We start from the raw sequence: 144,179 nt of genomic DNA, 5'->3' as shown, positions 1-144,179 counted from the left end.
GTTTACTCCGGAGCCAGCCGAACATATCATGGCTAACTTTAGGTGCTGCTTCAAGTTGAAGATTCAAAGTGATAGAACAAGAGCCAACCGTACCATACCACTGTTTTTTGCTTTTATTTATCAATGTAATTTTATTTGAAGATGGAAAGCCAAATATCATAAAAACTAATTAAAGAACTATATTCACTTAACAAAAACTTCCAATATAAAATGGCAGGCAACAAAAACATCGAATATAAAGTCGCGGGAAACTTATTCTCTCCATATCAAATTCCAAAGAACACATATGACTTTTTTTTATTTGAAAAAAAAATAAAAATTAGTATAGAGGGTTGTGCAAAATAATAAGTTTATATGGATAAATAATAACCTCTCAGATTTTTTCTAAATCTGTCTTTTTAGGTTTCCTTTATATATTTTTTTATCAAAAGAAAACAACCCACAATTATACCAAGAATATAAAGAAATAGTTCTCAAGGTGGCTTTCATTAATGAGAAAGGAAACTTCTATGAATCAAATACAAGTAACACTCCAGTCTACCCCTCATCAAACAACTTTGAAAGATGTAGAGCGTTTAACAGTCCATCGACCAACAATGCCTAGGATAATTATGGACCCCGTACAACTCAAAAAAATACCAACAATGCCTAGGATAATTATGGACCCCATACAAATCAAACAAATAATTTGGAAGGGTTGGACATGGACTTTTAATGCACTCGAAACAAATGTTATAAATGACTTATTGACTTAACCATGCCCCCAAGGAACAAGGGTTGGGGAGATAAACCATTGTGCTTCGAATGGTTAGCTAAGGTTTGCAAAACGGAAGCCATAAAAAATCAAGAAATCTAAGGGAGAGGGGAGGGAAAAAAATTGAAAAATCTAAGGTATTGATCAATATTTGGGTTTTATTCAAAATTCAGTTAATCCCTTTAATATAGTTTGTTAGATTTAGGAGTACGGGGATAGTCATTCCAACTCCACCCAAATCTTTTCCATCCATAAATTGCCTTCATACTTGAAAAAAAAATTTAAAAGTATTTTCCAAAAAAACATTGAGATTAATTATTTAGAAACAATAAAATAGGGTTTTAGTTAGATGATTTTAGTTATTTATTGAGTTATTTTAGTTATTTATTGGTTTTGTATTTATAAGAAAGCTCAAATTTGACAAATGAATTTGCAAGTGATTTTAGTAGAACTTAAAATAATTGAATTCCACAAAAGACATATAAGATGGAAAATTACTAACCAAATTATTATGCACAAAAAAAACACATATTAATCGCTTATGATCATAACCATTTCCAGCACACTTTTATCCCAATAGAAATTATGGTGGCTTTGATGTAATTAGCCAAAAGTAGGTATTATCACACTCATAACCATTTCATTGTTCTCGTCAAACACCTATCTTTCCACCCTGTATGAACCCCTTGAAACCAAGTTCTTCCTTCATTCCCATCTCATCCACGACTCGTGCCCATCATCTGCCAGATCACTGGGCATTGACACACGCGTGGCACGTCCAGATGGATACCTCCTTTCCGCAGCCCAGCGTTGTTTTACCTCCTTTCCAATGATGGATCCTTGTGCTACGAGGGTCACGGGGAACCCAAAACCGTTCCCCCACAATAATTGCCGACAATCCCACGTCACCCAAACTCTGCAATGTTTTGACGGTGCCGGAGGAAATGTCAATCGTTCTAAAGAATTGTTTGATCGGGATCGCCTTTGTCAGAAGTGGGCGCATGCAAGATGGCAAGCCATATTTCCATGCTATTTCCCATGTTATAGGGCTTTAAGTGGACGGCGGTTGGATATGCTTATGTTCAATTTCGGCTTTAGCAAAATTTAATGATGATATATAGCATGAGATTTATTGATTGCCATGCAGATTTATTGATTGCCATGCAGGATCGTACTTAATAGACCTAATTCTAATGGGATAACGTAAACGCTTATCTATGATACAAAAATAAATACGTGGAGAAAGCTACCTGACCTGGATGACCTGAGAAAGCTATGTGGCCTAATCATGTCATCCAGGTCCCGGATCTTTCTCCACATGTCTACATGCCTTTGCATCGTATATCAGAGTCCAGGTCATCCCGTGAGAATTAGGCCCACTTAGCGCGATCTTTCATTCGCCCAATTTTCTCACAAAAGCGATCCCCATCAAACAGTTCTGTGAACGATTGGCATTCCTTACGGCACCGTCAAAACATTCCAGCGGTTGGGTGACGTGGGATTGTAAACAATTATTGTGTCGAGTTTGGGTTCCCCTGACCCTTGAAGCACAGGAATCCATCATTGGAAGCCAGGTACAACGACGGTGGGGAGCCGAAAGGTGGTAACCACCTGGACGTGCCACGTGTTTCATTGGTAAGAAGAAGATGGAATCGCCCGGTGATCTGGCAGCTGGGCACCCCACGACGAGATGAGAATGAAGGAAGAAGTTGGGTACAGGAGGCTCAGACACGATGGCAAGACGGGTCTGACAATAACAGCGAATTAGAATATTTACAAACCAGTCTTATTTGAGGGACAGCAATGACACTTGTAGGTCAAGGGGCAATTTATCAAACACAATATTATTATTCTCGCACCCATAACTGTAACACAGAAATCGCCATCTTTACATCTAATCTGAAGCGAACTTCACAGTAAAAATTATAAATCATAAATATAGTAATTTACAATCGAGATAAAAATTTGCGAAAAGAATGGAAGAGGAAGAGAATTTACCATTGCATTAGAAAAATTGCTTCTCCGCCATTATTTCTGGCTCTAGTTTATCTATCTTAGTTACATTACAATGTATTATATTATATTTATAATTTCAAATTGTTTTATAATTAGAAAAAAAAGTACACAATAAACATGGAAAAAAACAAATACAAATCGGCCGCACATGGAAAAAAAATTATCTATTTTATAGATTAAGCCTCTTTAATTTAATAAAACTACACTAATTTAGATTTCGCTATTTCATTAAAAATATTGATGACCATATCAAAATAACAGTTCAGCCATTGTTATTCATCAGATGATATTTCACTGTTTCTATTAAAATAACCAACAACAATATACATAAATTCACAGGAAAACCCAACTCAATGAGATCTCATTATTTTTGGCAAAAAACCTCTCAATGAGATCTCATCATTCTTGGCCAAAACCCTAACCCACATAAAAACCCAACTCAATGAGATCTCATTATCCTTGGCCAAAACCCTCTCAATGAAATCTCATTATTATTTTTGGCGAAAAACCACTCAATGAGATCTCATCATTCTTGGCCAAAACCCTAACCCACAGAAAAACCCAACTCAATGAGATCTCATTATCCTTGGCCAAAACCCACTCAATGAAATCTCATTATCCTTGGCCAAAAACTTGGCCAAGACGGCCAACTCAATGAGATCTCATTATCTTTGGCCCTACATTACAGTGAATGTCTTCCCAACTTTTTATAGGCTCCAATACATGCAATACCATGGACAAAAAACCATGGGTGCACAATACTATGTGCCCCAAAACCATCATTGTTTACCTCGTCACCATCATTGTTTACCTAGTCAACTTTGACTCTATCTGGAATCAAGTCTTCCCAGCTTTTTATAGGCTCCATTACATGCAATACCATGCACAAAAAACCATGGGTGCACAGTACTATGTGCCCCAAAACCATCATTGTTTACCTCGTCACCATCATTGTTTACCTAGTCAACTTTGACTCTATCCCAAATCAAGTTTACCTACACTGCTAAGTGAGAACCCCACTCACTTTAGCCCTTCCGCCCACCCAAAATATTTTACACAGGGTATTTTTAACCCGACATCCCCCCTATCACCTAGGTCTAACCCATACTTTACTGGTAATTACCTAAGGGGATGCATGTCTTACTAGGTCTTAGAGTTGTATGCCCATTTACATGAAATAACATTTGACTCCGTTTTATATATATATATATATATATATATATATATATATATATATATAAAGAACCCATCTACATACATAGTTCATCAATTAATTGATCCACGTGCACATATTCTCCTCATTCACTGAATCTCTTATGACACATTTTTCTTGCTACTCATTTCCATTCCTTTAATTAGTTGGTCCATCCACTATAACGATGAACAAAGGTAAGAATACATGTAGCTCATAGCCTCGAGGCCCTCAAAACTACCAAAGAATGATGGGGCCAATGTATAGGCTTGGCGCACCATCATTCTCCTCCACTACCACAATGAATCATGAAGCCTCCCCAACACGTTGTCGTGGTCTTTCTTAATGAGCCCTGGAGATTCAACTTGAGCATGGTGTCCTTAGTCATTACATTAATGGCAGCCCCAATATCAAGCAAGGCATGTGGGATAATGGTGGCATTGATGTGTACATATACTACAGAACTTCCAGGGTCTAAATACTTTCGGAAAATCCCCTGCCCTAGCATTAAGTCGGACAGTTGTCCAATGACATTAATGGTAGGGGTGTCTCTTTTTCGCCTCCCCAGATGTTTGAAACACTTCTCTTTAATCAACTTGTTTTAAATAGGTACATCCTTAATAGCTTGGAGAAGTGTGATTTTGACATAGATTTTTCAATTCACCAAGAAGTTCATTTTCTTCTCGGGTATGTTGGATTGGATGAGTTAATCTTTCAGGAAAGGGTGGTGGATTCAGTCTAGGCATACTTTTTCTCTTTCCTCTTCAGTCTCCCTAGGTGGAGATGGAGGTTGGTTATCCGGGAGCACTCTCCCAAACCTAAGGTTGATTTCCTGAATTTCCACAGCATAAGAAAGGTAGGATGTCTCTCCACTGTAAACTTGTTGTGCCTGTGTATCGTTCGGGTTCAGGTTTGGTTGGGAAGGGATCTGAGGTGTTTAGGTGGAGCAGGGTGTAAAAGTTATGGTTGAGTAGGAGGTGAAGGCAATAAAGATGGAGCATTGATGTGTGGTGGCCTACGCCCCTTGGGTGGTGCATTTCACTGAGGTTGTGGAGGGGTATATGGCTGAAATGGTTGGTTGGTTGGCTGGGAATGGTATCAAGGTGAAAAAGACCAGGGAGAAGGTGTAGACCATGAGGGATGAGCAGGGGGGGGGCAAGAGAGAATAGAGGTGTTTTGGTTAGGGTTGTAATATGCATAGGATGACCCTTGCATGCCCTGCTGGTATGGTCAAGGTCCATGAGGCCTCCTTTGATTTATGTAGCAGAATTGTTCAGTCACCCTGTCAGTTCCCTCATACACAACTTTTAGTCCAGGTAGATAAGGGAACTTTTCTATGGGTTGGTTTTCTTCACAGACCAAGTAGAGACTACAGCAGAATCATGGGATGTCAGGGAAGCCACCAATGCAATGGAGGGCATGGACATAGATTGAGTTGTCCAAAAGATGAGAAACACTTTCAGTAGGGAGTGATGATGAGGCTCATCATTGTGTAAAATATATGGACCTTAATATGCCTCCAAGCTTACTAAAATCAACTCTTCTTATAATTCTTTACATGTTTTAATTATAGTTTGCTTAATGAGATGAGTAAAAGTACGATGTTATATCTAGTGGTCTAATGTGCATTGATTACAGGTTTTTGGGAGAAAATTATGGCTAATTAAGGTGCAGGAACTCGAATGAGAGAAGGAAAGATTATAGGAGATGGGTCTTCCTCATTAATTCCTCACTCATTCGAAGATCCCTCAATCAGATCTCACTAGCTCGGAGTTGTAGGCAGTTGAGTCATGAGCACCATTGGGAGCCGAACCAGTGATAGTTAAGAACCAGTTAATATTAATACTGGGAGCCAAGCCTCCCTATGTTTAAGTAAGTTGTTGGAAACTTTAGTTGTATAAATAAGGAGGCCTAGAGCCTCATTAGGATCCCTATTTTTATCCAAGAGAATATTGATCTTCATCACCACTGCCTCAATTTTCTTCATATGCATTGTATGGATGCATTCTTGGGATACGGATATAATATCATCAATGGAACAATTTGGAACGAAGCCAAATTGTTTGCCAGTGATATGTGTCAAGAGGGAAGATTTTATCCTCTCGGCAATAATCTTGGAAATGATCTTGTCAATAATATTGCACAAGGAGATTGGTCAGAAATCATAAAAAGAGGACGAGTTCGAGACCTTCAAAATTAGAGCAATAGTGGTGGACTTAATAGCTCCAGAGATTTTCCACTCGATTCTGGACTCTTCTACCATCGCCAATAGTTCCCCATTCATATTATCAAAGAAATGTATAAATAACTCCACCATCCATTTGTTTGGTACAAGACATTTATCTCTTGCAAAATATTTGAGTACCAAAAGGAGTTCTTCCACCATAATCGACTTATATAGAGCTACATTTTCCACAACATCAAACATGATGAGATATTCTTGCACTCCCCATAAAAGGTCCTCATAATTAATCCCCTCACTAGCAGTAAACAAGTTTTTAAAAAATGTGACCACTTCCCTTCGAATTTCCTCATCTGAATATACCATGTTACCATTTTCCCAGTGATATTCCGAATGGAATTGTGATTCCTCCTCTTATTGACATATTGGTAGAAGAATTTGGTGTTATGGTCCCCCACCGGAATCCATATGGCTATACTCTTCAACCTCCATGTGGTCTCCTAGACTTCTAGGATCTACATTTTCCTAGTTTCCAAAACATTTAGCCTGTTAAGTATATGTGAAGAGGGCACCTATGTAGTAAAGGTCTTCCCAGACTCACCTATCTCTGCCAAAAATGATTCCAATTCCAATGATAATTATGTGTCTTTAAGTCTCTCCCATGTTCTAGTCAAACTTTTCAATCATTTGTGTTTATAGATGATACTATCCATGGATGACCCTTGTCCAGATCCCATGGTTGCATTCCAAAAGTCTTTGACAATGGAGGTACAAGAATCATCCAACAACCAAGTATGGTTAAATTTGAACGATACCCCTCTTCTAATTGACTCTACCCTCTAGGATAAGATAATAAGACAGTGGTCAGAAAAATATGAATGTTCCATATGTGAACGAAGATTCCCTAGAGTACCACACAACAATTGATATTCACTCGATGATATTTAGAATAGAATGCTTTTGGGGAATAAGAATTCCACTGAAATTTATATATAGAAGTTTGAAGTATGCTTTAATTATAGTATATTTATTCAAGTTGATTTATTTGATCCATCATTTGAATTCTTGGAAACTAACAGTAAGTAGAAGTTTAAATCTGACGGGGCAAGTTTATCTATATTATGCGTTCACAAATTTCATGACCAATTTGCATATATTCTAGAGTGCCATTGGATTCGGCAGGGATTCTCTGGGAGGTCAGCACGAGAGGTTTTATCAAGTCATGGATCTCAACGATCATGATGTGGTGATTTCCAGAGCGACATACTGATCATTTTCTTTTACCTTGAACAAATATTTTTAAATTTCTTTTGTATATTATTATTAATTTTTTTTCATAAGAAAAAAACTAATTGGATATATATATTAAGTCATAAATTAATTATTGAGATTTATCGATATTTACACATAGGAATAACAAAATAACCAACAATAATACACATAAATCCACTGAAAAACCAAACTCAATGAGGTCTCATTATTCTTGGCCAAAAACCTAATCCACAGAAAAACCCAACTCAATGAAATCTCATTATCCTTGGCCAAAACCCTCTTAATGAAATCTCATTATCCTTGGCCAAAAACCTAGCAAAGATGGCCAAGTGAGCCTTCACCGCTTGTAGAAATTTTGAATAATTTAACACATATTCAACAGATATTATCCTGACCATGTACTATTGTGGAATACATACACAATAAATAAGCTCCTCTATGTTGATCATCAATATAGCAGCATCAATAACAATAAAACATCAAGAGCATTCACACATTAACACAGTATGTAACCCGGGGAAAGAATCTCGCTAAAAACCCCACACTATCTGTATATTAATGATTGAGACCATGTAACATTACAAAGTACAATGCTTATCACAAGCAATCCAGTACCAGCTCCACCTGTTACACACAATACAGCTCAGATCTGATCTCCAAATCTATTCCACTGCTTGCCTGCCTCTCCAACTCAATACCTGCTCAAGAACTAATGAGAATGGTTTACCAAACTCGTATTTCACCTGCAAAGAATCACTCACACTCTGTTGGACGTGAGCACAGGGTACAATTCTTGATATTGGCCAATTCATTGGCATACTCAATCCCTCTGATTGTGCAAATCATCATGCACAACTATAGTCACAACTGATAGCAATCTGATCCTCTAACACCTGTCCCTGCTGAACTGAACATGCACTGACATGCAACTGAGTTAACTGATGTATTCTATAGTTGCATTATGAGTTAATAACTTGTGAATTAATTAATAACTAATTCACCCAACTCATCTCTAGTCTATTTGCCAGTTAGACTAAATACAACCAGTTTAACAAAGCTAAACTGAACACAACTCCATCAACTGCACCTCCAGTCCACTAAACTCAACTCACTTGACTTATAACTGAAGTCCTGCATGCAAATATTAGTCATCCCATAGGTAACCACATATTTCCTTCTAGGATCTGCATGTACCACATCCGTAGGTCATCCTGAAGTGCTCCAAGAGAATAAGATCAAGTTTATAGTCCAAATATTATTATGAGACAATAATATTTGACTTTTCTATTTTTGACAGCCAGTCTAAAAATAGACTTTGATCACTCACACTGTGATCACTCACACTGTGGTCACCCACACTGTGATCACTCATACTGTGGTCACCCACACTGTGATCATCCCTGCTGGGATCAAAAATAGAACTTGTGCCATAATTTTCCTGCGGGCCCACTTAGTGAAGGCGACTCTTTTCACTAAGCTCCATCATCTTGTTGCAATCTCAACACTCCCTCTCGACAAGATATGGATTATCAGCAACCCCTATCCTGCCTTGGTGGTACTCGAATTTGCTCCTGGTGAGAGCCTTCGTCAGAATATCAGCATCCTGATCCTCTGTTGGAATGTATGAAAGCAACATGATCCTCCGCTGCACACAATCTCTGATATGATGGTACCTGATGTCAATATGCTTAGATCTATCATGAAATACAGGATTAGTCGAGAGTTTAATGCAACTCTGGTTATCACAGTAAATCACAGTAGGATCCAAATGAGAACCGAACAAACCAACCAGGATCTTCCTCATCCATATAGCCTCGCATGCAGCCAAACTTGCTGCCATATACTCGGCCTCCGATGAACTGAGTGCCACAGATCTCTGCTTCCTGCTGTACCAAGAAACTGTTGTCGATCCAATACTGAAGACCCCTCCTGATGTGCTCTTTCTGACCATTGGGCTCCCTGCCCAATCTGCATCCGTGAAGCCACATAGCTTCACCTCATCCTCCTGTCTGTACCACAAACCATATCCCGATGTGCCTCTCAAATAGCGCAATACATGCTTGCCCGCCTTCCAGAAGAGCTTGGTAGGCTTAACCATAGCTTGTGAAAGCTGGTTAACTGCATAGCATATATCGGGTCATGTATTGACCAAATACATCAGCGACCCCACCAACTGTCGATAAACAGTGGCATCCACTTCTTCTCCCGAAGTGGCATCCTCCTTCCTCCAACCTCCAGGAAGAGGAGTATCAACAGGCTTGCAACCATGCATGTTGAACTTCTCCAGTATCTCCCGAGCATACTTGCCTTGAGAAACAAACAGTCTGCCACTGCGCTGCCATATTTCCAATCCTAGGAAATAGTGAAGGAGGCCCAAATCCTTCATCTCAAACTCTGTAGCAAGATCCTTCTTGCATGACAGTATCAACAGCTCATCACCCATTAGAATCAAATCATCAACATACAGTACAATGATAAGCAACTTACCCTCCACCACAATCTGGTATAGGTTAGGATCCGCCTCGCTCTTGGAGAATCCAAGTCCTGTGAAATAGTTGTCTATCCGTGTGTACCAAGCATGTGATGCTTGCTTCAACCCATACAGCGCTCTCTTGAGCCTGCACACATGCGACTCGCTGCTAAAGACCTCAAAGCCTTCGGGTTGCTCAATGTACACCTCCTCCTCATTGACTCCATTGAGGAACGCAGTCTTCACATCCATCTGATGAATGTGCCATCCCATCTGCACTGAGAGAGAAAGAATCGTCCGTATGGAAGAATACCTTGCGATAGATGCAAAGGTCTCCTCATCATCGATCCCCTCTATCTGTGAAAAGCCTCAGGCAACAAACCTTGCCTTGTACTTCTCCACACTCCCGTCAGCTGCCTGCTTAACTTTGTAGATCCATCTCGAACCCACCACTGATTTCCCTTCCGGTCTAGGAACAATCTCCCATGCACTGTTTCTGACATTAGAATCATACTCTTCCACCATGGCGTCTACCCATGCGGGATCCTCCACAGCTTCCTCGAAAGAGGATGGCTCAGTCGCAACACACTTGCTCATAAGATCCATGTATCCAGTGTACCGATCAGGTGACTGTCTCTGCCTGCATTGGGCTGTAGGTGGTCCTACAACTTTCTCTACATCTTGAGCCAGTCGCTCAGCTTCTGTCAAGCGCTTTCGCCCTCTGATGGTTGGCGCTGCATGAGTGGTCTCTTCCACTCCATGAACCTCGTCCTGTGGCTGATCCACGTCCAGAAGCTCATCCTTAGGAACTAATAGCTCGTCATCTACATGCAAGTGTAGCTCCCTCTCAAGTGAACACTTCATGGCTTTCTCCTCCTGAAATTTTATATCCCGTCGCACAACAGTTTTACCACTGTCTGGAAAATAAACACGATAGTTGTGGGGCGTATCAGTGTACCCCACAAATATCCCAACCTCTGCGGTCAGCTCCAACTTCTTCGTGGCATCCTTCGTCACATGCATGTAAACGTTAGCACCAAAAATCCTCAAATGAGAAAGATGAGGCTTCTTACCAGAATAAGCCTCCTCGGGTGTACTCATGCCAAGTATCCTATGAGGACAACGGTTCTGCACATTAACTGTTGTATTGCATGCTTCCGCCCACAAGTGAAGGGGTAGGCCCTGATCATGCAACATTGCCCGTGCAGCACCCACAATCGTTTTGTTCTTCCGCTCAGCTACCCCGTTCTGCTGTGGGTTATGGGGAGCTATGAGCTCTCTTCGAATCCCTTCTGCCTTGCAGAAATCCTTGAACTCGTCCGAGATGTATTCACCACCATTATCGCTCCTAAGAGCCTTCACCTTCTTCCCCGACTCCTTCTCGGCCAGTGCTTTGAATTCACAGAACTTTGAATATTTCTCGCTCTTCTTCTGCATGAAGAAGATCCAGCACTTACGAGAGAAATCATTAACAAAAATCACATAATACCTGTGTTTTGCTATCGAAGCAACTGAGAAAGATCCACACACGTCTGTGTGAATTCTCTCAAGGATCGTCGTGGCGCGACTATCCTTCTCGTGAAAGGTGGCTTTCACAAACTTCCCCAAAGTACACCCCTTGCACTGATCTGACTGCGCAAGTGTGCCTTTAGGAAGCCCTGTAGTGATCTGTTGTAGTATCTTCAAGGCTCCATGGTGAAGGTGACCCAATCTCCTGTGCCACAACTCGCCATCATCCCGGCTCACCAATCCTTCTGCCTTGCCCGCCATTGTTGTGCATCCATCTACATGCAACTGATAAAGGTTCCTCACTCGAACCCCTATCTTCCGGGTCTCAACAGTTGTCTTGCTGCGCAGGAAAGCCTTTCCCTCGCTGAAAACAACATCATACCCCTTGTCTTCCAACATCGCCACTGAGATAAGATTCTTCTTCAATCCTGGAACATGCATGAATTCCTTCAATACGAAGGGTTTACCAGACTCCCTCTCAAAGGAAATGGTACCGATACCGGTCGCACTGTATCTACCATCATCGCCCATCTCGATGTGCACTCCAAGATCTTTGTCCTCCAGATCAGAGAACAAATCTCTATCTCCCGTCATGTGAAAAGATGCACCACTGTCCAAGAACCACACTGATCCCATCACACTTGAAACCAAGCATGCGATCAATGAAAAATCAAGCTCAAACTGTGAGGCTAGAGCCTCTCCTGCTAAAGATCCAACAGCCTGCTTGTTCTTCTTCTTCTGCGGATAATTAGTGGCATAGTGTCCGTGCTGGTGACAGTGAAAACACTTCACCTTGGACATATCCTACTTCTTACCTTTCGCACCAGACTGAGAAGCTTTCTTGCTCTTCCCTTTCTTTTCTTTGGCAGCCAAAGCACAATTCTCTTCATCAGCTCCCTTTGACGAAGATCCGTCCCTGGTACTCCGCCTGATCTCCTCCTGCACAAGATCTGACCATAGTCTTTCCCATCCTGGCAATTTCTCCCGACCATTGACAGAGTCCTGATAGGAATGCCAACTCTTCGGAAGACCAAGGAGAGCGAAGCTCACCAAGTCCTCATCATCGACAGTAATCCCCACACTTCCTATCTCATCTCGACACTGAGTGAACTTCGTGAGATACTTGGGAATACTGTCACCCTTCTCGCATTTGATGTTTCTGAGTTTATCTTTGAGCGCCAGCTTCCTCTGATCGCTCTTGCTTTGGAATAATTCTGTTAATGATTTCCACATCAAATATGGAGTAGACTTTCCATGGAGGCTGGACACAATGTGATCCTTCATGCCCTCCAATAGAATCCTTCGAAATTTTGCGGTCTTCTTTTGCCAAACTTCCACCTCAGCAGCATCAGTAGGCTTTGGGATATCCGTATCTATGAACTCCTTCAGCCCGTTATCATCCAATACTGCCTCCATCCTGTCCTTCCATGCAATATAGTTTGAGCTACCCTCAAGAGCATACTCCAATCGCAATCCGTTGAAAGACATTGCTGCGTTGTCACCAAGAAAACACTGCTGCAAATTCGAATTCCACCAGCAACCAACTCAGCCGCCTCGGATCTAAGATTCGTGAGAACAAAATATTTCTCATACAGAGATTGACTGTATGGGAATTCACCGGATATCTCACCTTCCAAAGGAAGGATGAATCCAGAGGCTACCTGGCCCGATTACAGACTCTGCCTGAAGAAATAGAATGTAAACACTTCCTGAATAGTAGATCTGATGATCAACAACTCCGATACCATGTAGAAACTTTTTTTTCTACAATTATCTAGCTCGCTCTGATACCATGTAGAAATTTTGAATAATTTAACACATATTCAACAGAGATTATCCTGATCATGTACTATTGCGGAATACATACACAATACATAAGATCCTCTACATTGATCATCAATATAGTAGCATCAATAACAATAAAACATCAAGAGCATTCACACATTAACACAGTATGTAACCCGGGGAAAGCATCTCACTAAAAACCCCACACTATCTGTATATTAATGATTGAGACCATGTAACATTACAAAGTACAATGCTTATCACAAGCAATCCAGTACCAGCTCCACCTTTTACACACAATACAGCTCAAATCTAATCTCCAAATCTATTCCACTGCTTGCCTGCCTCTCCAGCTCAATACCTGCTCAAGAACTAATGATAATGGTTTACCAAACTCGTATTTCACCTGCAAAGAATCACTCACACTCTGTTGGACGTGAGCACAGGCTACAATTCTTGATATTGGCCAATTCATTGGCATACTCAATCCCTCTGATTGTGCAAATAATCATGCACAACTATAGTCACAACTGATATCAATCTGATCCTCTAACACCTGTCCCTGCTGAACTGAACATGCACTGACATGCAACTGAGTTAACTGATGTATTCTATAGTTGCATTATGAGTTAATGACTTGTGAATTAATTAATAACTAATTCACCCAACCCATTTCTAGTCTATTTGCCAGTTAGACTAAATACAACCAGTTTAACAAAGCTAAACTGAACACAACTCCATCAACTGCACCTCCAGTCCACTAAACTCAACTCACTTGACTTCTAACTGAAGTACTGCATGCAAATATTAGTCATCCCATAGGTAACCACGTATTTCCTTCTGGGATCTGCATGTACCACATCCGTAGCTCATCCTGAAGTGCTCCAAGAGAATAAGATCAAGTTTATAGTCCAAATATTATTATGAGACAATAATATTTGACTTTTCTATTTTTGACAGCCAGTCTAAAAATAGACTTTGATCACTCACACTTTGATCACTCACACTGTGGTCACCCACACTGTGATCACTCATATTGTCGTCACCCACACTGTGATCATCCCTGCTGGGATCAAAAATAGAACTTGCGCCATAATTTGCCTGCGGGCCCACTTAGTGAAGGCGACTCTTTTCACTAAGCTCCATCATCTTGTTGCAATCTCAATGCCGCTCGCCCAGAGGCCTACATTACAGTGAATGTCTTCCCAGCTTTTTATAGGCTCCATTACATGGAATACCTTGGACAAAAAACCATGGGTGCACAATACTATGTGCCCCAAAACCATCATTGTTTACCTAGTCAACTTTGAATCTATCCCGAACTAAGTTTACCTAAATTGCTAAGTGAGAAACCTGCTCACTCTAGCCCTTACCCCCCTAAAAAATTTTACACGGGATATTTTTAACCCAATATATACCCTATCACCTAGGTCTAACCCATAGTTCACTGGTAATTACCTAAGGGGACGCATATCTTACTAGGTCTTCGAGTTGTATGCCCATTTACATGAAATAACATTTGACTCCAATATATATATATAACCCTTGTCGTTATATTTGTATGTATGACATCAATGCCCATATAAAAAGAACCCATCTACAGGATTACATGGGTCACCAATGTAACCACCAATTATCTAGGTGTTCTTTTCACATACATAGTTCATCAATTAATTGATCCACATGCACATATTCTCCTCATCCAATGAATCTCTTATGACACATTTTTCTTGCTACTCATTTCCATTCCTTTAATTAGTTGGTCCATCCACTATAATGATGAACAAAGGTAAGAAGACATGTAGCTCACAACCTCGAGGCCCTCAAAACTACCAAAGAATGATGGGGCCAATGTATAGGCTTGGCGCACCATCATCCTCCTCCACTACCATGACGAATCATGAAGCCTCCCCGACACGTAGTAATACCCTTGCGTTTTCCCAAGCCAAAACATATATGGTAGTCCTCCCATCATCAATTGCTTGATTCATGTACACTGAAGGTCCCAATCCTTGAGTTTCAATATGGAGAAAATGGTCCCCATATGCATCATGATCTTCACAATCATCTTCTCTGTTGTATTTCTTTCCATCGCGCCCGCCTCAACACTTGTCGCTTCGGCTCCCATGCCAATGTTCCTAAAATGTGACTGACATCCTTTATAAGGTCGGGCAGTTCAATACCTTCCCAAACCTCTTGAAAAGAACACAGGTGGGCATGCAGTTCTAGAGCTAGCTGAACAATCCTTAGGAGCTCAAATTTATTTCTCTCCTGGGTCATCTTTCATCCCTTTCTACCCTGCCAATAACCACCACTAATCACACACAGTGGGATTCACAAAATCATTCCATAGAAGCTCCATTTTACCCTCTGCATCCTTGTAATTCAGGTCTTGGGAACTGAATCTTTGATATGCCTTCCATTCTAGAGCTAATCAACAACTACCACTCCTATGCCTCAGCCTCAACAACGCCTCCATCATAATAATTAGATACAAAATTTCTCCCAGCTGTGGATCAAGCGATTCCCACAACTCACCATGGCATCCACGAGCACCCTTGTCACCATACATGTTGCACCCAGATCAAATCTTTTGACACCCAAATTGCATCCTAGCAGGTCTTGGTTTCAAATGCTCCAATCACAATGCTTCCTGTTTAGATCTGGGTTTTTCTAAATAGATCCACACTTGTTGATAGCTTCAAACCTTTTCTACTCATGACTGTGGTTAACAAAGGGAAAAATCATACCTTTTAGCAGCGAGATAAACCAAATCATCTCCTCCAATCCGCTTTGATCCATATCCGCTCAATGTGGATGCTTCTCTCAACAAATCCAATCAGATCCATAACTTTTTAGTGCACATCTTTGCTTCCCAAATGAGTGAATCCAATTGAAGAAATAAATACTAATACATGGTCTAGAGATCTAGCTACCAAAGATCCATTCATACCTTGCATTCACTGAGTTTTCAAATTAAACATGAGGTCAACTCACAAATTCTCCTTTGTGCAGTTGTATGGATGCACCATGCCAACCTTATTCTCAATTGTAGATTTACACCAGATCTAACTAGATTTGGCTTCTTCGCAGGTAGATCTATATACTATCAAACTTTATGCATCAGAAACAAAACCATAGACACAACAGAAATCATTACACCTATGCGTTGTTAAGAATTTACCACAGAGAGATAAATTAATTACTGAGATTTACCGATATTTATAGAGAGGAATAATAAAATAACGAGTAACAATACACATAAATATTATATTTATAATGTTTATCTAGGAAAACCCAACCCAATGAGATCTCATTATCCTTGGCCAAAAACCTGGCCAAGATGGCCAAGTGAACCTTCACCGCTCACCTCCAATCCTACATTACATTGAAGTCTTCCCAGAAATTTATAGAGTCCATAATTGCAATACCACAAATAGAAAACCATGGATGGACAATACCATGCGCCCCAAAACCATCATTATTTACCTAGTCAACTTTGACTCTATCCCAAGTCAAGTTTACCTAACAATCTTACCAGATTTTATTTGTTCATGGATCCCAATGCTCATGATATCCAGAAAGATCCCAACGATCATGATGTGGTCATTTCTAGACCGATATACCGATCATTTTCTTTTACATTGACCAAAGATTCTTAAACTTCTTTTGTATATTATTATTAATTTTTTTCTGAAGAGAAAAACTAACTAGATATATATATATATATATATATATATATATATATATATATATATATATATATATATATATATATATATATATATATATATATATATATATATATATATATATATATCCTAAAAAGTCAACCTAATCAAGATGAAAAATAACAATTGCAACCATTTTAATGGGGATTTTAATATCATATCCTTCTCCACAGTATAGCTAAAACATTATTTTTCAAACTAAATATGTCATGTCCCTCAAATGTCATAAAGATTCAACAAATAAATTCTAAAAATTCATCAATGAAACATCATACCAAGAGTCATTAAAACACCCAAAAATCCATCAACTATAGTAATTCAAATTTCCCATCTTCTCGCCGGATGCCTATCGTGGTGGTACTGTAGAACATGGTACCTTACAGATCATGAAACCACTCTTTGGATAGACTGCCAGCAACTAGAATAGCCTCCGTGAAAATATGTGTCAACATATAGCTCCCAAAAAGACCAAGTAAAGCATCAATGCGCTCCCTCCATCCCCGAAGTTCCAACGGGTCAAATTGTGATTCTCCCTTAAAACCATTCATAATGGTTTGTGAGTCTTTGAATATGTGTATGTTTTGAATGCCAATTCTCCTAGAAAACCAAAACATACCCCATAGTTCCATCATTTCCGCCCTAGTGATTATGTCGCATCCATTAATTCAATACAACATGTAACATGTATGTGCATCCAAGCGGATCCAACCACCGCACCCACATTTTTCCCTTTGTGCCACTACATCAAAGTATTGCGCTGGTAAAATAATGTGAGGGGTTGAGTTTCGCTTAGACAAGTCCCGAATGCGAGGGCTCTTTGGTTCCATATGATTGATCCATGCTATAATTCTAGCACATACATGGTTGACAATGCCAAGATGCCCACGAAAGATATAGTGGTTGTGAGTCTTCCATATTTCCTAGAGAGTGAACATGGTAATGAAGGGACTTTTCCCACTCCTAATGGTACTCCATCTCAGATAATGCTATGTGGATAAAAATGTATCGAAGGGTAACCTACACGAAGAAAATATAATGGACCAGACATATAAAGTGGAACTATAATGAAGGAACAAGTGTGATATTGATTCTTCACTTGCCTGACATAGGATGAAACATCTCGATCCAGTGAAGCCTTGATTGCAAAAAAATTCCAAGTAAGGATACTATCCTACCATACCAGCCAACAAAACAAAATCACTTTTAATGGTGTGGATAACTTCCATAATGTTCTAAACCAAGGTCGAGGAGCATATTTTTGACCCCGCGTCGAGAGATTATTACAGACTTCCTCCACCACCACTGATCATTTTAATTGACCCCCATCCCAGGCGAGGGAATCACCAAATACATTCATGCAAAGCCCAAACTACCTTAAACTAGTTACATATTCATTTCAAACCTATGCTATGTGTCCCGTCATGTTGAGTTGTATTTCCTTCTTCCATATCAGTTGAGTCTTGTGCCATCCAAAGACCACTTGTTCCAGGTAAAACATACCTCATTATTGCAATGCTTCCAATACACAAATCAATAGTCTCCCCTCCTTGTTAACACCCATGATGCGATCTCTCCTATAAGGATTTGATTTGCCCTTCCAAAGCCCCATCAAATACGTTGTGGAAAGCATAGTTTGGCTTTTTAGAAACTCCTCCAAATATAAGAACCTTGTTTTATGCCAATTTCTCCTCTGTGAAACCATATTGTAAAGGAAAAACAATTTAGGTACTTTGCTCTGAAAATCCCGTGAACAATGCCCTCCCAAAAAAAGATCTCCACATGGACTTAATGATCAGTGCTTTTCCAAAGATTTTAACATTTAGTATTCCCCATCCATCAATGCTACAAGGCCTGGAGATATCCTCCCATTTTATTAAGTGAAATTTACGATTATCTTCTGGTCTCGACCACAAAAATTTGGCCATTAGTATTTATTTGATTGCTAATGTGCACGTGCAGAGTAAAAAGGTGCATCTAGTATACTGCCATCTACTATAAAACCAACTATATGAGGGTGAATCTTCCCCCAAGCGAAAGTGTTTTGTATGTCCAACAACCCAGTTTCTTTCTAAATTTTTGCAATAGCCAGTGCCAGTCTTGTAGATAGTACTTGTTTGGATTTAGCTTGTATCTCAAATACATGAATCCCTCATGAAGTGGTTTATGGAGAACCCCAAAAAGGTTTATTATTTGTCTTATCACAACAGTATTCCCATTCGCGTGAATAAGAACATACTTATTTCCATTGCCATTCAAGCCATATGCTAAACCAAAGCAATGAAAAGGTGGAATAATGCCTCCCATTCCCGAGCAGATGTCATTCCAAAAGTTAAAATATCATCAACAATAAACAAATGTGTGACACATACCTCACTGAATAACTTCACACCCCGAAAGCATCAACTTGCATTTCCCGATTAATCTTTCAACTGATCCCATCCATCGCCAATTATTGTGTCGAGTTTGGGTTCCCCCTGACCCTCAAAGCATAGGAATCCATCATTGGAAGCCAAGTACAACGATCGTGGGCAACCGAAAGGTGGTAACCACCTGGACGTGCCACGTGTTTCATTGGTAAGAAGAAGATGGAATCGCCTGGTGATCTGGTAGCTAGGCACCACACGACGAGATGAGAATGAAGGAAGAAGTTGGGTAATGGAGGCTCAGACATGGTGGCAAGATAGGGGTCTCACAATAACAACTAATTAAAACCAATCTTATTTGAGGGATAACAATGACACTTGTAGGTCAAGGGCCAATTTATCAAACACAGTATTATTATTCTTGCACCCATAACTATAACAAAAAGATCGCCATCTTTACATGTAATGGAACTTCACAGTAAAAATTATAAATCATAAATATAATAATTTACAATCGAGATAAAAATTGTGTGAAAAGAATGGAAGAGGAAGAGAATTTACCAGTGCATTAAAAAAATTGCGCACTCTTTTCTCGCCATTATTTCTGACCCTCGTTTATCTATCTTAGTTACATTACAATGTATTATATTATATTTATAATTTTAAAAAAATCATATTTATAATTTCAAATTGTTTTATAATTATAATCATTTAAGAGTTATCTCTAATTAGCTAAAAAAAGTACACAATAAACATGGAAAAACAAATACAAATAGGCAGTACATGGAAAAAAAATATCTAATTTATAGATTAAACCCGCTCAAATTAAAATATTTTCAAAATAAAACTCCAGTAATTTATATATTTCACTGCTTCATTAAAACTATTGACGACCATATCAAAAGAAGAGTCTAATCATTGTTATTCACTAGATGATATTTCACTGTTTCTATTAAAATAACCAACAAGAATACACATAAATCCACAGAAAAGCCCTACTCAATGAGATCTCATTATATTTGGAGAAAAACCTCTCAATGAGATCTCATTATTCTTGACCAAAAACCTAATCCACAGAAAAACCCAACTCAATGAGATCTCGTTATCCTTGGCCAAAACCCTCTTAATGAAATCTCATTATCCTTGGCCAAAAACCTAGCCAAGACGACCAACTCAATGAGATCTCATTATCTTTGGCCAAAAAACCTTAATAAGATCTCATTATTTTTGGCCAAAAACCTAATCAAAGAAAAACCCAACTCAATGACATATCATTATCCTTGGCTAAAACCCTCTCAGTGAAATCTCATTGTCCTTGGCCAAAAACTTGGCCAAGACAGCAAAGTGAGGCTTCACCGCTCACCTCGAGGCCTACATTACAGTGAATTTCTTCCTAGCCTTTTTATATGCTCCATTACATGCAATACCATGGACAAAAAACCATGGGTGCACAATACTATGTGCCCCAAAACCATCATTGTTTACCTAGTCAACTTTGACTCTATCCCGAATCAATTTTACTGCTAAGTGAGAACCCCTCTCACTCTAGCCCTTACCCCCCAAAAAAATTTTACACGGGATATTTTTTACCCCACATCCCCCCTATCACCTAGGTCTAACCCATACTTTCTTGGTAATTACCTAAGGGGATGCATGTCTTACTAGGTCTTAGAGTTGTATGCCCATTTACAGGAAATAACATTCGACTCCATTATATATATATATATATATATATATATATATATATATATATATATATATATATATATATATATATATATATATATATATATATATATATATATATATATTACTCTTGTTGTTATCTTTGTACGTATGACATCAATGTCCATATAAAAAGAACCCATCTACCAGATTACATGGGTCACTAATGTAACCACCAATTATGTAGGTGTTCTTTTCACATACATAGTTCATCAATTAATTGATCCACGTGCATATATTCTCCTCATCCACTGAATCTCTTATGACACATTTTTCTTGCTACTCATTTCCATTCCTTTAATTATTTGGTCCATCCACTATAACGATGAACTGCTACTCATTTCCATTCCCCTAATTAGTTGGTCCATCCACTATAACGATGAACAAAGGTAAGCAGACATGTAGCCGACAGCCTCGAGGCCCTCAAAACTACCAAAGAATGATGGGGCCAATGTATAGGCTTAGCGCACCATCATTCTCCTCTACTACCACAATGAATCATGAAGCCTCCCCAACACGTTGTCATGGTCTTTCTTAATCAACTCTGGAGATTCAGCTTGAGCATGGTGTCCTTAGTCATTACATTAATGGCAGCCCCAAGATCGATCAAGGCATGTGGGATAATGGTGGCATTGATGTGTACATCTATTACAGGACTTCTAGGGCCTAAATACTTTGGGAAAATCCCCTGCCCCAGCATTAAGTCGGACAATTATCCAATGACATTAATGGTAGAGGTGTCTCCTTTTCGCCTCCCTGGATGTTTGAAACACTTCTCTTTAATCAACTTGTTGTAAATATGTACATCCTTAATAGCTTGGAGAAGTGGGATTTTGACACATAGATTTTTCAATTCACCTAGAAGTTCATTTTCTTCTAGGGTATGTTGGATTGGATGAGTTAATCTTTCAGGAAAGGGTGGTGGATTCACTCTAGGCATACTTTTTCTCTTTCCTCTTCACTCTCCCTAGGTGGAGATGGAGGTTGGTTATATGGGAGCACTCTCCCAGACCTAAGGTTGATTTCCTGAATTTCCATAGCATAAGCAGGGTAGGATGCCTCTCCACTGTAGACCTGTTGTGCCTGTCTATTGTTCAGGTTCGGGTTTGGTTGGGCAGGCGTCTGAGGTGTTTAGGTGGAGCAGGGTGTAAAAGTTGTGGTTGAGTAGGAGGTGAAGGCAATAAACATGGAGCATTGTTGTATGGTGGCCTCCACCCCTGGGGTGGTGCATTCCACTGAGGTTGTGGAGGGGTATATGGATGAAATGGTTGGTTGGTTGGCTGGGAATGGTACTAAGGTTTAAAAGACCAGGGAGAAGGTGTAGACCAAGAGGGATGAGCAGGGGGGCCCAAGAGGGAATGGATGTGTTTTGGTTAGGGTTTTAATATGCATAGGATGACCCTTGCATGCCCTGTTGGCATGGTCAAGGTATATGAGGCCTCCTTTAATTTATGTAGCATAATTGTTTAGTCACCCCTTCAGTTCCCTCATATGTAGCTTTTAGTCCAAGTAGAGAAGGGAACTTTTCTATCGATTGGTTTTCTTCACCGACCGAGTAGATACTACAATAGAAGCATGGGATGTGAGGGAAACCACTAGAGCAATGAAGGACATGGACATATATTGAGTTGTCCAGAGAATGAGAAACACTTTCAGTAGGGGGTGATGATGAGGCTCATGATTGGGTAAAATATATGGACCTCAATACGCCTCCAAGCTTACTAAAATCAATTCTTCTCATAATTCTTTACATGTTTTAATTATAGTTTTCTTAATGAGATGAGTAAAAGTACAATGTTATATCTAGTGGTCTAATGTGCATTGATTACAGGTTTTTGGGAGAAAATTATGGCTAATTAAGGTGCAAGAACTTGAATGAGACAAGAAGGAGAGATTATAGGAGATGGGCCTTCCTCATTAAATCCTCACTCATTCGAAGATCCACCAATCAAGTCTCACTAGCTTGGAGTTGTAGGGAGCCGAGTCATGAGGATCATTAGGAGCCGAGCCAGTGATAGTTAAGAACCAGTTAATATTAATACTGGGATCCAAGCCTCCCTATATTTAAGTAAGTTGTTGGAAACTTTAGTTGTATAAATAAGGAGGCCTAGAGCCTCATTAGGATTCATATTTTTATGAAAGAGAATATTGATCTTCATCACCACCGCCTCAAGTTTCTTCATATGGATTGTATGGATGCATTCTTGGGATACGGATATAGCATCATGAATGGAACAATTTGGAACGAAGACAAATTGTTTTCCAGTGATATGTGTCAAGAGGGAATATTTTATCCTCTCAGCAATAATCTTGGAAATGATCTTGTTAATAATATTGCACAAAGAAATCGGCTAGAAATCATAAAAGGAGGGTGAGTTCGAGACCTTCAAAATTAGAGCAATAATGGTGGACTTAATAGCTCCAGAGATCTTCCACTCGATTCTGGACTCCTCTACCATCGCCAACAATTCCCCATTCATATTATCAAAGAAATGTATAAATAACTCCACCATCCATCTATTTGGTACATGACATTTATCTCTTGCAAAATATTTGATTACCAAAAGGAGTTCTTCCACCATAATCGACTTATATAGAGCTACATTTTCCATCATTTTCATAAATAAAATGCCAATTAATGCCTCTTTTCATTTCCAAAGTCTTTGTCATTGCCTTTGCCAATATCCTTAGCCATAATAAACCAAATTAACACCCAATAGGAAGTTTGTCCCACCATTCAGCTTGGAATGCATGTCCCATGACTATGGTCTTATATATTTTTTACAAGCATTTTGAACCAGGGTTGTTACAGAACCCTCCTCCGTAGGGGGACACCATCCTCGGTGTTCGATGACGCCTATAACTAGCAAGACTGCTAAAAACAAAACATATTATCCATGGAGCTTTATAATCGAACTCTTTGCAGTATTTACAATGAAAGACCTACTCTAAAGAAAAACATCACGAAAACATGACAACATACTGCATCCTGGAGCTTTATAACATATCTCATTATGGTATTTACAATGCATATATAATTATACACATTTTCTTGAGCCAAGAAATAATCATACTACTTATGGAGTTTTATAAATCTAGCTCGATACAATATTCACAACGATATACACATATACACATATGTACATTTTCTCAACCAGAAAATAAAAGGATGTGATGCCTGCATCTGCAACAATGGAATCCAAAGGCTCACACCTCGACCCTCAAAGTAATACTAGGATTCACCTCCTTCCCAGGACGTATAGAATCCACTGCCAAAGTCAAATATGCATCCAATGTCAAGCGTTATAATCCTACGCCACTTGTCCTCTTCAATGAACAACTATCGGCTCATTATTCCAAGGAACACTCCCAATGTACATCTGATTCCATTTGGAAATTCTAATGACCCAAACAAATTCATCCCTGGTCTTCCTTTCTCTGCTACAGAATCCCTCAGGAAATCTAGTCACCCCCTTCTATGCATTCACTCACCTTCCAAGTTCTGGTAGCACCCCCATTCCAAGCAGTCCATCCCTTGGCAAGACTTCCTGACATCAGAAGATACAAAAATAAAGGCATATCCTTGCCTTAAAACCATCATACCAGTCATAGAATGCTCATGGAAATCAATGGAGACTATTGGGTATCAGTGTCCTACAATGAGCCTGCTCTTGAATGCTTTACCATCATACTATTGTATGTTGCAATTTCTTTCACTGCTGTTGTTGATTTTTGTAGTTGGTTTCAACCACCCAACTGGGCATGTTCATGATTTCCTGTACCAAGAATATAATTCCCATTAGATTCAAAATAAATTTAAATAAGATAAAATCACACCTCATTGGTGGCTTGTCAATAAGGTATACTTGCAATTTTGTTCGCTTCCTATCCCAACAAGTCAAACTAGCATCTTTGTCCAAATCATCATGTATAAACATATCACATCAGGTTAGCTCAAAACACAACCATCATAAATTAAAATCATGAATTACATGAAATCATCATAAAACATAATCATAAGTCACATCCAATCATCATATACCATAATCATAAATCACATGCATAATAAAATTGAAGTAAAATACTGATACTTATCCTTTGACCAATCCTTGGCTTCTATGTTCATCCCTATTCTGTACGCACTCTAAATCAGTAGCCACACCTGAAAAAACACCCAGTTCCCTTTCCTCAACCATGTACACATACATATAGTGTGCATCACACACATAAAACCACACACAACATGCAATACATGCACCTACACATAACGTACAACTCATACACCTACACCTAGTGTACGAGACAACACAATCCATAAATAAACCTACACCTGTTGTAAAACACAACACATACATAATTCTATATCTAGTGTATGATACAACAACATACATCTATATCCGATGTATAACACCACACAATACATGTAGATACACAGAGTATCACACAATCAATACATGTCATGATACCACAACTACACAATGCCCATATATAGTACCGCATGCTCGCCACACAACATGCACGACATGAACACAATACCACATGTACACCAGTACCATATGTACAACATGTATATAGTACCACCTGTACAAAGAACCACCTGCATAACGTGTTCACAACATCACATGTACACAACACCACCTGCACAATGTGTACACAATGCCACATGTACTCCGCACCACATGTACAATGTGTACATAATACCACATGTACATAGTACCATATGCACAACATGTACACGACACATGTACATAGTACCACAGGAATGACATGTACACAACACCACGTACACACAATGCCACTTGTACAACATATACACAACACCACTTGTACAATCATGCACACAACACCATATTTACATAGCAACACATGTACAACATGCATGCAACACCATATATACATAGCACTGCATATCCAACATGTACATAGCATCATTTGTACACAACACTACATATCTAACATGCACAGAGCACCATATACACACATCGTTGTATATCCATCATGTGCACAGTACAATATGTACACAACAATGCATATCCAACTTGTACATAGCACCATCTATACCCAACACTGCATTTGAAATATTCACATAACACGATATATACAATCGAAACACAAAATCATATGTACAAAATACTACATATGCAACATGTACATAGCACCATATGTACAACAATAGTACCATACATCCAAAACCACATTGTCTCTACCAAGAAACTTTGCTTCCAGTATCTTATCCATGCTTGTTCTGACATGTTGCAGACCACACCGCCTTCATTTCGCTGATGTATCCCTTGGTATAGCCTTCCCATAACATAGTCATAATATAATCACATAATATCAACTCATAACCACATGACACTGATGTCATATATTTGTTAGGGCTACTCTTCCCACTTGATTCCTTGTAATACCAAGAACCTCTTCATGCCATTCACCCGTGTGAGAAACCATTCATCCACAAGAATGATTCCTGAAAACCCTATCAGATAGTGGCATATACATAGATACATAGATACATATACATAAAAATTAGCATAAAAGAATCATGATCTGGTCATATAATGACATACATACACACGTACATACATATAAACATTAGCATTAAACAACCATGATCCATGACGACCTTGTTGGACACAACATACATACATACATACATGTATACATATATAAAAATCATCATAATCATGATCATAACATAATTTCCAAATATCATGAGTTTTGGATTAATAGAACTCCCTTTATGCATGTAATACATGCACAACATCGAGAACAACAGTTCCCAACATAGCCAAGGCATATGATGCCTCAAATCCATTCATCTTAACCTTTATTGATTACCTTTCCCATGACTGTCCTACCATTGTCGATTTACACCAATGGACCCAACCAACTCAATCGGTTCTCATACTCTTTCAGCTTCCCTTATATATATACTGAGCTCCATTCGGGTCTTACATTATCTGCTATGTTTCATTCAGCTCTCCCTGAGTTCCATTAAATTAACTCTTTTCCCAACCAATTCCCAAAAATCAAAACATAAAAGGAAAAACAAGAAACAAAAAATAAGAAAACCATGAAAATCAATAACAATACAACACCACAAACAAAGTGGCATGATCATGCGCAAGATGCAAACAAAACCGCAATCAAGCACAACAAATCACCAAAATACAAAAAGCACAAGGCTAACAATAGATGCCATGAATCAATCCCCATGGTTCCTAGGGAAAGCTCAACCTGATCCTTCTTCAAGATTCCATGGCAATATATTTTTCCATGCAATCACCTGCATAATACTACCATAAACACGCAATTGTCAGTGTATAAATAAACATAACAATGCACCAGTTACCTTACCTCATTCTGCTAAGCACGTTGCTTGCAACCTAACACATACATGTCATCTTTCAAGAGACTCCAATCCTTTGCCATATCTAGATATAACTAGACACCGATTGTTATACCTGTCAAATACATGTTCATGAATCTATCACACATATACATAATGTCAAACAAGAATAACGTTAAGAAAACTTCATGTATGCAAAGCACTCATTCGTTTGGAATTAGGGTTTCCAAACATAGCCAAAGGAATTCTTGCCCAATTCTTTTCTTTTACCTTTTTACCTTGTTGCAATCGAGGCTTAATATGTATTGTCATATCACCCAACTGTTATTTATATAAACACATCAATTATTACCTTGTCATGCTAATACCAAGCATGTTTCCCTACAAATACTCACACATGTCAACCACGTGTTCCAAATATCAATGCAATCATTTCTATAAATTTGAAATCAACCTTTACCAATACTAACAATCATTTCATAATCCATAGTCAACTCATAGTCATTAGACATAATGCTACAACTATCATCTACTACACTCAAGTACATATCAATTGTCTCAACACATATGTATTAGTACAATCATCTTAAAACAAGATCATTGGAATACATACTTATATTATGTAATTCATGCAACTTGCAAACATACCATGTTAAATAAATCAACTAGATGCCAGAATAGACACCAAACACTCAAACACCAAATAGACGACACAATCAAACATTCAGGAAAAATGTAGATGACATAAGCAAGCCTATACCTTAATGTATCTCAGGGTAGGTTATCTTGTTTGTAGAATCAATCTATTCATCATGATATAGCTTTACAACACATCATCTCAAGCACAAATAAGATCATGAATGATATCCATAACAGTAACTAACTAACATGTTCACATCATAAACTCATACACAATTATCACTCATACATAATAATCACATATGTACCATCAGTTGAGATTAGTATGACATAATAACACAACGTATTAACTCATACCTGAATGTCATAACCCTAACCATTGTATAGAGAAATACAACTTAGTATGATACATATAATAACAAGATCTTAATGTAATAACGATAATGATCAAGTTACTAGCATATAACAAAAACAATGTATAAACTAATCATCAAGATCACTATCATATAACCACAACAAGTTAACCTATAGCATACTCATCAACAACATATAACATAATCATCAAGTTATCTAACATAAAACAACTGGAGCAATGCATACAACCATAGGTTACTATTACTCATGGCGATGTGACACATGTGCATATGACTACACTAATCAACTAGTATCTATCATGTATGTAACCATAACATCAATAGACATGTACATAAACCTAATGTATATAACCCTAATGCATATAGCAATCCATTAACTAACATAACTACATGCCCAACATCCAAACCTGTATGACGACATTCTCTTGCCTCGAGGTATAATGTTGCGACTTCACTTTGATGTTCTACATCTCCTGCTTTACTTCATTCAACACATTAGCATCATAACATACCAATAGCCCCATGATGAACTAATTGCATACAATGACCTCATGCATAACAAACTTCACCATGACAAGCCATGCATAACAAAATGAAGACACTGACATGCATAACAAATCGCATACAACCATATAGTCATGACAACACATCCCACAACAACTCCATCAACCTCTACATGGCAACCTCACTACAACCATGATCAACACCATGCAAATGCAACAATAACATGGGCTACAAGCATAAGGAATGAAACTGGCATGAATGCATGACCAACACACATCCCATCCAGTCCAAGGGGTGAACCATGCTCTGATACCACTCTGTAGCACCCTCCTCCCACATCTACCCAAGCAACTAGCCAATCAGGCTAAACATAGGACGACAGGCCACTATGATATGATTTGACCTCCTAAGTCATGTTAATGAAGTGGAATCCATGGAAACACACCATACAGACATTCAACATCAGCATTAGGACCCTCAAGAACCAATCGAACCTTTCTTCCGACCAGCCCTTGGGTCCCACTAAGCTTTTGGACCACTTCACCTATGGACGCTCTCATGCAATGGGCATGCTAGCATCTAGGGACCTCTAGACACTCTCACAAGCCTGCAAGCCACAAGCCAATGTCCGAGGACTATTTTGCATAGTGTTTTGCCAGTGTCCCCGAGATTTGAGCCACTTTTTCAAGCCCATAACCCAAGTCACTGCCCAAAATTGAATGACATCTTTAGAATAGTAAAATAACAAGGAAATGACAGTATAAATTCAATCACTTGAATAAGACCTTGATTCAACCCCTACTAGCCATGACAGTCGTTTCATCAAACATATCATGAATATGTAATCTATAGGTCTAAATAACAGATATGAGCATAGGGGTCTCATACTTATCTGAGATTCACTATGAGGCATTGTTTCCTTAGAACTTTAGCTGCAGTTTCATCCATTAGGCCATAGATACATTTTTCATTCATATAGAAGTAAAAACATGATGGGATCCATACATAGCCACTGTCATAATACATATTCATAAACAACATAATAACAACAAAAATAGTAAGGAAATAATGACCATATAATCCACATATAAAACAATATAATACTCATGAGATAATAAGAAGAGATAACCTCTTATTAATGATGCAAAATCCGACCCGGTATGAGACTACCACATTCCACCCGACCGTAGAATGGCTGAGCCAAATCTCTCTTCAGTCATTCACCCTCGTGCCAGATTCCAAGCATGAATGTGGGATCTCATAGAACACATCAATCCGAAACCATCTAGCACTTCCATAGGCCAACAACCTCAACCCATCAAACATTGATTCCACAACACAGTCGTACATCACAAAACCATCATCATATTGGTCTATATCCAAGCCTTCCATGGATTCCATAACATTTTTTCTAACTAAGGCTTCCAGGACTAGTATCTCAACCCACAATTTTCGCCGGCAGAGCATTTATCTAAACAAGGCTTCTAGGACTAGTAACTCAACCCTCCTAGGGCTTCCAGAGTGTTTGTCCAACTAAGTCTATCAGGACTAGTAACTCAACCCATGATGTTACAGGGCTTCCAGAGTGTTTGTCCAACCAAGTCTCCAAGAACTAATAACTCAACCCAAGCTAAAGGATACATGAGAACAAACCAGAAAACCAAAAAACTAAACCCACAACATCGTGGCTATCCATGAAATGGAAAGGGTAGGAAAATCCATTGTCAATCCAAGAAATCCTCCATGCCAATGATAGATCATAACTAATAAACCATGTTCATGTGTCATAAATGCCAAAACTAGTGAGGAAAATATACATGCAACTCGATACCTGCAAGAAAACCCCACTGTAGCTGATGATCGTGATGTCCTCTTGTGCTTTCCTACTCTTCCTTTTCCTTATTGATCCAAAATCCAAGTCTACCACACCCTCCAAAAGTGCTCCAAGAAAACTCTAGGTATCTAAGAGTATGAGAGAGAGAATGATGAGAGAGCTCCAAAACTAAACGAACAAAAGGTTACACTAACCAAACCCTACCCATTGATCCTCATAAGCCTTTTTATCAATGAGGCCTCTATTTTCTTCATTTTCCATTATTTTCCTTCATTTTCCTCCTCGCATGCAACCTATGATGTTTCACCTTCCTTTTTTCTTAATTTCCATTATTTTCATAAATAAAATTCCATTTGATGACTGTTTTCCTCTCCAAATCCTTTGCCATTATCTTTTCCAATATCATTAGCCATAATAAATCAAATAAACACCCACTAGGATGGTTTTCCCACCACTCAGCTTGGAATATGTGTCCCATGACCGTGGTATTATATATTTTTACATGGAATTTTAACCAGGGCTATTACAAGATCCCTTGCTCTTGTGGAATGTCTTACATAGGACAAATTGGAAGATCCTTCAAAGCCTGTCTTAAAGAGCATATGAATGACACCTACCATAACTGAATCACTAAATCCGTTATCAATGAACACTCCTACAATACTAAGCATTTAATTTTTTTTGTGAAAACCAAAGTCTTCACCTCTACATCTTTCAACTCAAACCACATCATTACAGAAGCTATAGAAATTGAAAAGAATCCTAACAACTTTAATAGAGAACATGGATATCAATTGAACAATTCTTGGAAAACCATTATCGATTTTTTGTCCTCTATTTCTAATCCTCCTAACTTTGATGTTAGGCCTATCCATTCTCAGTTACCCTCCCCCTTCACCTTTCACTCGGTCCTCTTTGTTACCTTATTCCCAACCCCTTGTTTTTTCCTATTCTCTTCCCTCTATCCCCAACCACCTTTTTATTAATTCCTTTTTATTTTAAACTTTTAATATATACTATGTTAATTATCTAATTTTAATCTTAATTCTATTTTTAATATACTATTTTAAATTCTTCTTTAATTTTAATCTAATTAATACTTTTCTTATTCTACTTTTGTGTTGGTTCGAAACGTGTCGGACAAAAAATTCTCTTATGTGATTTCTACTGAAAGACTTTGCTTAAATAATTTAATCATATTATTATATTACTTTAATCCTTTTTTTTAGCAGCCTTGTCTACTTGTTAGTTTTTTGGAGTTGTTAGGTTTTTTGGAGTTTCTAGATAGAATTTGGCAAAAACCATTATGGTCAAATCTTGATTTGTATAGATTAAATTGGTTTTTTTAGCATCCTAAAAAACATGGGCACTTAGGTTGTGAAGAGTACACCCCTCAAAATTGTGATTCCAATGAATCCATCTCAGATTCTAGACAAATTAGACCACAAAATAGGTTGGAAAACATTTCAAAAGATCTAACAAATAACCTATACTATATTTTAATTTTAATTTATTAAAATTTAATATTATTATAATATTAATTAAATAATTTAAAATAAATATTTTACCTTGTTCTCTCTAGTATTAAAATCAATTTGAGCAAATTTATCATTTTATTAATTTGGCCCTTCTATCCATTTATTATATTTTTCTAGTTCTTCTAATTTAATATAATTTTAATACTAATTTAATAATTTTAAATAGATATTTACCATTTCCACTTTAATATTCAAATAAATTTGACCAAATTCACTATTTTATTATTTTATTAATTTGATCCTTCATCCCATTTATTATATTTTTCTAATTCTTTTAAATTAATATATTCTATTTATTCTAATATAACCATAACCTTTCCCTAACCTCCAAAAAAAATAATAACTAGCAATTGCACCACATGTTGCAAAGGAAATGTCATAAGGCACCAAAAATTGGTAACATTTCATATGAGGAACTATTGACTGTAGAATAATAGGCTCATTATGTTAAGTAAAATATTAAGTTAGGAGATGATTTCCAATTCCAAGTGCTTAAAAATAAACAAAGCTTCTACTCAAATATAAAATATTATTTTGAGGTTCCATTCATGGATGTTCAATGTTACTAGGGCATTTGTTGGGATTATTATGGTTAGAAAAGGTCTCATGGCTAGATATGGCTTCTCTTTTGGTCAGTCTCTCGTCCTATAAATCTCCTGTCGTTTAACTTCATTAAATTGAAGCATTTTCTATATAAGATTTTCTTGATATTTATTATCTGGTTAGATGGTTTTGTTTGATTTTTTGCTTGTTTTCTGTAAAAAGCATTAAGCTCGAACCCTTTTCTCTAATGGGAATTTTGATACATATATATTTTTGTGTGAGAGAGAAAGGGAGTGTAAGTGATTTTCATTTATTTCTATTATAGGTCACGACACTGGTCATAATTTGGCGGAATGGGAAAATTTTGTTAGATTAATTCTTTGATCTTTGAAGTGGAGTTCTTATTTTCTTTCTATGCAACTACCACATTGACAGGCTTACAATTTGGAATCGCCATACTGATGACAATTATTCTTCGTTGTATGGGTTATATCCAGCATTCCCATTTACCTTTCTCCAAGCTTGCAAAATTTTTGATATGTGCCAATTTCTCCATTGTTGGCATGTATGTCAGTCTCACGTGGAATTTTGTTGGTTTTTACCAGGTGAGATTGATAGACTTACTTTCTCTTTTTTTCAAATAGGTATGCCACTCCTTTGTAAGATTTAAATCAATACAATTCATTTCTCACCTTTTATGTTTATTTGTATGTAAATAAATAACTTCACTGCTTTCAGAGTTACTGAGAATTGTTGGAATTTTTTATATGGAACCTAATAAATACGAAAAATATTGCATCCAATAAAAGTGTTGAAAGTATGGAAAATTGTAGGGACATATAAAGTTCAAAGTGAAAAATGTGATGCAAATTCTTGAAATTTGTTATTCAACATACATTAAATGAGGAACCAAACAAAGAAATGAAAAAGAAAATTAAGCAACAGAGGAAGAAGATCAATGCCAAAGATCAAATCGTTATTATAATCATATAATCCTTCTTAAAATTCACAATATTGGCATATAAATATTTCCCGACTTCCTATTTGTAAATTCCATAAGTTGAACTATTATATTTTTGGGAGTATTTTAATGCAATGTTATTCCAATCCCACATGCTTGTGGCTTATTGACAATTGGCATGTACCATATTTTAGTAAAAAATTAGGACCCTTACATAAGCATTCTTCTTGTTGGTGGAGTTTATTGAATGGTTCAAAACTCGTTCGTTACAGTGTCTTGCTCAGATTGAATTTTATTACTTAAATATCTAAACTTTTTTATGAGGTTCACTTTGTATTGCATTGTTTAGTATGATCACTATATTTTATTATTTTGAATGTAATGCCTTGTTTTTGTTAAGATTTACTTTCTTATATGAGCTTCTATTTGTTGTACAGATAGAAAAGTTGAGCATGATACCTATATCTTGCCATTTTGAAGTTCTCTTTGACAAGATTCGTTATTCAAGTAATACCAAGTTAAGTATAATAGTAGTGCTAGTTGGTGTAGCAATATGTATTGTGACAAATGCCAGTGTTAATACTAAAGGTTTTGTAGCTGTTGCGATTTCAGTAAGGAGAACTTCTATTCAATAATATGTAAGTCTTAAATCATCCTTTTTTGTTTTTTGCATTTGAGGTACTTCAATTTCGTTGATTAGGCTAATAAATGTTTCACTATTTTCTTATACAAAGCTCTTTTATGTTGTTGTATACACAATATGTTCACTACATATAGAAGAAATATACATTGGGTTCTTTTCATCTTCTTGGACATATTGTGCCATTGCAAGAAGCTACCTCGCTCATTTTAGGTCATTTTCTTGATTACTACCTCACAAAAAAAGAGTGGATCTTTATGATTATTCTATAACTTTTGTGGTAATATGAAAATGGAATCATTCCTATATTATTTTTATATATGTAGTATTCCTTTTTATGTTTTACATAAGCTAAATCATAGGCTCAAAACCTTGGGCAAATGATATTCCTCCGATATTAGGTCAATTAGAATTGTGTAGCTAATCTTGTGTGTCATGGTTGTACAACTCTTCATTACACTCTCATGCTTGATCACAATTCGCACCAATCTTAGCCAATTCATCTACATTGGCCTATTCATAGCATTCTCATTTCAAGTTCTTGGTCATATGAAGGCTATCTTTGTCCTTGTACTGGAATTCATCTTTTTTGGCAAAGAAGGGTTAAATTCACAGGTGGTCTTGAGAATGTTTCTAGCTGTGATTGGAGTGATTTGGTATGGTAATTCATTTGAAAATCCTGGGGGTAAATAATGGTGTATGTATCCGATTTCTAGTGAAAGGAACCTGAAAATTGGGGGATCTAAAGATGGAGGGCTTGAAAATCTTAAGTTGAGTCTACACCTTATAACTGAGGTTTTCCCAATGATACACATTGCTTGTGGGATTCATCTGGGCTTCATTTATTATTGTTATATATTATAAGAGCATTTATTTGTATACAGCTGTTGTGGGGAAAAGTATCCGATGCGGATGACCCTATCCCTACTCTAAAGGTGACAGTCTTTAGCAACAACTGAAAGTAAAGCTTTGATGTTTTCCTTTATGAAAGTACAGAGAGAAAGAAGAAATGATTAACCAACCTGGTGTCCTTCGCTTAGTCGATCTTGATCCTCTCTCTTTGTCTCTTTTTCCCAGCTCCTTGCTCTCTTTGCCGGTCAAGCTACACACAGATCCTGCACAAAACAAGAGAGAAAACTACAAGATACATGTACTCATAACTGATGCATGGATTAGAGTGAATCAAATATACATGTAAATACAATACATCAATGCAATACAAGTATATAGGAGAACATGCAAAACTTTATTGATAGAAGTAACAGGGTTCTGAGAAGGTTACAACCAATGATGGCTCCAATCCAGCAGCACCTCCCCAGCAGCAAGAACTCTCCTCTTCACCTCTAGTAAAACAATCACCCAATAGCTCTAACTGTAATCCAACAGCACCTCCTTGCTTTACACAAAATTCCAACCTCCTTAGACCTCATAGAAGAGCTCTATATATAGGATAGAAGAAGAGAGGATGAGTCAGCTTGAGACTGACATGAAGCTGCCTTGTGTCCTCTCCCTCTTCAGTTAATCTTCAGTTCTTGAGTCCACTTGGAGATCCTTGGTTACACATGGTGATCAAGTACCTCTTACTCATCACAAGGCGAATCTGATGAACCAAGTGTCAGTTTGGAAGCTTCCTGGGCAGTTGACACCTTGCAGGATGACTGTGCCACTTGGCCAATCTCGCCCAGCGCAGGTAGCCTTCATTACTTTTGTTCCAGCGCAAGTACAGAGTGGGACAGTTGCATTACAGCGCAGAAGCTCAGTTAAGCAGCTGACATGATCCAAAATAAGCCTGTTTTGAAGTGTTTTCAGGTGGAGAACTGATTGGAAGTGCTGTTGTTTGATGACCTTGTTCTTTTAGGGGTAAGAACAACATGTTTAGGGACTGAGGATCCCTGTAATTATCGACATTTCATGCTCCATGATGCGAGGCACAAAAATGTCTATAACAGTTGCCCCCTAAAGTATGAGGCCATTTATCGGGTGAAATGCTTTATCTAGAGGGTCCGAAGTTCGTTCCAGTGCTGAGGAGGAGCCCTGTAATACAATACAATACAATACATTATTTTTTCATTCTATTTTCATGATCTAGCTGAGGCAGGCATTCCCATGCTCGGCTTTTATAAATACATTTTGGTACATATGACAGACGATCGTCTGAAGGTAGACTGATAATTTTCTGCTGAAATTATCATCCTTTGAATAGGATGATCATCTGCTGCAATAATGTACATGACAAATGCTTTTATATTTCCTGAATATATATCGCAGCCCGGATGGATGAAACTAGATCCGGGGTCTTCAAACTCGTTCGATCTTCACTCTAAGTACAAGTCGATCCATGTGAGAATTGCGCTGAAGTCGAACATGGAAAGACATCGCTTGATTACCGGTCAATAATGAAAACCGTTAACAAGCGCGAGAGGGATCACCAATAATGACGATGACCCTCAAGGTACTGCAGTACAATTCACGTGGCGTGAATAAAGGACTTGGCGTCGAACGCCACACAAAATCTTCTGGTCGAAGGTCATTGATGTATACTTGATCTCTCTTTGTCTCTTGTTCCCAGCTCTTTGCTCTCTTTGCCGGTCCAGCTACACACAGATCCTGCACAAAACAAGAGAGCAAACTACAAGATACATGTACTCATAACTGAAGCATGGATTAGGATGAATCAAATATACATGTAAATACAATACATCAATGCAATACAAGTATATAGGAGAACATGCAAAACTTTATTGATAGAAGTAACAGGGTTCTGAGAAGTTACAACCAATGATGGCTCCAATCCAGCAGCACCTCCCCAGCAGCAAGAACTCTCCTCTTCACCTCTAGTAAAACAATCACCCAATAGCTCTAACTGTAAACCAACAGCACCTCCTTGCTTTACACAAAATTCCAGCCCCCTTAGACCTCATAGAAGAGCTCTATATATAGGATAGAAGAAGATGAGTCAGCTTGAGACTGACATGAAGCTGCCTTGTGTCCTCTCCCTCTTCAGTTAATCTTCAGTTCTTGAGTCCACTTGGAGATCCTTGGTTACACATGGTGATCAAGTACCTCTTACTCATCACAAGGCGAATCTGATGAACCAAGTGTCAGTTTGGAAGCTTCCTGGGCAGTTGACACCTTGCAGGATGACTGTGCCACTTGGCCAATCTCGCCCAGCGCAGGTAGCCTTCATTACTTTTGTTCCAGCGCAGGTACAGAGTGGGACAGTTGCATTACAGCGCAGAAGCTCAGTTAAGCAGCTGACATGATCCAAAATAAGCCTGTTTTGAAGTGTTTTCAGGTGGAGAACTGATTGGAAGTGCTGTTGTTTGATGACCTTGTTCTTTTAGGGGTAAGAACAACATGTTTAGGGACTGAGGATCCCTGTAATTATCGACATTTCATGCTCCATGATGCGAGGCACAAAATAGTCTATAACAACAGCTGCTACCCTTTCCAAGGTAGAGGAAGTACAACATAAAATCTTTAATTGTTCAACCTTGCAGTTTTATTTTATGCAAGCAAGGCTTCTACATCATCATTTTTTTCTTCAAAAGCACTCATTATTTATTGTATGTTTGTCATTTCTCAGTTATTATTAGAGATTCAAGTCTCTTTTCTCAGAATTGCAAGAAAGCGTATGCATACTGGCTTCTATAATGACTCTTGTTCTCACATAATATGTGCCTACCAACTCATTTTTTGCTAATTTATCACAATACCTATATCTAATAAGCACATAAGAATCATTTACTCTAGAAGAATAGGCTCGTTGTGTTAAGTAAAATATTTAGTGAGGGGAGGAGCCTTTATAGGGTGTAAAGGGATATGTTTCCTTTGTGTTGCTCAATTCTATATTTTTTAGGAGCATTGGATGACTTGGGTTTCTGGTTTTGGGGGATTGGTGATTTGGGTTTCTCTTTGTTTTGTATATTAGTTGTTATGCTCGTTGGTATATTGAGGATCTATAGCACTTGAGGTCATTTGTATGATTTATGTGCACCATAGGGAATTTGGGCACTTTGAGCTTTCAGGATTCAAGATCCAGATCTGATAGCATAAATTGATGGGCTGGAAGTGATTGGATCTCTATGTAATTTTAGAGGTTAGGTAGGCATGGAACCTGCAAGCAAGGCATATAGGAAGGAAACCCTTGATGTGGCAACATGGATGTTCAATGTCAGCACATCTATTGGGATTATTATGGTTAAAAAAGGTCTAATGGCTAGATATGGCTTCACTTTTGGTCAGTCTCTCATCCTATAAATCTCCTGCTATTTAATTGATTCAGATTGAAGCATTTTTAATTTCAAAGTTTATTGATATTTATTCTCTAGATAGATGGATCTGTTTGATTTTTTACTTGTTTTTTGTAAAAGGCATTAAGTTTGAAACCTTTTCTATAATGGGGAATTATGATACATATACATTTATGTGTGAGCGAGAGGGAGTGTAAGTGATTTTCATTTATTTCTATTATAGGTTAGAACACTGCTCATGATTTGGGGGAATGAGCAAATTTTGTTAGATTAATTCTCTTATCTCTAAAGTGGAGTTTTTGTTTTCTTTATATGCAGCGACTACATTGACAAGCTTATATTTTGGAATGACCACACTGATGACAACTATTCTTCATTGTATGGGTTATATCCAACCTTCCCATTTACCTTTCTCCGAGCTTGCGAAATTTGTTATTTGTGTCAATTTCTCGATTCTTGGCATGAATGTCGGTCTCATATGGAATTTTGTTGGTTTTTACCATGTGAGATTGATACACTTACTTTCTCTATTTTGCAAACAGGTATGTCGCTCCTTTGTAGGATTTAAATCAATACACTTCCTTTCTCACCTTTTCTATTCATTTTTATGTAAATAAATAGCTTAGCTACTGTTAGAGTTACTAAGAATTCTTGGAATTTTTTTATATGGAACCTAATACATACGAAAAATATTGCGTCCAATAAAAGTGATAAAAGTATGGAAAATTGTAGGAAAATATAAAATTCAAAGTGTGGAATGTGATGCAAATTCTTGAAATTTGTTATTCAACATACACTAATGAGGAACCAAATGAAAAAATGACAAAGAAAATCAAGCAGAAAAGGAAGAATATCAATCCCCAAGATGAAATCATTATTATGATCCTTCACCCCTTCTTTAAATTCATAATATTGGCAAATAAATATTTCCTAACTTTTTACCTGTAAATGACATAAGTTGAACTATTAAATTTTTGGGAGTATTTTAATGCAATGTTATTCCAATCCCACATTCATGTGGCTTCTTGCAAATTGGCATGTATCCTATTTTAGTAAAACATTAGGGGCCTTAGATAAGCATGCTTCCTGTTGGCGGAGTCTATTGAATGGTTCATAACTCATTCATTACAATCTCTTTCTCATATTGAATTTTATTATTTAAATATCTAAAAAAAATTATGAGGTTCACTTTGTATTGCAGTTTTGAGCATGATAAATATATTTTGTTGTTTTGAATGTAATGCCTTGTTTTTGTTAAGATTTAGTTTCTTATACGAGATTCTATTTGTTGTGCAGATAGAAAAGTTGAGCATGATATGTGTATCCTTCTTTTTTGAAGTTCTCTTTCAAAATATTCGTTATTCAAGAGATACCAAGTTAAGTATAATAGTAGTGCTAGTTGGTGTAGCAATATGTACTATCACAGATGTCATTGTCAATACTAAAGGATTTGTAGTTGTTGTGATTGCAATATGGAGAAATTCTATGCAACAATATGCATGTTTTAAATCATCCTTTAACAACACTTTTCTATGTTTCATTAATGTCAAAGACATACAATATTTTGTTGTTGTTTGCATTTGAGGTACTCCAATTTTGTTGATTAGGCTAGTAAATGTTTTGTTATTTTGTGATACAACGCTCTTTTATGTTGTTGTATACATAGTATGTTCACTACCTTCAAATCAAATACACATTGGGTTCTTTTCATATTCTTGGACATTCTGTGCCATTGCAATTAGCTACCTTGCTCATTTTAGGTCATTTTCTTGATTATTGGATCGTAGAGAAAAGAGTGGATCTTTATGATTATTCCACAACTTCTACGGTAAGATGGAAAGGGAATAATTCCTATCTTATTTTTCTAAGTATAGTATTTTTGTTTATTTGTTACATAAGTGAAATCACAGGCTTAAAAACTTGGGCACATGATATTCCTCCATCATTAGGTTAATTAGAGTTCTATAACTAATCTTGTGTGCCATCATTGTTCAACTCTTCCTTACAATCTCATGCTTGATCGCAGTTGGCATCAATCTTAGCCAATTCATCTTCATTAACCAGTTCACAACAATCTGATTTCAAGTTCTTCGTTATATGAAGATTATCTTTGTCCTTGTATTGGAATTCATCTTTTTTGGCAAATAAAGGTTAAATCCCGGCGATAAAGAAAAACATATGTATCTAATTTCTAGTGAAAGGAACCTTAAATTTGGGGATTCCAAAGATGGAGGGCTTGCCAAAATTTAGCAAATTAGAATATGTTACTGCTTAGGTTGATTCTACACCTGATAACTTAGGCTTGCCCAATGATACACAATTCTTGTTGGATTCATTTGGGCTTCATTTGTTGTTGCTATAGATATTTGTCTTTGTTGGCATTACATTTAAGAGATTGTTGAAAATGTGCCATGTGGTATAGTAACAATTTCTCCACAAATTTATTGTAAGAGCATGAATTTGTATAAGGTTGCTACCCTTTCAAAGATAGAGGAAGTAAAACATAAAATCTTTAATTCGTCATCCTTGCAGTTTTATTTCATGCAAGAAAGGCTTCTACATCATCGTCTTTTTCTTGAAAAACACTCATTATTTATTTTATGTTTGTCACTTCTCAGTTAGTATTAGAGATTCGAGTCTCTTTTCTCAGAATTGTAGGAAAGTGTATGCGTATGCGCTTCTCTCGTGAATCCTGTTTTGACATAATATGTTCTTGCCAATTCATTTTCTGCTAATTTATCAAAATACCTATATCTAATAAGCACATAAGAATCATTTGTGAGATGTAGTTCTTAGACAATTATATAAATAAGGGAAGAATGATTCGATTTGAGATCATAAAAGAATCATTAAGGAAATAATTCAATTATGCTTTGAATGAATGTTTACTAAGATTTCTCGATAAAAGGGATGGAAATAGTGGTAATATCACTTTTGGTAGTTTTTCAAAGATGAAATTGACAAGATCATCCCTACCCCTCTGCGATTGAAAAGGGGAACCGTTGCTATATGTGACGTTGGTAAATCTAAGAATAACCCCTATAGTTGGAGTTCCCTGAGATGAACTGGGTAGGATTTTCAAAACCCCACTGGAAATTCTTCCTACTTGATGCTCTGCATGACCCTTGAACCTACAACTCCCAATATGATAATTCTCATCCTCATCAACAAATTTTTATCCTTATGTATACAGCTCCATCTCTTCTCTCCTTCCTTCTCAAATTAACATTGAGTATTAACCCATTTATGGAATGTGAGATACCATGGATGACATTCACGTCAACAAAGAATATGTAGTTGAAGTGGTGCATCCCAATATGAGAGAGAATCTTCATAGTTTTCTAGGTCCAAAAGGTTGAATGCTTGTGTTCCATTTTTTTACTTAAACCAACGTCCTCTTCTTCCTTGTGAGCCCATAAAATATTCTTGTCATCATTTGCATGATTCAATTCTTCGCCTTTGTGCCTTTGAAAAGGGATCAGTGAATGTGGACTCCTTTGGCCACGAATGTCCACATTCTCTAAATGAAGTCACTGAATCATAAATTCTAGGATCTTTGGCACCTCTAACTCTCAGTTCCATGAGCTGGGGATGAGAAATGGAGTGCCTCCAGTTTTAGGATGCAGTGGGATCCATGAATTGTGGTGAGAATTTGTGAGGCTAGGTAATGGAATAGCTTCATCTAGCACTACATGCTCTTTCATCTATAATTTCTTCGCATTTGGCAGGGAAAGAGAACCAGTCCTACTATAACAACCCTTGTGAGAATTTCATGTAATAAAAGTTAATAAAGAAAAAATAAGACCACGGTTACGGGACACTTATTCCAAGATGAATGTTGCACAAATATATCCTAGTGAGGATCACTGGATGTGTGTTTTGGCTAAGGAAAATTGGCAAAGGCTAAGACAAAGGCACTAAAAGGAAAAAATGAATTTTTGGCCCATTTACTTATGAAAATAAAGGAAAATAGGAGAAAATTAAGGTGAAAGTTCATAGGTTGCATGTGAGGAGGAAATTAAAGGAAAATAATGGAAAATGAAGAAATTAGATGCCTTATTCATAAAAAAGCTTCTGAGGATCAGTTGGAAATATTTTCCTAACATTTTTTCAGTTCAAGTTTGGATTAGTCTCATTATTCTCTCTCTCTCCCACTCTTCGTCACTTAGATTTTTCTTGGAGCACAATAGCTAGGATCAAGGAAGGAAAAGCAAGAAAAGGGAAAGGAAGGAAAGGAAGGATCAAGGAAGAAGAGTAGGATCAAGAAACTTCAGCAAGAATAATTGTAGTTAACCATTTGCATGTGTGATTTCCTAGTTGGTTTGGACATGCATGTATTTGCATGGTTGTGTATGTTTCTCTTTCTGACAATGGAATGGTTTTTCCAGGTTATGGAAATCGTTTTTAGCCTAGCCTTGCCTTTTTCTAGATGCCATGATGTTGGGATGTTTATTTCAGCTTTTGAGCTTTGGTTTGCTGAATGGATTTTGGAATCTGGGGCAGAGGTGGTCTCAAGTTTCATTCCCAAAGGCCTAGGAATACCTTGACTAGTCTTGGCAGGATACATAGTAAAGCCCAAGGGAGGAGTCTCAATTTAGGGCATAGTGACCTGGGTTTGGATTGCGGTAAATCCTGAGAGACTAGTCTTGGTTTAGGGCCTAGTGATCTATGATTGGATTGTGGTAAAACCTAAGAGACAAGGAGACAAAAAAAATACTCAAGGATAGTCATGGATTCCAGATGGCTTCCCAAGTTCGGTTCGGTTGTGATCAGGCCACTGGTTTTGGTGTGATCATAGTTTGGTGAGGGTGGAGGTGGTTTAACCTCTGGATTCCCTTGGTTGTTCTTGGATTGGTTGTTCTATGAGATCCCACATTCATGCTTGGAATATGGAACAGGGGTGACTCGCTGAAAGAGAGAGTTGGTTTAGCCATGTCTATGGTCGGGTGGTACATGGAAGTCTCAAACCTAGTTAGATTTTTCTATGACTAATAAAAGCTAAGTTCTCTTACTTTTGCACTGGTTTATATGTGGATTAAATGGTTGTCATATCTCTAATATTTATATGATTTTATGTTGGTTATAAGCATGGTTAAATGATTGGGTCATGTCATGGTTATTTCATGTATTTACTTGTAATTGTTAAATGGATGGATGCAAGACCTAATTGAGGATATAATAGTTCAATGGAGAAGGAGGTGATCCTTCTGGCTATGTTTCATAAGTTCTTTCATTCATGTATGCTCTGTCTTGTATCCTAGACCTGTAGATTGCATTAATGCCAAGTGTTTGATAGAGCGTCAGTCCTAGTTGGGGATGCTCAGAATTAGTCATTGTTATCATGTCTTTGATGGATTTTGAAGGTTGTAGCAAGTTCTGGGTAGAGGTCAGGATTCCGGGCTAGAAAAGTTGCTCAAATCTCGTGGTCACTGGAATAGGTCTACTGAGAAAATTCCACAGTTGCTAGCACAGAGGATTATGAGAGTGACTTTGAGTTGTTGGTCACTATCTTGCCTATAGCATAAGAGCGACTTTGGGTTAAGAGGCTTAAAACATCAGTGGAAGCTAGGGACATGATGTTTGGGTGGTTGACATGTCTCCTAGGGGTGTAATTGCTGATGTGGATGGGTTTGTTTGATGAGTTCTATGGATTTCATTTCCTTAAGGTCACCAAGTAGATTGAATCCCTTATAGTGACCTCTCTCATCACATGTTTGCCTGGCTTGTTGGATTCTTGGGTGGACTTGGGAGGAGGGGATGTTACAGATTAGTATCAGGGCATGGTTGTACTATCCTTGGTGAAGGTGCTTAGTCATGCATGCATGTGAGTTGTATGTGTGTCTCTTACACTTGCATTCCATGTGCTTGTTGCATTGCAACATGTTTATAATGATCGTAGTAAGTGTTAGGACTCAGAATTGACCATTTTTGACCTTATATTTTTGCCATAATACTATCCTTTTTTAGTTCAATATTTGAAAGCTTTGATTACATAATGACTTAATCACCCCAAGGTACGAAGTAACTCTCTGCATATCTATACGTTTAATTGTTCATTGCATATTCATGAATATCTTTATATTTATCTTTAGAAAAGCTAATTAAGTTGCCAAGTAACCGCTGGACTGTCTAAAGTCTGCAGGAATTATAATTCATAGTTGTTGTAACACCAGAAACAGCAACTACGCAGTTGTTGCAACACCGGAAGCAGCAACTACGCAGTTGCTACAGCCAGCAACGACAACTATCTAAAGCAGGGGAATGCTATTATGCAACAACTGGAAATAACAAACAGCAACTATCTGAAGATCGCCAGAATTCCACGCTGACGCAACATGATCAGCAACTGTCCAAAAAGGGAAAAACACAGTTACAGTTGCTAAAATATCAGGAACAACACGGGTTTACTAAATCAACAACCATGGGGAAACGACAAAGGATAGTGTGAGGATCCCAAGAAGATGGTCGAAGTTCAGTTACCAGCTGTGTAACAACAAGAAACCCAAGAAAGAATACACTGTCACACTGTTGTAACAACATCCTGTAACTCTTATTTTTTACAGAAAGGTCTAATTGAATGAACTGTGATAGTCTATTGTAATAGAGTCTCCTCTATAAAGAGGAGACATCTACATTAGAGAAGGGTGGGAGAAAAAATAGTTTTGTAAGGGGAATTTTGAAAGACAACAGCAAAGTCTGAACTTTTATTGTAACTGGATCTTTTGGCAGATGAATAGAAGATTGTTCTGAGCACCTAACCTAGCAATTGTGTTCTGGGGAATCTTGTGAGAGGGACCGGGCCCACCTTCCTCACAAGATTCACCCATTTACTTTTCTGTCAAGTGTGTAAGTGTGTTTGGTAATTTCTTTCTGCTGATACTTTGTTTTGGATTCTGTAGCATTACCTCTAATAATTTCCTTTTTGCTGGCACTCTGTTTTGTTAATCGTTTGAAACTGTACTTCACCGGTGAATTAGAATTGCAGTGTGTATTAGAAATCTGGTTACAGGGGCAGGTGTTGAACGTTCTTGCTTGGAGGATAGGGTCCTGATCCTCTACTAACAGAGCATCAATCACTTTTCTTTTCAGATTTGTAATTAACTGCTTTCACTTTATCTTTGTAATGCACTGTTATAACATAGCGTGAGAATTATGTATACTATAGCTTTTTGATGCTTTTAGAGTTAAGTACATACAGCACGCGGTAGCCTTTGAAATAAAAGACTTTCCCAGGTTGACAATTTAATGTGGTACTTGATTTTTAATCAATAAACAATTCAACTAGCCAACATTTTGGCGCCGTTGCCGGGGAAGGCAACTAGAGATTTCTAAAAGCATTAATGATTTCTTTTTGAGAATAACAGGTGCATGAGAGGACGCAGGAAACCTAATTTCACAAGTGGAAAAGGCGGAGGAGGAAGAAAAACCTTTATTGACGAAATCATCTCAAAGGCCGAAACATCACAGAGGACAAGTTCCCGGAGACCTCAGATCTAGTATTCCTCACAAACAGATCGACAGACGGAGGAAGTACTGGGACCTGAAAGGAAGCTGGAAGTACCAGAATACACTGAGGAACCGGTAGAAGAACTTGAAGAAACAAAAGATACAAAAGATAAAGCAAGTGATTCAGGAAAAGGACCAATGGAGGATAACAGAACAGAAGGAAGAGGGGAAAATTTGCTCTCTACCCTGGAGTTCCATATTGGGGAGCTCCCGAGAGGAGCAATCGCCATGAAAAACATTCCACTCTTAGCATTACCCAACTTTCATGGGTTATCCTCTGAAGACCCGGATGAATTCCTCTTTAAATTCGATATACTATGTAGGAGTTATGATTATGTGAGCCCTAATAAGAAACTGAAACTGTTTCCAGCAACACTGAAAGGGAATGCGTTAAGGTGGTTTATGAGCTTAGGAGCTCAGGCGATCACTACCTGGGATCATATGAAAGAAAGCTTTCTGGCCAAGTATCAAGATTACTGCCGGACAAGGGAAAGGAAGGAAGAATTGTTTAAAATGGTTCAGAAGGAGGACGAGAATCTAGAAGATTTTGTGGAAAGATTGCAGTATAATCTGCAGCGGTCTGACCACCCTAACATGAGTAAAGATATTCTGAAAACTATATTGCTGAAAGGGGTACGAGATGACTGCTTAGACATGTTAAACATGCTGGGAAAAGGGGACATTTCCAAGGAACCATTTGATGAAATTATCAATCTCTGCATGAGATGTTCAAGAGGTGCAGTGAGTAGATCAAAAAGTAGGGACAATGTATATTCAAGAGTTCAGAAGTCAGCAAGTGGAGGAGAAACAAGGGCTGAAATAGGTAATTTGTTAGAAGAATTTAAAACTGAGATGTTAAGCTCTTTTGCTTCACAAATTGATGCTCTGCAGGTAAAGAAGAAATAGGCAGAAGCAGAAGCTGCCCTAGCCATTTTTTGTTCCAAATGCAGAGAAAAACACCCACTCAGGGAATGCCCACTAGATAAGGTACCAATCTGCACGATCTGCGAAAAGGACCATGAGACCCAGCAATGCCCCTCTCTGCCTGGAATTAAAGCAGCATTGCAGTCAACTGAAGAAGAGGCTGAAGCAGTGTACCTGATGACACAGAGGAGGCAATGGCCACAAAGACAAGGTATGAATTCTAACACAGCATTTAATCGTTGGAATAATCATTCTCCTTTTCAAACGAATTACCCACCCATGAACCAAATGCAGTACCCACCCTTTAACACAATGAATTTTCCACCTATGCAGAAACCAAATCTTCCTTTTCCTAATCCTACCATATGGAATCCTTGGGCTCCCCAGCAACCATATTTTAATCAATGGAACCCAGGCTGGGCAGCCCAACAGATGCCATTTCCTCAACATCAACAGTCTCTTTTGTTACCATCCAATACTCCTCCAAATAACCAGGCAATTAGACCGCAACTACCTGTGCAACCCAACCCCAACCCAAATAATAATAAAGCCTTGCAACTAATTGATATTCAAAATCAGCCTGTCTCCCCCATGCAATGTAACGATATCCATCTTCGTTCAGGGAGAATTGTTGAACCCATCATTGATGACATCACTGACTCTGATAAAGAGGAAGTTAGAAAAGAAAAACCAGCTAACAATAATGCTGAAATAGTTGAATCAGCATCTAACAACAATGATCAAACAACAGATCCGTCATTCCCTGAACGTCTGGCTCTCACTAAAACACTGGAGCAACCTGCTTTTAACCTTTTAGGTGAACTACAGAATTTGTATGTTAAAATCCCATTGTTGCAAGCGCTAAGAGATGTTCCCATTTATGCTAGGACTGTTAGAGATATCTGCATAAAAAAACCTGGAAGAAAAGCTAAGGACCCCCTCACAGTTCATGTGATGGGAGAACTGACTGCTTTAATAATAGAAAAAGATCCTCCTGTGAAATATGGTGACCCTGGTCACCCTACAGTAACAGTTCAGGTTGGAAAAACCTTTGTCTCTAAAGTTATAGTAGATTTAGGAGCTGCAATGAATATTATGACACATGAAACAGCACAATTGCTTCAGTTAAAAAACTTTATTAGGGAAACACCAACCATCTTAGAATTGGCTGATCGCTCTACAATTAAACCGGAAGGGGTCATTGAAGATTTAATAATTTCTGTAGAATCCTGGAATTACCCAGCTGACTTTGTAGTGTTACAAACTAAAACAAAGTTGGGGGGTCATCCGCTGATTCTAGGAAGACCTTGGCGGGCTACAACAGATGCTTTCATTAGCTGTAGATCAAGATCAATGACCATCTCTAATGGACAGGAAACAAAACAGCTTACCCTTTATCCTCATGCTACACCCATGATTAATAATGACAACTCGGTATGGGTAGATTATGAAGATGAAGAAACCCAACCTATATTGACTATCGGACAAGCCTTAACTTTCAAAGACTCTACCGAAGATGAATTAATCAGCAGCTTCATTTCTGAACCTTCTTCGGTCAACCCAGAAATGTACAATCACTTCACTGCAATCTTGGAATCTGAATCTCAGCAGAACTTGGAAGATAAAAATTTATTTCAGACAACAGTAGGCAGCCCCTCCAAAAGTACAACAATAGAAATAGAGCCTGGCGAAACACTAAATATAAATCCTAATTTAACTGATAATTAAAAACAGCAATTAATAAAGTTATTCCAGTAAAATAAAGAAGCATTTGCATGGGACTATACAGACATGAAAGGGATCTCCACTAAGCTATGCACTCACCGTATTTATATTAAAGAGGGATCCCGACCAGTCTGTCCACCCCAGCGGCGAATGAATCCCAACCTAAGGGAAATTGTGAAGGAGGAACTTCAAAAACTCTTGAATGCAGGATTTATATACCCTATATCTGATAGTGAATGGGTTTCCCCACTTGTAATTGTACCCAAGAAAAATGGCAAATGGAGAGTATGTGTGGATTACAGAGCACTGAATAAAGCCACCCAGAAAGATCATTTCCATTTACCATTCATTGATCAGGTATTGGATAATTTGGCAGGTAAGAAATTCTTTTCATTCTTGGACGGGTTTAGTGGATATAATCAGATTAAGATTGCACCCCAAGACCAGGACAAGACCACGTTTACTAGCCCATGGGGGACCTTTGCTTACAGGGTACTTCCATTTGGGCTATGTAATGCTCCAGCAACATTTCAAAGAGCAATGATAGGGATTTTTTCTGATATGCTAAATGATTCATTAGAAATATTTATGGATGACTTTACTCCTTATGGAGTGACTTTTGAGGATGCACTGCAGAATCTTGAAAAAGTACTCAAGCTGTGTATAGAAGCACACCTCGCCTTAAGCATTGAAAAGTGTCATATGATGATGAATCAAGGTATTGTATTGGGTCACTTTGTCTCATTCCTAGGAATTCAAGTCGATCCAGCTAAAATACAGGTAATTCAGACCCTCCCTATCCCCAAAACACAAACTGATGTAAGAAGCTTTTTAGGACATGCTGGATACTATAGAAGATTTATTAAGAATTTTTCCAAAATAGCTTCTCCTTTATTTGTGTTATTAAAAAAAATGTTGAATTCAAGTGGACTGATGATTGTGAAAAAGCATTTAATGAACTTAAACAACAGTTGTCTGCAGCTCCCATTTTGAGAGGACCTGATTGGGCACTACCCTTTCATATATCCTCTGATGCCTCAGACACTGCAATTGGAGCTGTCTTGGGTCAGGAAGAAAATATTCTTCCCTATGTCATTTATTTTATCAGTAAGAATATGACACTAGCTGAATTGAATTATACAGTCACTGAGAAGGAATTTCTAGCAGTTATTTATGCAAGAAATAAATTTCGACATTATATTACTGGCTACACTACTTTTGTGCATATTGATCACTCGACCATTAAATATTTGATGAATAAATTAGTTACAAATGCCCGAGTCACCGGATGGTTGTTATTATTGCAAGAATTTGACATCATAATTGTAGATAGGCCAGGAAAAGAAAATGTAGTTGCTGATTTCCTTTCTCGATTAAAAACTTATGAAAATGCTCCAGTAGATGATTCTTTTCCTGATGAGTATTTATTTGCAGTATCTGCTCACTCACCTTGGTATGCAGACATTGCCAATTATCTAGTTGTAGGAAAATTACCATCACACCTATCACATAGGGAAAGAAGAAAGATCATCCAACAAAGTGCTAGGTACAGCTGGATAAGCGGGTGTCTTTTTCATACAGGAATTGATTAAGAAATCCGAAGGTGCATTGGTGAAGATGAAATTTATGATGTGCTAAAAGCTTGTCATGATGGCCCTTGTGGAGGGCATTTTGCATATAAAAGAACAGCACACAAGGTACTCAGAATGGGTTATTATTGGCCATCACTCTTCAAAGATGCTAGAAAATATGTCAAGGCCTGTGATAGTTGTCAAAGAATGGGCCAGCCTAATCACAGGGATGAAATGCCACTCAATCCCCAGGTAATTCTTGAAACTTTTGAGAAATGGGCATCAGATTTTATAGGTCCCATTAATCCTCCATCCAATCAAAGAGTGTACATATTGGTTTGCACAGATTACATGACTAAATGGGTAGAAGCTAAGGCACTCCTGAAAGCTAATGAAGAAGCAGTACTAACATTTTTATTTGAAGAAATCTTTGTTAGATTTGGATTGCCTAGAGAATTAGTCACAGATGGAGGACCTCCTTTCAACTCTCATGGCTTCAAAAATACGCTTCAGAAATATCATATTAAGCACAAAATGACTACACCTTATCACCCCCAAGCAAATGGGCAGGTAGAAAGCACCAATAAAGTCATAGAAGCCATTCTAACAAAAACAATAAAGGAGAATAGAAGGGACTGGTTTCAAAGGTTGCCCGAGGCATTATGGGCCTATAGAACTACTTGGAGGAATACTACGGGCTTTTCACCCTATGAATTAGTTTTTGGAAAGAATGTTATTTTCCCTATAGAGTTTGAGATCAAAACTTTAAGAACTGCTTTAGCTGTTAACCTTGATTTGACTGATGCACAGACAACCAGGTTACAGCAACTTCAAGAATTGGATGAGAAAAGACTGGATTCCATCCATCAGACAACCATGATACAGCAACAAAGAAGCAGGTGGCATGACATAACCATCAAGCAAAAGCAGTTCCAGAAAGGTAACTAGGCTCTACTTTATGATTCCCGTTTCGAGAATTTCCAAGGTAAGTTAAGAACAAGGTGGTTAGGGCCTTATGAAGTGGATGTTGTTTTTCCAAATGGGACAGTTAGACTTTTAACAATTGATGGAAGCAGAACACCTCTACTAGTGAATGGCTATTGACTCCGTTTATATCAGAGGCCTGTTTCTAAAGAAGATTTTAAATCCACTTGCATGGCAATTAAACAGTATTCTTTTCCAGGGGAACTTGCTGTCCCTAAAAGCACTTAAATTTCTTTTTATTTATGCATTTTTTTTAGATTAGATATTCTTTTTTAAACTACTAATAATCCCTGCCAAGGGTTACCATATTATATTTCAGTATTTTGCAAATTTGAGTTGTGGAAAATAGCTAAGAACGAAAGCTTTAAAGGAATCACTTTGTGGACTTGGAATTCCCATTGTTGCAACACCAATTCCCATTGCTGCAACACCAATTCCCGTTGCTGCAACACCAATTCCTTTGCTGCAACACCATTTCCCATTGCTGCAACACCGATCCCTGTTGCTGCAACACTTTTTCACGTTACTACAACATCTTTTCCCGATGATGTAACATCACTTCCAGTGGCTGCAACACTAATCCCGTTGCTGCAACACTACTTCCCGATCCCGTAATACCTTTTTAGCAATTCTCTCATTTATAAAAACACCAGCCTTACCACTTCAGCCCCCCCAAAAAACGAATTTTTATAAAATACACCACTTCTCGTGATGATTACAATACTCCACTATCACTTCCCGTCATTATTATTAAAAATCGTCGGTACTCCCATGCTCTTAGACCCGCTGTAATCATTATGATCCAACAAAAGATAAGACAAGACTTTTTGACGCAGCAACCAAAAAGGTAAAACATAAAGGTACGCATGATTATGTATGGACTTTAAATAATAGTTAATGCGGAGAAGCTAATAGAACTACCAAATAATTGTACTTCCAATCATTTCACTTACTCGTAGGGGGGGGATTACCGAAGCGCTTTCATAATTACATACTACGCCAACTGCCGCTGCCCTTAACTCTCCCGGTAATATGTAAAAGTCACCTTATCACGGCATGTTACCATTTGCAACGGTTTACTCTGAACTAAATTCGGAAGCTCGGCTCTGAACTGTGAAATTCACTGAAACAGCAGCTATGGGAGGAAATCTCATTACATATGAACCTGGCACAACAGCACTTCTTGAGCTCTATCCCTAGGTTTATCAAATATTTCTGCAAGCAGGATGGCTAGATTATTTCAGGAGGCTTCCAGACTTCGACGCGCAGCAAGTCCTTGAGTTTGCATGCAATTTAACAGAGGGATTTTCTGTCCTTCAAGGATTTCAAATTCCAGTCACGGAGGAAGTCATAGCCCAAGTTACCGGGCTACCAACTAATGGCATACGGTGGTTCAGTAGGAAGCACTTGATCCTTAATGCGCAACAGGATTTTCTTCAACCAGGTGAGCAGGTAGAACCCAAGGGCAGAGGCGTAGCACTTCAGTCATTGCCTCAACCATGGCCGAAAGTTGCTGAATTTGTGAAGCAATACCTGACGTGCAAAGGCCGATACCAGGTAATTTACCAGCACGATTTCATCTTGTTGAATCATTTGAGGAATGGTCAGTTGATAAATATGCCATATTATTTATTGGGATGTCTTAAAAATATGTCACGTTACACTGTCAACGCAAAGCGTCCGCTTCTTTCCTTGAAACACCACCGTTTAGCTCAATTGCTGATAAATAGAGGCCTCGCCTTAAATAACCCTCCACCCCCCATTAATCCCCATCAAGAGGCAGAAATTCCACAGCCGGAACAGGAAATTCCTCATCAGGAAGAGGAAATTCTTCACCAAGCTGAAGACGTACCTCAGCCAGATGTAGAAATCCCTCAGCAAACAGAGAACATTCCTGAGCAAATACCCGAAGAAATCCCTCAGCAAGCAGATGACATTCCAGAACAAATGCCTAAAGAAGTCCTCCAGCAAACACCCCCACAAGCTGCTGAAAATGAGCAATCAGCAGTAGAAATACCCACGGAAACAACTCCATCCCCCAACAGAACCAATCCATCCATTCATATACTGGGTATTTCTACCGACAACTCTGATGATAACATCCCTATTACCTTGCTCAAACGGAAAATGCAGAGGAAAATGGAAACCCCACCAAAAAGAAGAAGAACTAGGGCTTCGGCTAAAGCAGCTGCTATTTCTACCACTGTCCCTATCTTAGAAAGCCAGTCTGAAAAGAAAAATGTCTGAATTCCCTGCTTCTCTACCCAAGCAAAGGACTCAGTCTTCTGCAATAGTTGAATCTCCTAGCCACACCCCTCCCAGCTCACCACCCATCACCTTAAAAACCCGCATTACCACCAGCCCTAGAAACTCCTCTCCCTCACCCTCGGAGGCTGAGATGTAGAGTGTTCACAGTTTCGTGACATCATATTTTAAGGCAGCTGACACACAAGAACCAGCTGCCGACACCCAAGGTAATATTGGCCAAGAAGCTGCAACACAAGAAACAGCCACTACCCCAGGTGACACACAAGAACCACCTGTCGAAGGTATAAGGGATCAAATCAATGTTGAAGCACAACCTCTGCCTCCACTGGAACCGACTGCTCCACAAGCTCAGCCTACCATATCTGCTCTGCAGGAAGAAATTGAATTTCTAAAAGCTCAAATTCAGGACTACCAGGAGGAAATAATAAGAGTCAAGGAAGCCTATCAAAATGAATTTAGCCTGCATATTTTAGCACGAGTAGCATCTGCAGCAGAGAAGAGTAAGGACAATGAATATGTGCATGCCAATTGTGGTGAGATATATACTCAAGCAGGATACAAGGTAGTGGCAGAACCAATGAATGAAGTCCCTCCTGTTGTGGTTGAAACAAAAGAACCTGTTGTTCCACAAACGGAAACACCACAACCCTCTGCTCAGACAGAAGAACCTAGTGACACACAAGAACCAGTAGGTTCTCCAGAAAAGGTACAGGAGCAGACAGAAGAACCTGTTGTCACACAAGAACCAATAGGCTCTCCAGAAACGGTGCAGGAGCAGATAGAAGAACCTATTGTCACACAAGAACCAACAGGCTCTCCAGAAAGTGCACAGGAGCAAACAGAAGAACTTGCTGACACACAAGAACTAGTAAGTTCTCCAGAAACTGCACAGGAGCAAACAGAAGAACTTGCTGAAACACAAGAACCAGCAAGTTCTCCAGAAACTATGCAGAAAGTAACAGGAGATAGAGAAGAGGAAGATATAGACTCACCCCGGCCTACCCAAATTTCTATGGAGCAAGAGGAGGAAGCAGTTACACAAGAATCAAGAAATGAAGAAGAAAACATAAACTCACCCCGGCCTACTCAAATTGCCATGGAACGAGAAGAAGAAATAATTACAGAAGGAAATGAAGAAGAAAACATGAACTCACCCCGGCCTACCCAAATTGCTATGGAGCAAGAGGAGGAAGCAGTTACACAAGAATCAGGAAATGAAGAAGAAAACATAAACTCACCCCGGCCTACTCAAATTGCCATGGAACGAGAAGAAGAAATAATTACAGAAGGAAATGAAGAAGAAAACATGAACTCACCCAGGCCTACTCAAATTGTCGTGGAATGAGAAGAAGAAATAATTACAGAAGGAAATGAAGAAGCAAACATGAACTCACCCAGGCCTACTCAAATTTCCATGGAACGAGAGGAAGAAATAGTTACAGGAGAAAATGAAGAAAATACAGACTCACCCAGGCCTATTCAAATTGCCATGGAACGCGAAGAAAAAGAAGGAAATGAAGAAGAGGACATAGACTCACCCAGGCCTACTCAAATTGCCATGGAACGAGAAGAGGAAGCAGTTACACAGGAAACAGGAGGAAATGAGGAAAAAGGCATAGACTCACCCCGGCCTACCCAAATTGCCATCGAACAAGAGAAGGAAGCAGATACACAGGAATTAGTACAGAATATAGAACATGAAGAAGAAACAGTAGCTGGAAATGAAAAGGAAGACATTGGATCATCCCGGCCTACTCCAATTATCACAGAACAGATTATCCTTATTGATGCCTTTACACAAGCAGAACTTCCCTCTCTTAGTGATGCATGCACAGAAACAGATAGTTTTCAAGAATTAAAAGGAAAATGGTGGAGAGAATATTAGCTGTCACAAGGAAAAGCATTCCAACAACAAAAGGGGACCTGGTTCAATTATGCATATAAGAACTGGGAAGCACTTAAGCAGTGTAGAGCTCAGTACAAAGAAATTAAGGAACTAAAAGCCAGATTGCCCCAGATGTTTGAGTTATTCCAAAAAATACTTGCCACAAGGAAACCCTCTTTCAATTATGCAACATTTTTTAGGGAAAGACTCACATTCTTACAAATAAAGGCTATCAGAGAAGGTAGACCTCATCAGGTGGTTACATCAGAGCAATTTATGCAAACCTTTGCAGAGGCACCTAAAAATGATCAAAATTTGTTATGCGAGCTTTATCTCCATAATGAATCCATGTTCGAAGAAAGAAACATGAATATGTTACCTGTGGTTGGCGACATACAGCTGAGAGCTTTCATCTCCTTTTTAGCCAACCAACTTACATGGCAGAACGCTTTTACCTCAGCTCAACATAATGAACAGAATTTCCTTCTGTGGATTAGGACTGAACCTCAGAACGCAGCCACCTTCGTTGCACAACATCAAAGAATGATGAGTTATCCTAAAATGAAGGACCATGTCAGGCAACTACAAGCAGTGGTCCTGAGAGACTGTCAACACTATGTGAGAACTAAGGCACCCTTGGCTGTCAAGGCAAATAACTTGTTCTGGGAAAACTGCCCCAAGGAGAGGCAGGAATATCACCCTTATAATCCACCTAATTTACAGGTAGCACTCTCAAGGGTACCTTACTATGTTAGATGCACGCAACACTGTGCTGAAAATTGGATTGGCTACAGATTTAAATTTCCACTTCTATGGTTATGTGGTGAACAATACAAGGGCCAGTTTGGATTATCCAACAAGGAAGAAGCAGCAACATGGAGGCAAATACAGATTGTCTGTGGGTTCAAAAAGAAGTTTGATGCCACTTCCTATAACTATTGTCTCAGTAATCTACATTGTTCATCCCAGTACTTCGACTCAGACTCAGAGTAAGCATTACATGAGGACATGCAATCTCTTCAGTTGGGGGGGATGTTAGGACTCAGAATTGACCATTTTTGACATTATATTTTTGCCATAATACTATCCTTTTTCAGTTCAATATTTGAAAGCTTTGATTACATAATGACTTAATCACCCCAAGGTACGAAGTAACTCTCCGCATATCTATACGTTTAATTGTTCATTGCATATTCATGAATATCTTTATATTTATCTTTGGAAAAGCTAATTAAGTTGCCAAGTAACCGCTGGACTGTCTAAAGTCTGCAGGAATTATAATTCATAGTTGCTGTAACACTAGAAACAGCAACTACGCAGTTGCTGCAACAGCGAAAGAAGCAACTACGTAGTTGCTACAGCCAGCAACGGCAACTATCTAAAGCAGGGGAATGCTATTTTGCAACAACTGGAAATAACAAACAACAACTATCTGAAGATCGCCAGAATTCCACGCTGATGCAACATGATCAACAACTGTCCAAAAAGGGAAAAACACAGTTACAGTTGCTAAAATATCAGGAACAGCATGGGTTTACTAAATCAGTAACCATGGGGAAACGGAAAAGGATAGTGCGAGGATCCCAAGAAGATGGTCGAAGTTCAGTTACCAGCTGTGTAACAGCAAGAAACCCAAGAAAGAATACACTGTCACACTGTTGTAACGGCATCATGTAACTCTTATTTTTGACAGAAAGGTCTAACTGAATGAACTGTGATAGTCTATTGTAATAGATGTCTCCTATATAAAGAGGAGATATCTACATTAGAGAAAGGGGGGAGAAAAAATAGTTTTGTAAGGGGAATTTTGAAAGACAACAGCAAAGTCTAAACTTTTATTATAACTAGATCTTTTGGCAGATGAATAGAAGATTGTTCTGAGCACCTAACCTAGCAATTGTGTTCTGGGGAATCTTGTGAGAGGGACCGGGCCCACCTTCCTCACAAGATTCACTCATTTACTTTTCTGTCAAGTGTGTAAGTGTGTTTGGTAATTTCTTTCTGCTGATACTCTATTTTGGATTCTGTAGCATTACCTCTGATAATTTCCTTTTTGCTGGCACTCTGTTTTGTTAATCGTTTGAAACTGTACTTCATCGGTGAATTAGAATTGCAGTGTGTATTAGCAATCTGGTTACAAGGGCAGGTGTTGAACGTCCTTGCTTGGAGGATAGGGTCCTGGTCCCCTGCTAACAGAGCATCAATCACTTTTCTTTTCAGATTTGTAATTAACTGCTTTCACTTTATCTTTGCAATGCATTGTTATAACATAGCGTGAGAATTATGTATACTACAGATTTTTGATGCTTTTAGAGTTAAGTACATACAGTACGCGGTAGCCTTTGAAATAAAAGACTTTCCCAGGTTGACAATTTAATGTGGTACTTGATTGTTAATCAATAAACAATTCAACTAGCCAACAGTAAGGTTAGCATGAGGAACTTGATTTTGATTTTATGAAATGCGTCGTTAGGAGTATATGATTGGGTACATGATTATGTGCATCTTGATTACATCCTTGTATGTTAGGTTGAATTCTTGTATGTTTGATTACATGTATCAAACTTGTAGGTTGGTTACAAGAATTGATCGCTTATTCTCGACGATATGCATTCATGGGTATGTGTAGTTGACTAGGAATTTCTTATGCATGTTTATGGCTTCATGTGGCAATGTGTACAATGGAGTAATGGTTGTTGCCATGCATGAGGTTATGGTTTGTGTGGTTGATATGGTCATGCATTGATGATTGGGATTGTTATAGACATTTTTGGGCACTGCAACCCCAATCAAACATGTCCATAAACCAAGGGCTCCTAAGTCCCTAAAAGTGTTGTTCCATACCCTAAAGGAACAAGGTTAGCTGATTACATCATCTCCCAGAAGTTCTCCACAGGAAACTACTCAGAACTGGTCAAAACTGGACCATACAGGTTGCTTAGTGCTAAGGGTGTGATGCATCCCACCTGCCCAGAGTAAAGGGTGCGATGCATACTGAAAAGCCCTTTTGTAGGGTGCGATGGGTGAGAGTGGACAAATGGCAGAGACAGTTTACGAGGTGGATGATCATAGAATCTTCCAGAAACTTCTCCTATGACACTTGCCTCTCTGAATTCACCCAGGGATGAGTAAGAGATCATCAATCTCCAAGTGGAATCAAGAACTATCAGAGAGAAGACACTAATCAAAATCCCAGAGGCTGAATCACGCCCTTGCAATCATCTATATATGGATCCCTCATCCCAGAGATCTAGAGGCTGGAATTTTGTATCTTGCAAGGAAGTTCTGTTGGTTTCTTGGTGGAATATCATAGTGTTGGGTGATCTAAGCTTTTCATGAGGTGAAGGGGTTTCATGCTAGGAGTATGACGCTGGGTCAGAACAATTGGTTGTAATCCTCTTTTCTATTCTTGATATTAATAAAGCTATTCAAGTTTTCCTCCACATTCTTGTATGTTTGATGACATATGCATTTTTGTGGTCAATATATATCTGGTCCTATATTGTTTATGATTATAGATCGTTGTTCCTCGATAGTATTATGTTGCTTTGATTCCACAGGTGCTCTTTGAAGCTGTGTAGACGAAGGAAAAGTAGCAAGCATCTGTCAGAACGGAGAGGAACCAAGCAAGGAACTAAGCGCAAGACTGAGGTTGGTGTCCTTTGTTCCTCTCTTATCTACTTCTCATAAAGGAAAGCGAAAGTAGTTTTAGTTTGTTTGTTTCTAAGATAGCTACTAGTCTTAGTGGGACTAGCAGCTCCGAGTGGACACTAGATTTCCCGATAACAAAATGGCGACTCCACTAGGGAGCGAATAGATTGTTTGCTTGTCTATATTTATTTGTTTTATAAACTTACAGACAGAGCCTGAAGTCAAGCCGACTAGCCTTCGAACTACATTTTCTATGCAAGTTCAAAGTAGATCAATGCTACTTCAGTCTATCTCCGGGTTTTGTTTATAAACTGAACAACCGATTTGAAAACCTTCTAATTGCCCTAGTGGTGGCTCTAGTAACCTCATTAGATCAACCCCTGTGATTTATATTTACTGAACATCACTTGCTCAGCCTAAATCCCTGAACTGAGCTGCAAACTGTGACTCGGAACCCAGTTGAAGTCTCACCTCTGGACCATCGCACCTTCTCCTCTTGGGAATTTGGATGCATCACACCTCCCATATTCAGTAGGTGTGCTGCATCGCACTTTTCCTATTTTGCAGGTGCGCTGATCAGACAAGACCTCTTCTGCCCTCAGATTTTGGTTTCTGTGTTCACTGTCTTCAGCTTTATTCAGGAGTTTTGCTATCAGTGATCAGTATACCACTGCAGAAACTCCCTTCTTTTGCATGATTCTGCCTCCATAGTACAAAGAATTGTGAATGTTTTTATGTATTGTGTGCCATTTACAGTTCTCTTTTACAAAAAGGTAGTATAATCAAACTGTCGTCTTTTGATTTGAAAGTGTCGCAAGTGTCGTTTTCAGTCAAAGAAAAGAATTCTATTGTTCTTGATGGTTGATTATACAGTTACTCTTGTATTTGATTTGAATTAGTAGTTTTTCAAGTGTCAAAAGTAGTTTTCAATTCAAAATAGCAAAGTGTCGTCATAATCTTCCTTTCGTTTTTGAAGAGAAACTTGCTAGTACTGTTGCTTTGAAAAGATAATTCAGATTTGTGATTAACATTCTTCTTGTCATTCACACATTAAGAAAGCTAAAAACAAATACATGCATGTGCATTGGCATTTAGACTTCTTGTTGGTTTGATTTAGGACGTTGCATATAGCGCGTGCTCTCTGCTCTATGTTTGAAAGAATATCATCTCTCTTTCTTTAGTAGCTAGGATTTTCATTGCAGAAAGAAGATTAAATGATTATTTATCATCTTAGATTGCATTTTAGGAATTGTACATCTACATCACGTGGTGAACCTGAAAGGAAAATTTCTTAAGAAAGATCAACTGTAAAATAAATTTAATGAACCTAAAAACGCTTTGGAACCTAACGCACAACATCTAGAAGTCTAGGCTAGAGACGTATTCCGGCGTCGTAAATCCTGGTAACTGTCGCTTTCACTATTGGTTGGGTGATTCCTTCTCTTTGAGACGAAAAGTTCCAGTACAGACTTGTGCTCCCATGTATCGTCGAGTATATATTGGGAGACCACAATAGGCTATATCCTTTATCCATAGGAAGCCATGTCTACCGCCCTATCGATCGCAATGCACTAAACACAGCATTCGGGAAGATTTACTGCCGTACCATAAAAATTATTCTACAGTTTTGCGATTGATTTGGTAATCCCTCTATCTAGATTTCCAGAGTAGTCTCTTTCATTCCTTTTCAAACTCCTTAAAGGAAAAGGTCCATCTGAGCACTTCTCACTTCAGGCTCATTAAAAATCAAAGGCAACTAGAGTCATCTTTTTTTGTTTCATGACTCTTAAAAATTGAAAAAACAAGTTGTGTCAAAGCGTCTAAAATTCATTTAATTCAAAAACATTTTCCCCTTTATTTTTAGTTGATCAAGTGATCTTCAATCGTGGAGGAAAGTAAATTAAAACCCTGTCGTTCGCGGAGACTTACAAGTCAACAGTCTTTCTCTCTAGAATCAAAACTATTCCGGACAAAGCAAACTCATTTAATTGGTTCAAAGTCCCCTGGTCTGGTTGGAACAAGTGTTCCGACACCCTCGGAGACTCTGGTTACTCCAAACATTTCTGGCATCCCTGCCGTTACAGAAGAAGTTCCGCAGCAACTAGAGGACAACAGAACTGATCCTAGTATACCTGAACCGGTTCCATCTACGAATGATTTGGAAGGTGTTATTCCCAAAACATCTGTCGCTGCAGAATCTATACCTTCTTCGGCACCGGAAATATTTTACGGACCTGACCGTCTACCTCTTCCACCTAGTTTGATTGCTATAGAAGAGATTGTGGAGGATCCACCATCTAGTACTCCATCGCATTTTGGAGTTGGGATCAATCTATATCCTTCTTCATCAGAAATTAGTCTACCGTTATCGGAAGTTCTTGTAGAATCACTATGAAATCTTTTGGATAGACTAGATATGTCTAAACAACCGTCAACATCTAGGACTATGTCATCTGACACGGTAGTGGTAGAACCTCCTGCTGTTAGTCCGACAATGTTCGCCGACGTACCATCTGTCGCAACTAGCTCTCAATCGCTGGATGGAATCCATCCAGGGGCTGTTTCGATAGTATGGTCTGTTCTCGTTTGTTCGTCCGAAATAATATCTGGAATCTCTTATGTTGAGTCTCAGCAAATTGATCCTTCACAGTGTCAATTTGGGCAGTCTGGTCCTCAAAGGCAAGTCATTCCCTTAAGCACTGGATTACTGCTGTATGGGGGGCAATATGCCCTTTCATTGTCTCCTCCGGGAGGTCAAACATACGATAGTTCGCAACAGAATTCAGGTTATGCTGGAATTACATCCAGTGGTTGGATACCAATACTTCCTTAACAACCAAGAGTTGTATACTCAATGCAACAAAGTCTGCCTATGTCAAATATCCCCACTACACCAGATATTGTGACGGTGTCGCAAGTACAAGTGTTACCTGTTGTATGCCAACCTCAAGTCTCTCAGGTCGCAATCCAACAGCCCCTTGTCTCTACAACACCACCACAATCATCGATTAGTGGCTCCTTAACTGGAGTGACCCAGGATCAAACAGGTACCATTACCCCTCATCTTGGTTAAACAACCAGTATTGGACAACAACACATGGTCTCACTGTTGGGTCCCTATAATACTAGTGATTACCCCATTACTATCGTAGTTATACCCCTAATATATATTGTTGTGCCCCTATTACCCCCATATTGTTATTTTTGTGCCCCATAGAATCCCTCTATTGTTATTTTTGTGGCTTTATATTATTATTGTTAGGTCGACTGGATTATATTGTGACTCCTTAGACTCCTACATATAGAAAGGAGGTTTTGTCATTTGAATCATCAAAGAATTGTTCATTTATCTAATGTAAAGGAGGTTTCACCCTCGAAGAGGCTGAATTCTAAGGCGTTGATCTATCTTTTCTATCTTTTCTTGAGCTGGTTTCATAACATTTGGTATCAGAGCTTTGGATTCTAGGGTTTCGCTGCTCCAAACAGGTCATCGTGGCATGTTTGCTATAACGTTTTTTCTGTGACGTTTCAGAATTCGCAAAAAAAACCCATTTGAGAAGAAATAGCGCTGAACCTTGGGTCTGAATTTCAGATCATTTCACACTATATTTTCGGAGATATGATCTGAGGAAATTGGTCTTTTTGCAGACTCCTGAATTACATTCTAAACAGGTGACCTGGGGAAAATTGTCATAACTTTCTCTCTGAAGATCAGATTGAAATTTCATAAGAAGGTACAAAAAGAGAATAGACTGTAGTTTCTTGTATGCATTTTTCAAATCCATAGGTCGAAAAAGTGACTTGTGGTACGTCGTACAATTTTGCTCTACTGAATTAGTCTAAAATCAAGTCACTGTGGGAGATTTCGCATAACTCTTCCTTGGAGAATCCAATTCGGGTCAGACTTGTGGCATTGGAAAGAGGACACAGAAGGCTACTACATGTTGCAATTCCAGAACTGGATGATCCGAAATTACAGAGATACATCAGATTCGATATCAGGCTTCTACAAAGGAAAAAAAGGTGTGTATTTTTTTTTTAAATTTTTGCATAAGCTTGGTTTGAAGGAATTCAAAGGGAATAGTAAAGCATTATTATCAGTAACTAATTCCCCGAGGAAAGAAAATGCAAACACCGAGTAAGGAACCTGAAAGCTCTAGCATGACTCATGAATAAGAGGAAGAAATGCTACATGATATATCAAAATTACAAGAACAAGTGCAACAAATGTCACGCTCACAAAAGCTAATAGAAGCTAAGATAAATGGCGTGGAATCTAAGATAAAGGGCATGGAAGAAAATATGGATGATTCAAACACAGATTTGAAGAGAGACATGGCAGATTTGAAGACAAATTTGAAGACAGACATGGACGAATTGAAGATAAATATGAATAAGTTGCTACAAGAAATGGGCACTAAGGATGAAAGGGTACTAAAGGAAACTCATGATGAGAATAAAAGAAATGTTATTCATGATTCCATAGATGCTAATGTTGGATTGAAGACTCACCATATTCCAAAAATTGATATGAGGAAGTTTGATGGCAAGGATCCTGCCACATGGATATTACAGATGGAGCAATTCTTCGATCTCAATAATGTGCAAAACACACAAAAGGTACGTATGGCAACTATCTATTTGGAATCAAATTAGTTTGCATGATATCAATGGCTTTGCTCTCGTAAATAATTTATCACTTGGGCAATTTTTACAGAAGAATTGATATCACATTATGAGGATACAAAAAGCAACACTTTTTTTAGCCAATTGATAAGTCTCAAACAAAAGGGTTCAATAATGGAGCACATTGAGGAGTTCCAAAAATTGAACATAAGGGTAAAATATATTCCAGAGGAGCATAGGGTTGATGTGTTCATAGGGTCTTTAAAGGATAATATCCAACATGACGTTCGCCTTTGGGAACCTAATTCATTAGAGAAGGCATTCAGGTTAGCAAGAAAAATGGAAAGCAAAATTATGGCAACCAGGAAGCATACCACTCACAACTATAAAGATGGAAGTGTTGTTGCCCCTAGTCTTCCACAACCTATAAGGTTGACACCACAATAATTGGAAGAAAAGAGAGCAAAAGGGCTTTGTTACAGTTGTGATAGAAAATACACTAAAGGTCATAAGTGTGCTGAGAAGAAATTATTCTACATAGATTGTGAAGAGGAAGAAGAAAAGGAGCAAGAAAGGTCAAAAGAAGAGGATATACTCCAGGAACAAAGCCTAGATGAAGAACAATTAAATCCGACCATATCTTGTAATGCATTGGCGGGAATTACCACTCCTCAAACCATAAAGATAGAAGGACAAATCAAGAAGAAAAAGGTAATAGTGTTGATTGATTCAGGAAGCACCCACAATTTTATTCATTGTAGGGTAGAAAAAGAATTGAATTGCTTCCTATATCCAGCACCAGAGTGTCAAGTGATGATTGCAAATGGAGGAACAATAAATTTCTCTGGAAGGTGCCATAATATCAAGCTATCCATGGGAGAATATGTATTGACTAGCCCAATGCTTTCCATTCCAATGGGAGGTGCTGATGTTGTACTAGGAGTCCAATGGCTACAATCCTTGGGTACAATAGCTTTTAATTTTCAAGAACTTTTCATCAAATTTTCTATGGAAGGAAAGGAAGTTGAATTAAGGGGTATTGCAGGGAAAGTAGGAAAGATAATCAGCTCTAATGGTATGACAAAGCTTCTAAAAAAGGAGCAAAGAGGTGTAATTGCACAATTATGTTCGCTAGATGTTTCGACATCGGAATCATCTATTTCTCCAAGTCTCCAAAAAGTCTTGGACAATAATTCCAAGGTATTTGAGACTCCAAAGGTCTCCCACCTATGCGTGATCATGATCATGCTATTCATCTGATTCCAGGAAGTGTTCCTCCAAACATCAGGCCGTACAGATATCCCTATGTCCAAAAAAGTGAAATTGAACATATGGTTGCAGAAATGCTTGAGGCTAGTATAATTCAACCGAGTCAAAGTTCTTTCTCTGCTCCAGTAGTATTGGTGCACAAGAAGGATGGATCATGGCGCATGTGTCCAGATTATAGGGAGCTCAACAAGCTCACTATTAAAGATAAGTTCCCCATTCCTACCATTGATGAATTACTGGATGAATTGCATGGATCAATTTACTTCACAAAGTTGGATCTTCGTTCAGGATATCATCAAATCAGAATGAAGATTGAAGACATTCTGAAAACAGCATTTAGAACTCATGAGGGTCATTATGAATTTTTGGTCATGCCTTTTGGCCTTACCAATGCACCTTCAACATTTCAAGGTTTGATGAATTCAATTTTTAAACCATTCCTTAGAAAATTTGTGTTAGTATTTTTTGATGATATACTAATATACAGCAAGTCTCGGAAGGATCATGTTGAACATGTTGACAGGGTGCTACAACTATTGGAGGAGAAACAATTATATGCAAAAAGATCCAAATGTTTCTTTGGACTCCAGGAGGTGGAATATTTGGGTCATATTGTATCTCATGAAGGAGATAAGGTAGACCCTAGCAAAATTAAAGCCATTAAGGAATGGAAAATCCCCACATCCATAAAGCATCTGCGAGGATTTCTTGGGTTGACAGGGTATTATTGCAAGTTTGTTAAGAATTATGGGAGAATAGCAGCACCTCTAACAACATTATTGAAGAAAGATGCATTTTCATGGACTCCGGACGCAACGAAGGCCTTTGAACATCTTAAAGAGGCAATGTGCCAAGCACTGGTCTTAGCTACACCGGACTTCACAAAAACCTTTATTGTGGAATGTGATGCTTCAAGAAATGAAATTGGTGCTGTTCTAATGCAAGATGAAAGACCCATTGCTTTTGAAAGTCGTCCAATCAAGGGAAAGTTTTTAAGCAAAGCTATTTATGAGAAGGAAATGTTGGCAATACTCCATGCACTTAAGAAATGGCGACCCTACCTAATGGGAAGACACTTCAAGGTAAAAACGGATCATGATAGCCTTAAATACTTTTTAGAACAAAGATTATCCTCTGAAGAGCAACAAAAGTGGGTCACAAAGATGTTGGGTTATGACTTTGAAATCATCTACAAAAAGGGAAGCAAAATGTGGTGGCAGATGTAGTCTCAAGAAAGGATGAGGATGTGGAAGCATTGTTGTGTGCCATTTCTATTATCCAACCAGATTGGATAAATGAAGCAAGGGAGGAATGGAAGAATGACGAAGAAGTTTGGGCACTTATTCGAAAGCTACAACAATATTCCAGTACGTCTGATACATTTAGCTGGCAAAATGATTCTTTATGGTACAAAGATCGCTTATACCTCTGTAAGAATTCCCAACTAAAACAAAAGATTCTTATGGAATTGCACACTTCTCCCTTAGGATGGCACTCAGGATTTTTAAAAACTTACCACAGGGTTAAGAAGGAATTTTTTTGGAATGGCCTTAAATAAGATATTCAAAAGTTTGTGGCGGAATGTTTGGTTTGCCAACAAAATAAAGTTGAAACAACTGGGTCTACTACAACCTCTATCCATTCCAAGCCAACGTTGGGAGGAGGTTTCAATGGATTTTATCATAGGTTTACCCAAGTCTGAGGGAAAAAGTGTCATCATGGTGGTAGTTGATAGACTTACCAAGTATGCACACTTTTGTGCATTATCACATCCATTTAAAGCCAGTACAGTTTCTACTGCATTTATGGAAACAATTCAAAAGCTACATGGAAACCCAAAGATTATTGTAAGTGACAGAGATCCCATTTTCACTAGAAATTTTTGGACAGAATTATTTTCTTGTCTTGGTACTCAGTTAGCTCATAGCTCATCTTATCATCCTCAATCTGATGGGCAAACTGAGATAGTAAACAAATGTTTGGAAGGATATCTTCGTTGCTTTGTATCTGATAAACAGACACAATGGGTCAAATGGTTGCCTCTGTCTGAATGGTGGTATAACACTTCCTTCCATACAGCAACAAAAATGACCCCATTTATGGCACTTTATGGGTATCAACCACCATCCATCACATCATATTTAAGAGAAAATTCTAAGGTTCAGGCAGTGGAACATCACATCGAACATCAACAACAAGTCCTCCAACTCTTAAAGGATAACCTCGTGTTGGCACAAAATAGAATGAAACAACAGGCAGATCAACATGGCAGTGAAAGAAGTTTTGATGTAGGTGATTGGGTATTCCTACGGCTACAACCATATAAGCAAATGTCCCTAAAGCAAGCTAAGACGGATAATAAATTATCACCAAAGTATTATGGTCCGTACAAGGTGTTGCAAAAGATTGGTACTATGGCATACAAATTGGAGCTTCCTGCAGCTTCTCGATTGCACCCAGTTTTCCATGTTTCATGTTTAAAGAAGGTTATAGGCGGCAAGCTCCCAGTTCAAACAATATTGTTAGAACTTGACGAGGAAGGAAAAATTATATTGGAACCGGAAGCAGTCATAGAAACAAGAACTAGACAGCTACGAAATCGATCAATTTCAGAGTATCTTATCAAGTGGAAGAACTTATCCGCTCAAGATTCCACATGGGAGGATGAGAATTTTATGCAAAAGTATCCAGAACTACTCAAGCATTGAGGACAACACTTTTTTGAAGGAGAGGGGCATGTTGGGTCCCTATAATACTAGTGATTACCCCATTACTATTGTAGTTATACCCCTTATTTATATTGTTGTGCCCCTATTACCCCCATATTGTTATTTATGTGCCCCATAGAATCCCTCTATTGTTATTTTTGTGGCTTTATATTATTATTGTTAGGTCGGTTGGATTATATTGTGACTCCTTAGACTCCTATATATAGAAAGGAGGTTTTGTCATTTGAATCATCAAAGAATTGTTCATTTATCTAATGTAAAGGAGGTTTCCCCCTCGAAGAGGCTGAATTCTAAGGCGTTGATCTATCTTTTCTATATTTTCTTGAGCTAGTTTCATAACACTCACAACCATGGCTGGTACAATATCAACAACCACAATTCCAACAATTTTACCAAGGATCTGAGCACCAAGTCTTTGTAAGTAATGGGCAGCCGTATATTCAAAATGGTCAACATCCACCATTTCATAATGGTTATGCCCATCAACCTTACCAAAGTTATCAGCATCAAATGCACTATGCTGGTATGCAAAGACCCACTACTTAGGCAATCCCATCTTATCCTGGGTATGCTTCGCCGAACCTAAATCAACAGTTGCCCTTCGTGGCAACTTTAGAGTTACCAGATCTAAATCGGCTAACAAACGATCCAATCGCTTACGCCCCTTGGTGGCTAGAAATTCCTCATAAACTTCCATAAGATATTCCTAAATTTAATGGAAATTTGGGTGAAGACCCGTCGAATCATGTGATGACCTTTCACCCGTGGTGTTCATATAACACTCTAAATGATGATTCGATCAAGCTTCGCCTTTTTCAGTGAACGTTAACTAGTCCGGCGGAAAAATGGTATATCGAACTGCCTAGAGCTTCGTCTAATAACTTCAGTACCCTAGCCACAACCTTTTTAACCCATTTTCAGTTACATATAAGGTACGAAACGGGAACATAGCTTCTTACCAATTTCAAGCAAACGACGACCACTCACATATTCGATCATATTCATGAGTGGCGACGTCGTCGCAGAATGGTAAAAACATATGTTCCTGATCAGCTATTGGCTGAATGGTTTATTAAGTCATTGTTACCTTCTATTACAAAAGATGTGGCAAAGGGAGGAGTCATCACTGAAGAGCAAGTCATTGCTCATGCACAATATTTAGACTTGATCTATACTCACTCTATCACGCTATACAATAAAATCCCTGATGCTCCTAGACCAGAATTTTCCATTCCTGCCTCTCCTAAATCAAACAAAAACTCTCATGCCGGGGACGGCGTGATAGGAATGACCAGCACAAAAACCGTAAAGGCTAAGTCGAAGAAGGCCCGTACGGTTTCAAGTCAAAATGCAAATGCAGAACTTCTCACCCTGGAAGTAAATGTCATATCGAATGACAAAGGCAAAGAAACCAAGCAACCAAGAGGCAAGAAGAAAAAGAAAGGGAAGAAGAAGAAACAGGAGGATTCGTCCCCTGAAAAATCTTCTACAAACCCCTCTGGAGATAGGAAACCAAATCGTCCATGCCTTATATGCGATGAGGATCATTGGACAAGAGAGTGTCCATATAAAGCTCAGCTTAGAAAATTCTTCAAGAATTAGAAAACCTCGGCAGTATTGACTGATCCGTTTCCAAATCCAGGAACAAATCTGGTTGCTAGTGACAACGCTTCCCCGTCCCAAGTGCTAATGTTGTCGGTTTCAAAGCAGAAAAATGATGCTTTGATATCAACAAGGAATAAAGATTACGGGAATCCACAGTTGTCGGACAACAAGGCCAATGATCAACCTAGTAGTTCGATAACAACTTCGACTGAAGTTGTGCCGCCCATCATTCCTGAACTAACAATAAAGCTGCCAAAGGGAGTAGTACAAAAATCAACATTTAATCCTCATGCCAGAGCAGCACAACATTATAATATAGTGGAGGATCTGGCCTAATCGCCATCCGCTATGTCGACACTTGAGGTACTACAAAATTGCCCCTCCCAAAAGTAGGCTTTATTATCGGCAATAGGTGGGATTGACCCAACGGATTCCAATCTTGTGTCCTTTAATCACAAAGGATATGACCCTCAGTTACCAGCTCAACTAGCTTTCCTTATTCAAGTGAAATCCCTCAACAAAACTGTTCATCAAACAATTATTCATGAGGGGGCATCTACATGTATTATGTCAATGAGTTGTAGGAAAACTTTAGGATCTCCACCCTTGTCGCGATCTTCGACAACATTAAAATCATTTGATGGACGAACATACACCCCATATGGTATTTTAAGTAACTTGCAAGTCAAACTGGGGGGAAAAACAGTAGAAATAGATGTTGAAGTAATTGACGAAAACCTCGATTACAACATCCTACTGGGAAGGCCCTGGATATATGCTATGGCAGCCATTGTGTAGACCTACTTCAGGAAGATTGCATTTCCCTTTCAAGGAGGAATTACAATCGTTGACCAACAAACATTTCTCCCCAACAGTTCACAAGTTACGGGAAGCATTCTGATGATCCACGGAAGTCCTCATTCACTTCAAAATATCGAAGTAGGCATACTAAAAGACCCTATATTAATGGGGACTTTTTCCCTACCACCTCCAATCAATTTGGCGGAAGTGGCAACAGTGGGAACCTGCAATATGATATCCTCTATTCAAAAGATCTCTGAAAGCGATATTAACATGGATCATCTGCAAGTATTACCTCCAAGCCCAATAGAAATATTGTAGCAATCAATATTTTCGACATGGGAGGCAAACCCAAATCAGCGCTCATCAAGCATTTGGATAGATAGGTCTAAGGAATATGGTACCCCTTCAGATCCTTGGTTGCAAGTACATTCTACAGACGAAGGAATTGTTTAGTCAATGATAATTGACTGGGCACCATGGGAAGATTACCACCATTGTTCCCATCTTCTGGATTACAAGGAAGATACTCCTAGTGACCTTCATCATCCCTCAGTTTTTGATTTTCTGTCAAACACTGTAAACACGGTAGATTCCGAGCGAAACTTTTCCAATATTGAAGAGACTATCGCCATAAATATCTCGAATAAAACAGATGTTGTAGAGAATATTCATGTCAGCAAATCTTGTTCTCCTTCAAAACTGGAAGTATATTATGCTCTTTTTCACGAGTTCAGAGATTTCTTTGCTTGGTCATATGATGAAATTCCAGGCATTGACTCGAGCATAGTTGAACACGAAATTAAGATGTATCCAGATGTCAAACCGGTAAGACAACAGCTACGCCAGGTGCACCCCAAGAAAGCTGCTATCATCAAGGCAGAAGTTGAAAAACTTCTCCATGCTGGTTTTATTTACCCGGTTCCTCTAACCGATTGGGTATCAAATATTGTTCCTGTAATGAAAAACAAGGAATGATCAGAGTGTGCATCGATTATAGGGATGTAAATCAGGCTTGTCCGAAAGAAAACTACCCTATACCCTTCATTGACCAGATAATTGATGAATGCGCCAGATGTGAAATCTTTTCATTTATGGATGGATTTTCCAGGTATAATCAAATAAATATCCACTCACAGGACCAGTCAAAGACTGCATTTATTTGTCTGTGGGGCACATTTTCATATCGCAAGCTACCGTTTGGTTTAAATAACGCAGGGGAAACATTTCAGAGGGCAATGAATTATGCCTTCCATGACATCAAAAACATTGTTCAACCATATCTCGACGATCTTCTGGCTCATTCGCGAAAGCGGACCAATCATCCGCAGCATTTGAGAGTGATATTTCTATGCTGCCGGCACTACAAGATACGACTCAATCCACACAAATGTGTGTTCTATGTCAGTTCTGGTCATTTACTTGGCTTTGTGGTCTCAAAGGATGGGATTCGTCTCAACCCATGTAAGGTTTAGGCAATCATTGATTTGCCTCCACCTTCAAATTTTCTTCAGATTCAGAAACTCCAAAGGAAAGCAAACTTTCTGAGGAGGTTCATTCCAAACTACGCCAAACTTGCTAAAGGTTATACTCGTCTATTGAAAAAATAAGTACCCTTCGTCTGGGATCAGGTCACGCAAGATTCCTTTGATGCTTTAAAGGAATACCTAATAAAATCATCATTAACGTACGCTCCTGATTATCAAAAAGGCTTTAACCTGTATCTGGCTACAACTTATACGACCATCGCAATGGTTTTAGTTCAAGAAGACAATGGAATTGAACATCCTATATATTATTTGAGTAGAAACTTAAATGATATAGAAAGCAAGTACTCCTACGTTGAAAAGCTAGCTCTCGTAGCTGTTCAAGTGATATAGAGATTTCGACACTATGTCCTCTTTCGAAAAACTACCATTTTGTCAGATTGCAACCCCACGACTTATATATTGTTGCGATAGTTGTTGGGGGGAAAATATTCAAAATGGATAGAAATTCTACAAGAGTTTGATCTGTAATTTATAAAATCCAAATCGAAGAAATCCCTAGTTTTCGCGGAGTTACTATGCGATCTCCCATCATCGTCCAACGATGCAACGTCAAAAGAAGTAATCATGGACGAATCTTTGTTTTTGATATCTTCAATAAATCCATGGTATGGAGACATAATAATCTATCTCCAAACCCAAACATATAGGTCTAATACCTCCCGCTCGGAACAACGACGCATTTGATACCAAGCAAAAGACTACATGATCATCGGTGATACACTATACCGTCGTGGTGTCGATATAGTTCTGAGGAGGTGCCTCACCCACGAGGAGGCCGAAAAAGTCCTGAATGATTGCCATTCAGGCACGTGTGTGGGGCATCAATCTGGTTATGCTACGGCACAACAATGTTCAAAGATTGCATAACCGCGGTCAGAAGTTGCCATGCATGTCAAATCTTTGATCAAAAAACCAGAATACCACCCGCACCTCTGCAACCAGTAGTTGTTGTTGGACCATTTTCTAAATGGGGCATAGATTTCATGACATGTAACCCCACCTCGGTCGAGGGGCATGGGTATATCATAGTTGTAGTAGACTATTTTACCAAATGGGCCGAGGCGATGCCTACATTAAACAATAGCGGTGAAACAGCTGCCCTCTTCTTTTTCAATCATGTAGTCTCCAGAATCGACGTTCCACAGGTCATAGTCATAGATCATGGACCGCATTTTCACAATCACATGATGGTTGAATTGGCTGCCAAATTAGGATTGTCCCACGACAGCTCTACTCCATATTATCTGTAAGCCAACGGACAAGTTGAGGCAATCAACAAGGTCCTAAAACGGATGCTACAAAGGATGATTGGAGTCCATAAAAGGAGTTGGCACCTTGGTTGAAGGGAAAGTACCCCTAGGGTCCTTTGGGCTAAGACTCTACCAGACTGAAAATTGCTTATTCAAAGAAACACACACACACAGCCATCTTTTTTACTTTTAAGCAAATTCCAATGTTTAGGGTACATACCTAAGGTCCTACGTTCGAGAAGACCGTTAGGGTGCAAACCCTTCTTGGAGTTCCCTTCTTCTTTCTTTGACCTGCAAGACAAACAAATCAAAGAACACAACAGTACATGTATAGAAGTTTATGTATAAATCATCTTTATGCTATAAAGTTAGTTATAAAAAATCTTTAAGTAACCACTTTCATAAGAATTCAACACAAGAATTTCATAAGCATAAAGAAAGATTATTCGGGAACAAAGACGTGTTTCTTTATATATAAAGGCAAATAAAGTACATATATCGGAAAGATATCACCTGAACACCTTCAGCAGGCTCCAAGCAAGCTTCCTCCCGGATTCGTTCCAGCCTCCAGCCTCCAACAAGAGCTCCTTCCAAGTCTTACTCAATGATGATGTCAAGGATGAATGATCACCAATACACATGGAAACAAGGGGTTTCCTATGCAAAATGGGGGAAGTGCAGAATGCACCAAGGACTTCAGACCTGGTCTAAGGGAAAAATCTCAGCATAATAATCTTGCTCTCCTTTCTCTCTCCTTCCCCTTGGCCTTCCCTTTGATGTCTTTTTATACCCTCTCCAAAGTAGTTTTTTAGTTAGGAGTTGGTTGGGAACAGTTGGGCCACGGGCACTAACAGGTGATCCAGCAGGTAAACCCGCGATCACCGCCCGAAAAAGAGGAAATTATATTTTTTTTAAGTGTTTTAATAGATACACGCGGGTTTGGTATGACAAACCCACGTGTACACGCGTTTAACACAGGGCAAAGTCGCGTATAGGGAATAAAACACTGTTTTTTAAATTTTTGGACCAGGTCTGGAAGGAGGGGTTGCCCTAGGCCATAAGTGCAGCATCACAAACCATAAGAGTGAGATTTGGAGCTCTAACAGATGCCCCCTAATGTATGAGGTCAGAAGGGGAACATGATGGCCGAAATATATTAAGTAAGTACAAGGAAAGGAACTCTGCCGAAAAACCGAGGAGGACTTCACCAGAATTCAGCCTGCCAAGCCACCGAAAGGAGATCAGAAAGAAACACTGTCTGAGGCGGGCATACCCATGCTCAGGAAAAGTAAAGCATGTCCGCATATCAAGTACAAGCGGATCCACTAAGTATACAAGTAGAAATGACTGTAAAATACATAATGGATCATCTGATCATAATGAGTAAGTACATGTCTGAATATCACATATAAAACTGTCAATGATGCTGAAAGATGCAAAGGATCACTGAAATCAAAGACTGATCCCATAAGGTACCAACTGAACATGATGGAATAGGATGGTACTACACTGCAAACTCAGGTGCCAGCATATAGAATGTCGCCATGACTGACTGCAACATATAAGGTGGAGTGGTATCAACTAGCAGCAACAGGAGCAACTGTCAAGTGAACCAATGAATGCTGATACAACCTGAGGTCTTCACCGACCGCCGTGGTACATTTCTACACCATGGGAATAAATGATCTGAAGTCGACCATGTGAGAAATCGTTTGATTACCGGTCATTGATGTATACCGTTAACAAACGCGAGACTACTCACCGATAATGATAATGAGCGTCAAGGTACCCAGTACAATCTAACAAGTGTGAATAGATGAGCTGAAGTCGAACACCTGTAAGAATCTATCAATCAGGAGACAATGATGGTTTCCCACTGTCGATAGCGAGGAATCTGCCACTAATGACTGCAAACCCCAAGGTACTGCTAAATCGACTCTAGATCTTTGCCCCAGAGCAATGAGTCGGAGTCGATAGGGAAAGATCCGCTAGAAGGAAGGCATTAAGGCATCCTCCATCAATCTAGCGCGAGTGTAACCCGTAGGCCAATAATGTGGAAGGAATCGGACGAAAAAGATGTAGTAACCCAACCGAAGTACGTTTCCGGCGTACACAAGATGTGGCTAGTGCACGGCAGAAACCCTCTGAACCAACCAATAATGAAAGCTGACACAGAGGCGAGGTATCCACCAATAGGGTCAAATGGAAACCAAGGTACTGCACGAATCCCAATGTGTGATAATGTATGCTGATGTCGAACACAAGGGAAACCACTCAGTCAAAGACCCATGATACTGATCGATGCTGAGCACAAGGTGACCTATCAATAATGAAAATAGGGCCAGGGTGCGGTCTCTAGGTCTGTCCTCAGAGCAATGTGTCGTCGTCGATAAGGACAAGACCCGCCAGCAAGAAGTCAATGGGGACCTTCTCAAACCGGCACGAGTGAAGGACCAATATAACTGATGTGATGATAGACATGACACTGACAACCAGGGATGGCCGACTGAAAAATGAGTCAAGAGACACCGCAGAAAGGCCGACTCGGGCTAACTTCCCTTGAACAAAAGCACGACTCAATGTGACTATGTGGCAGCATATAATGAATCTGTATAAGTTCGTCATGCAGGAGGCACGAACGAACCCTCCATATGATTGGAAGATATAACCAATCGGGGGAGAACTGACTCGATAACAAGGTTATGGCTTACCTAAGTCAAACTAAATCCCACCCATGCGGAGGAGACTTTGTTTTGAGTGCTTTGTTCAAGGGCGACACGACTGACTCTAGCTGCCAACAATAAATGGAAATAATGTCCCTGTTCCCGCTGTTTTTGGAATATTTAATTTTTTTGTCTTTTTCTGATAAGCCGGAAAAAGAATAAAAGAATGCTATGGTACAGTGGAAAGAATGAGTGTCGGTGAAACAGATGATCTAGTTCCTGGGAAAGGAACGTTCCTATGCTCAATGCAGGGAGGTGAAAACTGGTCGGTGACACTCAAAGGTATGTTCCTTCCACGGATCAAGGTATGTCAAGCTGCAGAAGTCAAGGGTATGCAAGGTTGATTTTGCAGACGTCATGGTCAAAAGTAGGCTTAAACACGAGTCCAAGTGAAGCCGGCTATAGGCCACAAGGTGCAAATGGTCAACATGCAATGCAGAAGTACAACTCAACACACATAGGAGCCTCTAGGGTATAAGGCCAGAACGAAGTGAAGAAGCACAGAGGAATGAGTCTTCAACGCATAAGTCATGGCGGGACTACAGAGGACTCCCGAGCCTAGGGATGAAAAATCTGCATGAGTGCCAAGCGACAATAAGGTACTAACTAGGGCACCCATGATAAGGTAGGCTCTACCATCATGTCATGATTTAAAGAATCGGCGAGTGAAAATGGCTTACGAACCATAACATGACGGGGTCGAACCTACGGCAGAATGGTAAAGGAAACTGATAAGTGCACAATGCAGGCGGCAAAACCTAACCTATATGCCAGTTTTGAGAACCAATACCTGTCAGAACGGACCAACCATAAACTTCCAAAGGAGAAATCTTCCAAGTTCTGTAAACATAAATAGGAACACTAGACACGAAGTTAATACATCCCACATATAAACTTCATATAAGATCTTTGTGTTATAAGATACAAAACTTGAAAATGCGTACCTCATATATACAATATGGTACAGGGAACCACGCAGCCTTGTGGCTTACGCATAATAGTTCTGCTGAACAAACCCCTTGCAGGGTTCAGGCCAAGGGCTCCTTTGGTAGTCATAACTCATGGCTTCAAAGAGTTCCTCCTGTGAAGGCAAAACAAGTTCTAAGAAATCATGAGAACTACAAGGATCAAAAGAGGGAATTAAAGGGTCCCATGTCCTTATAGGAAGAATCTCTCGGTCAATTGCCGGGACCAAGTCCCAAGAAGGAGAATAATAAGTCAAAGGATCCTTCTTAGAGGCAATCGAACATTGAGGATTCAATGCCACATAATTCACCCGTGGCGGGGTAGAGTCTACTTGAACACTTGGAGCAAACCAAGGGGCATTCTGCAGTAAAGTCAAATTAGGGTGGTGATTATCAGATGCAAGCTGATCAATAGTGACAATATTCCCGTTATGAGGAAAGCACATTACTCGAAAGAGTGAAGACACCACAGCATTCATAGCATAGACATAATCACGCCCAAGTAGCATATTAAAGTCTAAAGGGCTATCAACCACCATCATATCGATTAAGACAATCTTCCCACCTAAAGTGATAGGCACTTGAGGAAGAACAACCATAGATTCACCAGGTCTTCTATCATAGGCTAACAACTGACTCTGAGCTGTCAACAACTTTGGGGAACCCAAAGCTTTCCAAGTCAAAGAGGATATAATACTTGTAGAGAATCCTTCATCCACCATACATCGATAGACATTTGTGGAATTAACCCTGACCTTTATTTGGAAAGGTGCAGCGGAAGGAAGACGAGGCTCAACAAGGCTATCCCAATCAAAGGAAACACTCTTAGAGCTTGGAGGGGGAACATTCGAAGAAACCGGAATGCCCCCTATACCAGAAGACTCTGTACTAGAGATCAAACAGACTCTTTTGTTAGGCACTTCACCCCCCAAAAGAGGAGTGTAATCGGCCAGCGATTGCACTGACTCTACCACATTTTCAACCGATGGTTGATGGGATTGATGAGAAACCATATCAGGTCTAGCAGTAGAAGTACTTTCAGACTCAGACCATATCCTTTGAACCTCTGGAATACCAGGGCATAAATGAGTAAGATGGTCTCCCTTACATATCTTGCAAGGGAACTTAGGTTTAAAACTTCTACGTCCAGGTTTCTTATCAACCTCCATTCCACCAACATGACTAGCAGTGGTTTGCGGAGAGTCCTGAACATGACTTGCAGAGGTCGGTGACTCTTTGCTAGTGTGACTCGCAGTGACTAGACTCGTGCCCCCAGCATGACTCGCAGCGGCTGAAGACTCATCTCCAACATGACTCGCAGAGGTTGAAGATGAGGTGCTAGTATGACTTGCAGTGACTAGACTTGTGCCCCCAGCATGACTTGCAGCGGCTGAAGACTCATCTCCAACATGACTCGCAGAGGTTGAAGATGAAAGGATAGAATTATTCTTCTTCTTTGACTTCCTTTTTCTCCTCTTTTTTGATTTCTTGTTACAAGAAGGAGAAGAAGAAGGAATCCCAAATCTCTCTTTGAAAGAAGATGAACAATTAGCACCCATATGATGCCCCTGAAATAAAGCATTTATCTGAGAAGCTTCAAGAGCATTTGGAATATTCGGAGTGGACCACAGCCAAACGGGTAGTCCAACATTCAACCCAGGAATATTCAAAGTGGCCATCAAGGGAGTACCAACGTTTCCAAAGAAAGGAAAAGCACAAGGATCCCCTTTTGGAAGGGTACCTTGGTTGGTTTCCACAGGAATATTAGCCATATCTAACTGATCCCAAGACCCTTTCCCTTGCGGGAATATAGAAATAACTCTTCAAAGAATATGGATAAGCAATCAAAACCTTTGCCCTTGAGGAGGCAACTCCACAACTTCCGAAAGAACGACCAAAAGCCTCTCAAGATCGGTAGAGTGGCAAGCCAGTCACTCAGACTACAAAGTCCAAAGGTGACTAGACAAAAATACCTAAAGCCAACTATATACAAGGAGCAAAGAGCACACACTATAAAGTCCCTAAAGATACAACCAGTCAAACAACTTTCAAGTATTTCCGCTCCGGGTGATTGAGACCGGACACCAAAATACGAGAAAGTGAATCAAAGGGCCTTCCGAAGATAGTCTGGGATGATGAGGGCCCAGTCCTATCAGCGAAGGTATCAGAGGAAGTTACGCTGACCTCCTAACAACAGCCTGCGCCGGTGCAAGCCCCCAAGCTTCGCAAGGGTGCCCTCCGAAAGTACTGTCGAGAGTGATACAACGTCGACCTCAGGTGCCACGGGATTCCCCTCCGCAGCCACCTATGCAGATCCCTAGGAGAGGCAACTATGGGTACCAACTCGTCGCAGAAGCCAGGCGGAACAGTCGTGAGGTAAGTTCAGACAAGTAGGAGAGGGGGTATCTCTCTTCCCTGTCTTCACAGACCCTCGTGCTTAACGCCCAGATCCGGAGCTTTCCTGGTCTTCCTAACGCTATTGGATTTACTCTCTTTAATCAGACTCTTATGTTTGACGTTTTGTGTGGCCTTGGAGAGTTAACTCTCCACTCGCCTAATCCAAGGCCCTAAAATCCTAAACTTGTTGGTGTAATAACTAAAACAAAAAGTTCTAGTGGATTTTAATTAAGCGCTTGATTTTATTAGGCTGTTCTTTAAGTCAGAAGGTAACGGAAGTGAAACTTGTGGTGTTTTTAGGATGCAAAAAGAAACTATCCTAACTACATGCACATGCACTTTTCGTTTCGATGAAGAGCAATTTCTATGAGGTTCAGAGGTACTTCAAATTAAACAAAGTTTTTTGCTTTCTTTTCAAACTCCACACTCACAAAAGCTAACAAAACTATGCATGCCTAAGAGAGGATGCAAAGCTATGCTAATGCAAGAACTAAATGTGGATGCACGATTCAAAGACTACTCTAAAAACAAAGAAGGAAAGTTGCTGCTTTACCAAATTTTGTCTTGCCACTGAAATGCTTAGATAGAAGATGATTTGTTACTAATCATTTCGTCCAAACAATAAAAACAAGTTTTAAGATAAAAAACAAAGCACTTTCACTTCGCAAAAAAGGAAATCAAATGAGAAGCAAGTTTAAGAAAGCGAAACTCAAAACTTTCAAAAGATTTTCTTTCAATCAAACCAAAAAGTCTTTTTCAAAGGAAAGCTCTCAAAAATACTGACACCAATGATTGATAAACAAGCAACCAAACACTTTTGTGAATTGACACCTTTCAAATGATGAGAACTCAACAAAAATAAAATGTGTTCGAAATCGCTTTTGACAATCAAAAGCAGCAATGAAAGTCCAAGAAATCAAAAGACAAGTTTCAAGAAAATGGTAACAAACAACTTTCCCGAAACGAAGGAGCAATTGGTCATAAAAGTGATTTCGTTAAGCAAACAAAAAATGTCATGAAAAAAAAATGGACACAAAGATTGAACACAATCTTCCCACTCTGCCGAAACAGAGCAATCAAGATTCTTAAACAGAAATCTTGTGTGTCAAAAATCAATGACGCTTGCAATCAACGAAAAACAAGACTAGTACTCCTTATAACTAGAGAGAGTTCAAACAAGATGCCCCCTGTCAAACAGAGAACTGTTACTGGAGAAATAACTGCTTGACACTGACCCAAACCACCAGACAAACATTCAACAAAAAGAAAATTTATCAATCTTGAAATTTATGTAATATACGCGCCTGCAATTAAGTGCAGAATGCGTGTATACGCGACTGAAACTAAGGAAACCTGCGTATACGCGGGTTAACTTAGTCAAACTAGTGTATATACGCTTCTGTAATCCAGAAAAAGAGCGTATCTGAAGTCTTTCAAGAAAAATAAAAAAACACAAACTGAAACTGGAAAAGTTTGGAATTCAAGAAAAGATCAGACAGTCAGAGCCAACAAACAGAGGGGCTGAGCCTTGATTGGCTTGAAGACTACCCAAACTAGGAACAACAAGAGTGTTGTCCCCAGCGGAGTCGCCAATTCTGGTTGAAGGGAAAGTACCCCTAGGGTCCTTTGGGCTAAGACTCTACCAGACTGAAAATTGCTTATTCAAAGAAACACACACACACAGCCATCTTTTTTACTTTTAAGCAAATTCCAATGTTTAGGGTACATACCTAAGGTCCTACGTTCGAGAATACCGTTAGGGTGCAAACCCTTCTTGGAGCTCCCTTCTTCTTTCTTTGACCTGCAAGACAAACAAATCAAAGAACACAACAGTACATGTATAGAAGTTTATGTATAAATCATCTTTATGCTATAAAGTTAGTTATAAAAAATCTTTAAGTAACCACTTTCATAAGAATTCAACACAAGAATTTCATAAGCATAAAGAAAGATTATTCGGGAACAAAGACGTGTTTCTTTATATATAAAGGCAAATAAAGTACATATATCGGAAAGATATCACCAGAACACCTTCAGCAGGCTCCAAGCAAGCTTCCTCCCGGATTCGTTCCAGCCTCCAGCCTCCAACAAGAGCTCCTTCCAAGTCTTACTCAATGATGATGTCAAGGATGAATGATCACCAATACACATGGAAACAAGGGTTTCCTATGCAAAATGGGGGAAGTGCAGAATGCACCAAGGACTTCAGACCTGGTCTAAGGGAAAAATCTCAGCATAATAATCTTGCTCTCCTTTCTCTCTCCTTCCCCTTGGCCTTCCCTTTGATGTCTTTTTATACCCTCTCCAAAGTAGTTTTTTAGTTAGGAGTTGGTTGGGAACAGTTGGGCCACGGGCACTAACAGGTGATCCAGCAGGTAAACCTGCGATCACCGCCCGAAAAAGAGGAAATTATATTTTTTTTAAGTGTTTTAATAGATACACGCGGGTTGGGTATGACAAACCCGCGTGTACACGCGTTTAACACAGGGCAAAGTCGCGTATAGGGAATAAAACACTGTTTTTTAAATTTTTGGACCAGGTCTGGAAGGAGGGGTTGCCCTAGGCCATAAGTGCAGCATCACAAACCATAAGAGTGAGATTTGGAGCTCTAACACACCTGATCCTGTACTCACCCTTGTGGGCATACCAGACATCGGTGAGGAATGCAACCGGGTTTACACCATTTCAACTGGTGTATGGCCTGGAAGCAATCTTGCCAAGTTAGTGTGAAATCTCGTCCCTCAAACTCGCGGTCGACCTTCTCCCCGGAACTTCAGAAGAGGAGGCTCATTTCTTGGAACTAATCTAATTGGATGAAACCCATTGTGATGCTGCTTTGGCTAATGAAGCCCATAAGAAATGAGTCAAGGTGTAGTTTGACAAGAATTTCAAACCCCATGTCTTCTCAGAAGGTGACCTGGTCTTACTTTATGACCAGGAGTCCGATAAATTGGGAGCAGGCAAATTCAAGTCTTTATGGATGGGCCCCTATATTTTTAAGCGAATGTTAGCAAAAGGAGCCTACGAGTTAGTGGATTATGATGGGATTCCACTGGCGCAACCCCGCAACGGGTTGTACCTTAAGCATTACTATGCTTGACTCAAGATAGTAACCCCTATGCTTTTGTTACATTTTTGTTTTCACTAAGGGTAATTGTCTTGGTTAAGTGATCCACTTTTATGTTGTTGCAGATATCGGACCTATTGGAATCATTTGTTGGATATGACTACAGAGCGAGTCGTAGTTCGCGGAACCTATCTTCTGCAGCCTAGGCCATCTTCGATCCAAGCAGCGAGTTAGTGAGATTCAGAGGGGTATGTATTGGTTGATCAATGAACAATATTGCTGAATAAAGCGCGTTGATAGAGCTCCTCTCTGATGCCATCACACGTGGCATATGCCAACTCATCATCAGGCTAGACTCACTACTCGTCATCCTACAGCTCAATGGTATCTACTCCATACAAAATCCATCTATCTATTGCATGTTCCTAAGGGTCAAGATTTTGGAAAGGCAGTTTGATTCTATTTAATATCAGCATATTTCCAGAAACTTAAACACATTAACGGACTCATTGGAAAATTATGTGTTAGATAGACATTTGCAACATTTATAAAAGAAGCATCTCATCAATATTTACATCAAGATCACATAACTTAACCAAAATAAAGCTCCGAAAATCAAAAATATATACATAACTGTTTATGGTTTATACATAATGTTCTGCAACCAAGACAAAATTGGTCAAATGACCCAAAACTCAAAATGCTAGGGGGCACCCTAGTCTAATGATGCTGGTGATAACAAGTCACCGCCTGTGCAATCATGCGTAAAAGCCTAGTCCATCGACTCGGCATGACAGTAGTATGTAGCTACAACCTCAGAGGCAGCTCGTCAGTCCTCACTTCCAGAATACCAAAAGTGAGGCCCTCGACCTCATCCTGCAATGCTGAAAGAGTCTCGGCCACATCAAGGTCGCGAAGGATAGCCCTCCCCATAGCCTCTCCTACTGGAGCGGCAGTTGGTGCTCTCAGATGTACTGCTGGCCAAACTGGTCTAATATCTGCATGAGCACATGAGTTTTGATTAGTCTTAATAGAAGAAAGCACGAGAAAATTATAAAAAACAATGAACAGAGATATGGTCAGAGAATTTACCGATATCACCCCACTGCTCACCAGCTGGAAACACCAAATCCAGGTCACCCCGGAAATCCATACCAGCATATGGATACTCGGAAAAAACCATCTCCTGATGGTTGAACCACTCGAAGAAGGTAGCAGAAAAGGAAACCTGGGACTGACCAGCATGTCGGGCCATAAGGTTGACCCATCTCTACATCCGTGGCTCAGTCAGTGGAGGTAAGCCAAGTGAAATGTATTGCGGCTGCATCAGTGGGATATTTTTCCAAAGCGGTCAAAATAGAACCATAGCTGAAGCTCTTAGATTTTCCACTTTTTACCTTGTTTAGTTGTTCTTTCATCACAAGGAGTACTACGTCACACCAGTTGAACACCTTTGGTTCAAGGCATTCCAAGGCATACTGCATATAGGACCTGTTAGCCACGTGAAGAGCCGCACTACCAGCCAGTCTAGCAAAAGTGAACAGAATGGTCTTCAAGGACCGGTCGCTGACATCTCGGATGTTGATCTTGCCATCCCTACTCGGCTAAGATCCCTCTCTGCAACACCGGCGAATATAATCTCTCACGGATTCGCCCCCACGGGCGGAACCCGATAATGAAAGAGGGGCACCACGCCTCGATAAACCGGTCAGAAAATAGATATCCACGACAGTCAAGGGGATAGATTTTCCTCTGATCTGAAACACCTGGTTGGTAGGATCCCATGCATCAAGAAGATAATGCAACAAGTTGATTTGTTGCCTCATGCTAGAGATGCAGAAAAACTTGAACAGGCCACAGTTCCGTAGTGCAGTTACTGTAACCGGATCATGTAAAGCAAGCATGTCCTCTTCTTCATGCTCGCGTTCTCGCTATGTAACAACCATTTTGATCCGATGAATCTCTGCAAAACAAGCAAGAGAAAAGTCAGGGCCCTGATTTGGTAAAAAACGGGCAAAAATTCCATGAGAAAATAGTGCAAAAGTTTCCCTTCTCCCGCCCATCGCACCCTAGCATTGTACTGGGTGAGATGCATACTGACTGGCCAATGGCCAAGCCAGTATGCATCGCACCTTTCGATATAGAAAGGGTACGATGGAGCTAGGGCAAATTTTTCAAACCCAGGGGCTCAGAAAAATAGGGAAACATGCTCAGAATTCAAAAAGGAAGGAATGCAACTGAAGAGCTCAGGTTTAGCTCCTACCCGGTCTAGATAGTGCCAAGAATCGTCCACAGAATCTCCTAGAATCAACTGGTGAAAATCAAGGGATAAAAGCACCTCCAGAGCTCCAACAAACCAAAGTTCAAATGAAATGGTAAAATGAGGGGTAAAAACCACTTTTAAATTACTTTTTACGTAATTCGAGTAAAATATTAGTGTTTTAACTCATTTTTCAAACATATATTGTTCATTTCTAATCGGTTTGATGAAGCAATTGAACAGGCAGTACAACATTTGAAGGAAAAAAGTGGTTAGCGGTGAAATCAAATAATCAATGACCATTATCACAAGCAGTTTTTATGTGGAGTTCAAGCTCATTAAAAATTAAACCTAAGCAATGAGCAAACGTTCCCCCAGAGTTTAATCTCATTAAAAAATGAACCAATCCCCAGAAAATAACGATTGTGAATGCATTATCATCAGCTTTTTGAGCTATGGTCATGTTCTTACCATCACCTCCACTCTGTTTTAGCTGATCATTCACCTCCATTTGATTGTTTACCCCTTTTGAGGAATAGCTGCAAAGAGTGATCCTATTAGCCATCCTTGTGACACTGCCGTGACTGGAAAATTCCAAACCTTACCTAGAATCAGCTGCTACCTGAAATTATCACTCTTTCCTCAAAAGACGAGTCTCCTTTAAGCTCTTTTCACCTGACTCGTAAAATATGAAAAGATTGTTGAGCAATTGGCCTCTCCAGCTCATTAAAGCTACTGAAAGTGCTATCCCTCCTCTAGATTTTAATCTTTTTGGACCTGGGGGATTATTACACAAAAAGATCGAGCGCTTGTTTTGTTCGGCTCGTTAAAATTACCGAAAATTCATCCCTTTCGTATTATTTTATACTTTTTCGGACTTAAGGGATTATATGACGAAAAAGGATTATTGGAGTTTCCTTTACGTCCCTTTTAGACTCTCTAAAATTGAAAAGGACAGAGTTATATTTGTCGTTAAACTCATTAAAACCAAATAGCGACAAACTTGTCCATTTAGACGAGAACGAGTTTCACTGTCGCTAGGCTTGTTAAAACATAGTGACGGGTTTTCCCGAAGGGAAAATTATAGAAAAAGCATATGTTATCCTCCTCGAGCTTGATAAAAATAAAGAGGTACTGGTTAGCAATGACTGGGGAAAAATTTGGAAGAAAACTTGAAGAAACTTTATTGGTAGCAAGTCGCTCTTGAACATGACACTTTCACTCCACATCCGAGTTAGGTTGGGTTGTTCCGTTTACCGGTCATATCACCATTAGTCTACCGCACCATCCATATTTGGGGTTAACACTACCAATCCATGTCAGTGTCATCGGTATGTTCAAGAGAAGTTGCTCAGAGAATTCACTTGTGTCTCATCTTCTGTAATACATTCACGCTCCATTCTTTCATGACCGCCACTGTGAACCCTGTATCATCAGATCGTTTTCACCTCCAAAATCATTTACTCCGTTCCATGTCGTAGATGTGGGATTCATTAAGACCCTCCTACGACAGGTCGCTTCTTGTCGACATCAGCTCATTATCCAAGAAGTCGACTTAGGAACAACCCTTTCAGTACTTTGAAGCTTGCATGCCTCAATGGCAAGTTTCTCACTTCCAGCAACAGGTTTACATCAATGGCCTTCGACCGAAAGATTTTGCGTGGTGTTTGACACCAAGTCCCTTTTTCGCACCATGTGAATTGTATTGTAGTACCTTGAGGGTCATCATCATTATCGGTGATTCCTCTCGCACTTGTTAACAACTTACATCATTGGCTGGTAATCAGGCGATGTCTTTCCATGTTCGACTCCAGAACATCTTTCACATGGATCGACTTGTACTCCGAGTGAAGATTGGATGAGTTTGAAGACCCCGGATCTAGTTTCATCCATTCGGGCTGCGATATATTCAAGAAAATAAAGACATCAAATGTACATCATTGCTACACAGATGATCATCTGAATCAAAGGATGATGGCTCTATTAGAATAATTAGTTTGCCACACAGACAATTGTCTGTCTTATGTACATGAAAATGAATTTATAAAGTTGAGCATGGGAATGCCCATCTCAGCTAGATCATGAAAAATATTATGAAGATAATGTATTGTATTGTATCTTATTACAGGTCGCCTTCCAGCTCGAAAAAACTTTGGATCCTCATGATAAAGCATTTCACCCGACATCAAAAGATTAACGACCTCATGCTTTAGGGGGCAACTGTTATAGAAATTTTTGGTCACTGCAACCCCAATCAAACATGTCCATAAACCAAGGGCTCCTAAGTCCCTAAAATTGTTGTTTCATACCCTAAAGAACAAGGTCAGCTGATTACATCATCTCCCAGAAGTTCTCCACAGGAAACTGCTCAGAACTGGTCAAAACTGGACCATACAGGTTGCTCAGTGCTAAGGGTGCAATGCATCCCACATGCCCAGAGTAAAGGGTGTGATGCATACTGAAAATCCCTTCTGTAGGGTGCGATGGGCGAGAGTGGACAAATGGCGGAGACAGTTTGTGAGGTGGATGATCATAGAATCTTCCAGAAACTTCTCCTATGACACTTGCCTCTCTGAATTTGCCCAGGGATGAGTAAGAGATCATCAATCTCCAAGTGGAATCAAGAACTATCAGAGAGAAGACACTAATCAAAATCCCAGAAGCTAACTCACCCCCCTGCAATCATCTATATATGGATCCCTCATCCCAGAGATCTAGAGGCTGGAATTTTGTATCTTGAAAGGAAGTGTTGTTGGTTTCTAGGTGGAATATCATAGTGTTGGGTGATCTAAGATTTTCATTAGGTGAAGAAGGGCTTTCATGCTAGGAGGATGATGCTGGGTCAGAACAATTGGTTGTAATCCTCTTTGCTATTCTTGATATTAATAAAGCTATTCAAGTTTTCCTCCACATTCTTGTATGTTTGATGATATATGCATTTGTGTGGTCAATATATATCTGGTCTTATATTGTTTATGATTGTAGATCTCTGTTCTTCGATAGTATTATGCTGCTTTGATTCCACAGGTGCTCTTTGAAGCTGTGTAGACGAAGTAAAAGCGGCAAGGATCTATCAGAAGGGAGAGGAACCAAGCAAGGAACTAAGTGCAAGTCTGAGGTTGGTGTCCTTTGTTCCCCTCTTACCTACTTCTCATAAAGGAAAGAGAAAGTAGTTTTAGTTTGTTTGTTTCTAAGATAGTTACCAGTCTTAGTGGGACCAGCAACTTCGAGTGGACACTAGATTTCCCGATAACAGGAATCTAGCTAGATTGATGTGAATATGGTTTGGTACTCAAGTTTTATATGTCTATATGCATTTGTCATGCATGTATGGTCTTGGTTACAGTTATGCATGAATAATAGGTCAAACATGCCTTGTGAAATCATGGTATGAAATTTAGGTCATCAGGGTGATATTGGTATGTTATGATGCTAATGTGTTGGATGAGATAGAATAGGAGATGCAAATCATCATAATGAGGTTACAGCATTGGACTTTGGGGTAAGAGCAGATCGTCATACAAGTATTGTATGTTTGGCATGTAGCTATGTAAGTCAAGGATTGTTATATGCATTACATTTATATACATTAGGTTTATGTACATTTCTTTTGATGTTATGTTTACATTAATGATGGATGTTAGTTGATTAGTGTAGTTATATGCACATGCGCCAGATAGTAAGGAATGATAGTAACCTGTAGCTGTATGCATTGATATTGTTGTTTTATATTAGATAATTTAATGATTATGTTATATGTTGTTGATGAAGTATCTTATAGGTTAACTTGTTGTTGTTAAATGATAGTTAGAATGATGATTAGGGTTACAACATTTATACCTTGATGTTATACGTATCAAACTAAGCTGGATTGGCCTATGTAGATGGTTATGGTTATGATAGTCATGTATGAGCCGACATATTTGAGATATGGTGTTGTACTAATATAGATTGACTTTGCATATGTGATTTCTATTCATAAATGATAATTTTTTATGAGTTAGGATGTGAACATCTTAGTTAGTGATAGTTATGGATAGCATGATATTATTTATGTTTAAGTTGATGTGTTGAGAAGTTATATCATTCTAACTTGATTGATTATGTATACAAGATTGTCTCCCTTAACATACATTAAGGTACGAGTTTGCTTATGTTGTATATTTGGTTCTTGACTGGTTGATTAGTCATCTAGTTGATTTATTTAACATGTTATGTTTTCAAGTTGGTTGAATGTTTGATGAATTGCATAATATGAGTTTTTGTTCAAATGATCTTGTTTTGAGATGATTGTACTAATACATATGTGTTCAGACAGTTGATATGTGCTTGAGTATAGTAGGTGACAGTTGTATCATTATGTCTAATGACTATGAGTTGACTATGGATTATGACATGATTGTTAGTCTTCCTAAATGTTGATTTCAAATTGATAGATATGATGTCTTGATATTTGGAACATGTGGTTGACATGTGTGAGTAGTTATAGGAAGCATGTTGGTATTAACCTGACAAGGTAATAGTTCCTGTGTTTATATCACTAACAATCGGTGATGTGACAATGCATAGTAACACTCAATTGCATCAAGGAAAATCTCAAACAAAGGAATTGTGCAAGAATTCCTTCAGCTATGTTTGGAAACCATAATTCCAAATGAATGAGTGCTTTGCCTACGTGAAGTTTTCTTAACCTTAATCTTGTCTAACATCATGTGTATATGTGCTAGATTCATGAACATGTGCTTGAAAGATATGTTAATTGGTCTCTAGTTACATGTGGATCTGTTAAGGAATTAGAGTCCCTTGAGAGATGGTGTGGATGTGCTCAGTTGCAAGTAGCATGCTTGGCACAACAATATGAGGTAACTCGAGTATTGTTATGTTTATTTATGCACTAACAGTTATGTGTTTATGGTAGTATGATACATGGAGTTGCATGGCAAGAGAGGTGCCATGAAATCTAAAATAAGGATCACGTTGAGCTTTCCTTTGGAAGCACTGGGAACCATGGGGATTGAGTCATCGTGTCTACTGCTAGTCTGGTGCTTTTGGTATTTTACAATTTTTGTGCTTGATTTGTGATTTTGTGTGTGTCTGGTACATAGCTATGCCACTTTGCTGCAACGTCATATCATTATTGGTTTTCATGATTTTCTTCTTGTTCATTTCTTGGCTTTCCTTTTATGTTTTGAGTCTTGGGAATTAGTTTGGGGAAGAGGAAGAGTTGATGAAGCTTGGGGAAAGTTTTGTGGTACCTGAAAAAATATGTAAGACCCAAATGAAGCTCGATGCATGAGTAAGCACAGTAGAAGGTAAGACTATGACAGTCGGTTGGACTGGTTGGGTCCATTATGGTAAATGGATGGTGGAAGCATAAACATGAGAAAGGTAACCAGAAATGGTAAATTAAATGGATTTGAGGTGTTGGACTTCTTGGCTATGTTGGGAACCATTGTTATCAATGTTGTGCATGTTGTGCATGAATAAAGGAAATTCTCTTAACCTAGACATTAAGTGTACCTTATTGATGAGTTACCAATGAGGTATGTTATGAGTATGTTGTCATGTTTTCATGATGTTTTTCTTTGGAGCAGTTCATTGGTTGCAAATATTGCAACGAGCTAAGTTATAAAGCTCCACAAGCAGTATGTTTTATTTTTAGTGGTCTTACTAAGGTCATGGTGTGGTTTAACACCGAGCTCAATGTTCCCCAACGGGGATCATTCTCTAATAGCTCGGTTGAAAATTTCATGTAATAAAAGTTAATAAAGTCAAATTAAGACCACCGTTAAGGGACACTTATTCCAAGTTGAATGTTGGGCAAAGGTATCCTAGTGGGTATCATTGGATGTGTGTTTTAGTTAAGGAAAATTGGCAAAGGCTAAGACAAAGGAAAAAAGGAATTTTTAGCACATTTATTTATGAAAATAAAGCAAAAAGGGAGAAAAGTAAGGTGAAAGGTTATAGGTTTCATGTGAGGTTGCATGGATTTCAGAATCCAGGGTGGAGGTGGTCTCAAGTTTTATTCCTAAAGGCCTAGGAATCCCTTGACCAGTTTTGGCGAGATACATGGTAAAGCCTGAGGGAGGAGTCTCAGGATAGGGCCTAGGGATTCGGGTTTGGATTGTGTTAAAGCTTGAGAGAGTGGCCTCGGTTCAAGGCCCAGTGATCCAAGATTGGATTGTGGTAAAGCTTGAGAGACAAGGAGACAAAAAATTCCTCGATGATAGTGATGGATTCTGGATGGCATTCCAAGTTCGATTCGGTTGTGATCAGAGCATCAGTTTTGGTGTGATCACAGTTTGGTGAGGGTGGAGGTGGTTTAACCTTTGGATTTCCTTGGTTGTTCTATGAGATCCAACATTCATGCTTGGAATATGGCATCAGGGTGACTAACTGAAAGAGAGATTTGGTTCAAACATGTCTATTGACAAGTGGTACGTGGAAGTACCAAACTTGGTTGGCTTTGCTTATGATTAATAAAAGCTAATTTCTCTTATTTTTTCACTGGTTTATATGTGGATTTAATGGTTGTCATATCTTTGATATTTATATTGTTTTATATTGGTTATAAGCATGGGTAAATTACTGGTTCATGTCATGGTTATTTCATGTATTGACTTGCAATTGTTAAATGGTTGGATGAAAGACCTAATTGATGATATAATAGCTCAACAGAGAAGGAGGTCATCCTTCTGGTTATGTTTCATAAGTTGTTTCATTCATTTATTCTTTATCATGTATCCTAGACTTGTAGGTTCCATTAATGCCAAGTGTTTGACAGAATGTCATTCCTAGTTGGGATGATCTAGCCTAGTACCGAGGTTGATTTTTTATTTATCAACATTTTTATCATATCTTTAATGGATTCTGAAGGTTGTAGAAAGTTATGGGAAGAGGTCGGGATTTTGGGCTAGAAAAGTGGCTGAAATCTCGGGGTCACTAGCACATGTCTGCTGAGAAAAATCCACAGTTGTTGGCACAAAGTCTTATGAGTTCAACTTTGAGTTGTTGGTCGTTGTCTTGCCTATAGTATTAGAGTGACTTTGGGTTAAGAGGCTTAAAAAGTCAGTGCAACCCAGGGACAGGATGTCTGAGTGGCTGAGATGTCTCATGGGGGTTTAATTGCTGATGTGGATGGGTTTGTTTGATTAGTTCCATTAATTCAATTTCCTTAAGGTCACCAAGGAGATTCTTATAGTAACCTATTTCATCACATGTTTTCCTGGCTAGTTTGCTTCTTGGTTGGACTTGAGAGAAGGGGGTGTTACACTTGTGGCGCAATAATGACTATTGTTCAGGTTTCTATATCAATGAAGGTTGTATGCATTTTTTCCCGAACTGTTAGCATCGCGCAACTATTTTTACTAACTATTAATCTAAGGGCACAAAAATCTTCAATCGTCTAACATTTAATGGGATGCTCCACACAGGGACACCGTGGCAACTTGGGGAGTTGTTTTCAAAGGGGAAAGCCTTACGACGTAAGTATTAATTATTAATAACAAATTATTAATTATTAATTATTAATAAATATCAAATCAGAAGCGTTGACATCCTCTCCATTTTCCTAATGATCATATTTTATCTCTGTCCCAACGGCAATATTTTATCACTATCCTCTATAATTTTGTAACAGTCATATTTTATCTCTATCGCTTCCTTATTCTTGGTTTAGCACTCTTAGTATCATTAATATGAGCTTTCTGTCCCTGAAGATGGGTGAAACCCAAAATGTAGATAAACATGAAGACCATTATTCCTAGACTTCGACTAAAACAAAGAGCACATTGCATATTTTTCTAATTATTCTAATTTAATATAATTTTAATACTAATTTAATAATTTATAATAATATATTTTACCATTTTCCACTTTAGTATTAAAATAAATTTGACCAAATTCATTATTTTATTAATTTGTTCCTTCATCCCATTTATTATATTTTTCTAATTCTTTTAATTAATATATTCTATGTATTCTATTTTAAACATAACTTTTATTATATTTCATTTTAATAATAACAAATTATTAATTATTGGTAGATATCAAATCAACAAAGTTTAGATCCTCTCTATTTTCCCAATAATCATATTTTATTACACCGTAAGGCATTCCCTTTGAAAAGAACTTCCCTCAAGTCTTTGATGTCATCATTATGCTTCATCTGATTTGATGTTAGACGATCCAAATATCTTATTGTCATAACTAACTTTTCAAACTACTCAACCATTTCCCTACTCAAGGAAGCATTCTTGCTATCTAATCTTCGACAACTGCAAAAGATTCACCACATCAATCAAATCAATTCACCATGGCAGATCGAATCACTTCGGTAGTTTTTCTGAATAGGCATAGTGAATGTCTATTTTGTGTGTTTAAGTCTTCGCGACAAAGAAAATATCCGTAAGTCGAAGCACCTATTCCATTTTTTTAAGTTTTCTTGTGTGGAATAAGGACTCTAGGAGATCCACCTCTGCTTTGTCCTGTGTAGAATCCACTATGATGCAGAAGATGAGGTTTGACTATATTCACCACCTTTTCTTTCACATATTTGAAAAAAAAAATTGTGGATCTCTAACGATGTATCCTAAAACGTTTAATATGAAAATGCTTTCATTATTTCCGTTTCCTGTTTTGAATATTTCATATGAAAATGCTTCCACTATTTGGGTTCCCCGGTTTTGAAATAGTTCGTGTGCTTCCAACCTTCGTCGACCACATGAAGACCTGCTCAAACAAGGAAGAATGTGGCTTCACACCTCCGCATGTCGGTAGTAGATTATCGAGGGATAAAGGTCCCAAACCCAAAACTTCCGTATAATATCAAAGATCCAAAGTTACATCATTATAATTTAAACATTTTTGGCCTCTCTCCATATTCTCAGACATAGACATAAAGATATTGACAGATATTTAGCCTAAAGAATTTCGTCCACAACCATCAACATGACGCCCAGTGGTCTCAATGGGAAACCAGATTTTTAAAGTTTTTGTGTTAATTTTCACAAAGTGATATGCAGTGTAGCTTCTGCAAGGTTCATGTTGAAATAGGGACTGTGAGTTTAGTCTGGAGCAAGCCGAACATATTATGGCTAACTTTAGGTGCTGCTTCAAGTTGAAGATTCAAAGTGGTAGAACAAGAGCCAACCGTACCATACCATTGTTTTTTGATTTTATTTATCAATGTAATTTTACTTGAAAATGGAAAGCCAAATATCATAAAAACTGGTTAAAGAACTATATTCACTTAACAAAAACATCCAATATAAAACCGCAGGCAACAAAAACATCCAATATAAAGTCGCGGACAACTTGTTCTCTCCGTATCAAATTCAAAAGAACATATAGAAGTTTTTTTTTATTTAAAATAGAAAATTAATATAGAGGGTTGTGCAAAATAATAAGTTTAAATGAATAAATAATAACTTCTCAGATTTTTTCTAACTGTCTTTTTAGGTTTCTTTTATGTATTTTTTAGATCGGAAAAAAACAACTCACAATTATACCAAGAATATAAAGAAATAGTTCTCAAGGTGGCTTTCATTAATGAGAAAGGAAACTTCTATGAATAAAATACAGCTAACACTCCAGCCTACCCCTCATCAAACAACTTTGAAAGATGTAAAGCGTTTAACCCCAACCTACCCCTCATCAAACAACTTTGAAAGATGTAAAGCGTTTAACCGTCCATCGACCAACAATGCCTAGGATAATTATGGACCTCGTACAACTCAAAAAAATACCAACCATGCCTAGGATAATTATGGAACCCATACAAGTCAAACAAATAATTTGGAAGGGTTGGACATGGACTTTTAACGCACTCGAAACAAATGTTATAAATGACTTATTGACTTAAGCATGCCCCCAAGGAACAAGGGTAGGGGAGGTAAACCACTGTGCTTCGGATGGTTAGCTTTGGGAAGGTTTGCAAAATGGAAGTCATAAGAAAACAAAAAATCTATGGGAGAGGGGAGAAAAAAAAAATTGAAAAATCTAAGGCATTGATCAATATTTGGGTTTTATTCAAAATTCAGTTAATCTCTTTAATATATAGTTTGTTAGATTTAGGAGTATGAGGATAGTCATTCCAACTCCACCCAAATTTTTTCCATCTATAAATTGCCTTCAAAGTTGAAAAAAAAAATTAAAAGTATTTTATAAAAAACATTGAGATTAATTATTTAGAAACAATAAAATAGGGTTTTAGTTAGATGATTTTAGTTATTTTTTGGTTTTGTATTTTTAAGAAAGCTCAAATTTGACAAATGAATTTGCAAGTGATTTTAGTAGAACTTAAAATAATTGAATTCCACAAAGGACATATAAGGTGGAAAATTGCCGATCAAATTATTATGCACATGAAAAATCACATATTAATGGCTTATGATCATAACCATTTCCAGTACACTTTTATCCCAATGGAAATTATGGTGGCTTTGATGTAATTAGCCAAAGGTAGGCATTATCATAGTCATAACCATTTCATACATATTTTAGATAGACACTTAAGAGCACCAAAGAATTACATCTCAGACATTAAAGGTAGTAAATGGTTGGTTAATTGTCAAAATGTTATGTAGATAAAAATCACACATTAATCACTTATTGAACAAAACCATTTCTAGTCAACTTTCGTGCCAAAAGAAATAAGTTGTATTTGATGTGATTTGGCTTCCTCTTAACTCTTATAGACTTTGAAGTCCTAGTCCATAAGCAACATTTATACATTGTCATGTTTTTGTTGAGAAATTTCTTCTTTTTTAATTTCCTCAACAACTAATCCAATAAATAATCTCATATTTGAGATAGAAAATTAGGATTTTTTATTATATTTACAACCATTTGATAAAGAGAAATGCACTTCACTTATAGAGATTTTATTTTCCTCTTCCGACCATGCATATTTTCCCGTGATGAATGCATATCATTATCTCTAATTTCTTTGTGAGATTGCATCCTACCATTCACATATAAAATTGAATTCGTACTCTCTCGAATGAGACTTTTATCTCTTCTCACAACTCTATGGATATTAGTGGTTTAACATAGTTTCCGAATGTGAATGATGTTTTGTTCTAAAATCACTACATGATGCAACATTTCATGTTGATCACCAAAATAATTAAGCAATCATAATCACCATCTTCTACTTGAAACAAATTCTACCTACATACAAGTCTTGCAAAATATCATGTTGAATAAAGGAAAGCTCATGGTTGATACCATAAAACTTCACCATAGTACCTCTCAATAGAAAATTATTTTTTTATTATATTTCATTCAAATAATTATATTATTTAAAATTAAATCATTACAAATAAATTTTAATAAATTTCTTAATTTACACCTACTAAACTATATTATATTTTTTATCTCATTTTAAAATAAATTTAATAAAATCTTATTATTTTGAATAATTATATTGATTTTTTTTTAATATTATTAATAAATTTATAAATAAAAATAATTTTGAATTGATTTCATATAAATTTCTTAACTATTAATAAAAAAATTAAAAATAAAAAAATTATATCTATGATTCCATATATATTGAGTGAGAAGGCATTATCTTCCAATATTATTTCATATCATGATAATTTTAATATCTACTATGAAAATGATTTAATTTAGTTCTTCAAAATCTATCAAATATCTTTTATTGGAACTTGAACATTACTAGGCAACCTATTTTGGAAAGTTTATAAAATTTGTCAATTTGGCATAATGCAAGTGATTTGTTTTATCTTCTAGCTTTGAATGGCATTTTGTTTAATAATTTCGATCTTCAATGATTTTATATATATCATGATTCTTCTCAAATTTATGCCTTATGGAGTTTCCTTTGCAGCATTTGGTGCAATTGCTAGTTATTATCCTTTCTACTTTCCTAATGGTCATATTCTATAATTATCCTTTCTACTTTCCTAAGAATCATATTCTATTTCTATCTTCGATATATTCTTGGTTTAACACTCTTACTATTCCTAATATGAGCTTCCAAGCAGGGTTGGAATTTGGATTTCTCTTTACCCGTCATACAATTTTTTTTTGACGTTTTGGGTCCTTATGCTTCCCGTCAAGAAACGTTATATTAAAAATTTTGCCCTTCAAGAGTGATGTTCTCATAATAAATTAACCCTTTCTAATAAAATTTTGATTAAAAAATTACCATTCAATAAATAATTATGTTGAAAATTTTCATATATTTATCGTAAGGAAAAAAAACCAAAATTTGAAAAAACTCAATTGTGGAGGTTTCAATAAAAAGTGTTGAACATTTGAAATTTTATCATTTAAAGTATATAATTTGTCCAAGGAAAAACGCTTGATGGTTATCCATTTCATATATTTAAATTATCATTTAAAGCCAACAGTTTCCATTATGCCACATGAATATTTAGATGCTATATTTGGATAAAGAGAGATTTCCAGAATATAGAGATTACTTCATTCCCAATCAATTTGATTAAATCTACATATTTACAATTGGTCATTAAAATTAAAATTTTGTTTTTTTCACCGTTAGTTAAAGTTTTAACAGATTTATTCGCTGTAAATAAGTTTAAAAACAAAGAATCTTTTTAAAAACAAAAAATAATTTTTGTTTTTATCACTATCGGTTGAAGTTTTAACAGATTTATTTGCTGTAAAATAAGTTTAAAAACCCAGAATCTTTTTGAAAACCAAAAGAAACTTTTAGTGGAATGTCAATTTCTAGGCCAAGAAACCATATTCTGCATAGTGATAAACCCTTGTTTTAAAGAGCTGTGAGCAGTTACACATACAAATCTCTTGTGAAATAAAAAATTAAATTACTTATTAAATCAAAAATTAAAACGTAGCAGCAATCAGACCCACAGTGTTTGAAGAAAAAAAAAATCAATCACTAACCTGAAGCTCAAATTTGCAGTTTCCTGGCAGTTTCCTTGGAGTCAATCTTGAAATTTTCTTGGAGTCAATCTTGAACTGGGCGTGCAAGGTAAGTCTGAATGGGCATATGCCTTGAGAGAGAGTGTCAATGAAGTAAACAGCGCAAAGCTCTTCTGGGCATGTGCAATTTAAGGATGAAGCCAACCACCAACAATATTAACAAGGCTTTCACATTGGCTTTGATTTGCAAATTTTCTATAAAAGAAAGGCGGTGTACATTCTGTAAAAGTAGCAGAAAGCAAGGTGGATTGTGATTCTATATACTATCTGGAAAGTTACCGTTCCTACTCTACTCTGATTCCAGATAATGCGGATCCATAGTTTAATATGTTTCGCTGATTAGAATTTAACATATTTTCAATTAAAAAAACTTGCCCAAAAAATACCCTGTTATATGAAAAGTAAAGGGGCGTAAGTTGTAAGTTGTAACTATACCAACGCTTATTAGAATTTAGCATATTTTCAATTAAAAAACTTGTCCAAAAAATATCCTGTTATATGAAAAAACTTGCCGCGTTTGGTGCTTAAGAACATTTTGGAAAAAGTTTCAAACGTCAAAAATTCGTCTTTTACTCTTCCAGGCACGTCACTCAAAACGAACAATGACAAATTCCAGCCCTCAAATACGTGCAAAAAGCTTTATGACAGCAAAATGCCCATCAAATTCCATCCCTACTTCCGAGATGTCGACTAAAACAAAAGCAAATTGCAAATTTAATTTCTTAATGACTCATACTATTCGTGTCCAAGCCTATTGAAAAAGTCAACGAAATCAATAAACTTCGAGTAAATTTACTTATGGTATCTAAATTTAACTATAGTTGCTGCACGAAAAGATTGTCCCTCAATAGCTTTTGATTCAATTTATTTTGAAGCGACAATACTATCCATCATAGTTAAACTTGATATTGTAAATATTTTAAATTCAATATGACTTATTGATATGATTGGAACTATTTTAAATTCGGTTTGTTTAATCTATAAATTAGGCTTTTTGACCCTTTTTTTTTTTTAATATGCATGCCCCTGCTTTTCATGGTTGAGAAACCGTTCCTTCTCTTCCTCTTCGTTTCTCTCGCACAATTTTGTTGTTAAGTCTAATTTCCATGTAAGAACTGAAGTGTCATATTGCATATAATTATTATATTTATGAGTTACAATTTATTTTTTTCCTCAAAGTTCTATTCCATGCAAAGATGGTCATATTTTTGTGTTACAAGATGTTCTCCTAATGCAGGGGATGGATGCGAGAATAGTAAGCGACACAAGATCATAACTTACAACTACTATTGTTACATAACTATTGGCTGAGTCTGGTTTGCAACTATTTCCATTCATTGTTCTTGTCAAACGCCTGTCTTTTCATCTTGTATGAGCCCCTTGAAACCAAGTTCTTCCTTCATTCCCATCTCATCGACGACTCGTGCCCATCATCTGCCAGATCACTCGGCACTGACACACGCGTGGCACGTCCAGGTGGATACCTCCTTTCCGCAGCCCAGCGTTGTTTTACCTCCTTTCCAATGATGGATCCTTGTGCTGGGAGGGTGACGGGGAACCCAAAACCGTTCCCCCACAATAATTGCCTACAATCCCACGTCACCCAACCTCTGCAATGTTTCGACGGTGCCGGAGGAAATGTCAATCGTTCAAAAGAATTGTTTCATCGGGATTGCCTTTGTCGGAAGTCTGAGCGCATGCAAGATCGTGCTTAGTGGGCCTAGTTCTAAAGGGATGACGTGGACGCTTATCTATGATGCAAAGGTGGACACGTGGAGAAAGCTACCTGACCTGGATGACATGAGAAAGCTATGTGGCCTAAACATGTCATCAAGGTCCCGGAGCTTTCTCCACATGTCTGCCTTTGCATCGTAGATCAGAGTCCCCGTCATCCCCTGAGAATTAGGCCCACTTAGCACGATCTTCCATTCGCCCTAAGCGATCCCCTATTATTACCCATCAAACAGTTCTGTGAACGATTGGCATTCCCTACGGCACCGTCAAAACATTCCAGCGGTTGGGTGACGTGGGATCGTAAACAATTATTGTGTCGAGTTTGGGTTCCCCCTGACCCTCAACGCACAGGAATCCATCATTGGAAGCCAGGTACAACGACGGTGGGGAGCCGAAAGGTGGTAACCACCTGGACGTGCCATGTGTTTCATCGGTAAGAAGAAGATGGAATCGCCCGGTGATCTGGCAGCTGGGCACGACACGACGAGATGATAATGAAGGAAGAAGTTGGGTACTGGAGGCTCAGACACGGTGGCAAGACAGGGGTCTGACAATAAGAGGAAATTAGAATATTTACAAACCAGTCTTATTTGAGGGATAGCAATGACACTTATAGGTCAAGTGGCAATTTATTAAACACAATATTATTATTCTCGCAACCATAACTGTAACACAGAAATCGGCATCTTTACATGTGAAGTTACATGAAACACAATATTATTATTGGTGTGGGTAGCGATACTGTGCCAATGACTATTCTCGCACCCGTAACTGTAACGCAGAAATCGCCATCTTTACATGTAATGGAACTTCACAGTGAAAATTATAAATCATAAATATTAATAATTTACAATCGAGATAAAAATTGTGAGAAAAGAAGGAAAGAGGAAGAGAATTTACCAGTGCATTAAAAAAATTGCTCACTCTTTTCTCCGCCATTACTTCGCCATTACTTCTTACCCTCGTTTATCTATACAATGTACTATATTATATTTATAATTTTAAAAAATCATATTTATAATTTCAAACATGGTTACCAAATTCGTGTACTATATTATTACGCCGTAAGGCGTTTCCTTTTGAAGTGAATTGCCCTAGCCGATGCGGTGTCCTATTGTCGACCATCGATTTGTGGTGTTAGACGATGGAACGAAGTTCGACCGTTGATTCAAAACTGTTATGAAAATGGTTAATGAAGAAGCGTATTACCTGCTTCTCGGTTCTTGCGATTCAAAGAAAATTATGACAATCGTGGATTAAAAACTGTTATGAAAACTGTTAATGAAGAAGCGTATTACGTGCTTCTCAGTTATTGGGATTCAAAGAAAATTATGAAAACGATTAATGAAGAAGCGTCTTCCGTGCTTCCTGCTTGCAAGAAGAAGCCGCTTTAGTTTCAGTTACAGTCTCAGGGTTCAGCTGTCTAATCTGTTATCATTTGACAGAGAAATTGAACGCTTTCCTTGAGTGCTTTCAGAGCTTTCAGAGTATTGATGTGTTTCCATGGTGCAATGACGAGGAACTGTGCTTGGGTTTGGTAGTGGAGGTGGTGCATGCATGTGCTGCAAGGATTTGTATTCATTAACTAAGAGAGGCAAAAGCTGCTGCCTGTGATGATTTAAAGTCCAGAGATATGTCTTAGGTAACTAAGAGAGGCAAAGCAAGAAGAAGCCGCTTTAGTTTCAGTTACAGTCTCAGGGTTCAGCTCTCTAATCTGTTATCATTTGACAGAGAAATTGAATGCTTTCCTTGAGTGCTTTCAGAGCTTTCAGAGTATTGATGTGTTTCCATGGTGCAATGACGAGGAACTGTGCTTGGGTTTGGTAGTGGAGGTGGTGCATGCATGTGCTGCAAGGATTTGTATTCAGTAACTAAGAGAGGCAAAAGCTGCTGCCTGTGATGATTTAAAGTCCAGAGATATGTCTTAGGTAACTAAGAGAGGCAAAAGCTGCTGGTTCTGATGATTTTAAAGTGTCCTTTCTTCCTGCTTTCAGTTTGATTTCATTCAGAGTTAAAGTCCATTATTTCTGCTGTCAATTTCACCTCATTTACTATCTGCTTTCTGTATATGTAGTCAGCGTTTGATCGTGTTCCATCAGCATAATAAGTTAAGCATGTCTTTGCCTATTTAATGATTTAAGCCTTGAATATCCCTATCTGCATTCTCAATCTCAGCCTTTTTCCTTTTATTTGTATGCGTTTTTGAATGTTTTCTGTTACCTTTATTTGTTTTCTTAATCTCAATCTGTACCTGCACTGGTTACATCCTTCTCCTCTAGTCACTTTTCAGTCTATATATCCTTGTTGCTGGCTTTCCCAGACAAGTCCTTTATGTTCATTTTGAAGTGAATAATGTGATAGTTGACTTCTTCACTCTGTTATGTCACTAACATAACATCATTGCCCATTTCAATGCCATCACTTATGGTTACAGTTATCTATTTAGTGTCTACCCAATTTTCTTGCTTGCTATCTGTTTGATCTCTACATTATTATCTTACTGCAGTGGCTAAGATTCAGTTTTCTATTCTAGTATATATCATATACACTGTAATGATCTCTATAAGACAACCACAGATTTGCAGTAGAATGCCATCTCCCAGACCTTGAAGTTTAGAATTTGTGCTGAGCGTCTGTTGGTTTCACTTAAAGATGCGGCTACAAATCATATGCTTGGTTAGTAGCTACACAGAATCGATGGCCTTATTAATTCAGAGTATTGGGATTGGCATGACAGTCAGTTAGTTCTCCTTAGCTTAGCGGGCACAGTTTTATCTATAAACAGATTTTACTTTAACACGTAAAGAATCATATCTTGTACTCTGTGAGCTTGCATAATGATAAAATGGATAACATATCGCACGACAGGTTTCCAATTTTCCATTGCAATGTAGACTTGAATCTTCTGCCTATCTGTACTTTAATCTGCTCCAATCTGCAATTCAAAGATTGTTCCCTGTGCAAATCGCAGTGGACCAGAGTTCTCAGTGTCGAATTGAATGGGAAGCCGAACGATTAAAAGCAGTCTTCCTGTCATTCTCCTGTTGTATTCCGTCTACCCTTGCGCGCTGTTTAGCTTATTCCTCGTTAAGTTCGTCATTTCGACCTTTTACACGCCATTTCATTCGCCCAACTTAGGTTCTTGCTCACTAATTTTCTGTCAAAGGTTTTATCAGACCTTTCCACCGCTGTTTGCAGGGCCTTTCAAGTTCTCAGGGCGGAATTCGACCGGTCTGTTATCCTCCAGGTTGGCATTAACTAACCCTTTACCCACATTTTTTCTATCTACAAAAAGCCTTTTTAAATTTCTGTATTTGAGGCTTTGAATTGATCACGGTATAATTTTGCTCAGGTACATGTTTTGAACCTTTTCTATCTTAACAAAAGTAAAAACATTGCCAAAATAAATGGGTATGTTTATGCACACTATAAAAATCATCAGACATAAATGTTTGTCCTGATAAAGAAATGATATCTCAATGCGTTTTTTTGAGATTAAAATGTTTGAAATTGCAGTGATGTTTGTTCACACTAATTGTCCGCAAACGAAGAAAAATGAAAAGAAAATATTCATACGAAAAAAGGTTACTGAAAGTATGAAAATGCATGATTGAATTTGCTAAGCAGCTTCTGCTCCTTTTAACAGAGACAGGGAGCACATATATCCTTGACAGAGGCCACGTATACTAATTGTTTATGTAATATGGACCTCATTGTAATGACATGGAAGAGCGTATTGCCCAAGGCAAGTATGGCAAAGAAGACCAATCCTTGCACACCGATGGCGTCACATGGTTTTTTTCCAGGACAACGCAGTCTCAAAGGCTCCCATGGATGAGGGTAATGTAAATAATTGGCTCATTTCACCAACGCACAATTGGCTTAAAATTTTGGTTGAACAACTTTTTGACATGAGCAAAAGCGGGGTGATTACCATGCAAATTTCTCCATGATATTTTCAATTAGTTAAAGGAATTTTATTTCTTAGAAAGAATAATTTTTTTTGGTGGGTTCGATCTTTGAGCTAGTATTTAGATTAAAATTGTGCGGAAATTTCACTGTGCAGAAAGCTCCACACAAACAAAGCTCCACATGCTTGTCTGCAAACGAAGATCCTCTGCACAAGTTACTGAAAAACTAACAACTATCATCTCCACAGACATCTCTGCAAAGGGGAACTAGTCACAAAGCACGCTCTATATCATGTGCATTGGTTCATATTACCGTAAGAATGAACGAAGTGAAATGCTTTTATTTTCTATTGAAATATTTCCGCTTCCTCAAAACTGGGCATGCAGAGTTAACCAGTTTTTATGGTAATCTATACGATGATTATATCACTTCACATGCAGGTACCGCTACGGTCATATCCTATTAATTGTGATAGTTGGCCCAACCTTTGACTCTGTGGATCGATCTAAGTTTCAATCACTTTCCCCCTCAAACTGACTCCCTTTCCAACTCTTGTCAATTGATTGTGATGGTTACCGTTCATTTATACAACTAGATGCAAAGGATAATTCATGTGTTTGATGATCGTTGACTCCTGCACCATCATCATTTATCTTCAATGCTACCGGAACCCTAATTACGCGGAGTGTGAGTTAACGATCTCAATATTTTGTTAGTGCATAATCTTAGTCTTGCCGCAAGCTCCACACTATCGAAACTAGGCACATCAAGCTTGCCAGATTAAGATCCGCGAGGATATATAGTTTGTGGAGCATTAATGGTGCCAATAATGAACACACAAGGTGGGTCCATAGGGATAACATCCCAATTTACTAGTATACTCCATGGACTATCATGATTGGTACGGGGCTCCTTGCATGTTTAATGATCAACTAACTCTACAATGTCTTCATTTGATGCTTTCTTTAAGAACGAATGTGTTGCGCAGAGGCTTTCATTGTGCGGAGGTAAATGTGCTGTGCAATGTATTTCATTGTGCGTAGGTAAAATGCGCTGTGCAATGGATTTCATTGTGCCGAGGTGAATGTGTTGTGCAAAGGCTTTCATTGTGTGGAGGTAAATGTGTTGTGCAATGGATTTCATTGTGTCGAGGTGAATGTGTTGTGCAAAGGCTTTCATTGTGTAGAAGTGTAGAGTAACTCCACACAATGAAAGTTTCCGCATAATGATCTCTTCTCACAATGAAAGTCAAACAATATTATTTATTTTATTGATTGTAACAATATGGAAATGCAGTGTAAGAAAACAATGCGGTGTAAGTCGACAACATGGTCTGTGGAACATGAATATGGGGTGGAACATGAACATGGTATCTAATGCACACACACTCATAGCTATGGCTCACCATTACCGCTGTCCATTGCCACTACTTAAATTACCTTTCAAAACAAAAAATCCAATCACTACACTGCTACTTCGAAAACAAAAAATCCAATCACTACACTACTACTTTCAGATTATCAATATTTGTAGAGCTATAACTCTATTAACGCTGATAGTATATGCCACCCATTAATAAATTATTAATGCTGGTAGTATATGCCACCTATTACATTTACTAAATACAAAATCCAATAAATAATATATACTACCCAATACATTAATGAAGCTGTATCTCCACAATTATTGATTGGGTACTTCCACTACTTCCAACAACTATCACTTTCCATCATAGCTATGCTATTGCACTCCTATGGCTAACTCGATACACTATGTAATACTCTTATGTAGACGATTCTCGCTTTGCATTCCAATAAATATCAGTTTCAGGTACCGTGTTTCAGATCGTTAATACTACTCACTTGGGATGGAACACTACACACTTTTGGGGATTATGCCTGAGTTAAATTCATAAATAATTAATAGTTGGAGATATAGTTTAGGTAAATTATCCTTCGTATTTCTATTTAGATGTCTTAGCTTGCGAAGTCATGTTAGATGGTTCCATTCGTTCTGTTTACAAAATATTGCAAGCTCCGTAATCCTTCGTCTCAACCCCTGGAACCTCAGGATAAATGGCACACCGTAAAGCGAACTGATGGTCCCAAGAACTCAACTCTATCCCCTGCTAAACAATCTCCTCCGCTTAGTGCGACGATATCTCTATAGGTACCAAAGGCAATGACAATGGGACAACCCACTAAACAAATTCAATAACTGAAAAGATGTGCTCAGAGTCATTGTGCAATGATGTGCTCAGAGTCATTGTCTGAATACCGTATCCATTGTTAAATAGATTCCCGTATCCACAAGAACCAGCCATGGTTGTTGATGATGTTTATCACCATAAAATGTTGCATGAGCTAATGTCGATGGCCCTGGTTGATATGTCCCACGGTAAGTACCTACAGTTTATGTTACAGACATATATTTGCTGATCGTGGTAAAGCATGCTGTCAACATTGCTACTGTTCGAGACTTCATGGCATTCATATCTACTGCCAATGACATCCTCGTTAGTTAAGATTTCTTTCATTTTCTTCTATTTGCCGGATCAATTGTGATAAGTAATCATGTTTTTCACAACAACTACCTCACACCAACTTCTGATGAAATTCTTTAAAACATGAGTCCAAGAATTTTTTATTACATCAAATGTGCAGCGTGCGGAAACATGAGTCCAAAAAAATGTCATTACATCAAATGTGCGGTGTGCGGAGCTCCACACTTCCCACAGCTCTGCACTCCCGCACTATTTCTCGTTGCAGTTCATCTTTCAATATTCTAAAGAAATCATGACATATTGAAAACACTGATATTTTTACAAAACACATGGCAGTACAGATGTACTAGAAAGCCCATAACATTACCAGAAAATACAATCTTTTACCACATCAAAATTGCGTACTTTGTAAATCTGTCATGATTTTTAAAAAGGTCAAATTTTATAGCAATACTCTCAACCAGTCAAATGGATGGATAAATTTTCAAATTTATTCGATCGATATAGTCGAATTTGTTGCGTCCAAATGATTTTGACATGTTACACGATAAGATGTAAGATTTCTTATGCTAAACGAAGAAAAAGGAAAAGAAAATATTCATACGAAAAAAGGTTACTGAAAATATGAAAATGCATGATTGAATTTGCTAACCAGCTTCTGCTCCTTTTAACAGAGACAGGGAGCACATATATCCTTGACAGAGGCCACGTATACTAATTGTTTATGTAATATGGACCTCATTGTAATGACATGGAGGAGCGTATTGCCCAAGGCAAGTATGGCAAAGAATACCAATGCTTGCACACCGATGGCGTCACATGGTTTTTTTCCAGGACAACGCAGTCTCAAAGGCTCCCATGGATGAGGGTTAGGTTAGATATTCACGATTTTAGGGTTTTACTAATAAAAATCATGTAACAAATCCTTATTAATCTTAATTAAAATGTTAATGAATGAAAAACTGACTTCAAAATTAAGTAACCCCTCACTAAATATGAAAAATACATATTTCTTTGAGTAAAATATAATAGTGCTCATCGTATGAATAAAAGTGGAGTTTAAAACTATTTTAAAACAAATAGAGTTCCCACCTTTGCATGAGAAACCATGAGTAAAGATTATAATGATTCGTGAGAATTCATGTTAATCTTGGAGTGCTCATCGTATGAATAAAAGTGGAGTTTAAACTATTTTAAAACAAATAGAGTTCCCACCTTTGCATGAGAAACCATGAGTAAAGATTATAATGATTCGTGAGAATTCATGTTAATCTTGGATTTTTGAAGGAGGTGTTAGGTGTTTTGTGCCCAAGGATTAACCTGGAAGGCTCACACTATAATGTGCAAGGAGACAAAGTGAAAAACTTGATTTTGGAACAAAAGATACTTAAACATTTTGACATAACCTTCCTCATTTTTTTTCATGCAGCCAGACTTGCAATTTTATGAGCAAGAAAAAAAATATTATTAAGTCTCGGTGCATTTGTTCGAATTCTGAGTCAGAGAAAGAATTTCAGAGCAAATGCAAATTCCTCTGCCTAACCTTGATGGGAATATCTCTTCTCGAGGTACTGGTATTCAGTATATTTTACAGCGTCCCAGGCAACAAATTCTGCAAATGTCTAGACCTGTAGATTCATGTGTTGGCTGCAGAAAAGTTGTTCGGTTTATTAATATGAACTAAGATAATTTTTATTGCAATTATGATGTAATACAGGAACAAATGATCGAAAGCGGAAGAGCCTCGAGGATCAACCAACTCAGTAGGATGTTTCCACTTCTGGTGGTAAATTGTCTTCTATGCAAATTCCTTTGCCTAACCTTGATGGGAATATCTCTTCTCCAGGCACTGGTATTCAGTCTACTTTGCAGGCTAGGTAATTAAATAAATGCAGAGAAGGAGACGATGTGTTCTTACATTGCAAATCAATTCCTGGAAGTTTGGACATATATTAAATAAATGCCCGATAACTGCTTTTGGTCAGTTACAATGAGATGCATATCAAAGTTTCTTTGAGATAATGCATATCAAAGTTTCTTTGAGATATTTATAGTTTTATCTTTGAGTGTGGGTATGCTTGATTGTTGGCTGTCTAGGTGGTGAGTTGAATATCTGTAATTAGGGTTTTATTTCACCGAAATGGATTATTTTGATGATTGGGGTTATGTGTCATCTCCAGACATGTGGTTCTCTTTCCGGAAACTACCAAATTGCTTCCCAAGAACCGACTTCTCAATGACGTAAGCACCGCATTTTTGTTCTTAAATGTTATGTTTAATGCAAATGCATCTGTTTTGCCAACTTCCCAATGTGGTAATCAACAGCTAATTTGTTTTCAAATGCCATTTTTAATGCAAATTTATCTGTTTTGCCAACTTCCCAATGTGGTAATCAGCACCTAATTTGTTTTCAAATGCCATTTTTAATGCAATAATCTGTTGGTTTGTTTTATTTTATATTTTTATTATTATTATAAACATATTAATAATTTTAACCAAATTGATATTATTTTTGGTCCAGAACAAATGGTGAGCCATTGGAGTTTAGCAGTCTCGTGGATGGGTGCACTATGCCGCCATTCATCGTCCTGAGCCACACATCATGGTATTCAAAAGACCTTTGAATTACCAGCAAAACCAGCAGCAACACGCTGGGGCTCAATCTCAACTTATGGGTCTGAAAGCCTAGTGAGTTTATCAACACTATCAAACCGTGTTAGTGATGCTTGTCATGAATTAACATGTATTCTTAGTCGTAGAATAGGCCTCAAGCCAGGGGCAGACCCTGCATCCAATTTTGAGCTTTTCATTCTTTGTTGGACAAGCCTTTGTTTTTAGACCTGCTTGAAGGGAGTTGCATTGGAAGATCGACAAAATTAATTCAAACACAAACAATGAAAAACAAATAACTCAAAACTCTCTTAAAATTTTCCAGAGGTGCAAATATCTTGATATATAAACAATGCCTCAGAGGCTGGAAGAATCGAGTTTGACTTATATATATAATTTTGTAGAGACAGAGCAAGAAATATAATTTTGCTCAGGTACATGTTTTGAATCTTTTCTATCTTAATAAAAAGTAAAAACATTGCCAAAATAAATGGGTATGTTATGCACACTATAAAAATCATGAGACATAAATGTTTGCCCTGGATAAAGAAAAGATATCTCAATGCGTTTTTTAGAGATTAAAATGTTTGAAATTGCATTAATGTTTGTTCACACTAATTGTCCGCAAACGAAGAAAAAGAAAAAGAAAATATTCATACGAAAAAAGGTTACTGAAAGTATGAAAATGCATGATTGAATTTACTAAGCAACTTCTGCTCCTTTTAACGGAGACAGGGAGCACATACATCCTTGACAGAGGCCATGTATACTAATTGTTTATGTAATATGGACCTCATTGTAATGACATGGAGGAGCGTATTGCCCAAGGAAAGTATGGCAAAGAAGACCAATCCTTGCACATCGATGGTGTCACATGGTTTTTTTCCCAGGACAGTCTCAAAGGCTCCCATGGATGAGGGTTAGGTTAGATATTCACGATTTTAGGGTTTTACTAATAAAAATCATGTAACAAACCCTTCTTAATCTTAATTAAAATTTCAATGAATGAAAAACTGACTTCAAAATTAAGTAACCCCTCACTAAAAATTTGGCAAGGAAAAATACATATTTCTTTGAATAAAATATGATAGTGCTCATCGTATGAGCAAAAGTGGAGTTTAAACCATTTTAAAACAAATAGAGTTCCCACCTTTGCATGAGAAACCATGAGTAAAGATTATAATGATTCGTGAGAATGCATGTTAATCCTGGATCTTTGGAGGTGTTCGGTGTTCTGTGCCCAAGGATTAACCTGTAAGGCTCACACTATAATGTCCAAGGAGATAGTGAAAAACTTGATTCTGGAACAAAAGATACTTAAACATTTTGACATAACCCTCATTTTTAATGCGATAATCTGTTTGTTTGTTTTATTTTATATTTTTATTATTATAACATATTAATAATTTTAACCAAATTTATATTCTTTTTGGTCCAGAACGAATGGCAAGCCATTGGAGTTCAGCAGTCTCATGGATGGGTGCACTATGCCATTCATTGTCTTGAGCATCATGTTATTAAGAAGACCTTTGAATTACCAGCAAAACCAGCAGCAACAGGCTGGGGCTCAATATCAACTTATGGGTCTGATAGAAACCGTGTTAGTGATGCCTATCATGAATTAACATGTATTCTTAGTCGTAGAATAGGCCTTAAGCCAGTGGCAGACCCTGCATCCAATTTTGAGATTTTCATTCTATGTTGGACATGCCTTTGTTTTTAGACCTGCTTGAAGGGAGTTGCATTGGAAGATCGACAAAATTAATTCAAACACAAACAATGAAAAACAAATAACTCAAAACTCTCTTAAAATTTTCCAGAGGTGAAAATATCTGGATATATAAAGAATGCCTTAGAGGCTGGAAGAAATATATAATTTTGCAGAGACAACAATAAATAGAATTTTGCTCAGGTACATGTTTTGAATCTTTTCTATCTTAAAAAAAGTAAAAACATCGCCAAAATAAATGGGTATGTTATGCACACTATAAAAATCATGAGACATAAATGTTTGCCCTGGATGAAATGATATCTCAATGCATTTTTTAGAGATTAAAATGTTTGAAATTGCAGTAATGTTTGTTCACACTAATTGTCCGCAAACGAAGAAAAAGGAAAAAAAAAATATTCATTCGAAAAAAGGTTACTGAAAGTATGAAAATGCATGATTGAATTGGCTAAGCAGCTTCTGGTCCTTTTCACAAAGACAGGGAGCACATACATCCTTGACAGAGGCCACGTATACTAATTTTTTATGTAATATGGACCTCATTGTAATGACATGGAGGAGCGTATTTCCCAAGGCACATATGGCAAAGAAGACCAATCCTTGCACACCGATGGCATCACATAGCTTTTTTCCTAGGACAATGCAATCTCAAAGGCTCCCATGGATGAGGGTTAGGTTAGATATTCACAATTTTAGGGTTTTACTAATAAAAATCATGTAACAAACCCTTATTAATCTTAATTAAAAATTTAATGAATGAAAAACTGAATTCAAAATTAAGTAACCCCTCACTAAATATTTGGCAAGGAAAAATACATATTTCTTTGACTAAAATATGATAGTGCTCATTGTATCAATAAAAAGTGGAGTTTAAACCATTTTAAAACAAATAGAGTTCCCACCTTTGCATGAGAAACCATGAGTAAAGATTATAATGATTCGTGAGAATGCATGTTAATCTTGGATCTTTGAAGGAGGTGTTAGGTATTCTGTGCCCAAGGATTAACATGGAAGGGTCACACTAGAATGTGCAAGGATACAATGTGAAAAACTTGGTTTTGGAACAAAAGATACTTAAACATTTTGACATAACCCTCATTTTTTTTCATGCAGCCAGACTTGCAATTTTATGAGCAAGAAAAAATATATTATTAAGTCTCGCTACATTTGTTCGAATTCTGAGTCAGAGAAAGAATTTCAGACCAAATGCAAATTCCTCTGCCTAACCTTGACGGGAATATCTCTTCTCCAGGTACTGATATTCAGTGTATTTTACACCGTCCCATGCAACAAATTCTGCAAATGTCTAGACCTGTAGATTCATGTGTTGGTTGCAGAAAAGTTGTTCAGTTTATTAATGTGGACTAAGATCTTTTTTATTGCAATTATGATGCAATACAGGAACAAATGATCGAAAGCGGAAGAGCCCCAAGGATCAACCAACGGAGCAGGATGTTTCCACTTCTGGTGGTAAATTGTCTTCTATGCAAATTCCTTTGCCTAACCTTGATGGGAATATCTCATCTCCAGGTATTGGTATTCTGTCTACTTTGCAGGCCAGGTAATTAAAAAAATGCAGAGAAGGAGACGATGTGTCCACGTTGTTCTTACATTGCAAATCATTTCCTGGAAGTTTGGGCATATATTAAATAAATGCCAATCAGATGCATATCAAAGTTTCTTTGAGATAATGCATATCAAAGTTTCTTTGAGATATTTATAGTTTTATCTTTGAGTATGGGTATGCTTGATCGCTGGCTGTCTAGGTGGTGAGTTGAATATCTGTAATTAGGGTTTTATTTCACCCAAATGGATTATTTTGATGATTGAGCATTATGTGTCATCTCGAGACGTGTGGTTCTCCCTCTGGAAACTGCCAAATTGCTTCCCAAGAACCGACTTCTCAATGAAGTAAGCACCGCATTTTTGTTCTCAAATGTTATTTTTAATGCAAATGCATCTGTTTTGCCAACTTCCCAATGTGGTAATCAGCAGCTAATTTGTTTTCAAATGCCATTTTTAATGCAAATGCATCTGTTTTTCCAACTTCCCAATGTGGTAATCAGCACCTAATTTGTTCTCAAATGCCATTTTTAATGCGATAATCTGTTTTTTTGTTTTGTTTTTTATTTTTATTATTAGAAACATATTAATAATTTTAACCAAATTGATATTGTTTTTGGTCCACAACGAATAGTGAGCCATTGTAGTTCAGCAGTCTCGTGGATGGGTGCACTATGCCATTCATCGTGCTGAGCCACACATCATGTTATTCAGAAGACCTTTGAATTACCAGCAAAACCAGCAGAAACAGGTTGGGGCTCAATCTCAACTTATGGGTCTGAAAGCCCAGTGAGTTTATCAACACTATCAAACAGTTTTAGTGATGCTAGTCATGAATTAACATGTATTCTTTGTTGTAGAATAGGTCTTAAGCTAGGGGCAGACCCTGCATCCAATTTTGAGCTTTTCATTCTTTGTTGGACAAGCCTTTGTTTTTAGACCTACTTGAAGGGAGTTGCAATGGAAAATCGACAAAATTAATTGAAACACAAACAATGAAAAACAAATAACTCAAAACTTGCTTAAAATTTTCCAGAGGTGCAAATATCCAGATATATAAAGAATGCCTCAGAGGCTGGAAGAATTGAGTTTGACTGATATATATAATTTTGCAGAGATAGAGCAAGAAATAGAATTTTTCTCAGGTACATGTTTTGAATCTTTTATATCTTAAAAAATGTAAAAACATTGCCAAAATAAATGGGTATGTTATGCACACTATAAAAATCATGAGACATAAATGTTTGCCCTGGATAAAGAAATGATATCTCAATGCATTTTTTAGAGATTAAAATGTTTGAAATTGCAGTAATGTTTGTTCACACTGATTGTCCGCAAACGAAGAAAAAGGAAAAAAAAATTATTCATTCGAAAAAAGGTGACTGAAAGTATGAAAATGCATGATTGAATTTGCTAAGTAGCTTCTGCTCCTTTTCACAGAGACAGGGAGCACATACATCCTTGATAGAGGCCACGTATACTAATTGTTTATGTAATATGGACCTCATTGTAATGACATGGAGGAGCATATTGCCCAAGGCACATATGGCAAAGAAGACCAATCCTTGCACATCGATGGCGTCACATACGTGGTGAGTTGAATATCTGTAATTAGGGTTTTATTTCACCCAAATGGATTATTTTGATGATTTGGCGTTATGTATCATCCCCAGACATGTGGTTCTCCCTCCGGAAACTGCCAAATTTCTTTCCAAGAACTGACTTCTCAATGAGGTAAGCACTGCATTTTTGTTCTCAAATGCTATTTTTAATGCAAAAGCATCTGTTTTGCCAACTTTCCAATGTGGTGATCAACACCTAATTTGTTTTCAAATGCCATTTTTAATGCGATAATCTGTTTGTTTGTTTTATATTTTATTTTTATTATTATAAACATATAATAATTTTAACCAAATTGATATTCTTTTTGGTCCAGAACGAATGGCGAGTCATTGGAGTTCAGCAGTCTCGTGGGTGGGTGCACTATGCCATTCATCGTCCTGAGCCACACATCATGTTATTCGAAGACCTTTGAATTACCAACAAAACCAGCAGCAACAGGCTGGGGTGCAATCTCAACCTATGGGTGTGAAAGCCCAATGAGTTTTATTGTGGGCAAGGCGGGGGCTCAATCTCAACCTATGGGTCTGAAAGCCCAGTGAGTTTTATTGTGCGCAAAGCGGACTGGCCTGCCCCGATGTGCCCAATTTTGAATGATTGATTGGATTTTATTATATAAATAATTGAGAGAAATGAAGAATAATAATTTGTATAATTTTGATTGAGGATTTATTTTATTTTAGGCAATTTATTGACTAGGTTTAGTTTGAATGATGATTTGTATAATTTTGATTTAAGGATTTTTTTTTTTGGGCAATTTATTGACTAGATTTAGTTTGAATGATTGAATTATTATAATATTTATTATTTTGAACCAAAATACAATTCTTTCAATTTAACATTTCTATCGGCCTCTCTTTGCACCTTTTGGGCCAATTGCTAGTTATATTAGGTTACTTGAAAAATCGGTCTCCTACAATGTATTTTAGGTATTAGAAGAGGGAAATGGTTATTTCCCCATTGATTGAGGAATCATTTAGGCAATTTGAATCTTGTAGAAAAGATCTGTGTTGGTTCAGCTTGGGCCCGAAACTTTTTTGTTGTCATAATTAATGAATGCATTAGGTTGACCATAACAAAATATCCAATTTCAGAATACACATTATCATCCACCCTTGCGATCAACAATGTCCGTTCACATGTCGCTATTCTTCCCCACTCTATGCCTTACGGCGTTTCCTTTGCAACATAAGGTGCAAATGCTAGTATTTATAATTTTAAAAAATCATATTTATAATTTCAAACATAGTGAAAAAATTCGATTACCTAAAATACAATACGGGAAAAATTGGGAAGTAGAGATCTTTCAAAATTAAATTATTTTTAAATTAAAAAAAATAAAAAAATCTATATTCTAATATATATTTAAAAAAAAATCATATTATCAAGTCCTAAATTTTAATATAAACCCTTAAAAATAAGAAAAAATAACAACATTATTAATTAATAACTAAAACAACATAATTCTCTCCTTGTAGATTTAGCGTTTCCAGTGAAACAAACTTTCAAAGAGTTGTTTACAGTGTAGATTTTGTTAGTCCACATATGCATTATACTCAATTCAAAACAGACCGAAAGGGAGAAACACACCCCAACTTTAATTCATCTTTTCCATTTTGTTACTAATGTGGAATAAGGGAAGTATAAAACTCAAATAAAAAAAATTGGAGAATATATATTTTATAATTATTTATAGATAAGAATTTGTTTTTCTTTGTTATAGGAGTTTATTATTTTTAATACGTATAAACATACTATTTTTTTACTATATTTTAATATATAATTTATTGTTTTTTACAACTATAACTTTTTTAATATGCAATTTATTATTTACTATACTTTTTTAATATAGAAATTTCTATTATATATATATATATATATATATATATATATATATATATATATATATATATATATATATATATTAACAAAAAAACTTTACCAAGTTAAATAATAAATGTAGTTTTTTTTAATATAAAAAAATATGTTTTAAACAACATAGAAATTTCTATTTTTAAATATTCAATTTTATACTAATATTTTTTTTTATTAAATTTCATCATAATTGTAATATTAGTAACATACCATTTTATTAAATTCCATTATGATTATAATATTCTTAATATACCATTTACAATTTATCATAATTGTAATATTTTTAACCTACCATCTTACTAAATTCCATCATAACTGTAATATCCTTGACATACTATTTATACTTTATTATAATTTTTTTAATATAAATTTTTTTATTTACCAAATTCCATCTATCATTGTAATAAGTTAATAAGTTTAACGTACCATTTAAAGTTTATTATAAAAAAAAAATTAATATAAAAAAATTATTTAAAAAAAAAAAAAAATGTACCGAATTCCAATTTCCGAATTTACCGCCGAATCGAACCGTACTGCCGTATTTCCGAATTTTTCTGGCCAGTAAGGCCGAACTTGGTAGCTATGATTTCAAATTGTTTTATAATTAGAATCATTTAAACATTATATTTATAATTTTTAAAAAATCATATTTATAATTCCAAATTGTTTTATAATTAGAATCATTAAAGAGTTATCTATAATTAGCAAAAAAAAAAGTAAGCAATAAACATGGAAAAAACAAATACAAATAGGTGGTACATGAAAAAAAATATATATCTAATTTATAGATTAAACCTACTCAATTTAAAATATTTTCAAAATAAAACTCCAGTAATTTATAGATTTCACTTTTTCATTAAAAATATCGACAGACCATATCAAAATAAGAGTCCAATCATTGTTATTCACCAGATGATATTTCACTGTTTTTACTAAAATAACCAACAACAATACACATAAATCCACAGAAAAACCCTACTCAATGAGATCTCATTATCTTTGGCTAAAAACCTCTCAATGGGATCTCATTATTCTTGACCAAAAACCTAATCCACAGAAAAACCCAACTCAATGAGATCTCATTATCCTTGGCCAAAACCCTCTCAATGAAATCTCATTATCCTTGGCCAAAAACCTGGCCAAGACGGCCAACTCAATGAGATCTCATTATCTTTGGCCAAAAAACCCTTAATGAGATCTCATTATTCTTGGCCAAAAAACCTAATCCACGGAAAAACCCAACTCAATGAGATCTCATTATCCTTGGCCAAAACCCTTTCAATGAAATCTCATTATCCTTGGCCAAAAACCTGGCTAAGACGGCCAAGTGAGCCTTCAGCGCTCACCTCGAAGCCTACATTACAGTGAATGTCTTCCCAGCATTTTATAGGCTCCATTATATGCAATACCATGGACAAAAAACCATGGGTGCACAATACTATGTGCCCCAAAACCATCATTGTTTACCTAGTCAACTTTGACTCTATCCCGAATCAAGTTTACCACTAACTAACTTTTTATAGGCTCCATTACATGCAATACCATGGAAAAAAAACCATGGGTGCACAATACTATGTGCCCCAAAACTATCATTGTTTACCTTGTCACCATCATTACCTCGTCACCATCATTGTTTACCTAGTCAACTTTGACTCTATCCCGAATCAAGTTTACTGCTAAGTGAGAACCCTGCTCACTCTAGCCCTTACCCCCTCCCCCCAAACTAATTTTTACACGGAATATTTTTTACCCGACATCCCCCTATCACCCAGGTCTAAGGGGATGCATGTCTTACTAGGTCTTAGAGTTGTATGCCCATTTACATGAAATAATATTTGACTCCATTATATATATATATATATATATATATATATATATATATATATATATATATATATATATATATATATATATTACTCTTGACATCGATGTCTATATAAAAAGAACCCATCTACTAGATTACATGGGTCGCCAATGTAACCACCAATTATCTAGGTGTTCTTTTCACATACATAGTTCATCAATTAATTGATCCACGTGCACATATTCTCCTCATCCACTGAATCTCTTATGACACATTTTTCTTGCTACTCATTTCCGTTTCTTTAATTAGTTAGTCCATCCACTATAACGATGAACTGCGACACATTTTTCTTGCTACTCATTTCTGTTCCTTTAATTAGTTAGTCCATCCACTATAACGATGAACTGCTACTCATTTCTGTTCCTTTAATTAGTTAGTCCATCCACTATAATGATGAACTGCGACACATTTTTCTTGCTACTCATTTCCGTTCCTTTAATTAGTTAGTCCATCCACTATAACGATGAACTGCTACTCATTTCCATTCCTTTAATTAGTTGATCCATCCACTATAACGATGAGCAAAGCTATGCATACATGTAGCTCACAGCCTCGAGGCCCTAAAAACTACCAAAGAATGATGGGGCCAATGTATAGGCTTGGCGCACCATCATTCTCCTCCACTACCACGACAAATCATGAAGCCTCCCCAACACGTTGTCATGGTCTTTCTTAATGAACCCTGGAGATTCAGCTTCAGCATGGTGTCCTTAGTCATTACATTAATGGTAGCCCCAAAATCAATCAAGGCATGTGGGATAATGGTGGCATTGATGTGTACATCCACTACAGGGCTTCTAGGGTCTAAATACTTTGGGAAAATCCTTTGCCCTAGCATTAAGTCGGATAGTTGTCCAATGACATTAATGGTAGGGGTGTCTCTTTTTCACGTCCCCAGATGTTTGAAACACTTCTCTTTAATCAACTTGTTGTAAATAGGTACATCCTTAATAGCTTGGAGAAGTGGGATTTTGACACATAGATTTTTCAATTCACCCAAAAGTTCATTTTCTTCTAGGGTATGTTGGATTGGATGAGTTAATCTTTCAGGAAAGGGTGGTGGATTCACTCTACGCATACTTTTTCTCTTTCCTCTTCACTCTCCCTAGGTGGAGATGGAGGTTGGTTATCCGGGAGCACTCTCCCAAACCTAAGGTTGATTTCCTGAATTTCCACAGCATAAGCAGGGTAGGATGTCTCTCCACTGTAGACTTGTTGTGCATGTCTATTGTTTGGGTTTGGGTTTGGTTAGGCAGGCATCTGAGGTGTTTAGGTGGAGCAGGGTGTAAAAGTTGTGGTTGAGTAGGAGGTGAAGGCAATAAATATGGAGCATTATTGTATGGTGGCCTCCACCCCTGGGGTGGTGCATTCCACTGAGGTTGTGGAGGGGTATATGGATGAAATGGTTAGTTGGTTGGCTGGGAATGGTACTGAGGTGCAAAAGACCAGGGAGAAGGTGTAGACCATGAGGGATGAGCAGGGGGGGCCCAAGAGGAAATGGATGTGTTTTGGTTAGGGTTGTAATATGCATAGGATAACCCTTGCATGCCTTGCTGGTATGGTCAAGGTCCATGAGGCCTACTTTAATTTATGTAGCAGAACTGTTCAGTCACCCCTTCAGTTCCCTCATACGCAACTTTTATTCCAGGTAGAGAAGGGAACTTTTCTATGGATTGGTTTTCTTCACAAACCGAGTAGAGACTACAGCAGAAGCATGGGATGTCAGGGAAGCCACCAGAGCAATGAAGGACATGGATATAGATTGAGTTGCTCAGAGGACGAGAAACACTTTCAGTAGGGGGTGATGATGAGGCTCATCATTGGGTAAAATATATGGACCTTAACATGCCTCCAAGCTTACTAAAATCAACTCTTCTCATAATTCTTTACATGTTTTAAATATAGTTTGCTTAATGAGATGAGTAAAAGTACGATGTTATATCTAGTGGTCTAATGTGCATTGATTACAAGTTTTTGGGAGAAAATTATCACTAGTTAAGATTCAAGAACTCAAATGAGACAAGAAGGAGAGATTATAGGAGATGGGTCTTCCTCATTAAATCCTCACTCATTTGAAGATCCCTCAATCAAATCTCACTAGCTCAGAGTTGTAGGTAGGCGAGTCATGAGGATCATTGGGAATCGAGCTAGTGATAGTTAAGAACTAGTTAATATTAATACTGGGAGCCAAGCCTCTCTATATTTAAGTAAGTTGTTGAAAACTTTAGTTGTATAATTAAGGAGGCCTAGAGCCTCATTAGGATTCATGTTTTTATGCAAGAGAATATTGATCTTCATCACCACCGCCTCAAGTTTCTTCATATGCATTGTATGGATGCATTCTTGGGATACGGATATAGCATCATGAATAGAACAATTTGGAACGAAGTCAAATTGTTTGCTAGTGATATGTGTCAAGAGGGAAGATTTTAGCCTCTCCGCAATAATCTTGGAAATGATCTTGTCAATAATATTTCACAAAGAGAACGACTAGAAATCATAAAAAGAGGACAAGTTCGAGACCTTCGGAATTAGAGCAATAATGGTCGACTTAATAGGTTCAGATATCTTCCACTTGTTTCTGGACTCCTCTACCATTGCCAACAGTTCCCCATTCATATTATCAAAGAAATGTATAAATAACTCCACCATCCATCTGTTTGGTATAGGACATTTATCTCTTGCAAAATATTTGAGTACCAAAAGGAGTTCTTCCACTGTAATCGACTTATATAGAGCTACATTTTCCACAACATCAAACATGATGGGATATTATTCCACTCCCCATAAAAGGTCCTCATAATTAATCCCCTCCCTAGAATTAAACAAGTTTTTAAAAAATGTGACCGCTTCCCTTCAAATTTCCTCATCTGAATATACCATGTTACCATTTTCCCAGTGATATTCCAAATGGAATTGCAGTTCCTCCTCTGATTGGAATATTGGTAGAAGAATTTGGTGTTATGGTCCCCCATCGGAATCCATATGGCTCTACTCTTCAACCTCCATGTGGTCTCCTATTCTTCCAGGATCTACTTTTTCCTAGTTTCCAAAACATTTAGTCTGTGTAGTAAAGGTCTTTCCAGACTCACCCATCTCTGTCAAAAATGATTTCAATTCCAGTAATAATTTTGTGTCTTTATGTCTCTCCCATGTTCTAGTCCAACTTTTCAATCATTTGTGTTTATAGATGATACTATCCATGGATGACCTATGTCCAGATCCCATGGGTGCATTCCAGAATTCTTTGACCATGGAGGTATAAGAATCATCCAACAACCAATTATGGTTAAATTTGAACGATACCCCTCTTCTAATCGACTATGCCCTCTAGGATAAGACAATAAGACAGTGGTCAGAAAAATATGAATGTTCCATATGTGAATGAAGATTCCCTAGAGTACCACACAACAATTGATATTCACTCGACGATATTTAGAATAGAATTCTTTCTGGGAATAAGAATTCTAGTGAACTTTATATATAGAAGTTTGAGGTATGCTTTAATTATAGTATATTTATTCAAGTTGATTGATACAATCCATCATTTGAATGCTTGGAAACTAACACTAAGTGGAATTTTACATCTGACTGTGCAAGTTTATCTACATTGTGCGTTCACAAATTGCATAACCAATTTGCATATATTCTGGAGTGCCATTGGATTCAGCAGGGATTCTCTAGGAGGTCAGCACGGGAGGCTTTATTGGGTCATGGATCTCAACGATCATGATGTGGTGATTTCCAGAGCGATATACCGATCATTTTCTTTTACCTTGACCAAAGATTTTTAATTTTTTTTTTGTATATTATTATTAATTTGTTTTCATAAGAAAAAAACTAATTGGATATATATATGTATTAAGTCATAAATTAATTATTGAGATTTACCGAGATTTACACATAGGAATAATAAAATAACTAACAACAATACACATATATCCACTGAAAAACCCAACTCAATGAGATCTCATTACCTTTGGCGAAAAACCTCTCAATGACACCTCATTATTCGATATGAAAATGAAAATCTTAGATTACTTTTAAGGTATTACAGACTCATGTGCATGGATTTGCCTATATTACTTAGTGCAACGGATCGATAAGATTGTGAATAATATAGAAAATTGAGTAGTTAGAGAAACATAATAGACAAAAACACATAAATACAACAAGTTTAATATGGAGTTCACCCAAAACTCTTAGGCTACGTCTCCTAGTCCAGCCTTCAGTGGTGACATCTCTATTATGTCTTCAAGAGCAAAGTTTTACAAAATCTGAGCTCAAATTGAGTCTCAACACAACAGATACAAAACAACAAGAGTTTGCTTGAATCCCTCAAGCCTCTCTGAGTACACAAACTCTCCCTCTCACTCTCTGTCTTTTTCTTTGCTCTGTCTCAGCACTGCTTGTCTCTATGTTTGTTAGTCTATGGCTTTAAAGCCAATCGAAGATGTCTGTTCGTTTCCCCTTCTCGGGCTCTCTGGCTCTTGGCCTCTATCCACTCGAATTCCCCTTTGAGCATTAGCAATCATTGCTAAACGCCTTTTGGGATGGTGGCCACCTATTTTGTAACGGAATGGACCATCGGTGCCTTTGAAATCCCAAAAATGATTATTCTCTGTTTACACAGAGAATACATAGAAAACCTATAAAAATCTGCCCAAGCATAGTCTATCAGACTTCAAAAATCATTAATTATGCCTTATATCCTTTCGGATCCGTCTTTGGACGCCATCGCAAGTAGTCGTTGACCAATGACTATTATTGATTTCGGGTGGCTAACACGCATAGGGATTACCCGCCCGAAAAGGGTGGTTTTCTCTCTCCGGCACCTAGCCACGTGGTAGTCAGTGTATGGGCTCGGGCAGAGCCCGGCCAAAACCACTTACCGCCTACGGCTCACCCGAAATCCTGCTCGATTTGTGGTTTCCCTTTGTATTTGAAAATACATTAAAACACTGAAAATATCGCAAAATGGCTTTGTGGCAGACTTGAAATGTTATGCAACTACATTTACAAACCCTTTCGGGTCCAGTTTCATCACATCGCATATATATATATAGCTATATATATATATATATATATAGCTATATATATATATATATATATATAGCCTCGCTCCTATGTATTGCTCTTACGCAATATTGCGATGCGATTATATCGCGATTGCATGTCTCATAGTCCCCAGGCTGTTTATAAGCGCTCCCCTGTGGGTTGCTGATGCGATATTGCGATTCAACTTGGGCTGTCGATCTACACACTTGATCGATGGTCCTCATTGACTATGCTAATCGCTATCGCAATAAGTATGTGGTAGCCTCCGATAGCCTCCACCAATTGCGATATGCCAATCGGATCTGGACTGTTGATCTGCCAGATCCCACAGCTCCTGTGCATCACTATCCAAACCTCCGATAAGCTCTATTTCCGTTGTTTCCTTGTGTTTTACACTCCCGATAGTGTAATCTGCCATTTTTAAAGGTTCTTATTTTGTGATAGTTTTGATCTTTAGAAGACTTTGAAGACTTAGAGGGTTTTCTAGGATCCATTTTGGATCATGCCTTCCCACTAAAAAAGCTTTTGGACCACCAAAAGATGGTTTTTAAGCATCAATCAAGTGAGGATACAACTTCCTCACTTGTCCAATCTCTATCCATCTTGCACTACTTGGTTTTGAACCTTTCAGTCCAATTCTCAGGTACTCAACATCCCCTCTACACGTAGTTCTCACCTTCCTGTCCAAAACTGTGTCTTCTTGCAACTCATTGAGATATTCAGGCAACAGATCATCAATAGAAGGCAACTGACCTTGCTCTTCGAGATCTTCAATCAATGAAGGTGCATATAGTCTCAAGTTATTTGCATTAATGACTGAATAGATATGCATATAAGCTATCAAATCAAGGCGAAAAGCATTCTCACCAATTTTCTCAAGTATCTTGAAAGGCCCATACCTTATTAGCTTCAACTTCTTACCTTCACCTTGCATTCTATCTTTGCTGATGTACAGCCAAACTTGATCACCAACTTGGAAGCTATGCTCAATTCGATGCTTATCATGCCTTGCCTTATACTTGGCCTGGTTTCTCTCTAGTTGTTCTTGCACTGCCTAGTGAATTTCTTGGATTTGTTCAATGAACTTGGTTGCTTTGTCCACATCACTATGTCCATCAACTATTATGTCTTTACTAAAGACAAAATCCAAGGGAGGCCTTGGTGTAAAACCAAAACAAGTTTCAAAAGGAGATCTCTGTGTAGAAGAGTGCTTGGCACAGTTGTAAGCATGTTGCACATAACACAAATGTTCATCCCAAAGCTTGGAATTCTTGCTGCAATAGCCTCTATGCAACTAGATCACTATCCTATTGACCACCGCTGTTTGACCATCTGTTTGTGGATGAAATGTTGTGTTCTTCTTCAATCTGGTGTCCATTAACTCCCATAGACTTGACCAAAACTTCCCAACGAAACGGGAATCTTGATTAGATACAATGAAAGTGGGTAACCCAAAATGAACCCATACATGCTCAAAGAACAGCTTCACTATTTGTTCAACTGTAATCTGCTTACTACAAGGTATTAAAATACACATTTTGTTGAACCTGTCCACAATAACATATAAATAATCATGGCCTTTTTTAGATTTTGGCAGTCCCCCAACAAAGTCAATGGAAACACTTTCCCAAGGACAAGAAGGAACTGGAAGTGGAGTGTACAAGCCTAATTTTCTATTACTGGGCTTGCTTGTAGCACACATGGTACACCCTTTAATATATCTAGAAACTGTTTCATGCATTCTTGGCCAATAATAGAACCTTTGCAACTATGAAACTATTTTACTTACACCAAAATGACCTAATATTAGAGAAGTGTGTGCTTCTCGGATTATGTTAACTCTTTCAGTTTGAGGAATGCATAACTTTCCCAAATGATATAAGAGTTGGTCCTTAACATGATAATCCAATTCTTCTACTTGTTTTCCCTAACTTAAAGTTGCATATACATCTTTAAAATCTACATCTTGAGCATATTGGTCAATGTAGCTTTCATGCAATACTGAATTATGCTTAAGTATAGTGGATACATTTATGATTGGTCTTGATAACATATATGCAACTTTATTGTGTATGCCCTTCTTATATCTGATGACAAGATGAAACTGTTGTAGAAAACCTATCCACCTATAGTGTCTTGATTGCTGCAATTTAGTTTGTGAGTGCAAATATTGAGGTGGTTGATGATCTTTATGTATAATTGTTTCTTTTCCCATTAGGTAATGTTTCCACTTTTTCACACTCTGCACTAATGCATACAATTCTTTATCATATGTGGGATAATTAACTACTGTAGAAGTAAATGTCTCGGAATGATAACATATGGGTTTACCGTGTTGCATCAACACTGCTCCCATGGCATAGTCACTGGCATCTGTTTCAATCTGAAATGGTCTTTGAAGATCTAGCAATGCTAGTACTGGTGTTGTACTAATTTTTTCTTTCAAGGTGTCGAAGGCTTTCTGTTGTTTGCCTCCCCACTGAAACACCTTGTTCAATCCTATTAAAGCATTTAAGGGAGTTGCAATCAAGGCAAAGTTAGCAATAAAATTTCTCCAATATTGTGTTGCTCCTAGGAAACTCCTAACTTCTGTAGCAGATTTGGGTTTAGGTCAGTTCACAGTGACTTCAACCTTAGAGGGATCAATCTTCAATTCACCACCCCCTACAATATGACCCAAATAATTTAAAGACGTTTTTCCAAATTCACATTTTGATAATTTCACATAGATAATTTCTCTTTTCAAAACATCTAGAGCCTTCTTTACATGCTTCAAATGTTCTTCCCATGTTTCACTGAAAACAATAATGTCATCTAAATATACAATCACAAAATCATCAATAAAAGGTCGGAGTACATCTTTCATAACTCTCATGAAAGTGGCAGGAGCATTAGTTAAGCCAAAAGTCATAACTAGCCATTCATACAACCCTTGATTTGTTTTGAAAGCAGTTTTCCATGCATCTTGTTCTGCTCTAACCTGATGATAACCACTACGCAAGTCTAACTTGGAAAAGTAAACAACTTCTTTTAGCTGATCTAATAGATCATCAATGCGAGGAAGAGGATAACGGTTCTTGAACGTTATTTTATTCAGTGCTCTGTAATCAATGCACATCCTCCATGAACCATATTTATTTCTCCCCAACATGATTGGAGATCCACATGGTGATGTGCTTGGTCTTATGAACCATTTATCAAGCAACTCCTGTACCTACTTCTTGATCTCTACATTCTCTAAAGTGGATAACCTGTACATTCCGATGTTAGGCAATGGAGCATCTTGCTGCAAATGAATATCATGTACTATTTCCCTTTTGGGTGGCAGACCTTTAGGTTCTTGAAATAGGATATCATATTCTGAAACAACTTTATCTAAATCAGCTTTCTGTTTAGCATCAAAGCCTTCAAATATATTGGTCTTATCAGGGTTCTTTTCCTTTACAACCATTAGTAAAAATTGCTTGCATGAATTTACAATTCTTTTCATCTGCCCTGAGTTAATGAGAGTGTAGTTATTTTTGAGTTGATGAGATCTTACAATATATTCTATTCCATTTTTTGTGAGTTGATACTTATTTTCAGTTCTATAGAAAATGGCTTTTCTATCATACAAGTAAATACTTCCTAAAACAATACCACATATATCCAAGGGAACTATATCTAACTCAACCTCATCTACAAAAGTTGACCCAATAACAAACCTAAGTTTACATTGTCTAGTCACTTGTAGCTTTGCTTTATCACATACCCAACCTAATGGATATTGCTTCTTGTGAGGTGTTGTTAGTAAGCCCAACTTCTTTACAATTGTTTCAGAAAGCAAGTTTACTTGTGAACCACTATCAAATAAAGTATCGATCTTTTGGTGCTTGGAAAGAACTCTAATATGAAAAAGCTCATGTCTTTTCCTCTCATTATCTTCATTATCAATAGATTGTGCAGAATTACTTGTAGATGCTTCAAAATTTTTACCTTTTATACATGTGGTTGTGACTGTTGTTTCATCACCTGAGTCTGACCCCAAGTCTTTCTAAATAGTAGCAATAATCTTCTTCTTCTTACCATCGAACTTCTTTGGTTTCAGCTCCGAAAGGAAAGATTAGCAGTGTTCATCATCGTGTCCATCCTTCTTGCAGTGAGTGCATGAAGGTTTGTTTTTCTGTACAGCGTTTGCCTTCCTCTCCTTCCATTTTTGCTTCCTCTTTTCCTTGTTCTTGCTTGCAATGGGTTTTGATGATCCCCCAATCTTTAGGTTCACATTATTGCCTCTAGCCTCTAGATGTGTAGCCTAAACTGATACCTCATCTATGCTGGTAGTGTTAAACATGAGAATGGTGTGCCTCAAATAGCTAAGCAGACTAGCTATATACTTCAACAAAGTTTCAGGTGAGTCTAGAGAAATGCCTATAATTAAAGCTCTTTTTATAAATTCCTGGGTATAGCTTTGTACACTTTGCCCCTTTAATTGGCGAAGAGTTTTCCAACTCATCATTTCTCGCTGCATATAAGCTAGTGGATTTAATTTCTTTTTAATGGCAGAAACAAATTCACTCTAGGTAGAGAGAATTTTACCTTGCTTCTTCAAATTAGCTTGTGTCCTGCTTTCCCACCACACTAGGGTAGTTCCTCCAGGCACCCTGCAATACACATCAATCTGTCTAATTCAGTTATCTAGCCTTTTTGCATTTAATTCTCCATCATATATTGGCAAATCAATCTTTACATCTAATTTAAACAAAGATGTTTAATTCCTTTTATTTTCAGGGCTAGAAGGAGTTGTTGATGGAGGAGGCTCTTCCCCTTTCCCTTTGCCTTCTGAATGGGCAACTAGAAGAGGTTCCTCTACTCCTTTTCCTGTTTGACTTGCTGAAGTGCTTCCACCTCAACCTTTCTTAAATTCTCGATACGTCTCTTCCACCATGGCTCTCATGGTCATGAAACTGTCCATGAACTGAGGTTTTGATCCCAAGGGAATCTCTTATGCCATTTTCCTTCGAGGATAGACTTTTCTAATTTCTAGATTGGCCTCAATAAGTTCTACTTTTCTCTGTTTGAGCTTTGACCTAGTTAGCATTCAAAAAATCTAGCACAAGCTTGTCTAAGCTTAGCAAACCTAAAGCTTTGATACCACTTGATCTGAAAATGAAGATCTTAGATTACTTTTATGGTATTACAGACTCATGTGCATGGATTTTCCTATATTACTTAGTGCAACGGATCGATAAGATTGTGAATAATATAGACAATTGAGCAGTTATAGAAACATAATAGACAAACACACATAAACACAACAAGTTTAATATGGAGTTCACCCAAAACTCTTGGGCTACGTCACCTTCTCCAGCCTTCAGTGGTGACCTCTCTATTATGTCTTCAAGAGCAGAGTTCTACAAAATGTGAGCTCAAATTGAGTCTCAACATAACAGATACAAAACAGCAGGAGTTTTCTTGAATCCCTCAAGCCTCTTTCAGTATGCAGACCCTCCATCTCACTCTCTGTCTCTGTCTTTGCTTTGTCTCAGCACTGCTTGTCTCTGTCTTTGTCAGCTTGTGGTCTTAAAGCCAATCAGAACTGTCTGTTCGTTTCCCCTTCTCGAGCTCTCTGGCTTCTGGCCTCTATACGCTTAAATTCCCCTATGAGCATTAGCAATCATTGGTAAAAGCCTTTAGGGATGGTGGCCACTTGTTTTGTAACGGAATGGACCATCAGTGCCTTTGAAATCCCAAAAAATGGTTGTTCTCCATTTACACAGAGAATACACAAAAAACCTGTAAAAATCTGCCCAAATGCAGTCTATTGGACTTCAAAAATCATTAATTCCACCTTATATTCTTTCAGATCCATCTTTGGGCGCCATCGCAAGTAATCGTTAACCAACAGCTATTATTGATTTCGGGTGGCTAACACGCATGGAGATTACTCACCCAAAAAGGGTGGTTTTCTCCCTCCAACGCATGGCAGTTAGTGTATGGGCTCAGGCAGAGCCTGGCCAAAACCACTTACCCCTTATGGCCCACCCAAAATCCCGCTCGTTTCATGGTTTCCCTTTATATTTGAAAATACATTAAAACACTGAAAATATCACAAAATGGCTTTATGGCGGATTTGAAATGTTATGCAACTAAATTTACAAACCCTTTCGGGTCTGGTTTCATCGCATCGGCACATTCCCTTTGCTTTTCGTTTATTTAACGAAAATGCAAAAATACATAGAAAGATGTCGTTTTACGGAACTCAATATACTATATTAAATTTGGTTCATATTTCCGTCGGGTTTGGTCATCGCATCGCATGTATATATATATATATATATATATATATATATATATATATATATATATATATATATATATATATATATATATATATATATATATATATATATATATATATAGCGCCACTCCTCTATAATGCTCCGACGTGATATTGCGATGCGATTATATCGCGATCGCATATCGCATATATATATATATATATATATATATATATATATATATATATATATATATATATATATATATATATATATATATATATATATATATATATATATATATATATATAGCGCCACTCCTCTATAATGCTCCGACGTGATATTGCGATGCGATTATATCGCGATCGCATATCGCATAGTCCCCGGGCCGTTTATAAGTGCTCTCCTGTGGGTTGGCATGAATGTCAGTCTCATATGGAATTTTGTTGGTTTTTACCATGTGAGATTGATACACTTACTTTCTCTATTTTGCAAACAGGTATGTCGCTCCTTTGTAGGATTTAAATCAATACACTTCCTTTCTCACCTTTTCTGTTCATTTGTATGTAAATAAATAGCTTAGCTGATGTTAGAGTTACTAAGAATTCTTGGAAGTTTTTTATATGGAACCTAATACATACGAAAAATATTGTGTCCAATAAAAGTGCTAAAAGTATGGAAAATTGCAGGAACATATAAAATTCAAAGTGTGGAATGTGATGCAAATTCTCGAAATTTGTTATTCAGCATACACTAAATGAGGGACCAAATGAACAAACGACAAAGAAAATCAAGTAGAAAAGGAAGAATATCAATCCCCAAGATGAAATAATTATTATGATCCTTCACCCCTTCTTTAAATTCATAATATTGGCAAATAAATATTTCCTGACTTCTTACCTGTAAATGACATAAGTTGAACTATTAAATTTTTGGGAGTATTTTAATGCAATGTTATTTCAATCTCACATTCATGTGTCTTCTTGCAAATTGGCATATATCCTATTTTAGTAAAACATTAGGGGCCTTAGATAAGCATGCTTCATGTTGGTGGAGTCTATTGAATGGTTCATAACTCGTTCGTTATAGTCTCTTTCTTAGATTGAATTTTATTATTTAAATATCTAAAAAAAATTATGAGGTTCACTTTGTATTGCAGTTTTGAGCATGATAAATATATTTTGTTGTTTTGAATGTAATGCCTTGTTTTTGTTAAGATTTAGTTTCTTATATGAGATTCTATTTGTTGTGTAGATAGAAAAGTTGAGCATGATACATGTATCCTTCTTTTTTGAAGTTCTCTTTCAAAATATTCATTATTCAAGTAATACCAAGTTAAGTATAATAGTAGTGCTAGTTGGTGTAGCAATATGTACTGTCACAGATGTTAGTGTCAATACTAAAGGATTTGTAGTTGTTGTGATTGCAATATGGATAAATTATATGCAACAATATGCATGTTTTAAATCATCCTTTGGCAACACTTTTCTATGTTTCATTAATGTCAAAGACATACAATATTTTGTTGTTGTTTGCATTTGAGGTACTCCAATTTTGTTGATTAGGCTAGTAAATGTTTTGTTATTTTGTGATACAAAGCTCTTTTATGTTGTTGTATACACAGTATGTTCACTACCTTCAAATCAAATACACATTGGGTTCTTTTCATATTCTTGGACATTCTGCGCCATTGCAATTAGCTACCTTGCTCATTTTAGGTCATTTTCTTGATTACAGGATCGTAGAGAAAAGAGTGGATCTTTATGATTATTCCATAACTTCTACGGTAAGATGGAAAGGGAATAATTCCTATCTTATTTTTCTAGGTGTAGTATTTTTGTTTATTTGTTACATAAGTGAAATCACAGGCTCAAAAACTTGGGCACATGATATTCCTCCATCATTAGGTTAATTAGAGTTCTATAACTAATCTTGTGTGTCATCATTGTTCAACTCTTCCTTACAATCTCATGCTTGATCGTAGTTGGCATCAATCTTAGCCAATTCATTTGCGTTGACCAGTTCACAACAATCTGATTTCAAGTTCTTGGTCATATGAAGACTATCTTTGTCCTTGTATTGGAATTCATCTTTTTTGGCAAATAAGGGTTAAATCCTGGCGGTAAAGAACAACATATGTATCTGATTTCTAGTGAAAGAAACCTTAAACTTGGGGATTCCAAAGATGGAGGGCCCACCAAAATTTAGCAAACTAGAACATGTTACTGCTTAGGTTGTTTCTACACCTGATAACTTAGATTTTCCCAATGATACACATTTCTTGTTGGATTCATTTGGGCTTCATTTTTTGTTGTTATAGATATTTGTCTTGGTTGGCATTACATTTAAGAGATTTTTGAGTAATGTGCCATGTGGTATAGTAAAAATTTCTCCACAAATTTATTGTAAGAGCATGAATTTGTATAAGGTTGCTACCCTTTCAAATATAGAGGAAGTAAAACATAAAATCTTTAATTCATCATCCTTGTAGTTTTATTTCATGCAAGAAAGGCTTCTACATCATCGTCTTTTTCTTGAAAAACACTCATTATTTATTGTATGTTTGTCACTTCTCAGTTAGTATTAGAGATTCGAGTCTCTTTTCTCAGAATTGCAGGAAAGTGTATGCATACGCGCTTCTCTCATGAATCTTGTTTTGACATAATATGTTCTTGCCAATTCATTTTCTGCTAATTTATCAGAATACCTATATCTAATAAGCACATAAGAATCATTTGTGAGATGTAGTTCTTAGACAATTATATAAATAAGGGAAGAATGATTCGATTTGAGATCATAAGAGAATCATTAAGGAAATAATTCAATTATGTTATGAATGAATGTTTACTAAGATTTCTCGATAAAAGGGATGGAAATAGTGGTAATATCACTTTTGGTAGTTTTTCAAAGATGAAATCGACAAGATCATCCCTACCCCTCTGCGATTGAAAAGGGGAACTGTTGCTATATGTGACGTTGGTAAATCTAAGAATAACCCCTGTAGTTGGGGTTCCCTGAGATGAACTGGGTAGGATTTTCAAAACCCCACTGGGCATTCTTCCTACTTGATGCTCTGCATAACCCTTGAACCTACAACTCCCAATATGATAGTTCTCATCCTCATCAACAATTTTGTATCCTTATGTATACAACGCCATCTCTTCTCTCCTTCCTTCTCAAATTAACATTGAGTCTTAACCCATTTATGGAAGGTGAGAGACCATGGATGACATTCACGTCAACAAAGAATATGTAGTTGAAGTGGTGCATCCAAATATGAGTGAGAATCTTCATAGTTTTCTAGTTCCAGAAGGTTGAATGCTTTTGTTCCATATTTTTTACTTAAACCAACGTCCTCTTCTTCCTTGTGAGCCCATAAAATATTCTTGTCATCATTTGCACGATTCAATTCTTCGCCTTTGTGCCTTCGAAAAGGGATCAGTGAATGTGGACTCCTTTGGCCACGAATTGCCACATTCTCTAAATGAAGTCACTGAATCATAAATTCTAGGATCTTTGGCACCTCTAACTCTCGGTTCCATGAGCTGGGGATGAGAAATGGAGTGCCTCTAGTTTTAGGATGTAGTGGGATTTGTTAGCCTCCTGCTGCAGCAGGTTAATCATCTTTCATGATCGACATTTTTACATGCCAAATATGTCATACTATGCATGATGCAATGCTCCATATTTGCTACAGATGACCAGAGAAGTATCCATGAAGGTGTGCCAGTTTTAATGCTACTGCTTTGTTCCAGTTTTGATAAGTAATCCATTTTGATCAGTTTTCAGTTAAGGGTAGGCCAAACAGCTTAATCTTGGCCTCCCTAGGTTTCAATTTCATGTTGTAGAATATAGAGAATGAAAATCTATCCAAACAGCTTAATCTTGGCAGATTTGTAGTTAGGTAGAGAAACAAGGGTGCTCAACAGCTTAATCTGAGCCCCTGGATGCAATAAGTGTAGTTGTAGATAAGAGGACAGCAAGAAGAAAAGAATGAAAAGTTGGGTGTGCTAGTTCAAGTGCACCCAAACCAAAAGGAAGAGAAAATGCTAGGTGAGTAGGTCAGGTAGGTAGCTTTGTGGTTGCAGAATCATGGCTTGTGATCCATTTCATATTGTCAAGCGTTATATCTATCATATCACAAGTTGAAGGCAGTTGTTCAGTTGGAGGACTTCAAGTGAGGCATGTCTAACTTCCCCTTCCTCTTTCCCCAAATCACTCATTAACTTCCCCTAAAAGAGGTCAAGATCTGCTTGATACCTCTTAAATTCATCATTCTCCACATCATTTGCCTTGGTGGAGATCTGCTTCAATCAAAGAATGTTCACACTTCTTCTATCAGTCATTTTCCCCCATTGATAGCCTAAGACATCATTCTTAGCGCTTTTTCTCATCACTATCATATTAACTACTAACTTTATTATGTAACTCCCTATCTATTTCCCCTTCCCCCACTAAAACTATGTATATAACTCCCTTGTATACTTATCCCTTCCCCTTGGTTGAAAAATAACCATATATATCCTCGGGAATTGCTAAGTTTATCTGAAACTCAGCAAGAACCCTCATTGACCCCTCTAACCATCTTCCAAATGCAAAAGGACTCATTCCTTTGCATAGTTTACCTTCATATGTATAAAAATCATCCCTTTGGCCTTGGTTTGCCTTTATAAGGCATGAAACCCTCTTTGGCCACTAAACCCTCTCAAAACACATCACATTCCTCCTAAATGCCTTTGGACTCCTTCCAAGGCATGAAAGTTGCCAAAAACCATGCAAAAATCATTAAAAACCTTCTACAAATGAAAAAATCCTCCCTTTTTGGCTATCGGACCCCTTCCGATGCCTTAGAATCCATCTGAAACACCAAAGGCTACCCCTCCAAATTCATTTTTCCTTTGCATTTTAACAAAATGCATTCTCCGATGAGAAAAGAATCTATTTGGTCCCCCTCCGATGCGATATCGCTATCGAGAGGGGGCAGTGGCATATTATAAGCGAAAATGGCTAAGTATCAAGGCATGGGTTATAATGGGCCGCTGATCGCCGATACAACGACCAAATCTCAGCCGTCCATCGCCCCCGCCGATCCAATGGCCCAGATCATTTCGACGATCGCCCATTTCGGCGATCACATATATGTCAACCCTCTGCCCCGCCGATTGCCGAAGTCCCGATATAATCGCAGCCATCCATTTTTGGGCCCCAGATCAATGGCCCATATTTAATCGCATCACTCCCATATGGCTCCTACCAGCGGAGCCGAAAAGTAATAAAGCGTGGCATAAATATATTTCGGGTCCGATGGGTTTCGGCGTTTTTATGTGGCAGCCCCATGACCCCGCCGATAGCGAAATGCCGACGTAATCTCTGCCGTCCATCGCCATCACCAAATCAACGGCCCATGTTTGTTCGGCGAACACCCCTTATGTTTGGCTCCGATATTCCGGAGCCGAAATATTATAAAGGCGGGTCTTATAAAAGCCATCGGGTCTGTAAGGTCCCCGGGCACAGCGAAAGGAGAGGGCTCCCGATGGACCGGAGCTGAATTAGTTTATAAGGGCAGTTTTAAGGGATTTCGGGTCCGCATATTGATTTTGTTAAAATCCGCCGATATGAAATCGTCGACGGACCGGACCCGATCTCCATAAAGAAAGGGCATATAAGCATTTCGGGTCAGCGGCATTTCAGAGGTTTTATGTGTTGGGACCAATGGTCCGCCCCGATGCGATTTAGCGCCAGCCGTTGGATCGGCCCGCGCCGGATCCAATGGCCAGCATTCAATCTTATGAACAGTAATTGCTCCCACCCCAATTTTGATGGATTTTCACGTTTAAAGCATTTTTGCCTTATAAGAGGGAAAAGGGCCATTTTCTTTTAAACAGTTCGGTGCCCGTGCCCGCCCCACCTCCAAAAGAAACATGGCATTCTTTAGTCCATATTTGATCGCTCCAGGCCTGAAATAGCTCCAAATTGCAGGATTTTGGCCTCGGTGTGCCTCCAGCATCCAGTCTTCCGCCAGTTAGTAGTTGTTCATCATTTCTAGTACCATTTTTGATCGGCCAGTGCCGATAGCATTCCAAAGGCCACGGAGGACATTAGCAGCAGTTATTTTTGCATTAAAAGGCAGAAAGGGGGCAATGGGACAATTTAAAGAGTATCAGCAGTGAGAAAAGGCCCAGATTCAGTGCCAAAGTGTATCAGTGAAGGTGTTCAATACAAACTTTGAATCCAAAGCAGGAAATCATTAAAGAGCCTCCCAGCAAAGTCAATAAAGCAGCTCTGAGCCATAAAGGCTCACCAACTCACAGTTTTGGCCACTTAAGGCAGCAGAACCACTTGCAGGCGCAGATGAATGAATTTAAAGCACACTTATGGCTAAAAGAGCCAGCACAGAGCCATAAGGACAGATGTTGATCCATTTTTGAGGCAGCTGCCCCAGCGCAGCACTTAGATAAATGTTTTAAGCATTTACTTCAAGATAAAATAGATTAAAGCACTCATTTTCCTTAGATCTGCCTAAGATCTGCTGTAATAGATATTTTGAGATGCCAGTTGCCCCAGCATAGCTATTAGATATTTCTGCCATTTACTTCTGTACAAATTAGGTTAAAGGAATTTATTTGAGGAGATCTATCCCAGATTTGTTGTTTGTAGATATTTTTTTCTATTTAAACCACCCTCTGTTATGAAAAAAGGGTTGGTTGGTCGATAACTTCCTCTAGACTTGCATTGTATTTTCTGAGAGTCTCTATAATCAAAGATCGCTGGAATGTTTGGGAGATGAACTGACTTTTGTGTTTTAATGACTGAAGAGTGACTATGGAATCCTAACTCTTCTACATAGCCCAATAAGTGTTTCTTATCTCTGTTTACAGTTTATATGTTTTATGCCATCATTGTTTCACTATCTAAATAGCAGAAAGAAAGAATAGTTCAGAGCTCACTTAGTTGTATTCTGTTCTCAATTTTTGTGATTTATCTATGTTTTCCTCTGAATTAGTCCTGAATATGAATACTGATTTGCTCATATTTACGCTAATTCCTTCATATATGAATGTTGTTTAGGAATCCTTGACTGCTCCTATATAAATGTTCATTCACCTTCCCTCTGTTAGCATAATGAGAGCTGCTTAGTTTCCTTTCATTCACTGACCTTCGTTCCATCTTTATTCCAGCTCGATATTGTTTTATGTGTAGCTATCCTACTCTGTATTCCTCTTGTGACCAAGAAAACGCAACAACAAGCCTAATCCACGACTCCATGCCCAATGGTTTGAACTTCTCACACTATGCATCCCAACTCTGCTTGAAAGAATCCTCCATCCCACCAAAATCAAAACAAAACCCAAGAAAATCATAACTAGCCTAAAATCAACCCAAAACAAAGCTAAATTATAAAGAGAGAGCCCTCTCTGATTGCAGGTAGGCTAGGACCTGCAGTCCAAAGATTGGTTTGTGGTTACCTCGGCCGTATCCTTTAAGGAGCTTTAAGGACAACCTGAGTGATAACATAATGGCAACCCCATTGGGGAAAATCCTCAGTTAATTTCAAAAATCAAGTTGGAAAGCTCCACTGGGAAGGAACCAGACCTTCAAAAGTTTCTTTCTAACCCTTATATTCTTAGAAAAATCCCCAAAAAACAAGCTAGAAGCTGGCTCCCAAAAAGAATTCACGTTATACAAGGTCAAATCCAGACCCAAATCCCCCAGCAGCTTTTGAAAATCCCAATATAATCCCAAGGAACCTCAGGAAGCTAGAGCGAAGAGAGGATTTTGCTGATAATAGTCCTGAAGTAGTTCACCCAAGCTGTGTTCCAATCCCTGTCAAAGTTTTTTTTCGTTCAACCCCTAGTTCCCCTTGTTCTTCATCCACCTCTCAAAGCACTCCTTCCACACCTCCATTTGCTACACATACTCCCATTACCACTATTATTGCCGTTGTTCCAGTCGTTCCATTTATCCCTGTTTTTCCGCTTATACCTGTCAATATGGCTAATAGATATGCACCCTTACAATTGCCTGCAAATCCCGAGGCTATGCCTCAGGATTACCAGACCAAAATAACTTATTTTGATGGCACAAGTGCTTGCACAGCCCTTCAGCATACAAAGAAAGTGCAGGATTACTTTGAAAGCTATGAGATTGACGATGATGGTGTGAGAATGAAGATTTTAGTCCAAAGCTTGTCAGGTGATGTCAGGACTTGGTTTAGAGCACTTCCAGCCAATTCCATAGCAGACCCAAAAGCCTTATACCGGTCATTTATCAACAGATGGGAGAAAAAGAAAGACCCCTTGCACATACTAGCTGAATACGATACAATCAAAAGAGGTCCACAAGAAACAGTCTTGGACTATTGTGCAAGGTTCAATAGTGTTTATAATGCTATCCCACAAAACTTAAGGCCCCCACCTGACCTTGCCTTATATAAATTCCCTGATGGATTCGACCCAGATATGGCCTACCAATTAAAAGAAAGAGCCCCTAACAGCCTTGCAGACATGCAAAATGTGGCTGTCACTGTGGAGGCAAATTTAATTGCCAAAAGAAACAGAGCTAGAACTGAGAGAAGAACCACCTTCAAGGAAGAGCCCTCAGCCTTAGATCAAAAGCTAGATGCTATTATCAATGGCATGCACAGGCTGGGAGATAGAGTAGAGAGTGTTGAGAGGAAATCATCATGGGACGGGTAGCAAGCTAACACTGTCAGGAACCCAAATTTCAGGAAAAATCAAAATCCAAACGCTGGTAGGTCTAGCCCAGACCATGATATAAGACCTCCTTTCCAAGAAAACTATACAGAAGCATCCACATCTAGTGATGCCATAGACGACACTCACATGAACTTGGTGGATTTGAAGGGTGAGCAACAAATTTTCCTAACTCAACAAGACCAAGATGAGCATGACTTTAATCAATTTCAGACCCAGTCAGGTGAGTCTTTTCACTTCAAACAAGGTTATAATTCAGCTGTTTATGAAGTGCACAAACAATATAAACTGAGAACTCGAACAATTGATGTAACCGAGCCCATCAAACAGAAGGAATCAGAGCAGCCTAAGAAGATTAAGGACATAGCTGCTTCCACAGAACCGACCAAACAAACAATCCCAGATTCGAAAGAAGTCACAATAGAGGATATAACAGACACACCAGACATGCAGCCCTCTAATGATCAGCCTCTGCTACCTTCGTCCTCAAAGGAAAATGTAAATAGCACTCCTAAAAGCCTTCCCAAAATAGAAATACCGCAAGGTATCACTCACCATAACACTGATAATCAAGAGGAAAACGCAGAAAATACACTTGAAAAGGGGAAATCTGCTATTGCCAACACAAAGACTCCATTGGAGAAACCATTCAACTTAGAAGCAGAAATAAGCAAACTTAAGATTTCCATCCCCTTATCTGAACTTGCAAAGCATGATGTGTATAGGCAACAAATCCAAAGATTACTGCAAATTCCAGAGAATAGGGATGATGTGAATGTTTTAGATGATACACCTGAGTTGCTTTTTGGTCCAGAAGTTGATGGCAAATCAACACATGGAGTTGTTCTACCCTTTTATGTCAGTCTGCACATACATGATAAAGTTTTACATAATGCAATGTTTGACTCAGGTGCCTCACACAACCTTATCCCCAAAGCTGTAATGGAGAAGCTAAACCTTGATGTAACAAGACCCTACAAAGATCTATTCTCCTTTGACTCAAGTCAAGTCAAATTTTTAGGCCTCATTAAAGACTTTTGTGTCTCCTTAGTCCAATACCCAAACAAGACAATCCTCATGGATGTGGTGGTTGCTGACATACCACCAAAGTATGGCATGTTGTTGTCAAGATCTCAGGGGGCAAAACTCCAAGGATCTCTCCAATTAGACCTCTCCTATGCCACTATTTCAGGCTTTGGGCAACCAAAGAGACTGTATAGAGAAACACTGATGAAGTATGTGGTAAGTAGTGAGGAAAATCCCCAAAATTTCCCTATCTATTCAATCCATTCTGATATGGATTCTTTTATTTTGTTTAATGATGAAACAAGTCCTCCAACTAATGAGAGACCTTTTCCTTTAGAACAAGAAACATGCATCAATCAAGAATCGGTTGCCCATACCCAGGAAACTGTCAAAACAGTCAGTGCAACCAACATACAAGAAGAACCACATGAAGCACAAAACCTAGGTCTGCCCAATCCTAAAATGACTGAAACTCTTAATATTAACCACAAGCAAGAAATCACATGGCATTTAGAGTTTGATGGTTCTGTTAATAAGATAGGAGCAGGAGCAGGAATATGGATTCACAATACACATAATAGCCATGCAAAGGGTCATGCTTATAGACTTAACTTCAGATGTACCAACAACATGGTAGAGTATGAAGCTCTCCTTTTAGGTCTTAAACTGCTCAAAGCTCTAGGAGCTGCAAAGGTGTCCATTCTAGGTGACTCCGATTTAATCATACAACAAATGAAGGGCAACTTCGTTACCAATGATAGCAGGCTAAGAGCTTATAGGACTGCTGCCACTGCAATACTTGATACCTTCACTGAATCCAAACTTGCTAAGATTTCTAGAAGCAATAACATGCATGCTCATAGCCTAGCTACTTTTGCTAGCACTTACAAGCTTCCTTTTGAGCCCAATCACCACTTTACTGCTGAGATAAAGCACAGGCTCGATGTCCCTAACAATGTTAAGGATTGGCAAGTGTTTGAGGATGATGCTCAAATCAACAATTTTCTTACCTTACAGCATGAGTTTTCAGGCCTAAACATTGATATGGATGCCATGGATGATCCACTGCAAGCAATAAACCAAATCCAGCAAACTGTAACAGCTCAAACAGCTAGAAAATTGCTACAGCCAACCATCTTTGATGGAGAAAACATAGAAGAGCTGAAACAGATGCATTTGGAGGAGATAGCCAAAACAGAGGCCGAAATCATTGATTTAAAGGATAACTTTCTGCCTGCTGGCCTCACTCCGTTAGAAGATATGTTTGATGCAAATGATGTGCCCAAAAAGCCAAAAATGCAGCCTATAAACACTGCCATAGAAGAACACAACATTGGGACAGTAGAGAAGCCCAAAATGATCAAACTATCTCAATCTTTGCCACCCGATCAAAAGCCCAAATATGTTGATTTGTTCAAAGAATTCCAAGATGTATTTGCTTGGAGTTATGAGGACTTGAAGTCCTATGACACCTCAATTATTCAACATACCATTCCCTTAAAGCCAAATAAAAAGCCCTTCAAACAGAAACTGAGGAGAATCAATCCTGTGCTTCTCCCTTTAATTGAGAAAGAAGTGAAAAGAATGTTTGAAGCAGGTATCATAGCACCCATTAGATTTTCTGAATGGGTATCCAATCTTGTTCCCACAAGAAAGAAAACAGGTGAGATTAGGCTTTGTGTAGATTTGAGAAACCTAAACCAAGTCTCCCTTAAAGACCACTACCCATTGCCCAAAATGGACCACATCCTACAAAGAGTAGTGGGGTCATCTAGAATCTCTTTGCTAGATGGCTTTTCAGGTTTTAATCAAATACTGGTTCACCCAGATGATCAAGACAAGACAACCTTTACAACACCATGGGGAACATTTAAATATGTGAAAATGCCTTTCGGCCTAACGAACGCAGGTGCCACCTTTCAAAGGGCCATGGACATTGCATTTGTTAAGGAAATCCATGATTTCTTGGTTGTCTATCTTGATGATCTTACCCCTTTCTCCAAATCTGATCAAGAGCACCTAAGACATTTGAGACAAGTGTTCCTAACATGTAGGAAATATGGCATTTCCTTGAACCCCAAGAAGTCTTTATTTGGCCTTGAAGAAGGCAAATTACTTGGACATATCATTTCAAAAGACGGGATTAGAATTGATCCGGAAAGGATCCAGGCCATTCTCCAAATCCCATATCCAAGAAACATAAAAGAGCTGCAAGCATTCCTAGGAAAGATCAATTTCCTAAGGAGATTTATCCCAAATCTAGCCGAGCTGATAAGACTGTTGAGCAACATGTTAAAGAAGGATGCCAAGGTAAAATGGTCTCTTGAAACCAAGCAAGCATTTGAGAGTATCAAAGTTGCCCTAACTCAAGCCCCAATCCTCACAAGTCCTCAATTTGATAGGGACTTTATCATATTTTCATTTGCATCTGATAATACAATAGTTGTTGTCCTATTGCAAAAGGATGACCAAGGAAATGAAAAGCCAATTGCTTTTTTCAGCTGAGCCTTAAGAGATGCCCCTTTGAAGTACCAAATCATGGATAAGAAGGCCTATGCCCTTGTTAAAGCAATCAAAGACTTCAGAATTTACATTTTATATTCACACGTGACTGCCTATGTCCCAAATGCTATTATAAAAGACATATTAACTCAAGAAGGGTTAGAAGGCAAAAGAGGCAAGTGGATTGCTAACATTCTTGAGTATGACATAGAAATAAAACCAACCAAGCTAATAAAGGGACAAGGTTTAGCCAAACTGATGTCCGAAACAAACTTTCAAGCCTTAGACATCAACCAACTGGACAATGAATAGGAGCTGGCGACTCCACAGATCAGTGACACCTTTTTGCAATCCCCATGGTATGCTAGTATTTGCTTTGTATTGTTAAACCTGTGTGCTCCCCCAGGATTGTCCAGGACCAAGAAGAGATTTTTAAGAATGAAGGCTTTGAAATTTTGTGTCTTAGATGGTGCATTATTTTGGAAGAATCATGAAGGCATATTGCTTAATTGTTTGACCATGAATGAAACTAATAATGTCATGAAAGAATTCCATGCAGGGGACTGTGGAGGACATGTATATTGGAAGTCCACTGCTAATAAAATTTTAAGGGCTGGATTCTATTGGCCCTCTTTGTTTGCAGATGTAAAGAAGTTTGCTATCTCATGTCACAAATGCCAAATCTTTGAGGGCAAAAGAAAGTTGTTGCCCTTGCTTCTTAAGCCCATCTCAACCGAAAAGCCTTTTCTCCAATGGGGTCTTGACTTCATTGGAGAAATCCATCCCTTTTCCTCAGGCCAACATAAGTGGATCTTAACAGCTACCGACTATTTCACCAAGTGGATTGAAGCCATTCCATGCAGGCAAGCCAATGACACCACCATTATCCAATTCCTTGAGTGCAATATCCTTTCTAGATTTGGCTGCCCTGAGAAGATCATCACTGACAATGCCACTGCTTTCAAATCCAAAAAGATGATCAATTTTTGCCATAAATTTCACATTACCTTAGGCCACTCTACAGCCTATTACCCTCAAGGTAATGGCTTAGCCGAGTCATCTAACAAGAGCCTGATCAGTATTATCAAGAAGATCTTAGAAGAAAACAAGAAGAACTGGCATAGAAAGCTCACAAATGCCCTATGGGCAAACAGATTATCAACCAAGAAATACATTGGGATGAGCCCTTATGAGCTAGTATATGGCATGGAGGCTAGATTTCCTTCATCACTGGGCATTCCTATTATCAAGCTACTGCAAGAGATTCAAGCTGAGCCAAATGATATACAAAGGAGGATAAACCAAACAATCCATTTGCAGCAGACAAGAGAGCAGGTCTATGACAGAGCTCAAATTATGCAAGAGAAGCTCAAAAGGATGTTTGATAAGAGGACTAAAGTTGAGAATTTCTGTGTTGGCAACAAAGTTCTAAGGTGGGACTCACGAAGAGAAGACAAGGGAAAACATGCAAAATTTGATTTCCTTTGGAGAGGGCCATTTGTTATTTCTGTTGTTCAGGGAAATAACACATATTTCCTCAAATCTGTAGAGGGCATCACTGCTAAAGAAGGCCCTGTAAATGGCCGTATGCTGAAGCATTATCATGATCCCTTTTGTTGAACATAACGCAGCTTTGTATATATCTCTTTGTACATTGATATTTGTATATATCAGCACTTTTGTTTTTATTTTTATAAACAGTCTGATTGTTAGAGGAGCAGCAACAAAGTTTGTGAAGACACAGCCAATGCAAGTCCTCTATTTTTGAGCTCTGTCTCTGCAGTAATCTCAGCAAAACAGCAGAGCAGCACTGTCATATCACAGTGAATTATGTTAAAGAGAAACTGTTTGCAGCTTGTAGTCTTCAAGTCAACAGTATCAAAAAGAAAGGAGGATTTTCAGTTTACTTCAGCACCCTTTCAAAGACAAGAAAAGAAGAGCTCCAGTTTTATTCCTTTTTTTGTGTTTATTTCACAAGGCAGTTCTCGAGCAAAAGTTTATGCAATATCAAGCACGTAGAAGAAAGCAGGCGATGCTTTATTTTTCACAGTATTTCAGTTAAGGAGGAGTGCTGCATTCAGAAGTTAAACTTCTAGTCATTCAACAGTTAGCACAGAAGAAATTTTCAATTAACAGCAACTACAGAGGATCAAGGCATTCTGACCTGCTGTTCTTGGCTTGTCACAAGGAAAAGCCATCCCCAAGTGGAGCCACTGTTAGCCTTCTGCTGCAGCAGGTTAATCATCTTTCATGATCGACATTTTTACATGCCAAATATGTCATACTATGCATGCTGCAATGCTCCATATCTGCTACAGATGACCAGAGAAGTATCCATGAAGGTGTGCCAGTTTTAATGCTACTACTTTGTTCCAGTTTTGATAAGTAATCCATTTTGATCAGTTTTCAGTTAAGGGTAGGCCAAACAGCTTAATCTTGGCCTCCCTAGGTTTCAATTTCATGTTGTAGAATATAGAGAATGAAAATCTATCCAAACAGCTTAATCTTAGCAGATTTGTAGTTAGGTAGAGAAACAAGGGTGCTCAACAGCTTAATCTGAGCCCCTGGATGCAATAAGTGTAGTTGTAGATAGGAGGACAACAAGAAGAAAAGAATGAAAAGCTGGGTATGCTAGTTCAAGTGCACCCAAACCAAAAGGAAGAGAAAATGCTAGGTGAGTAGGTCAGGTAGGTAGCTTTGTGGTTGCAAAATCATGGCTTGTGATCCATTTCATATTGTCAAGTGTTATATCTATCATATCACAAGTTGAAGGCAGTTGTTCAGTTGGAGGACTTCAAGCAAGGCATGTCTAACTTCCCCTTCTTCCTCTTTCCCCAAATCACTCATTAACTTCCCCTAAAAGAGGTCAAGATCTGCTTGATACCTCTTAAATTCATCATTCTCCACATCATTTGCCTTGGTGGAGATCTGCTTCACTCAAGGAATGTTCAAACTTCTTCTATCAGTCATTTTCCCCCATTGATAGCCTAAGACATCATTCTTAGCACTTTTTCTCATCACTATCATATTAACTACTAACTTTATTATGTAACTCCCTATCTATTTCCCCTTCCCCTACTAAAACTATGTATATAACTCCCCTGTATACTTATCCCTTCCCCTTGGTTGAAAAATAACCATATATATCCTCGGGTTTTGCTAAGTTTATCTGAAACTCAGCAAGAACCCTCATTGACCCCTCTAACCATCTTCCAAATGCAAAAGGACTCATTCCTTTGCATAGTTTACCTTCATATGTATAAAAATCATCCCTTTGGCCTTGGTTTGCCTTTATAAGGCATGAAACCCTCTTTGGCCACTAAACCCTCTCAAAACACATCACATTCCTCCTAAATGCCTTTGGACTCCTTCCAAGGCATGAAAGTTGCCAAAAACCATGCAAAAATCATTAAAAACCTTCTACAAATGAAAAAATCCTCCCTTTTTGGCTATCGGACCCCTTCCGATGCCTTAGAATCCATCCGAAACACCAAAGGCTACCCCTCCGAATTCATTTTTCCTTTGCATTTTAACAAAATGCATTCTCCGATGAGAAAAGAATCTATTTGGTCCCCCTCCGATGCGATATCGCTATCGGGAGGGGGTAGTGGCATATTATAAGCAAAAATGGCTAAGTCTCAAGGCATGGGTTATAATGGGCCGCCGATGGCCGATACAGCGACCAAATCTCAGCCGTCCATCGCCCCCGCTGATCCAATGGCCCGGATCATTTCGACGATCGCCCATTTCGGCGATCACATATATGTCAACCCTCTGCCCCGCCGATTGTCGAAGTCCCAATATAATCGCAGCCATCCATTTTTGGGCCCCAGATCAATGGCCCATATTTAATCGCATCACTCCCATATGGCTCCGACCAGCA

General features: G+C 38.0%; 3 pseudogenes; all 3 read left to right on the top strand.

Moving 5' to 3' along the window:
- Nucleotides 1-32,792: 32,792 nt before the first annotated feature.
- Nucleotides 32,793-35,077, top strand: LOC149206496 (UDP-rhamnose/UDP-galactose transporter 6-like; annotated as a pseudogene).
- A 3,417-nt stretch (nucleotides 35,078-38,494) lies between these two features.
- LOC149206495 (UDP-rhamnose/UDP-galactose transporter 5-like) lies at nucleotides 38,495-40,887 on the top strand (annotated as a pseudogene).
- Nucleotides 40,888-54,192: 13,305 nt separating this feature from the next.
- LOC149206494 (UDP-rhamnose/UDP-galactose transporter 6-like) lies at nucleotides 54,193-130,262 on the top strand (annotated as a pseudogene).
- Nucleotides 130,263-144,179: the final 13,917 nt, after the last annotated feature.

Source organism: Pinus tabuliformis, chromosome 1_2 (genome assembly GCF_031772625.1).
Source record: "Pinus tabuliformis cultivar Carrire ecotype Pingquan chromosome 1_2, CPIR1, whole genome shotgun sequence".
Lineage (NCBI taxonomy): Eukaryota > Viridiplantae > Streptophyta > Pinopsida > Pinales > Pinaceae > Pinus > Pinus tabuliformis.
The sequence above is the reverse complement of the archived record's forward strand: the minus strand, read 5'-3'. Positions and strand labels throughout refer to the sequence as shown.